At 40.9% G+C, this 140,200-nt stretch overlaps 10 protein-coding genes and 1 long non-coding RNA gene across 24 annotated transcripts in view; 7 read left to right on the top strand and 4 right to left on the bottom strand.

The window, feature by feature from the left end:
* mslnb (mesothelin b) overlaps positions 1–8,598 on the top strand; it is a 48,706-nt gene extending 40,108 nt beyond the window's left edge. Inside the window, exons 80-96 of the mRNA XM_085458732.1 lie at positions 385–603; positions 702–872; positions 997–1,146; positions 1,238–1,302; positions 1,446–1,575; positions 1,983–2,062; positions 2,144–2,273; positions 2,420–2,610; positions 2,748–2,838; positions 2,952–3,081; positions 4,467–4,648; positions 5,437–5,598; positions 5,684–5,820; positions 6,088–6,230; positions 6,340–6,434; positions 6,695–6,962; positions 8,064–8,598. Coding sequence (XP_085314858.1) covers positions 385–603; positions 702–872; positions 997–1,146; positions 1,238–1,302; positions 1,446–1,575; positions 1,983–2,062; positions 2,144–2,273; positions 2,420–2,610; positions 2,748–2,838; positions 2,952–3,081; positions 4,467–4,648; positions 5,437–5,598; positions 5,684–5,820; positions 6,088–6,230; positions 6,340–6,434; positions 6,695–6,962; positions 8,064–8,149 — 2,430 coding nt within the window. The 3' untranslated portion in view covers positions 8,150–8,598. The remainder of the gene's footprint in view (positions 1–384; positions 604–701; positions 873–996; positions 1,147–1,237; positions 1,303–1,445; positions 1,576–1,982; positions 2,063–2,143; positions 2,274–2,419; positions 2,611–2,747; positions 2,839–2,951; positions 3,082–4,466; positions 4,649–5,436; positions 5,599–5,683; positions 5,821–6,087; positions 6,231–6,339; positions 6,435–6,694; positions 6,963–8,063) is intronic.
* Positions 8,396–10,397, bottom strand: LOC146707387 (lipopolysaccharide-induced tumor necrosis factor-alpha factor homolog). Its single transcript, XM_085458731.1, has 3 exons — positions 10,355–10,397; positions 10,080–10,212; positions 8,396–8,933 (listed from the first exon to the last, which is right to left on the bottom strand). The coding sequence occupies exons 1-3, from the start codon at positions 10,377–10,379 to the stop codon at positions 8,825–8,827; spliced, it is 267 nt and encodes an 88-aa protein (XP_085314857.1). The 5' UTR covers positions 10,380–10,397; the 3' UTR covers positions 8,396–8,824.
* Positions 10,398–19,727: 9,330 nt separating this feature from the next.
* Positions 19,728–29,324, bottom strand: txndc11 (thioredoxin domain containing 11). Of its 2 annotated transcripts, XM_085458709.1 has the most exons (14): positions 29,053–29,324; positions 28,748–28,938; positions 27,571–27,667; positions 27,258–27,377; positions 26,739–26,836; positions 25,734–25,863; positions 25,556–25,649; positions 25,240–25,352; positions 24,918–25,121; positions 23,758–24,451; positions 22,096–22,283; positions 21,742–21,854; positions 21,345–21,425; positions 19,728–20,831 (listed from the first exon to the last, which is right to left on the bottom strand). In XM_085458709.1, the coding sequence occupies exons 2-14, from the start codon at positions 28,870–28,872 to the stop codon at positions 20,312–20,314; spliced, it is 2,577 nt and encodes an 858-aa protein (XP_085314835.1). In that variant the 5' UTR covers positions 28,873–28,938; positions 29,053–29,324; the 3' UTR covers positions 19,728–20,311. The 2 variants fall into 2 exon arrangements, with proteins under 2 accessions (XP_085314835.1, XP_085314834.1); XM_085458708.1 differs by having other exon boundaries at positions 28,748–29,324.
* A 3,004-nt stretch (positions 29,325–32,328) lies between these two features.
* On the bottom strand, positions 32,329–40,827 carry LOC146707385 (bifunctional apoptosis regulator-like). 4 transcript variants are annotated; one of them, XM_085458726.1, is made up of 9 exons: positions 40,809–40,827; positions 38,862–39,171; positions 37,847–37,945; positions 36,167–36,260; positions 34,997–35,169; positions 34,771–34,915; positions 34,453–34,632; positions 33,977–34,173; positions 32,329–33,051 (listed from the first exon to the last, which is right to left on the bottom strand). In XM_085458726.1, exons 2-9 carry the CDS (start codon positions 39,161–39,163, stop codon positions 32,859–32,861), a joined length of 1,383 nt encoding a protein of 460 aa, XP_085314852.1. In that variant the 5' UTR covers positions 39,164–39,171; positions 40,809–40,827; the 3' UTR covers positions 32,329–32,858. The 4 variants fall into 4 exon arrangements, with proteins under 4 accessions (XP_085314852.1, XP_085314849.1, XP_085314851.1 ...); XM_085458723.1 differs by lacking the exon at positions 40,809–40,827 and adding an exon at positions 40,312–40,799; XM_085458725.1 differs by lacking the exon at positions 40,809–40,827 and adding an exon at positions 40,572–40,799.
* Positions 40,828–43,881: 3,054 nt separating this feature from the next.
* Positions 43,882–56,587, top strand: LOC146707384 (uncharacterized). 2 transcript variants are annotated; one of them, XM_085458711.1, is made up of 12 exons: positions 43,882–44,066; positions 47,502–47,664; positions 47,762–48,189; positions 51,218–51,413; positions 51,702–51,754; positions 52,028–52,178; positions 52,266–52,349; positions 52,457–52,531; positions 52,644–52,730; positions 53,086–53,163; positions 54,776–55,018; positions 55,442–56,587. In XM_085458711.1, exons 1-12 carry the CDS (start codon positions 44,058–44,060, stop codon positions 56,224–56,226), a joined length of 2,352 nt encoding a protein of 783 aa, XP_085314837.1. In that variant the 5' UTR covers positions 43,882–44,057; the 3' UTR covers positions 56,227–56,587. The 2 variants fall into 2 exon arrangements, with proteins under 2 accessions (XP_085314837.1, XP_085314836.1); XM_085458710.1 differs by having other exon boundaries at positions 52,263–52,349.
* A 1,647-nt stretch (positions 56,588–58,234) lies between these two features.
* LOC146707383 (uncharacterized) lies at positions 58,235–65,241 on the top strand. Of its 2 annotated transcripts, none has more exons than XM_085458722.1 (8): positions 58,235–58,986; positions 60,513–60,587; positions 61,054–61,176; positions 61,255–61,382; positions 62,497–62,558; positions 63,654–63,717; positions 63,984–64,265; positions 64,442–65,241. In XM_085458722.1, exons 1-8 carry the CDS (start codon positions 58,751–58,753, stop codon positions 65,062–65,064), a joined length of 1,593 nt encoding a protein of 530 aa, XP_085314848.1. In that variant the 5' UTR covers positions 58,235–58,750; the 3' UTR covers positions 65,065–65,241. The 2 variants fall into 2 exon arrangements, with proteins under 2 accessions (XP_085314848.1, XP_085314847.1); XM_085458721.1 differs by having other exon boundaries at positions 58,236–58,986; positions 61,252–61,382.
* A 1,105-nt stretch (positions 65,242–66,346) lies between these two features.
* On the top strand, positions 66,347–72,560 carry LOC146707382 (uncharacterized). 3 transcript variants are annotated; one of them, XM_085458720.1, is made up of 7 exons: positions 66,347–66,630; positions 67,725–67,856; positions 67,929–68,059; positions 68,164–68,201; positions 68,302–68,518; positions 68,917–69,126; positions 71,124–72,560. In XM_085458720.1, exons 1-7 carry the CDS (start codon positions 66,392–66,394, stop codon positions 71,744–71,746), a joined length of 1,590 nt encoding a protein of 529 aa, XP_085314846.1. In that variant the 5' UTR covers positions 66,347–66,391; the 3' UTR covers positions 71,747–72,560. The 3 variants fall into 3 exon arrangements, with proteins under 3 accessions (XP_085314846.1, XP_085314844.1, XP_085314845.1); XM_085458718.1 differs by having other exon boundaries at positions 68,899–69,126; XM_085458719.1 differs by having other exon boundaries at positions 66,348–66,630; positions 67,929–68,041; positions 68,899–69,126.
* A 1,067-nt stretch (positions 72,561–73,627) lies between these two features.
* Positions 73,628–81,851, top strand: LOC146707381 (uncharacterized). Of its 3 annotated transcripts, none has more exons than XM_085458712.1 (6): positions 73,628–73,881; positions 75,602–75,735; positions 77,451–78,403; positions 78,485–78,662; positions 78,766–78,897; positions 79,685–81,851. In XM_085458712.1, exons 2-6 carry the CDS (start codon positions 75,618–75,620, stop codon positions 80,383–80,385), a joined length of 2,082 nt encoding a protein of 693 aa, XP_085314838.1. In that variant the 5' UTR covers positions 73,628–73,881; positions 75,602–75,617; the 3' UTR covers positions 80,386–81,851. The 3 variants fall into 3 exon arrangements, with proteins under 3 accessions (XP_085314838.1, XP_085314839.1, XP_085314840.1); XM_085458713.1 differs by lacking the exon at positions 73,628–73,881 and adding an exon at positions 73,900–74,267; XM_085458714.1 differs by lacking the exon at positions 73,628–73,881 and adding an exon at positions 74,303–74,737.
* An 899-nt stretch (positions 81,852–82,750) lies between these two features.
* gaa2 (alpha glucosidase 2) lies at positions 82,751–95,840 on the top strand. 3 transcript variants are annotated; one of them, XM_085458702.1, is made up of 21 exons: positions 82,751–82,936; positions 83,675–83,776; positions 83,965–84,537; positions 85,217–85,362; positions 85,596–85,761; positions 86,036–86,132; positions 86,641–86,760; positions 87,727–87,845; positions 87,988–88,119; positions 88,209–88,319; positions 89,503–89,616; positions 89,723–89,807; positions 89,887–90,004; positions 90,120–90,253; positions 90,451–90,602; positions 90,839–90,987; positions 91,066–91,207; positions 91,296–91,394; positions 92,895–93,059; positions 93,272–93,418; positions 94,386–95,840. In XM_085458702.1, the coding sequence occupies exons 2-21, from the start codon at positions 83,690–83,692 to the stop codon at positions 94,446–94,448; spliced, it is 2,919 nt and encodes a 972-aa protein (XP_085314828.1). In that variant the 5' UTR covers positions 82,751–82,936; positions 83,675–83,689; the 3' UTR covers positions 94,449–95,840. The 3 variants fall into 3 exon arrangements, with proteins under 3 accessions (XP_085314828.1, XP_085314829.1, XP_085314827.1); XM_085458703.1 differs by lacking the exon at positions 82,751–82,936 and adding an exon at positions 82,966–82,985; XM_085458701.1 differs by lacking the exon at positions 82,751–82,936 and adding an exon at positions 83,298–83,442.
* A 6,953-nt stretch (positions 95,841–102,793) lies between these two features.
* On the bottom strand, positions 102,794–110,234 carry LOC146707379 (uncharacterized). Its single transcript, XR_014920829.1, has 2 exons — positions 109,733–110,234; positions 102,794–103,585 (listed from the first exon to the last, which is right to left on the bottom strand). It is a non-coding gene; the product is annotated as an uncharacterized LOC146707379 (long non-coding RNA).
* On the top strand, positions 103,417–123,153 carry LOC146707378 (MICAL-like protein 2). Of its 2 annotated transcripts, none has more exons than XM_085458700.1 (16): positions 103,417–103,575; positions 104,670–104,718; positions 107,935–108,076; positions 108,158–108,345; positions 108,622–108,746; positions 109,615–110,310; positions 110,427–110,635; positions 111,262–111,325; positions 111,840–111,961; positions 112,105–112,163; positions 112,260–112,383; positions 112,504–112,606; positions 119,659–119,732; positions 119,830–119,944; positions 120,421–120,467; positions 121,986–123,153. In XM_085458700.1, exons 1-16 carry the CDS (start codon positions 103,433–103,435, stop codon positions 122,075–122,077), a joined length of 2,352 nt encoding a protein of 783 aa, XP_085314826.1. In that variant the 5' UTR covers positions 103,417–103,432; the 3' UTR covers positions 122,078–123,153. The 2 variants fall into 2 exon arrangements, with proteins under 2 accessions (XP_085314826.1, XP_085314824.1); XM_085458698.1 differs by having other exon boundaries at positions 111,259–111,325.
* Positions 123,154–140,200: the final 17,047 nt, after the last annotated feature.

The raw sequence follows: 140,200 nt of genomic DNA, 5'->3' as shown, positions 1-140,200 counted from the left end.
AAATGCACATACCTACATTCAATACAGGATAGGTAAGGTCAACTAGACATGAATGTTATAAGATTTCAATCTTTCAGAGATTCAGCATCTTGCCTGGTATTTTGGTAAAAAGTAGTTTATTATTTCCTTAAATTTGTCACCCACATAAAATTGGGTTTAGTTTCACTTGCAGGCTCCTGTTTTGAATCTGGTGTTTATTATTTAGAGTGGTGTAGAGCTCTTTGTTCTGGCGGTACGTGATTTTAAGAAGGGTGAAATGGAAAGATGAATAAAAGAGCACTAAGCTCTCCTTTTATTAACTTGATAAAGTTTTGTTCCCCAGAATATTTACACTGTAGACATAAGTTTGACTCTACTGACAAAGTTTTTCTCACACATGTGAAGGTCACAACTGCTTTGGCAGGTAACTTTGGTCAGAACATTGACTCCACAGTCATTTCTGCCCTCGGCAGCCAAAGCACTGGCATGTCGCTGAATCAGATCAGCTCAATCAAACCCCAGGACTTAATAAACTCCATCGGCACTCTCTCCACTGTGACGGGCTGGAGCGAAGGCCAGGCCATGACCATCATCCAGTCTCTGCTGTCTTCGGGCATCATACAGGTAGCAGATTTTAGACTGAATCCTGACTTTAGAAAAATCAAAGTCATCTTTGTGGTCATGTTCACTTATGCGTGTGCTGCTTCCATCCTTTCCACCAGATCAACAGCTCATCATCGCTGATAAGTCTGGGCACTCTCATCATTGGTGTACCTTCCAGAGTGTTCTTGAGCATTTCTGGTAATCAGCTGATAAGTGCCTCCCAAACTCCTTCACTGGTGGCAAACCTCCTTTCTGGTCCTCAGATCATCCAGCAGGTCTTTGTCAGTCAGGTATGACAGGTTTTCTGTTATAACTTGAGCATGATTTGAACTGCACACTTCCATCAGCTGCTTTGGATAAAGATAGAAAGCTTTCCACAGAGAGTTAACTCACAATGCTTCCATCTCCTCTCAGATCATATCAGTGAACACCAGCAGCGTGCAAGTGATCCAGAACGTTCCCAATGACCTGGCCACTGAGATCCCTCGATCCCTGCTGGTGGGCTTCTCCAGTAGCAACGACGTTATAACCATACTCAACAGAAAGGAATGGAAACCGCAGCAGGTAGAAGATGAAACCCTCAGCTTAGTTTTTATTGTCGTGTTGTGCTACATGCCTGTTATTACAGACTCTTTTTGTTTGTTTGTTTTGTTAGGCTGAATTGTTCTTTGAGTCGGTAGCTACAGAGAGCGCCTCTGCACAGCTGGGAGGTCCAAACAAGTGAGTTCAAATCAGTCTGGGAGATCAATCAAATCAATCAAAACAACCTGCAAATGGGTTTGAGTAGAGCTAACAGTGTGTGTGTGTGTGTGTGTGTGTGTGTGTGTGTGTGTGTGTGTGTGTGTGTGTGTGTGTGTGTGTAGTTTGTCATCCTCTGTGCTTCAAGGGTTCACATGCACTGGAGCGAGGAACATTGGCAATGAGCAAGTCAAGAACCTGATCAAAGCCTGTCGGAGGTCAGGCAGCAGGAAGGTTAAACTAGTGGAGTCTCAGGTACAGTGTTCAAGGCATTTATGGGATATTTAAAATCTCCTTCATATCTGCTCAAATATTAAAAAGTGAACATATTGGACATCAAAGGAGAAACTAACAATTGTTTAAAACACACTTAAAACAATATATACATACCCTGTGAATCGGGTTATATAGATTACACTGTATATAACTCTGGCACATAGAGTTAGGGTAATAAATGTTTGAACAAAGATGCAATTTTTGCATGTTGCAGCTGCACACCACCACAGTGGATTAAAGTGCAGACTTCCAGCTTTGGTGGAGAAGGCAAATTACAAAAATGCGTTACCATCCAACAAGTCATGGAGCTTTCTTACACATGTTCTCCGTCATAAACGGGGACGATACAAGGTGCTAATTATTTTGCCTTTTTTTTTAATCAACAGCTGACCTGCATGTACACTTACATTAAAGACGATGCTGCCAACTTCAACCTCTACCCTCCAGATGTGCTGCTGTATTATGAGTAAGAATCCTGTCTGTTTGTTCTGAATTAAAGCTGAATGGTGGATGCTACAGCTTGTCACACTTGTGTTTCCTCTTGCAGTTACTCACTGGTGCCGCAGGCCAGCTGCAGGGCCTATTTCACAGAGTTGGGAAATGCAGACTTCTCTGTCTTCTCTGCAGCGCTCAGCTACAAGCGCACTGCCCTGTTTGAAAACGCAAAGAGCTGCTTGGTGAGTCCTCGAACCACAAATCACTTCTTGAGCTCTAAAGATTAGATGTATTAATAATTGCATGAAATGGAAATAACTGTCATCACACCAAGGTTTTGTTTAATGTTTTGAGTTGAAATGAATTTCTGTTTCTTTTATTTTCAAAGGGCATAACAAACACAAGCTTAACTAAAGATGAAATATCAGTATTGGGAAACATGTGCTGCATCCTGGATGCGTCCTACATCCTAAACTCAGATTCATCCATCTTGGAAAATCTCAAAAGCTGCCCCAGCCTCACTTCTGCTCAAGCAGCTGCTGTTCAGGCTCGAATAACTAATGGCAACACAAGATATGGGTACGCAAAACGCTTCACCGCTGTGGCAGATTTTCATTCCTGTTTGTTTGTTTCCTTGTCAGCAGATTTACATTTTTACATTTGGCCCTTTCTGTCCTTCATAATAATAATCACCGTTCTGTTTTCGTGATAACCAGAGCTCCTTCAGTGTGGACTGAGCAAACTCTGAAAGACCTCGGGATGCTGCCGCTGTATATGTCTTCAACCTTCTATGATCACTTCAACACTGTGAGTAATACATGACCGCAAACATTTACATTTTTTGATTTTGGTTTCTGTTTTTTGCTGTTAACCTTGTTCTTTATGCGCATTTCCTTCTTTCCCTTTGTTCTTGTGAGCAGAAAACAAAGAACAACTACTTGAGGTACTTCCTGGGTGTTCTCAAGGAAAACAACGTGGACAGTCAGAAGATCGGGAAGCTGAAGAGCGCAATAAAGACGTCCCTTCCGGATGAGTCAAAGCGATCTCCAGGTTGGTTTCTTTCTGTCAACTGCTCGGTCCATGTATCAGAACAGGGATAGGCAACCTTTCTGATGATGAGTACCATCTAAAATTCCCTCAGAAGTCAGTGTGCCATATGATTGCATTAGCAATAAATTTAATAACACTCTATATTAACAGTTACACACTATATAGAACAACTTTATACAATTATATTTTGTCGCAGATGTTGGCAGCTATCAGCGAATAGTTATCAGGTATTTTGAAACAAAAAAAAGACTTTTTATCCATAACAGTAAATGAACTGTACAACAGAAAATGCAAATGCTATTTATAGTCTCCTCACAACAATGATAAGAAAAATAAACTGGGCCAATATGGCATGTTTGTTAATACAGGGATACACATGTTAATGTGATCTCTGGTCTCCCACTCAGAGACACAGGTCTCCGAGTGACCTGTGAGACCCCATTGAAGAGCCATAGGCTGTGGATCTCTTAGGATCTCGCTGTTGGGTTTGTAATAATAATAATGGATTGGATTTATATAGCGCTTTACAATGCCACTATTCATTCACTCTCGCATTCACACACTGGTGGAGGTAAGCTACGGTTGTAGCCACAGCTGCCCTGGGGCAGACTGACAGAAGCGAGGCTGCCATATCGCGCCATCGGCCAACACCAGTAGGCGGTAGGGTAAAGTGTCTTGCCCAAGGACACAACGACCAGGACAGAGAGCCCGGGAATCGAACCGGCGACCTTCCGGTTACAGATACGCTTCCCAACCCCCTGAGCCACGGTCGCCCACAAAGGTGGAACAGAATTGAAAATGGAATCGGAATCATGAAAATCTTATCAATACCCATCTCTACTTATGAATAAAATAAAGTTCACTATCAGTAACATCATAGCACCCACTCAGCTGTATAAAAACTCCGTCATGCTAGCTAGTACACAGTACGAGTTATTGCAACTGACGGTAAAAAGTCAGCACAACGAAAATAAACTGCACCTAAACTTGGTTTATATCTGACCCAGATAGACTGCAGGTCATAACTTCTTACCTGAAGTTCAGTTCACCTGACACTCGGACCGGCGGCCGCCTCGGGTCTCTCCTCCTCCTGACTCCCCTTTCCCTCATCCACCTGCTGGCCTCTGTGGAAGCTCCGTCATAGCCACCAAACAACTGAGTTATTTTTACACATCGACCAGCATCTGGCCAATCCACCACTTTCACTGTTTATAGCGTTGACAAAAAAAAAATCATCGGCCCATAAAAATGAAAAATCACCAGTCCAGCGATGGTGCCATCAGTTAACCCTTCTGGCACGCATGCTCAGGGTTGCTGACCCCTGTATTAGAATCCAGAGAGAATTTACTGTTTAACCAAAAATTGTTTCTCTTTCTGTGTTTCAGCCTGCACTTTGGGATTCATAACCCGTGTTACTATCGTTAATCTAACATTCCCCTTAAACTATGATATAAGTCAGTTCACCAGCTGCCTCAATTCCACCATTGTCAAAGACAACTTGGATGCCCTCGTTAACCAGGTGCAGGAGCAGAACTACACAAAGATTGTTCTCAGCAAGTTGCGAGAGGTAAGTGGCAAAAAACTCCTGGAGCCTATCCCAGCTGGCATAGATTTAGAGGCAGGTTAGGCCCCTCCTGGAGAGCAGGTTTAACACACAGAAGCATTCAGAAAAACATAACACACATTCTGACCTACGGTCAGTTTAAAATCAGTATTCGACCAAACCCCGTGCATGTTTTTGGACTTTGGAACGAAGCATGAGAACCAGCACAGACACAGGGAGGGCATGCAAAGTCCACAGCACTGACTACTTCCATTATTTAAGCCTTAAATTTTAACTCTGTGATACCATGTGTCATACATGGCTTTTGTGAGTCTTTAAGACCTCAACATCACCAGGTCAATTTTGTTTCTGCTGATAAACCTAAATAAATTGTAGAGGAATGTCAGATGTAGCAAAGATGATCCAAATGGAAGGTTCAATAAACACTCCACTTTAAAAAAATATACATAATTTCCTGGCAATTACCTCATGATTCGGGCTTTACAAGGTTAAGTGATATCATCAGCATCTGACTGGGGTTTCTTCTCTTTTGGTCTCTTACTTTTTGTGGCTATTTATTTTTAAAATTCCACAGAAACACGTGAGGAAGTTAAATGATTAGAGTTTACAGTTTTTGCTGACGATCTTTTAGACGGTTAAGCATGAGTCTATACTTTTTTCAAACCCTAAATCCTTGTTTTGTTTTTGAGGTGTTTTTGCATTGTTTTGTTTGTTCTCAGCAGTTTTTCTCTTTGAATAGTTTGCTATCTAAATTTGAGTCTAAATATCTTCTGACCTTCCTAAATTTATAGGCTTACAATGCCAGCGGCATCATCCCAGAAGATCAGGTTCAGATCTTAGGAGCAATGTCCCGTAGTGCAACAATGGAAGACATCAACATGTGGAGTATTATTCAGATCGACACACTCGCTTCTTTGATGGATGCTTCAAACGGGCCGTGGGACCCGGTTCTGGTGAGCAAACAGAAGAAAAAATCTGAACGTGAGCTTACTTTACATGCTTGTGTCTTCACACCGATGCTTGGTTCTCCTCATCAAGGCCAAAGCCATCATCTCCAAGTATCTGAGTGTAAAGGGGAACAGTCTCGGCAGTGTGGAGCTCAACGTCTTTAGAGGACCAAACCTGTGCGCCCTGGATGTTGTTGTTATCAGGAACATTTCGGTTGGAAGCATCAAGTAAGGCGTCAGAGCTGTGACTGTGCATGAGTGTGTGTGTGTTTGGGGGTTATTTTTACATCACATTAGCAGCAGGTAATATCTGAACAAGAACATGTTGGCTAAAGGTCTGTCAGGGATCCTGTACTTACAAAGGCAGGTGAACCCACATAAATCTCTAAATTATTATTTAGATAACTAGAAAAAAAAGTCTGATTTAATGATAAATAATGTTATATGAATTCCATAAACTCAACACACCATTCCTGTGTGTTTTATCTCCTGCAGGAACGCCGATGCTCTGGACATATCCAGCTGCACCACTGAGAAAAAGCAAGAACTGTTTTCCCTCGCATATGAAGCATTTATCCCAATCACCCGCTCAAGCACTATCTCCACTACCAGTTACCAGCTCATACAATCTTACCTACGTAAGCAAACAGACCCACATTCACAAAAAACATCATTTAAACAGCTGAAAGTTAACGTAACTTTCATTTAATTAATTAAATTTTTATTAATTTTTTTCCATTCTTGCAGCGGGTGCAGATTTTAGGTTTATCCAAGACTTAGTGTCTGCCAATATCAGTATGGACGTCCCGACCTTCACTGGGCTGCTTGAGAGTGTTATACAGGTCAGTGCTGCATGTCTGCACTTTGAATTCTGAATTTTAGACTAATTTTGAAAAAAAAAAAAAGTTTATTTATTTATGTATTTGTGGGGTGGGGGTGGAGGGGTCTTGCATTATAGTTCCTCAATTTATTTACTTCGCTCAAACCATTAGACGGGGCTGATAAGTTGTAAAACTAAATTGTCCTTTTTTTTCTGTCAAAGATTAAAGTAAGTGTGTTTATTTGCTCATAGGATAAAATGTGTCTGCTCTGTTCTCCATAGAACCTGACTGTTAGTGATGTTAAAGGTCTTCTTGGCACCAACCTCCCACTTTTGAAGTCATATGAAAATGTGACAGTGGTGCAAACCTGGATCAGTTCACAGTTTCAGTCTGAACTTAATGGCCTGGGAGTGGGGCTTACAGGAGGCAAGGTTAGCACCACCACCACTACACCGGGTACATCATCAACAACATCAGGGGCAACTTCATCGATAACATCGGGGACAACTTCAACAACAAAATCAACAACTGGATCCAACAGCACCACGGGTAAGTATTACAAAAGGTAGCATTGGGTTAAAACATTCAAAGAACAACACCTCAGATAAAGCAGCAGTACCACATTTCAACATTTAATATAGCACACTGTCTGCACATAGAGCATTCTTGTGCAGGAAGAGTGTGGGCAGGAAGGGATTTGTGTTACAAGAAGTAAAGGAAACCAAAATAAAGCATGAAAACATGAAATGTTAAGCTAGCGGTGGACCTTCTGCTGCAGATGAAATCTTTCAATTGCTCATTTTAAGCATTTTTGTCTCATATCCTGCTGTTTTGTTATGAGTATGTAAAGATCATCTTACATCAGAAGCACTGACAAGAAAAAAAACAAAACAAAAAACACATTGGTGGTGAAAGGGAACTTGGTTTTTACTTGCGAGATCTGCAGTGTGATTAATGATGGCAGCATGAAATACAGTAAATACTTAATATTTTCATATTATAAAAAAAATCCCAAGTCAGAAAAACTAGTACAAGCGCGCACTACAGCTCTGAATACAGCAAACTTGACATATTGATAGTGTAAAGATCACAACTTGATATGAAAAATGAAGATATTAAATATTTGGTTGACTACATACCACTGTTGTGAAATGAAAATGATACATTTTTAAATGGTGTTATAGGTGCACAAACACTAAGAACCATCGGTATGTGGCTGCTAGGCAACATGATGACAACAAAAGACATGATGTAGATAAGAACCTTAAAGGGTCTGAGTTGTGCCTGTGTGCCCATTTTAGCTACTCAACTCCTGATCATGTAGGAATTTGCAGACAGACAGAGATTTGGTGTATCATAGTAAAATTTTCTTTATATATTTTTAATGATGGACAGTTGTTTTGCATACTATGCAAAATATTGTTCTACCTTTAGACAGAATTGGACCATATAAATAAATAAATTATAAAAGATGCTTAAAAAGAACTGGCAGTGATTAATCGAGCAGTGTCAGAGTTTTCTAAAAAGCCCACTTGTTGAGGCTTTTGTGTGGTTGATATGCTAGTGTTCCACAAATAATTCAGATAAAGAAATTAAATCAAGGGCAAAACGTTTTATTGGTCTCTAATGTGACTGTACGTTTCTTTCCAGGCAATGCTCCTCCAGTCCGAGACGCTGGCTTCTCTTTCTTCGCTCTTCTTGTACTCCTCATCACTTCTCAGTATGTTGTAATGTAAAGACAACTTTTCTCATGGAAGATTATTGGAATATGAATTATAAAATGGTAGATAACTGGATAAAGGCTTGAAATAATTTTTTTGTTTTAATTTATCATTAATAGAAGGAAATAATGTTAAACAGAAGGGCATTTGCTTCGTTCCTTGTAACGCTCGCTATGAACAAAATAGTGCAGGTGCAATAAGACAAATTGTAAATGATGTATTTTTGATTACTAAATCTTCCTGAAACCTTTTCATGAACTATTTCTAAGGTCATATTTTTGCTTTATTTGTTTTCTATTTTTTTTATTGCTCCATTTAAATTAAGATATTTAAAAGGATGAGGACTCAACAGAAAAATGACAGGTTCGGGTGACGGGTAACAGTTTTCATGATAGCTCTTTCTTTATTCAGTCTTACTATGAAAATGTATTTGAGAGATCAATAATAAACACATTTTAAACAGCCTTAAAACAGTCATTGGAGCTCGTTATTTGGTGTCAGTGTTTTAATATTCAAAGGTTTTGAGAGAGAAATTGTTAAAAAGGTCGCCTAATTTCATTTGTACACCAACAGCAAATTAGTCACGAGATTATCAGTTATTCAATTATAAGGAAATGTTCATTAGTGTCACCTTTTGTAAGTGTGTTTTGTTTGCAAAAAGCCATGTATAAATTGATGCAGGTCTTTGAGTTATAAGCGTTTATACACCCCAAGTACAGTCTTGCAGATAGGACAGGTGTGCTTGGCATCCTTCAGGCGGTCCACACAGAATGGGATGAGGCAGCAGCCTAAAACAAAGCTGGAAATGACAGCAGCGATGGTCAGATTTATTTACTCATATCCTTTTTATTTTTTTATTTTTTTTAACCTTCAAAGATCCATTCATTCATTCATTCATTCATTCATGTAAGGTCATATTTTGTCACCATATCAGGACATGTGGCAGCAGATATCATATTTCAGTTTTTGGACATACTTTTCAAAAAATGAAATTGTCATTTTTACATTTATCAGGTCCGACAGATTCAAAACAGCTAGGATCAATTAAAAATGTATCCCAAACAAGAGCTTGGACCTCAGTTTAAAAGCAAGTATCTGCACATGTGCATCCAGCCTTTGTGTATTTTTCAGTCAGTTTCTCGTAATTACGCTTGGTTTATTTTTAGCAGCTAGTTTAAACATGCTGGCCCACTGGTATGATGCCACAACTGTGACAAATAAAAAACATAGGGACACCAGTAAACATGCAACCATCCACAGAAGAGGAATCACCTTTACTTCGCCAGGGTTTTCAACGTGTGGTGCTCACTTTAAAAAAAAATATTGGCACACCAACAGAAGTTTAATAACTAAAACCAAACATCTCCTTCTTCTTTCTATCACTGCACCACCAGCTGTGGCACTGTGGTGCTATAGCAATGTTTTTAAGTCTAGTGTTATTTCAGTATTGTGCACGTTGGCATAAATTTTAATATGCACATAGTGGGAGAGTAATTCTACATCACTCAGTAATTTAAGTAAAACAACATTGAAGGATTGATCCAACTTGCATATCTGCAGCTGGAGGCTGTTAGCTTAGCTTAAACAGCTAATGCTATTGTTTGCTCTCCCTATGCATTCATGTACTAAACAACTAGAGGAATTACAGGAAAGATTCCTTTAAGATGAAATGAATAGGATCAGACTAGCATCAGATTCCAGCACCAACACTGATCTAAAAAACACTGTATCTGTGAGAGCTCAACGGCTTGACAGATTAATACCATCCATTGCTAAAAACTCACTCACTCACTGCAGTGACATTAATCTTTAGTCCAGCTTTTGCATGTTTTCACTTCCAAACAGTTTCCATGAGGTTTTCCAGCCACAGTGTGAGGAGCTGTATGAAATCTGTAAAATTATTTTATTGGCATAGTGAAGCAAACAATGCTTGAACTATTCTTACCCACAGAAGAAGAGCCCTCCACAGAAAATGTAAGTGAGCAAACCAGCAGAGTAGTCCACCTTGGAGAGGACTATCTGATGGCAGTTAGGACAGGCGATCTGAACCGGGCTGTCTCCCAGTGGACCGACCGTAGCTGCAGAAAAACAAGGATAGAGAGCACCAAAAGAGCAAATGCAAAAACAAATCAGGTTTTTAAATAAAATCACCAGAAATTAGAGCTCAGCTTTAAGAGTAACACGGACTACATAAATACAGACTGTATGGCACAAACTCACCAACAGGAACTTGTGCATTTGCCATTTTTCCTGTGTACACACATTAAAAAATGTGCATTTCAAGATAAAAACTTAAGAAAATGATCAAAGCTGTCCTAAATGTAAAAAAAAAAAAGTCTGAATAACACAAAGATATTCAGTGTTAGACTTGATCTGTGAGTTAAAGCAGAGTACTTACAGTTTGGGGGGGGGCCGGATATGTGACCACAGCGAGAAGAGGTTTCAGTGCAGAGCTGAAAGGGCTACCTTCACCGTCAGCCTCCTTTACTTAATAAGTCATGAGATCCTTGGACTCTCAGTGTGAGCCTCACTGACCCACCCTTTTTCTGACTACCATCAGTGTAGTCTTATTCCTGTGTACATGCAGTTCTGCTGCTACACCAATAACTTGGTGTAGTGTTGTAGTGTATCTGTAGTGTATCATATCTGCTGCGAAGTGCAAAAGTATGCAACGAGAGCTAAACGATGCAAAAAGATATGAAAGAGACATTTCCGAGGAGACTGCTGCACAAAACCAGTAACTGAAGCCACATAATCCTGCATTCAGAGTGAAATTAGCAGCACATGTTCCCGCTGCTCCAAATTAAATGAGACGTTTAACCACTGGTGAGCACAGCAATGTTGAATTCATGCTCATACAGTGTCATATCTGTTCTGCATTTATAAAGCCACATTCTAAAACTTGTGCAACAGCATCATTTCATGCCAAATGTTCCCTTACACACGTGTGGTTGTCATTGGAAACTGAGAGAATTTAAATGCAGATTGAATGTGTAACAAGTAGGTAGATGGAGCGAAAAATAAAAAATGATCAGTTGTTGAACAGTTATTCAAGTAATGTGATCAAAACACATAAATGATCCCAGATCTGGGACAAATATGGATTTACAAACAAACACTGGATCCCAAATTTAGAATCTGTTATAGACAGTGTTGTTGTTAATGTATGTTTGGGGACGTTGAACCCCGGAACCTTCAGAGGTTTTTCAGGGTTCTCCCTGCCGGAATGTTATGTGTGGGACAGTTTCCTGTATGTGTGCGACTAGCTGTGGTTGTTTCTAAAAGTGGTCAGTAAACGTCCTAAAACTGGCACTTGAGTTTCCGAGCATTTTTATCCTGAGGTTATAACACCTTTTTGGCGACGAGGATAAAAGCCGAACGCGGACAGTTTTGAGTTTTTGCTACGGATTTTGCAGTCGGACTACCACTTCGCATCTATGGCTACGATCGGATCGCTCACGGAGTTTGCCGAGGGGGACGGCGACTGGATTGAATATGTCGAGAGGCTTGAACACTTTTTCTTGGCAAACGACATTTCGGACGAAGAAAAAAAAAGGTCAGTTCTTCTCAGTGCGTGTGGAGCGAGGACCTACAAGTTGATACGTAACCTGACGACGCCTCGGAAGCCCGGGGACTTCAGTTTCAAAGAACTGGTGACGTTGGTGCAAAATCATCACTGCCCGAAACCCTCCGTGATTGTTCAGCGGTTCAAATTCCACACTCATTCACGCAAGCCGGGAGTTTCGGTGGCTGCGTATGTGACGGAGCTGAGACAGCTATCAGAGCACTGTGAGTTTGGAGGCGTGCTGGATGACATGCTCCGCGACAGGTTGGTGTGTGGTATAAATGATGATGGCATGCAGCGTCGGTTGTTGGGGGAGCCCACACTGGACTTTAAGAAAGCTTTGGAAATTGCTCAGGCAATAGAAACGGCAGCTAATAACACTAAAGACATTCGGAAAGCTAACAACAATATGCACTCAACCGAGGTGCATCATGTATCTCGGAGTGTGAGGGGCAAACTGAGGGAGCTTTTGGAGTGTTACCGGTGTGGGGGGGCACACTTTGCCAAGGACTGTGTTTTCAAAGACAGTACCTGCCATAACTGCAAGAAAAAGGGGCACTTAGCCAAGAAATGCAGGGGCACTAAGGAGAAATCAAAGAAGGAATGGAAGACAAAACACAAACTAAACACTCATCACCTGCAGGGCATGGCGCCTGAGGAGGATGAGTGTGTTTTCAACATGTTTAATCTGGTTGGCTTTAATAAGTGCTGTGCGGAGCCCATCTATGCCACTATCCAGGTAAATGGGAAGGAGCTACAAATGGAGGTGGATACAGGGGCTTCAGCTTCGGTGATCAGCCAAGCCACCTACCACAGCTTGTGGCACTCGGGCGGGGCACCAGCCCTCCAAGCGACTGAGATAAGCCTTAGACAGTACACAGGTGAATGCATTCCCCTGCTTGGTGCTATAGAGGTGCATGCAGCATATCAGGGTCAAGAAGCTGCAGCAACACTGCTGGTGGTGAAAGGGGAGGGGCCTAGTCTGCTGGGTCGTGACCTTCTGCAGAAAATCCGCCTGAACTGGAGGGAAATCAGGTATGTAACGGTAATAGCAGAGTTACTGGGAAAGTATGCAGATGTGTTCAAGAATGAATTGGGCACTCTCCGGGGCACCACTGTGAAGCTGTGTGTGGACCCTTTTGCCCGGCCACGCTTTTTCAAACCACGCACTGTACCATACGCCATGAAGGCCAAGGTGGAAGCAGAGTTGGAGAGACTACAACAGATAGGGGTCATTGAGCCAATAGAGTTCTCGGACTGGGCAGCCCCGATCGTACCAGTGTTGAAAGAGGACGGAGGGGTGCGTATATGCGGTGATTACAAACTGACAGTGAACCAAGCCTCTCAGCTCGACGCCTACCCTCTGCCTCGAGTGGATGACCTTTTTGCCACACTGGCGGGTGGTCGGACATTCACAAAGTTGGATATGAGTCATGCTTACCAGCAGTTGCTGCTGGATGAGGAATCAAAAAAATATGTGACAATAAACACACACAAGGGGCTGTTCAAGTACAACCGCCTGGTGTTTGGCGTTGCATCCAGTCCGGCTATCTTTCAGCGCACTATGGACAATCTTCTGCAAAACATTCCTGGTGTTGCTGTTTACTTGGATGACATTTTAGTTACAGGTAAAACAGAAGAGGAGCATCTGCGTAACCTTGAGCAGGTGTTGAAGAAGCTCTCAGAAGCTGGGTTGCGTTTGAAGCGCAGTAAGTGTGTTTTCCAAGCCCCTAGCGTGACATACCTGGGTCATCGCATTTCTGCACAGGGCCTGTCCCCACTGGAAGAGAAAGTGAGGGCAGTAAAAGAAGCCCCGAGTCCAAAGAATGTAGCTGAACTAAGATCATTCTTGGGCTTAGTGAACTATTATGGGAAGTTTTTGCCTGACCTCTCCAGCATGCTTGCTCCCCTGTACGGGCTGCTGCACAAAGACAGTCAGTGGAGGTGGTCCCAAGCGCAGGAGAAGGCCTTCAGACAGGTAAAAGAACTGTTACAATCGGCACCACTCCTGGTGCATTTTGATCCGGAGAAGGAGGTGGTCCTGTCCTGTGATGCCTCCCCGTATGGCATAGGAGCTGTTCTTTCCCATCGTATGGAAGAGGGGGAAGAGAAACCGGTCGGATATGCGTCACGCACGCTCACAGCAGCAGAAAAGGGCTATTCACAGCTTGAGAAGGAAGGCTTAGCAATAGTTTTTGCTGTGAAACGTTTTCATCAGTACCTGTATGGCCGCCCATTTACTGTTGTTACAGACCATAAGCCCCTCCTGAGTCTCTTTAGTGAAACAAAAGGCATCCCACCCATGGCTTCAGCCCGGGTTCAGCGCTGGGCATTAACACTGTCGGCATACCAGTATCGCATTGTTTATAAGGCGGGACCTGAAAATGCGAATGCAGATGCTTTCAGCCGCCTCCCCCTCCCGGAGGTCCCCGACCAGTCGAACTTGCCCCCAGAAACTGTGTTTTTGCTGGACAAGCTGGCGAACTCTCCGGTCTGTGCTAAAAACATCAAAGCATGGACTGAACGGGATCCAGAGTTATCTCGGGTTAAACAGTGGCTGTTGCAGGGCTGGCCAGCAACAGTGGAGCAAGATCAGCTCAAACCGTATGCCAAACGTCAGCAGGAGCTCAGTGTTCAAGATGGCTGCATCCTGTGGGGTTCCCGAGTCATTATTCCGCCTCCAGGTCGGTCACAGATCATTGAAGTGTTGCATGAGGCTCATCCAGGGATTTCTCGGATGAAAAGTCTGGCAAGGTCATTCGTGTGGTGGCCGGGAATGGACAGTGCCTTGGAAGACAAGGTAAAAGCCTGTTCTCAATGTCAGTCAAACCAAAAAATGCCACCACCTGCCCCACTCCACCCTTGGGAGTGGCCTGGCCGTCCATGGTCCAGGCTTCATCTAGATTTTGCCGGCCCCTTTTTGGGCCACATGTTCCTGGTGTTGGTGGATGCGCATTCAAAATGGCTGGATGCCCACATAATGCCGACCATCACAGCCCCAGTCGTCGCAGACACACTCCGGAGAATCTTTGCAACACATGGATTACCAGAGGCAGTGGTCACGGACAATGGGCCCACGTTCACAAGTGGGGTTTTCCAAGAATTTATGGAGAGAAATGGGATCCGACATATCTGCACAGCACCCTACCACCCTGCCTCCAATGGCTTAGCGGAGCGCGCCGTGGAGACGCTGAAAGACGGTCTAAAAAAAATGCCAGGTCTTTCCATAGAAAAGAGGCTCTGCCGTTTCCTGTTTCAGTATCGCATCACGCCTCATACAACCACAAGCTTGTCCCCAGCGGAGTTGCTGATGGGGAGGAAGCCCAGATCTCATCTGGACCTTCTTCGCCCAGATGTGGGAGCCAGAGTCGCCCAGTCACAAGGTGGGCAGAAGGTGAGACATGATCTACATGCCAGAGGCTGTGTTTTCAGGCAGGGAGACTGTGTGTATATCAAAAACTTTACGGGTGGCTCACGGTGGCTGCCTGGCGTCATTCACCACAGTTCAGGGCCAGTATCTTTTGTGGTGGAGTTGTTGGATGGCAGACAAGTTCGCAGGCACAAGGATCATGTGAGAGCCCGCACGGATGGAGCTGAGAAGAGGGCTCAGAGTGGTTCGCACGCACATGGTGGAGACAGGGCTGTGGACATTGTGGGGCCTCAGAGTGGTTCACCCGAAGGGGAAGTCGTGTCAGCAGCCCCTGAGATCGGGATTGGTTCTTCAGTATCACCAGAAGGGCTGGTGGAGCAATCTAAGTCACCTGAGCCGAACCCGGTCACAGGAGCTCAGCAGGCTCCTAGCCTAGAGAACCCAGCAGCAGGACTGAGAAGGTCAAAGAGGCAGCACAAGCCCCCTGATAGACTGAATTGTTAAAATAATGTGGTGTTGAATTCTCCCTCTCTTTTTGTACTTATGCATAATTGCTATGTTGTGGGTTTTTGCTTAAGGGGGGGGAAGTGTTATAGACAGTGTTGTTGTTAATGTATGTTTGGGGACGTTGAACCCCGGAACCTTCAGAGGTTTTTCAGGGTTCTCCCTGCCGGAATGTTATGTGTGGGACAGTTTCCTGTATGTGTGCGACTAGCTGTGGTTGTTTCTAAAAGTGGTCAGTAAACGTCCTAAAACTGGCACTTGAGTTTCCGAGCATTTTTATCCTGAGGTTATAACAGAATCAGTCGTGTCCAGGTTACAGATTAACCCCAGGACACACTGACAACGGCTTTGATGAACTCAAGAGGGAGTTTAAATTAAAAAGTAAAGACTTTTAAAAACTTCAGATTTTATCAAATTAGATAACAACTAGAAATATCTCAAGAGGAAAATGCAGTAATAAATATCTTGATTGAAGCACACAAGCAGATCAACGTACCTCTAAATCATACCAGGGTCTTCACAAAGAGAAAGGTCGATCCAAATAGGGGGGAAAAAAAGTCATCAACTTTTGGGAAATTTCAGGGGAAAAAAATCCTAGGATATGAAATCCCTAAACATGTACTAAAGCTTTGGATAATAAAAGATGATGTTTGTGTAAATTTTTAGTCATTGCTGGTCAAACAAAACAATCCAGAAATAAATAATACACTAATAACAAGAACCAACACAAACTTGACTCTAAATGTTAAACAGTGGATGAAGGAGCCATAACCTGAAGTAATCACTTATTACTACAATGATCAGAAAATGAAGGGATAAAACACACGGTCCGAGGCCAGAGCCAGATATGCCACAAGTCAGTTACACTTTACATGTTGACCAGTTAACAGGGATCAGCAGTTGTCCTCCATGACCCACCACCCTGTAAGTAGAAGGCTGGTAATCACTCCAGGCTCAGAAACCCAACTCTGCCTTTAGGCTGCGGCATACAGTAAGCCCTGGCCTCCACAGAGAGACTAAATATCACCGCATCTTCATTTTACAACTCACGTAAATATATTTAAATATATTTCAATCAAGTCATCTTATATCTGGCTATATGACATACCTGCACAGAGACAAAATATCACAGCAGTGTTTGTAGTGTGAGCTATAAGTAGACCAGAGTATCAGTGCAATCAAATACACACACCTTCAATTAATCCAACCCCATCACAGCCATTGATGGAGCAAATGTGACACACAAAACCAGTCCCAAACCAGTGCCACTTCCACAACAAACATGGAGATGAATCAATATAGTCAACATTAGTCCACCGTGTTACAGGGTCATTGCAACACTTTCTTTCATTTTTCAGCTGTTCCTCTGTAGATTTGCTGCTGTGCTTGGGATGGTTGCATGGTCTAATATAGGCAAAGCTTTAGTTGTTTGCACACATGGCCTCATAATTGCCTCTAGAATACTTTGGTATACAGAGGAGTTCATGGTCTACTGTGACTGGAAGGTGCCCAGGTCCTGTGACTCTATAATGAGCCCAAATTATCACCCTCCACCGTCGTGTTTGACAGTTGGTATGAGGTATTTGTGCTCATTGGTTTTCTGTTTCAGTGCATAATGGTCAAACATCAGCTTTTTGGTTGTTCCAGAAGTCTTGTGCCTTGTTCAGATACAAATTCACAAACCTAAATTTCTTCCAAACAAGCCGTACTTGTTCAAGGTTTCCTAATTAAGCTGTGACAGACTTTTTAAAAACTAATTTAACAATCTAAGCAGTGTTGGTCAAGTTACTTGAAAAAAGTAATCAGTAACTAATTACTGATTACTTCCCCAAAAAAGTAATCCAGTTACTTTACTGATTACTTATTTTCAAAAGTAATTAATTACTTAGTTAGTTTTTAAAAACATGATTTACAACCTGAAGAGGTGATAAAGCAATAGATCTTTCAGCCCAATTCTACTTTTTCTACATAATCCATCATACAAAATGTAATCCAATGGAAAAGTCTCTTTTTTTAACTTGTTTTATCAGTTTTAATCTTTTAACTTTATGCATCAAGCAAAAATTTAATTATATGCAACATTCTCTGACTGGAAGAAATTTGTTTAATATTTAAACCTATTTTCTACACATTCCAGCACATAAAATATTTTTTGTGTTTACACTCACTCTTTCAAATAGATGCAAGTAAAACACAGCAGAAAATAAATAAAGTCAAAGACTTAGCGGTCCTGTTGCTCTATTTTCACCTGTAAAGCAGGACTGGGGGTAGGCGGAGGTTCACCCTGGTGCAGGTGTGCCGCGGTCAGTTGAAGAATCCGCGACTTTCTCTGCGAGTTTCCCATTACGTCGTTACGCACTCGGTGCTTGCTCGGACATTTAGGGGTTTTTTTCGCTGTAAAAAGAAGTTTTCTTCCCACGCACAACGGACGCTAACGTTTTTGTCACTTTTTATGGAATCAAACTCAAAGTAAGGTCAGTACTTCCACGCTTTAAACGCTGCACGCTCATACTCTCTCCCACAATCTATATGTGATCCATTGTTGATCTGCACACAGCTGTTGTCACTAACGGCGCACTCGCTTACGTCACTGTCGTGAGACATTCTCGCAAAAAAATCACGGTTTTAGTAACGCAGTAACGCAGCGTTCCTACGGGAAAGTAACGGTAATCTAATTACCGTTTTTGCAATAGTAATCCCTTACTTTACTCGTTACTTGAAAAAAGTAATCAGATTACAGTAACGCATTACTGCCCATCTCTGAATCTAAGCGACAGCTATAGTCTTAGATGAAGCTCCTGGGGTGTTTTTTTTTTTTAAAGCAGCTCCTTTTAATATTGCACTCTGACCATGGGCGAAGGTTGCTAGGATGTTCACTCTTGGGAAGACCAGTTGATTGTTTTCAATGCATAATGATGAACTACAGTTTGTTTGGAAAGTGCCTCACAACCCTCCCAGAATGCTGCAGACCGACAAACTGCCAGACGTTCAGCTTTCACAGAGGTGCTCACACCTGTTCATGATCAGTCAATCGAGCACCTTCTTATTTCCTATAGAAGCAGTAAGGATGAAGTTAGTTTCCCACACACTGCTTCTCAATCTTGGCCTAATTTGTGTTAAATAACCAATGACACAGCATCACATGTCACGTGTTGTTGTTCATCTAACATTTTAAGTCCTACAAAGGACCACATTATTTTATTTATTATCATGTCCTTACATGTAAAAGCTGGTATATCAACTGTATCTCAACACAACACTGTGCTCAAACACAAAGACGCACATCAATACAAGAAGAGTTTTAATCAGTAAAAACCAGTGCAATATTTCACATGTAAACAATTGCAGCATGTTAATAATACCTGAATAGTTACATAGAAATATTTAGTGATTCAAGGATTCTTGTAAAAATAGATCAGTTTCACAAAACAACTGTGTCCCCTCAAAAACACACAAAAAAAAAAAAATCAAAAAAAAAAATCTTACCGATTGTTTCGAGTCCACTTAATAGCTCCAAACAAAACGAGGGGAGCATGTATTCGGCATGAAATTACTTCTCAGTTTTATTAGTAGCCCTCTCCCTGCAGCCAAATTCTGCACCACCAGTACTGCAAATGCATTTTAAAGTAAACAATGGAGGAAAAACATAGCTGTGTTTTACAGATTTCCGGAGAATGTGATGAAAGCTACTCATAAATTCCTAAAAGTCAGCCAGCACTGAACTATAAATGCCAGATAGGAATTAAGATTCAGAGCTAGAGTTGTTATTCAGTGTAAAAGTATGTACTTTAAAGGAATTCCTACCAGTATGTTTTTATCATTTGGATGTTTCATAAAACACTAAGGAAGCCAATCTGTTCATCATGTACACACACACACACACACAACTTAAAAAGACAAGAACTACAAGTATGAAAATAAATCAAGCACATGAACGTGTCACATGAACTATAATGAATCAACGTGAGCCAATGCTGCTTGAATTTTAGGAATTAATGGGGAACGTTTCCAGGAGGTTAGTCATGTGACTCTCAGCTCACAGAACAGCAGGTGAGGTCATCCTGCGAGTTCTTGGAAAGTGCCCGGGGCCTTCTTTCAGAGCTTTATTTGTTAAATAGACAAATGTCACGAAGTCTGGGATTTTCACATTAAGAGTATCGTAGCCTCCCTTTCCAAGCGAGGTTTTCCATGCGAAACACTGCGTCATGGGTGAATCACTTAAACTCACACTGCAGAGTATATCACTGCTCTTCAAATGTACTAACCTTGACTTTTGGATACAGGTGAGTCCAGCCCATCCATGGTGTTTTTATTTTCTAATAAAGAAACTATCTTGCACTTGGTTTACAGTAACTAAAGGAAGCTTCATTTGGCTGCAGGGTGTGTCCAGATTCTCTTGTTATTCCTTCACAATTAACAGTCGATAAATCGTTGCAAGCGCAGCATCACAGCTGGGAAGTCTGAATTGGAAAGTTGGCACGGAACTTTAAAGAGTTGGACGAGCTCATATGATCACAGCACAAGAGCTGCGTGTTTTTTCTTTCACTGCCTTCCCACCTGTCCTACTCATCTCTCCTTATATTCCTGCCTGACTGAGTAGCAGTGTTTCTTGGAAGATGGTAACTGTCATCTTTTCTTTATTTTTGCTTGTGAGAAAATTTACTGGGCGTTGCCTTTTGCAGTTGAAGAGGATCTCCTCATGTCAGCCTTATTTTCTCACAGAAAATAAGGCTTGTGCTCAGGAGGCCAAATGGCTTCTTTTCTGCTCCGTCTCCTTCCTCTCCACCTCCGCCTGCTCTCTAGCCTCTGTCCTGTCCGTCAGCGCCCTCAGCAGGACCCTGAGCAGTGTGTTCTCATTCAGCAGATTTTCAGAGGCGTCTGCCAGCTCCTGCAGCCGCCTCACTGCCTCACTGAGCTGCCGGCTTTTCTCCCGGTGCTGCTCCTCTAAGCTCCGCCTCTCTCGCTGCAGCTCGGCGTTCTCGGTCTCTAAGGCGCGGGCCTCAAATTTCAGTCGTCGGTTGTCGCGCCATAGTTGCGCGAGCTGTTGGGAGAGACGCTCCCGGGCGTGATGCAGGGCTTGAACTTCACGCTGGAGTGTCAGAAACTCTGACCCAAGGAAAGGACTGTGTCCAGGACCTTCTGTCTCAACAGACGGTTTGTGCACGTGATGCAAAGAGCCAGAGTGCTGCAGGATGAAGCGGAGGAGGTTGGGTAATGTGATGGGAAGGTTGTCAGGAAACTTCACACTAAGGTGTTTTCTTAAAGGGAAGAGAAAAAGAACACAAGAGTGAAAAATATTCTGCTGAAATTCACTGATGAAAGTTTTTTTGTTGTTTTTTTAACTGAGGTGTCAAGAAGGACTAAGAATCAGACGGGTATTCGAATAGGTCTTAAACACATGAATGAAGCCACTTGAAAACTGTTTAAAAAATAAAGGCAACTTATTGCAATGTAATAATTACTAGCTACATTAACAGAGAGATATACAAAGTAAAGCAGCTAGCTTGTAGTAGGCCATAAACCTAATCACTCATATGTGGACTATGAGTAGGACTTCAATAAAATGTATTGTTTTACATTTAGAATGAACACTTTGGCATTTCAGTGTGTATCATTTAAGTTATATCATTATAGTTATATCATTTGCAGTTATAGTTCCACTGAGGCAGTGTGAAGATCAAAGCTATTTTTTGCAGAAATATGAGATCCAACCCCCCCCCCCCCTTTGGCCACACCCTTGTTTGTGCACACCTCTCTGCATTTATTCTTACCTGTATCTGGGAAAGAAAAGAATAGAGGGAACATGATCCACCATGAACTCCCAGGGGAGGTCATTACGTGCAACATTCACCCTATGCAAAGGAAAAACAAAGCTGGCATCACTTTTTTTCTTCAAAAATGAGGGTCACACTGCTAATATTCTCTCGTATGCTTTACACGCTTAATAAAATAAATATATGGGAAACTGTGTTTAGGTCACCCGGTTTCCGAAATGTTTTTAAAATATGCTTTTTGTTACATTTCAAAACACAGACACCTCAATCACACATTATACACTAACCTGACACTTTATTAGGTACACCTTGCCTTAATTCTTACTCAGGCTATCATCAAAGGTACACTTACAACCGGGACTGCAGAAAAACTGTAAACAGACAGTAACTGTACCTGGCCACTGTGATGGTGCCATTTCCCTGTAATAATCGGGCCAGCTGGATGATGATGTGGTTGAGAACAGAGCAAAATCCACACCACTGAGTGTAGTAGAACAGCAGCACGTCCTACAACACACAAATTGGCATCATCAGGAGTTTAGCAAACTACCTGCTTCCATAAGTAGAGCACGCAGCATACTAAGCCTCCATTAAAATCACGCTTGCAGCTGTAAAAAGCAGCTGTTTTTATATCTTAATGTTTTTATTTTTAGGTGCATGGAAGTTGCTTTACAGAAATTCTTAAAAGAAATTCAGAATTTCACAAACTGCCTTGATTTGCTGAGGGTGTTTCAGAACGCTTAGTCACCTTTTGAAGGTCCATGACGGAGGGCAGGAAGGAGGAAGTGGTCAACTCTGTGATGAGGAAGCGTGGAGGTGACTGCGTGTGTTCGTCTGAACGCGACGCCTCCTCTTCAACTCCCTTCCTGTCCTCCTCTCCAACCAAGTGTCTCTGCAAGAGGCTGTAGGGAGCGCTGAAGTTCCTGATGAAGGCCTCTGCAATGAAACGCACAACATGAACACAGAATTAGCCCAAGAATACGATTCAAATGGTAAATGGCCTGTATTTGTATAGCGCTTTACTAGTCCCTAAGGACCCCAAAGCGCTCTACACATTCAGTCATCCACCCATTCACACACACTGGTGATGGCAAGCTACATTGTAGCCACAGCCACCCTGGGGAGCACTGACAGAGGCGAGAATCTTCACTAGAAGAAGCTGGAACTCGACCCAGCGCCCTCATTATACTTTTGATTTATCAGCCACTAAATGTTTGACTTTTGGTCATTAACCTGACTCGTCATGTGAGATAATATGACTTGTGATTTCTTTCAGTATTTCTAAATATCGGACATTGTAGTGAGAGAGCCGCTTGAGTCTATTTTGAGTAGAGTAAGGAAGAGGATCTTTTAAAGAAAGTGGTTTTTTTGGACGATTAAAACGTTGTTACAGGCCAACTTCCTGCAAACCAGACGGCCTGAATTCAATGATTTTTATAACTTTTATGCCAACTTCACACTGTATCTGGCCAGATGTGTGCATGCACCATCACAATGTCATCAAGGACAGATGACTCATCTTTACAAAGGCCCTAAAGACATTTGTAGAAACCAGTGACTGACTGATATATTGGAGGTGGATATTTTCGGCTAATATTAACTATTTGCCAGTGTGAGTATCACCATTTATGACGGCCAATGAATGAAAATTAAAAACGCCAAGGAGACTTGAACAACAACCTTCAACCATGTTATGAGTGTTGCCACGGTATAGTTTGTCTAACAGAGGGCACTCCTCCAGCAGCTTCCCTGTTGGCAACACACACAACAACCAGGTGACCTGAAAACAATTCAATTTTATTTATATGGTGCTAAATAACAACAGTCACCTCAAGGCGCTTTTTATTGCAAGGTAAAGACCCTACAATAACACAGAGAAAACCCCAACAATCAGACAACTCACTTTCAGCAAGCAATTGGCGATAGTGGGAGACTAATAATAACTAAAGATTGAATGCAGAGTGTTGTATAAACACATAGTGGGTGGAAAAGGGTGAGTAAAGAAAAACCACTCAGTGCATCATGGGAAACCCCCAGCAGCCTAGACCTGTTTGAGAAAAACTAAGGGAGGATTCAGGGTCACCTGATCAAGCTCTAACTACGTGCTTTATCAACAATCAAAGTTTTAAACCTTTTTAATCTTAAAATTAGAGAAGGTGTCTGTGAGCTGGATCCAAAGTGTGAGCTGGTTCCACAAAGAAGGGTCCAAAAACTGAAGGCTTTGCCTCCCATTCTACTTTTAAATATGCTGGGAACCACAAGTAACCCACTAGTCTGAGACCGAAGAGACACAATATGGGATTTTGAAATCACCAGATGTCTTAAAAATTGCAAATCGTTTGAGCTCCCAGCTTTTGGGACAAAACAAAACCAGCCCGTGTTACATGAATGAAAGTTGTCCATGTCTTACCCAGAGACTCTGTTAGTGTGGCTGCTGGAGTGTGCTGAAGAACATAATGAACTTCATCCTTCAGGTTCACAATAGCAGCAAACGACCCGTCACCGCCCCTATCATCTTCTTGCTCAAGAGAAGCACTTCTGTTGCCTGATGCTCCGAGCCTGACTGCCAGAGGCCAGTTCAGGGCAACATCCAGCACATAAAACCTGAGTGTCCTGTTGGTTTGACAACGGAGCCCGGTGATGCCGTCTCCCTCCGGCTGAGGGACAGAGAATGGAGGGATCAAGGAAGGAGGAACGCTTTGCATCTCTGACTCCTCTTTGGCTTGTGATTCATTGAGCTGAGGTTCTACTTTTCTGCAGCAGGCACTGTATTGACTAAATGGGCTGTAGCTGTCCAGAAAATTGCTACAGCCCATTGCGGTTGCACTATTAATGGACACGGGGGAAGGGAGCTGGTGGAGGCAGCAGCGTCTGAGATAAGTCTGAAATATGTCTCCTCCCTGGATCGAGGGAGGGAACAAGCAGTGCAGAGGTGAGGTGGCGAAGCTTGGCCACGAAAGGCTGAGGCACACCTCACACACGCTTGTGCTCGACTGTGGGAGGACAACTGACTGGCAGCACAGTGAGTGGAAGGAGAAACTTTTGTCCCAGCTGGAGTGGTGGCTGTTGTCACAGGAGTGGTAACGCACAGCAATGTCTGCAACCTAGAAAAACAAAATGGGTTAAAAATGATTTAATCTGCAGAACTTAAGGAGAATAATACAGTGTTTAACAACACAATTACAGAATATACACATACAAAATAAGTTCTAATATAAAAAGCACCTGAGGAGGAGGAAGATGACGCTTAGACCCAGTAATATAGCCATCACCATGTCACCCTTTCAAACTCCCTCAAATCCTTATGCTTGCCCGTTTTCCTGCTTCTTACACTGTAAAAGTTCCCTTTACCAGCATACTTAATATTTATTTAAGTCTCAGTTACACGATCAGAGAAACTGACCTTTTTTATTTTTTATTTTTTTAATACAGGGCAGCTAAATGAAGATGGGTAAGCCAGATGACATTAGCTCAGTGTATAATAATAGTATAGCTGCAAATCAAATCTGTAAGAGAATAAAGCGTTTCTGTCATTTCGAAAATGATATTCGTCTGATTTTTTCTGCTCACCTGCTGTAGCGCAGGGCTGGGCTGTGATCCCAGAGGATCGTGCGGCACAAACAGCAGCAGTGCAGGGCCTTTAGTCAGCTCCTCTTCTAACAGGCGAGACTTCGTTCCCGGGGGCTGCAGCCACTGGAGGACCGTCTCACGGTTTTCAAACACCCATCTACAAATGGCCTCAGACGTAAAGTTAAGGTCGTTCCTGGGAAAAATCTTAAACAACAGATGAATAAACATACAGCATCATATACATCCACAGTTTTAAAGTCATTAGTGTTTAATTGCTTTTTCTAGAAGAACCACATCTACAACATGCGTTGACGCTGCTTACCAAAGAGGAGTTAAATCTTCTGTGGAGAAAAACCGTTTCATCCTCTGTTAGTGAGATGGCTCCTGCCACCTGCTTGTTGGTCACGACCCCAAAACGTACAACACCACGGAAATCTGCACCATAAAAAAGAGAAACTTGTGACTTCAACCATTTATGTTCCCTTTATCGTAAAATGCACATTTAGGTTCTCTCTGCTTCAACCACTGCTATCTTTTCGTCAACAGCAGCCTCTCCTCGAATTCTAATCCCATGCTTGACAAGCCAAAATGTTTATCATGTTAACAATCAGCCTTGAAGCTGCGTGATTACTTCTTACCCCTTTTTAGGACCTGCAGGGCAGAGGACAGAAATGTGATGTATCCTGGCGGCTGGGGGGAAGAGTTAAACTGGAAGAAACCCACCACTCGAGGCTAGAAACGCACAAGACGCAGATCATTACAGTTGGCTGCACTCTGTGGGTGATTCAGTGACAGAAGTGTAAAGCTCAAATATACCTCGTGATAGGAGAGGAACTCTTCAACATGACCTCTTGATGGGAGGTAAGTCAGTGGTGTGATGACTCTGAGTACAAAACTTTCTATGTATGGAGCCAAAAATGGGCCTCTATACTCTATTGGCCCAAACCTGTGGAAAACACAGATGCTAATAAATATCAACAAATCATAATTAAATTACAATTAAGAAACAAAACATTCAAAGGGTTTCCCACAGTTTTGCATTAAAATACATCTTTAGCCTCTCTAAATATGCGCGTCTATGACTGAAGTTGTGTATGAACAGCCAAATACAAAAGTAAATAAAAAATTATTTCATTCATAAAAGAACAAACAAAACATACTGATTGCTTAAACTCATACATTTCATCATTTCTGGATATGAGCTCATTTTGAATTTGATGGCAGCAACAGGTCTCATATCAGTAGGGTGGGGTCAACAAGAAGCTGGAAAAGTAAGTGGTACTAAAAAAAACCCCAACAACAACAAAAACATTTTGTAATCTGCTTAATTTACAATAGGTCAGCAACATGATTAGGTATAAAAGAAAGAGCATCTTCAAGAGGCAGAGTTACTATTCCTATGCTATTAAAACTTCTGAAATAATTTTTCTCTACATAATACTGTGAAGACTTTCACTAGCCCACCCTCTGCGGGACATGATACCCTCAAAAAATTCAAAGAATCTGGAGAAATCTCTGTGTGCAAGCGAAACAGCCAAAAATCAATATTGGATGCTCATGATCTTCAGGCCCTTGGGAGGCGCTGCATTAAAAACAGGCATGACTCTGTCAAAGAAATCACTTCATGGGCTCAGGAGCACTTCCAGAAATCACCGTCTGTGAACACAGTTCGGCTGTGCCATCTATCATGCAAAGAAGAAGCCACGTGCAAACATCGTCTTCTCTGAGCTAACGTTTATGGGGCTTCCCAATTCGTCTTTGTCTGCTAAAGCTATTGAAAGCAAATTCCCACCATAAGTGAAGAGAAGCCCACCGTCTCACCTTCTATAAAACAGATGGATGACGGGGTAGTGATAGAAGCGGTTTTGCCTCCTGCATTTCCCCTGACTCCACCAGCAGTTAACAGCCACAAACTGCACCTGTGTTTGTGTGTTTGAAGAGACACATTAAGAAACAAAGATAAGCAAAATTATGTGTAGACTACACACAAAATGGTGTAAAATCACACACTGTAATGACTCATGTACTTAACAAACACGCCCATAACAAGTCGACTATGAATTTGCATTTGAGAGAGAGACACAAGCTAAAAATGTGTGAGTGTGTATTTAAGCTGAAGGGAACAGATTTTATTAACTCAACTATGTCAGAGTCACTCTTTACTGCAGTCTGTCAAGCTGCTCCTATAAACTCTTCCCAACACTTTGCGTCACAAGCGATAACATAACACGTGTCCACGTAAGAACAATCTCCAGCTTCCTTAGTCTTTGCCCAGTAAAGCACATCTAAATATTTGATGTTTAAACAATCCTGAGTGGTGGAGGTTCCGTTCACTTGTACCTGTTTGGCCAGCTTCTTAGCGACCTGCTGCACTTCCTGTCGCGCAGCCATAGAGTGAGCACACCATGGTGCATAGAAGAAAATAAAGGACACCTCGGCCACACTCCTGAGACGCTCCACCTGTGAAGAAAAAAACCCTTTCAATCTCACAGAGCACCACAAGTTTGATGACAACAATGCCAAAACATTTAACTGGAGCTTTAGAAACCCTCTTAGCTCTTTCCATTTGTTCCCTTTTACAATTTGAGCAAATGAAGTATCAAACAAAGGAAAATACAGTGAATGCCATCAAGTCTGAATCCTTGAATTTCACCTGGTCAAGCTGACCCAAGTAGAGATCCACCACCGGGGCGTCAGGAGAAAAGAAACGCACCGGAGGCCGAGCTGCTGCCACCACATTCTTAGCACGACTACAGAAATAAATGAGAAGAGTAACGCTGAGGGGTGCAAAGAGATCACGGTCACATAATAAGATCTTGCCAGGTTATTAAATCCATAAGCTATAACTCTGTGTCACTTCCGCGAGATTCGCTGATCATGGCAGTGTGTCCATCATCGGTTGATGTTAATGCTACAGGTAACCTCCAGCCTTGCATACTACTCTGAGTTGCACATATTGGAATATGCATGTGTTAAATTTGGAAAATGAGAGTAGAAGCAATGGTATTTGGAAATGGAGGGTATGCTAAGCTGCATACGAGGGGAGGAAAGGCTATATGTTTGCGTCCACAGAAAGCAATGTGAAAAACTGTGCTGTGTTAAACATTCTGCCTCCCCCAGAGGCTATGCAAAAATGTCTCTACATCGTTACAGGGGGAACAAAATTACCTCAACATGACGAGAAGCAGAATTTGCCTGGTATAATTTGCGTGGAGTCGGTTTCAAGTTTCAGTCTTTGTGGCAATTATCGTCTCAGCTGGGTTTTCGAGAGGACGACTGAGTAACTGCTTAGCCAACAAGTCAATCGTTCAGCAACAGTTGCTACACTTTAGGATTTCAGCACTTTCATTCACCATAACTGAATGACAAGTGGTATAAGCTTTGAAGAACCGTAAAGTTGCAGAGGCCAAAGCTGCAAGATGATGACAGCACAGTGTGTCAGGGCTGTAACCAGATATTACTATTTAAACATTAATAATCTCATTATGATCTCCCTGCAATCTTTTCTGGGTTTTATCTGAAAAAACTGTAAAAAACGCCCAACCTTTCCTTGAAAGATTAAGGCGATGTCCTTAGTTAATCTCATTGTCTACAGTACACGTCAGTTTTAGATTAGCAGCACTAATAATGAAGCCCTTGTTTGTAACTACTGTAGACAACGAGTACCGGAGGTTCATTCACGACCTAACACTGTTACAACGCCGCTCTTCGCTCACCTAAATAACCATTACACTTAGCTTTTGTGTTTTAAGGGGTCTCGTGTTAGCCTGGTCACACACAAGCAAGCTCACGCTGTCAGAGGATAAACAGAAGCTCGTGCCCATGTTTACCTGCACGTGAACTTGACGGCCAAAACGAGCAGGACGCCGAGCACGATAGCCCCGCAGAGCAGATCCGGTCTCCGGGCCATCAGAAACAGCACCTGCCGGAGAGACTGCCGCACCCGGCGCAACATTACAGCTTGTCGTCACCTCTCCGTCCCATTTATACGCCCCGACTACCGCTCAAAGCATCCATTTGCCTAACAGGGGGGGAGGAGGGATGGGTGAGGAAGACTGGTTCGACGGAAACAGCTAACCTGGATTGGACATGAGCAGTGCTGGTGTGTAAGGTGTTCAAATACGGTCAAGCCAACCTTTCTTCCACACGTAGACTTTTCACTTCCGCAACAACGACACCAGGGGCAGGAAGTAAAGTCCTCTACGCGAATAAAACGCGTAGTGCGTTTAACGCTTTAATGGCTGTCTGAGTTTAAAAAATGTCACTGACAGTTAGCTTACCGGATGTTAAAGAGGAACGACACTAGTCGTAATAATTACAATATTTAAACTGGTCCTCGGTAAGCGATTTTATTCCTTTTTCCGTATGGCGCAAAACGCGCTCTTTTCAGACCGTCCCTACGTTGTTATGGCGACAGCCGCTGCTGCTACGACAGCCGTAAAACACTAGGGGGAGGTTGTTTTAAAAATGAATCGATAAAACTTTATTTAAAAGCCGCTTATTTACATCTAGAGTAGAATTATTTAAAGTGCCCGGGACTTGTGACTGATTGTGAGACTGGAGAAAACTCTTTTCTCGTGTTACTTTGCTTCGTATAAAAATCACTGCATCAAACTGATTCAGTTTATCCTAAAATAACTGAACACTGGGTGTGTAAGATTTTTTTATTATTATTAAAAAGGGTCTCTATAGGTAAAACATCACCTGATAAAATGGGTTGTCTTAGTGTTAGAGCTACTTTCTTATTAATCTTCTGTTATTCATCCAAATATAGTAATGTTGTAAATTGTTAGACCATTTTATTACCTTATCACTACTTACTCTTAATTATTGTGATATAATTTTAAGACATTGGCTGTCTTAAATGTCAAATGCTCATAATACAACTAAAACAATACATGTAGGACATGAGCATCACAGTTCTCAGGCTGTGAGCTTGACATTTCATATCTGGGATATCATGTCTGTAGAATATCCGGATCTAGAGTACTGTGCAAATATCTCAAGCTACTACTCTTTTCATTATATTTTGCTATGAAAATGGGAAATGGGGACAGTGATTTATTGAAACATCCAGTATATAAAACAAAAACAGAGTTTGTACATTTCTAATGTATTTGGAAAAAAAAATACTTGATTTTTTTAATGCAATGTCTCTTGTTCTGTTCTGGCTAAAGATGATCCCACACTCCTTCAATAATGTTGAGGTCTGGGCTCTGGGAAGACGAATAGAGGACTGATGGTGTTCCATTGTGTGTTTTTCCATCCATGTATGCTTTTACTGCACTGGAGCTGTGTGTGGGATCATTGTCACCATGAAAAATTAAGGCATTGCTAAGATCTGTTCCAGATGGAATTCATGGTGGATCAAAACGGTAGTTTTCTGTGTTCATAATTCACTCAATTTTGACAAGAACCCGAGTACCAAGGACTGAAATGCAGCTCCAAACCACGACAGAGGCCCCACCATGTGTTACTGATGGCTGTGCACACTTGCTTTATTTTATTAGGCCTGCCACTTCCTGTTTTTGTCTTCCACTTGTCCAGTTTTATCCAATAGCACACCATGCTAAGACATGCCAGGTATTTAACTAGTAGCTCTTTGATTCAGTTAGTTGGTGCACATGTACAACTCTCCTCCATATCTCTCAAAGTGGTGGGTTGTTTTTTTTTAAGCATTTTCACAGATTCAAGCAAAGAAAGGAAAATAAAGTACACTTTTTTTTTTTTTAGGCAGGAAGTAACAAAGTGCCAAAACATACATACACAATTTAAGTTGTCTCTTATTCGTAGATGAAACACCAATTCATCATGCATTTTAAATCCTTGAATGGTTCCATAAGTGGTTTAACAAAAAAAATCTATTCTCCTCTGAAAATGATCAGGTACATTGACTGGACTGCAAATAGGTTTTTGAAAGATCTTCAGAAAGCCTGGTGAATGACTGCTTAAGGTTCCTTTAAAAATTACAAGAAGGTGCCTTGAAAGCAAAATAAAGACATGAGTGAATCAAAACTTTTGCACAGTACTGTAAATTCAGTTATACCCCTAATGTTAATGGCAATTTATGGAATTATTTTTTAGCTTTTACTCACTGACTTTTGATAGTTGATTGTTGATACAGTCTGTGTCTGTATCAGAACTTTGATGACTAAAACAAAAGAAAATGAAAAAAAAAAACCAAAAAGCACTGAACTCAAAAACATCAAATATATATATATTTATTTTTGAAAAGTGAATTTCTTCACTTTGATATATTCTGTTCATGTGATGAGAAATATTTTAAAGATTTTTAGATATTTGATTAACTTATGTCTCATGAAAATCATAAACCTGTATCTCACATCGCCTTGAGGCGACTTTTGTTGTGATTTGGTGCTATATAAATAAAATTGAATTGAATTGAATTAAAATATTTCCTAAGGTAGCAAAGGATTTTAAATCCAGACCCTTTAAAAATGTTGTTTTTGCACTCAGCAGTTGGTTGAGGCTCCTTTCAGAATGAATCAGAATTTAGAAAGTAATTTATATGTGGCTATGAATACTCCTTCAGATTTAATATAAATCTTTATTTTGTAAAGTCTCATTCAAAAACAAAAGAGCACAAATAATAATAATAATAATGATCATCACAGTGTAAGATTTTTCAGTGCAAATGAACATGTTTAAAAAAACCAAAAAGACCAAAACCTAATTTCTGATTAGCTTGGTCCACCCATGAAATGGAAACGTATACTGTAATTTACTTGAACAATTTTTAAAAAGTGCAACAATATTTCTCAGCAGTGTGAGAAAATAAAAACAATTTTTTATTTATATTTATATATATATATATATATATATATATATATATATATATATATATATTATATATATATATATATATATATATATATATATATATATATATATATATATATATATATATATATATATATATATAAATAAAACTTCTATTTAAGTTTTATTTATATATATATATAAATAAAAGTATTTAAAAGTATTTAAAAAAAAGTAGAAGTTTTATGCATTACCTAAACAAATAAAAATAAAAAAACCCCACAATATTAAAAATTTCAAATCATCACAAATCTTGTGAAGGCAAATGCTGGAACCGCTGGAACAAACTTCATAGAACATTTGCTCCGCCAGACTGTCTCTGTTTGCACTTGGAAGGGTGCTAAAGCCTGAGAGGCCAAACAGACTGCTGAACTACAAACCTCATTTGACACTCAGTCATGTTACCAAACATCACAGAATGACTTCTCACACAGCTCTGTAGATCACCGAGATCACACTCACAGTGAAAATGTAAGAAATGCATCAGAATTTATGCAGAGTTATAAATACTGCTTCAGATTCTGGATGGATAATCCTGAAGCAGCCTGAGGTTATTTTTTCTAAAAGTAGATCACATGCCAGAATGATATTTGATAACAGATGCAAAAACATGTATCCTTACATGTCTTGTTCCAACTTCACTGACTCTGTATAAGCATAAAAACGCATGTTCTATTGGACTACAGCTATGCCAGGGCTACAAAGCTTTCAGCACCGCGTCGTGATTCCAATCTTTACTCCAGCGAGTGTTTAAACACATCTTATCATTCCGCTTACCACCCCGGACCGTTTAGGCATCGTGGTTTGTGAATGCACTGTTGATGCAAAAAGATCACTGCAGTGATCAACCCAAGTCAGACACTGTTACTCGTTTCTCACCTCATTGGTTTTGTTTCTCCTTCAGTAGTCCGGTGCCTCTATTGTTCAACACAGCAACCATCCGGCAGACAGAGAAACAAATCAAGAACCAAGATAAATTCCCCAACAGTAGATAAAGCCAGTCTTCAATGTGTTTACTGCTAAAAATAAACACTTCTCGTCAACTCATTTGCTGCAAATTGTCCCACATCAATTGGGCACCTCCTCATCCAGTGCAGTCTGTCACAATGCTACTGTTTCAGGGTGCATTAACTGCTGCACCACCAGGTCGATATTAATGATGGGACTGAAGTAGAGCACCCAGTAGAAGAGGCAGTTGCACACAAACTGCGGGACAAAAGGCCAAAGAAGGGCAAATGCAAATCCCTGAGTTAGCATTTTCCACAAGTGGCTCCACATCATTTGTGGAAGAGTCCTACAAAGAGAGGGAGAAAACAAGTGTCATAAAACCACTACTCAACAGCTATCAACCCAAATCTTGTAATCTTGTACAGGAGATACCAAATCCAGTTCCAGGTAATACACAACAGACAGTATAAAACATGGTCGTAGTCTCTAGGTCTGAAATGTAAAGCCAAGGCAGAAGTGCCAGAAATCTTTCTAACAGCCAGCAGGGGGCGACTCTGGATACAAAAAGACTTGCAGTTGCAGAGAAGTCTGTGCTCCATTTGTTTTCATTAGCCAATAGGTGATGTCACCATCACTACATCCACCTTTTATACAGTCTATGCATACAATGCAGAAAACATGACATTAATACAATGGTTTGCACAGAACTGCAAGGAATGTTTAAGCAGGTCCTGTTTTCCTTCAGCGGGACGTACTGCATGTCTTTCAGATAAGATAATATTTACACTTAACCAGCATTTTAGGATAAAAAAAATGACTTTTGGAGCTGTTGAGTTTCAGTGTTTATATTCCTGACTGGCAGGAATATTCACTTACTGTGTCTGGGTCTTATCAGTCACTGAAATTAAGTAAAAACATTTTTATCTAGGTTCACATACCCATTAATTTGGCACCAGAAAATGTTCCCAGTAACACTAATATGCCTTGTGATGACCAAAGTATGCCACGTGACCACAGTATACACATCTTTTATTTCGACTATCACTTCCTTCTCAAAGTTAGTATAACAAAAGTACAATCTGATCTTACTTTTTGCCATAACACACATACCCAATGACCGTAACTGTATTAATAACTAGATTTTTATTAGAGAGTATTTATCAAACTGTGCAGAACTAATCTGGATTGAGACAGTTTAAAATCTATTTCAGTGTTTGCATAATAAAAACAAGAGCAAAAAGAAAATCACCCAACCCTCACACTGCATTTACCTGATCCTGGCTCTCATCCACAGTCTCCATAGGGCGCAACCTTCAAGGACAGACAGCAGCATGGCATTAACAATGATGAAACGGGATGTCCAGTAGTGAACGGCCAACCAGTCCCAAGCAAACTCTGCGATCAGCTGGTATGGAAGCAGACAGTATTTCACAAGAAACTCTGCCCATTGTTGCCAGCTGGGATCCACCTAAATTAATAAGTTTTAAAAGAGAAAAAAAAAAAAAGGGGGGGGGGGGGGCAGGAACAAAACATGTAACCTGAATAGTCATATGCATTGCACATGGAGCAAAGTTTAAAGAAGTCTAAACATCTTCATGCTCACAGCGCCGTCTTCATCTAATTACCAGAAGCAATCACAGCATGTAATTTACAAAAGGTCCCCAGTGTTTTCATTTTCAGCTCGTTACAGTATATTACAATTTATTATTCATGTGTCATTTCAGTGGGAAGTTTGTCTGGTTTGTACCTGTGAGCTGACAAAACTGCTCTCCACTGGTTGATCGCTCTCTGTGACGGCTGGACAACAAGTGTGCAGGAAGGGCAGGAAGGTCTCAGAGTAGTCGAACAAATACAAGTAAAAGATTGTGAGACGAGGGGAGCGCTTCAGTGCGTACAGCAAGAACAGAGACTTCCCCGCATTAGCCGCCTGACAGAAACAGTAAAGAGACGGTTCTTTAACTGTGGAAATGCAGATGTGCTGCTTTACCAGCAAAACACAATGTGCAACTTGTAAAGATGTTAATAATACTGAGCATCAGCCACTCTGACGCAGAAGTGTGGTCACCTTGTATTCCCAGAGGTTCTGGGGAGGTTTGACCCCAAGAGCTTTAACTCTTTCCAGTTCAGCCAGAATAACCCGTCTGTGAGCCGGATTTTCAATGCTGTAAGGCGATTTCAACAACTCTTCTTCCCCCAGCATCAACAGGAGCCTGAACCAGAGAAATTATCATATTGATTTTAAAAACATTAATGAATACATTTCTTTAAAAAATAAATAAATAATAATTCACCTTCCATTGACGTTCTCCTGCTGGAAGGGTTCTTTGTACAGCTGGGCCCAGGGACCCAGGTTTTCGAGCCAGGATACAACCTCTTCAGGTGTCCAGTGAGACACGGGCTTAGTGATCAGCAGGTCATGCTGATCCACTGGACCACTGCTCCAGTGATACACCAACACCATCACCTACAAACATACACAGGAACACTGGTCTGAATAGTTTAACCCAGGGGTGGGCAATCTCAGTCCACGAGGGCCGGTGTCCCTGCAGGTTTTAGATGTGTCCTTGAACCAACACAGCTGATTTAAATGGCTAAATTAGCTCCTCAACATGTCCTGCAGTTCTCCAGAGGCCTGGTAACGAACTAATCATGTGATTCAGGTGTGTTGACCTAAGGTGAGATCTAAAACCTGCAGGGACACCGGCCCTCGTGGACTGAGATTGCCCACCCCTGGTATAACCATTACCTCACCTTGCAATAATAATCCAACTTCACTAGATGTCGCTACATTTGTTTAACTTGAACCTGCAGCTGAGTTGGCCCAGTCTATATTTCCACAACAGATTGCCCAAAGCATCCAAAATAAACTGAGGCTTTGCAGAAATGACAACACTTAGTTCACCTAAGACGACCCAATAATCATCACCATGAACTGAGGTCAAAAACAGAACTATGTTGTAATCTGTTTACTTATTCCCTGCACCGTACACACTCAGACATACATTTTCAGCCATGTGGCAAAACACAGGGGGACGTTGTTCCCAAGTGCCTCAATATTACATAATTTTGATGCTTTGGTTAAAAGACAACAAACTAAACAATTACAGGCTTTGCAACATGTAGGGTTAGGAATGTAGTAATGTTTTGATTCTAAAGAGGTCCACAATTTAGAGATGGAAAATCAGGTTATATTCAAAGTAACTTGGCACTAGCAACTGAGACTGAGGAGGACATGCCCTCTGCTAGTCACTTAGGGTACTAGGAGACACATGTTCAACGAAAGCATAAGTAAGACACAAGGCACTTTCAAAACGAAGAGCCGTGTCTACCTTACACATACCGTTTATGAAATCAGCACAAATCCTAATAAAATGGGCAACTCATCATTGCCGTTGCAAGAAAATCCAGAAGGTAATGTTTAAGAGCAAGGAGGCATTTCTAACCTGCTTGTGTGTACTTACAGCCACACATGTGAGTGCAGTTAGGACTCCAGAGAAGAAAAAGCCTGCTCCTTTGTGTTGGGTTGTCTTGGATCTACCCAGGTTGTCACCATATCTAAGATGAGGAAGACAAACATGAAGGATGGGCTTTGTAAAGCTGGCCCAGTTTTATTAAAAACCCAAAATAAATGAAGTACGTGCAAATAAATACAAGTGAAAAATGAAGGAGACGTCAGGCAAGTTGGCAAAGATGAGATCAGTATGGCAAAGGGTCAGCGTTGAGTTTAAAGCTACTTAAAGTCAGTGCCAAACAATGGTGTGTGTGCAATGCTGTGTTTCAAGTCATCATCATCATCATCATCATCATCATCGTTTATTTTTATAGCACTTTAAGAACACACCAGGCAGACCAAAGTGCTGAACAACACAGATCAAAACAACTACCAAATTAAAAATACCATAAAATCATTACATACAATAAAATAAATAAGAAGGTGTCAGTTTCCTACAGAGTTAAACGCCAGGGAATAAAAATAGGTTTTCAATCTGGACTTAAAGACCTGCACTGATGACGCTTGTCTAATTTGGAGGGGAAGATTATTCCAGAGCATCGGAGTACAGGGTAACCACAAGAAGGACAGACTATTGGAAGCTCTTTTTCCACATAAGCATTTTTCCCAGTTCACAGCCATTTTCTACGATTGGTTTGTGTGCTGAAGCAGCACTCACTCCTGTGACATTACGCAATCTGACCCACAGCCTGATCATGTGGATAAGTATGGCGTCACTGTGTGCAGTGCGATAACCACTAGGGCAAATTTGCTCTCTGTGGAAAATCTACAACACTGAAAATTCAATCCCAAAACATTCCAGTCATGAGTCTCATTCATTCCAGGGTTAATAGATCTCTTTGCAAAGCGTAACACATGAAAGTGCAGCATCTGGAACTTAGTTAAGAAACGAAGGTGTGAGGAGCAGACTGATGGATCATCCATGGCTAAACCTCCTGTTGTACGAGCTTCCTTTGAGTCAGTCAGCATCATACTGAAGGATGGAGGAATTAAATCACTGTATCTGGTAAAGACCCAGCAGACAACTCATGGCTGAGTTAGTGAGTCTGCTCCACAGCCAGTTGTGGCTAGTGTATATCTCAGGGTTAGCTCTTTGGGCTTCTGGAAAGCTGAATTTAAACCGGTCAGATTTCCCAGTGAGCATGATTAAGACCAGGTCACTGTCCACACCTCCAGATGTATCATCTTCCCTGTAGGATTTTCTTGGCAGTGTTTATTTGGATTTTTTGGCACCACCAGGCCATGTCAGCTTTGTAAATTAACAATTTATTCAGAATTGGTACTTCTTGGAGTTGCATTTACATTTACTCTCAGGGCTGCTTTAGCTTTGAGCCTCAGGAGAGCACCAGCTTGTATGTGCTGTCTTTGAAGCAGGCTGTGATGTCAGCAAAAAGGATTAGTGAATCAAATGCTTCACGTTTGTTTGCAGCTTTCCTCTGATTACAGGAAGGTGAGACTGAACCCAGTCTTTGGAAATCCCAGCTTTTCAACATGCATGCAATGTTAGACTGCCCATGGTGTGAAACGTTAGTTGCTAAATGGCTAGACTTGTTTTTAAATTGACAGTCTTCATGGACTTTACACCAATATATACATATATATACCAAAACATATTTGAGAATCAAAGTACCTCTGGAAAGCCAACAAGCTCCGGGAGATTTTGGGGTTTGCTTGGATTTCCGCTTTCCTCCGCTGTACGACCTCACCAAAAAGTTTGTCAGTTGCATCCCTAAAAAGAAGAGGATTACATATGATTATATCAGTTTGATATCTATATCAAACTAAGCAGGACTAACTTATCTCCGCGGAGCACATGAAGATAAACCATCTTGACACAGCAATGTCAAGGAAAATTTGTGGGCAAGCTGATAAATACTTCTTTTCTTTTCTTTTTTAAATTCAATGGAGAGACGAGTGTCTGAACGACATCTTCGATCTTGGCAGCTGTTTTCAGCTGCATCTGAGCGAGAACATTTCCACATCTTAGGTTGAAACATCAGTATGTCAATCAGTTGTCATCCATTTCTTATAAACCGCACGTCCTTACCACAGATCATTAGTTCCTGGTTACTCTCATGTCAAAATATTTGTGTCTAACATTTGCTCTCGTGTCTTTCAGTAGAACAAAAAAACGGTCATGTGACTGCGAGCTGCGTGTATGAGAGAGAGTGAAAGTGAAACAAATCACAGATATTATTGTAAAAGTTTTCACCTCTAATGTGGATTTCGCTGTGGTGAAAACATCACCAAGCTTTTTTTTCTCCATGAAACATAATCCTAAAGAGATTAGAGTCTTGTCCTAGAACTGAAATGGGGATCTTCTACCACTAAGAAAAAGCATCAAACTTTAGGCTTAATGTACTCAATTTATTTTTAGGATTTACTAAATGACATATCAGCTAGCTTCTTCCCAATCTTATATTGTGCTTTGCTCTTCAATAAGAGGTTATGGTGAAACAATAATGAATGTCTGCTTCTGGTGTAACTGCACACATCATTACTGGTCATCCAAACTTTCCATTTCTTAATAAAGCTAACTAAGCAAGCTTAGTAGAAGTCGCCAGTAAGTCTCTGTGAGATGTGAATAAAGCAGCCAGAATATCAAACATTAACCCACTGATATGGCACAGCTATGAGAAGCATACCTCAGCAGTATGTTGATTTTAGGAAAGCCTTCCCACTTCTCCCGGCACTCTGGGCACTCATTCTTCTGCGAGGACTCCCACCATAGAGCGAGACAGTGCCGACAGAAGTTATGACCGCAGGTCAGGGTAGTAGGGTTGACCAAGATGTCATAGCAACAGTGACAAGAAAATTCATTTTCTGAGATGCCACTCGCTGAAGACTTTAACTGAGGAGGGTCGGAAGACTCGGATAAGAGAGAAGACTCATCCATTAATTCCTCCACACTGTCATTTGCTGAATTCAACTTCATCTGCTGCAACATATCCAAGTCTGAAGGAGACACAAGGTTAATAAGCCTTAAATCAGAAACTATAACATTTTAGGTTTTAAGTAGGATATGGGTGCAAGCTGTAAATCAGCGGTCTCGAACTCAAGAAATATATTGTGCCCTTGAAGTTAAGTTTTTTTGTTAGGGAGGACTGAGTTGTATAAACATGTACAAACATGTTGGATTGGCTGTGTTAGTTCAGTGAGAGAATTATTTGTAAAGAAAACAATTTTCACTAGCAGTCAAACACTAATGTGTACACTTATGTCTGCATTAAACACTACTTTTTTGGAAATAGGTGTCGGTGTTTTCTTGTTCGTACTACTTGAGCACTAAAGTGGCCCTCCAATGAGATGACAGTGCCAGCAGTGATCCACGGCTCATTTAAGTTTCAGACCCATGCTCTAAATGCGTCACGTAGAAAAATGTTTACTTTAAAAAAAAAAAAAAGAAGAAAAAGAGATAGCAGTGCTTCCACCAAGCCTATCCTCGGCACTACAATCCAAATATATTTGCCAACAACAGTTCTTTTAACATTTCAAAACTGCATAACTGGATGGCCCTGTGCTTTGCTCGTGCTTGATTTAAGGGGTAAAGCGACCAGTCATGTTTTTGCTCAGTAAACAAATATTTTATAAACGAGAATCTGTTTTTCTGACATGACATCTCGAAACTCAAAACACTGTACAAACTGAAAACAGAAAGTAGTTGGCATTTTCACTGGATTTGACAGCTTTCGTTTCATTTCCATATCACGTTTTTAAATTCTTGCAAAAAAAGTGAACTTGAAAACTCAGTAAATGGCTAAAAATAAATATATCCCCACACATCTGAAATCTAAAGTAATACTGCAAGCATTTAAAAGCAAACATAACCATAATTAGTTGTGGCTGAGGAACTATGATTGAAATTAATTCAAAACTATGGTACTTGGGATAGGATGTCAGCAAGCAATTAAAGCGCGACTTCTGACTTAAAGGCAGCTAAATATGACAAGTACTTAAAAGTCACTTGATTTCCGTATACAAACAGGGGCTCGTGACAGCACTCTGTCAAACAGTGCAACTTATTTGATTTTCAAATAACAAAGGGTGAACCATTACCAAGTCTGAATACATAAACAAAACAGTTTGCTCACTTACTGTGACAGCACGCAGGTACAGTTTAACAGCCCTAGACGTTAGCTTCACTCTCTAATTAGCTAGCTAGTTGCTAGCTATGCGCTAGTTGCACATCGGTTACTGCTGATCTGCAAACATGGGTTAACTACAATTATTAGTACCAAACTGCGCTATCGTTAGCTTCAAGGCTTACATGCTAGTAAGCCAAACTTAGCTCAACAGTACGCGCTGATTGCTAAGTTACTAACTGCTAACTGGTGTGGTTCAGTTGGCTAACCTACAGTTGTTACTCGCCTCAGGACTGGTCTCTGACAGGTGACCGACTGCAGAGTGGCATGACTATCCGGCTAATAACTAGATTTCAGGCTCATTTCGCGAGTACAACTCAACGTATCCACACACAGTAGCAGTTCTCAAGCAGTTCTGCTCTTTCACAGCCTCCTCCTGCAGTGGAAACCCCCACATGCAAGCAACCACAACCACGCATGCGCCTGAATGCGTACCTGCCACCCGCCTACCTCACAATGTCGTCACCGGTCACCGGTGAGGAAGAGGTCCGGTGTCCTCCTCCTGGGTAGAGTGAGAGCTCAATCCAGCAGACGTGACTTTTTTTAACACCTGCGTCAGTTCAGCGCAGATCAGATCCTGAGGCTCATTTTTATTATTCCTCAGCACCACATTATAACATTAAAATACACACAAGCTTTTTACAGAGACCCTGTCGGGTTTACAGTGTGTTATGCTTCTTCATATTATCCTAAATCACCATCATGATGGCAGAGTGGCAGAAAGTACCTGGCACAGTGTAATCGGTTCATTTTATGCTGCTTTCACTCTTCTGCTTTACTACAGTAACCGGAAATAAATGTGCTTCTATTCCCTGGAAACACTGGTATTTTGCAGATTAATATGAATAATAGTGAATATAATCAGACGGCGAATAAGTTTTATAACTCGAACACAATCCGCGTCTAAAGTACTTCAAATTAGTCACAGCCTTTACTTGCTACTTTGAGTAGTAGTCAGTAACTACTTTCTTTTTGTGCTTTTACTTCAGACATCAATTGTGAGAGTTTTATTTCTACATTGTGATCATGTGTGGAAGCAAATGCATGTTTATTTTTTAGGCAATGTAATCTCTCGTGAATAATCTTTTTTCCTGTCCCATAGTTTTTTCTCATCAAAATTTGTCTTATTTCATTTTAGCTTCTGAACTGATTTGAATACTATTTGACTTTGTTTGAGATCTGAGACATTTTCAATAATGGATGCTTAAGTTTACTCCAGTTACTCCCAGAAAAAAGTTTAAATACAGTATTATCATAATGATAAAAAAAAATAATACCAGTTGATGGGAATACAAACTCTAGTCTAACTTTTATTTTAATTCTAATTATACTCAGCTTGAATCTGAGGAAAAAGGAGGAAAATAAAAAATACAGCTCTATTTTCAGTCTACATTGTAGAGGGTGGTTTCGCCTCTAAACAGGAAAATGTGTACAGTCAGGAGTTAAAGTGGGATTCAGCGGGTGGAGGGACCCTAAAATTGGATGTAATGACTCATGACTCAGTGTGTGTGTGTGTGTGTGGGGGGGGGGGATCACAAATCACAATCATTTCTATTGAGAGCTCAAGTAGATTTTCTTATTGTACAAGCTGTGACCAGCTGATCTGCTCCTCTTTGTAGATGTTCAACCAGATGTCAGCAGATGTTAGTGGATCTCAGCATCAGGGTTAGGGTTAGTTAATTCATATCAATGATACTCTGCTACACTTGATGTAACTTAACTCTGACCATGAAACCACGATCACTGTGCATCAATCAATCAATCAATCAATCAATCAATCAATCAATCAATCAATCAATCAATCAATCAATCAATCAATCAATCAATCTTTATTTATAAAGCACTTTTCATACAAAAAATGTAGCACAAAGTGCTTTACATAGTTAAAAGCAGCCCACCCCACCCTCCAACTCACTCCCCACACTCTCATTAACAGTCACAGACACTGTTCTTTACATTAAACCCATCACAGTACAAAAAACTAACCTGTTTATCCTGCACTAACCTGCAGAGGATTTTCATGTAGCCTTAAATATCACAGTTAGTCTACCTCAGTTTGTTTGGCAGCATATTGCCCCATGTACAGACACAGTAAATGGTTTAGACACATGAAGACTTTAAGTTTTTAATTTCCCTACCTTTAAATGTAACTTCTTATCTTCCTCTCCTGTCCTGTCTCTCTTATCTTTCTCCATCTCTGAGTGAAATACCCTGTGAAATACAGCTGGACCTTTAGCTAGCAACACACTGCACACAAACAGTTAGTATGTTTGCTGATGTTTATTGACCTGATAGAAACACTGCATTTAAAATCACCTGACACTTAAAAAAAAGTCACTCCTCGTCTTCTGTAGTCCTAGCTACAGTAGATGCTGAAGTATTGCAACCACAAGAAACAAAACAAAACGAAAAACACATCATTTGTTGCATTTTCTTTAGTGAAATCTACAAAAAACACAAAAGATGGTAGTTTGAGAGGCATAAACGTGTTTTTGCACCAACACGCCCAAAGTCTGCTATCAGATTACAAATGAAATGCTAATGTTTTCAATGTTCTCTGATGAAGAAGATATGGGTGTATAGGATTTCTCAAATCTTTGTGTTCTGTTTTTATTTACATTTGACCCAGCATCCCAGCTTTTTAGGAATTGGGGGTCATAAAATATTATTGTCAAGTAGGAAAGCTTTTGGAAACAATCAGAAATATGGTTCGTCAGTGAACCAGGGAAAGGGTTTTACCTCACATATTTCAACAGGCTACATTTCAGTCTGCAAGTGTGCAGCAGGAAATAATAGTAATAAATTATCAGGAAGGAAGTAAATATGCATATTTGCATATCTATTTCACTTTCAGTGTGACTGCTTATGGTGATGGACAGGTTGATGAGATCAGGCAGGAGTTTCCATAGACTGTGATGTTTGCAGACAACATTGTGATCTATAATGAGTAGGGAGCAGAAGTGAAAGAGTTAAAAGGAAGGTTTTTAAGATGGTAATGAGACCTGCTATAATATACGGTTTGGAGACATTGACAAAAAAGCAGTAGGTGAAGCTGGTGGTGGCAGAGTTGAAGGTGCCCGAATTGTTACTGGGAGTGATGAGGATAGGCAGGATTAGACATCAGAGGGACAGCTCAGGCTGAGCGGTTTGGGGAAAAAGTTAGAGACGCAAGGATGGCATGCGCACAGGAGGGGATAGTGGATGCTGAAGATGGAGCTGCAGTCAGGAGGAATAAAAAGAAGGATGTGGTGAAGGGTTGGGGTATGTCGGATGTGACAGAGGAGGATGCTGGGGATAGGGTGAGATGGAGGCAGATGATCCGCTGTGGCGACCCCTAAAGGAAGCAGCCGGAAGAAGAATGAGAATAGGAAAGATGTCTGAAAAAGTGGAGGGCAGAAAATGGATATTTAATTTTGTCATCTGTCTGTAGAGATGCACACCTTGTAATCACGGGGAGGCAGTAATTCAGCAGCAGCAATTTCAGCGTCGAAGAAGAAGAGGAGGAGGCGGAGTAGAAGAAGAACCGCTGTTTAAAAGAAAAAAAGGGAAAAAAGTGGTGGCGCAACACAGTTTAGCTAGCACAGAGTGCACGGTTAGTTCATGACAGCTGCTCCCATCCGGAATAACGCTTGTACTTAACCCCGTGTGTAGCCCTGTTTCTCCTATGACATCCTTCACAGTCGGCTCCGACCTCGCACTATGTTTGAGGTAACGTGACAGCGTAGCTGCTTTCAGGCTGTTACTGTGCAGCTGGCTGCAGTTTGCTGTAGCTGCTGTAGTTAACCAGTTAGGTAAATGCACGTCGTAAACAGGTTATCCTCGTAGGTCAGGGACACCGTATTACTTGAGAGTGCACCGGTGTGGACTTGATGCTAACCTTCTTACGTTCATGCACAGAACCAATTATGTCATTATAGCTTTAAAGCTAGCTGGTTAGCAAACGGTAATTGTTATTAAACAAGGCAGAGCTGCATTCATTACGATAGTACAATGACTTATACACTGCGACTGACTGATGGAGACGTGGAGGCATATATTCAGCGGCCAAGTGAAATAGTCAAGAATATTTTCCTGCAGGGGATAACGCAAGCAAACGAGACAAAACAAGTTTATTTTGAAAGGCTGTTCAGGTTGCTGACTCTTGGAACCCAAGAAAGGTCTAAACAGAACTTGCTGCTAAACTATTAAACTAAATCTAAATCTCTTGAAATGGATTGTTTTCATTTTACAATTGTATAAGAGAAATATTTTTACTTTTGTGAATTTAGAAACTTGAGAAAGCGTTTTTCTTTTCCCGGACACTAATATATAACTATCAGAATAAATCCAGGTTAATTTTTCAGACTGTGTTAGAAAATATTCTGCAGCACTTAAAACAGAAGTTTAACATTATCCTGCATGAATGCTTTATGGTAGGAAAGGTTATAATTTTACCAGGGTGGAATAATACAGACCACATTACATTTATGTGAGTTGGTCCGGGTCGTCGGGAATTATGTGTGTGCAGTCCACTTGGTAGCCTCATCAGCCTAAATTAATTGAGAAGGGGGGGGAGGCAATATTTGGAGCGTACAGTATTTAGGGGGGGGGGTTACGTTGAAACTAACAGCAGATTCTTGAAGTCGTTCATACGTCCAGTTAAACGGGTCAGTTAAACTTTTTAGGCTGGGATACAAATCAATTCAAGTTCATGCTCGAGTTTATTTGGTAATTTTAATGCATATTTAATACGTTTCTTGACATTTTGTTGGTTGGTATGGTTGTTAAAGACATATAAACGTTAAATTAGTAAGGTAACTAGTTAAATGGGATTCACTGGTGGTTGTTTCGTTGATGATGGTTGGTTGATTTTAGGCCAGTTTTAACATGTTTCATAATATATCTGCTAAATGTACTCTAACATTGTCATATCGAGGCTGTGTGCTCATCATCTGTGTTCAAAAAACAAAAAGTGAACTTTTAGAGTTTATGTTTGAGGTGATTTCCTTTTCGTGGTGTGTGCGGTTACAGCCTGTGGCTCAGGTGTATTGTTTCTTTATATTATATAATTAATGCACAATTATATAATGTTTACATTACACAGTATTAGTACCAGTATATCAGTATTGCACTTAACGAGAAGTATACAAGAAGAGACATATTTCAGTTATGTTGTTACTGTTGATGTTGCATAATTTGTCCTACAGGGGGCACTCTGAAACGTCTATGTTGGTAACGTGTTTGGAACGGCAGCCATCAAAGCAGATCGAGTTATCCACGACTTGTTATAACAATAAAACAAGATGGTTATGTTAGTAAGGACTCATAAATAACAAATCACAACATATAATCTCTGTGTTTCATCTGTCTGACAGAAAAAGCAGCTTTTATATCAGATTTTTAAAAGCACCAAATATCGGTTTCTGTATTGTTCTTAAAAATCTTATATCAGCCGGGCTCTAGAACATATTATATCAGATGTTTATTCAATTCAATACAAAATGTATTTGTATAGCACATTTAAAAACAACAGAGTTGACCAAAGTGTTTCATCGGTTAAAAACAAAAGAAAACAATAGAGAAACAAATACAGATAAATTAGAAACAAATACAGATAAATAAGAAGACAGTGAATTAACAATAAAAACATAAAACAGGCCTGATGGTACTCGTACTGAACTCGAATTAAAAGCCAAACTAAAAAAGTGAGTTTTAAGATGCATTTTAAATGACTGAATAGACTCTGAAGTACGAATCTCCTCTGGCAGATTATTCCAGAGTCTGGGTGCTGCTACTGCGAAGGCCCGATCTTCTCTATGCTTCAATCGAGACCTTGGTTGTGCTAAGAGCAACTGGATAGATGATCTCACTGCTCTTTTGGGGTCATACATGTTGAGGAGTTCGTTTAAATAACTAGGCGCCATATTATTTAAAACTTTAAAAGTAAGTAAAAGAATCTTAAAATCAATACGATATTTTACAGGGAGCCAGTGTAAATTTGCTAAAACTGGCGTATCAATTAGATGTTGTAAGAGTGGTAAGAGTTTTTTTTATTCTTGCCGTCATTAATCTAAGTAGTTTTACTTGTTTAACCTGAACTCTCGAGTCTAGGATGTAACGCCATATTATGTAATCACTTGACAAAATGCAATATCACTTACATTACAGTCATCTTCAAATGCTTCTGGGTATCCATTTGGGCAGATATTTTGAAGCATTACCTAAATTAAATTAACTTAACCTCATTTCAGTGGTCAGTTAGCCATAAAAGCAGATATAAGGTCAGTTATGAAATTTGATAAAAGCTGCTCAAAATGTTCGCTGACTTTTTAATCTAGGTTTGTTTGAGTGTCATCGCTCTCTCTTCTAATGTTTGCATTGAAGAGCCTGTTACAAAATGGGGCAGCACGGTGGTTAGCACTGTTGCCGCACAGCAAGAAGGTCCTGAGTTCAATTCCACCATCAGGCCGGGGTCCTTCTGTGTGGAGTTTGCATGTTCTCCCCGTGTTTGCGTGGGTTCTCTCCGGGTACTCCGGCTTCCTCCCACCGTCCAAAGACATGCAGCTTGTGGGGATAGGTTAATTGATTAATACAAATTGCCCATAGAATGTGAATGTGAGTGCGAATGGTTGTCTGTCTCTGTGTGTTAGCCCTGCGACAGACTGGCAACCTGTACAGGGTGTACCCCGCTTCTCGCCCTATGACAGCTGGGATAGGCTCCAGCACCCCCCGCGACCCTGAAAAGGAATGGATGGATATTACAAAATGTATAAGTTGCACTTTATTGATGAAAGTATAAAGTTGTTATCTGTTTTATAATTGACCAAAATGGATGTTTAACTGCTGTATTATGTCAAGTAAAAGTATTCAAAATGATTAAGTTATTGTAAATGGCCTGTATTTGTATAGCGCTTTACTAGTCCCTAAGGACCCCAAAGCGCTTTACACAACCAGTCATCCACCCATTCACACACACATTCACACACTGGTTTGTGGCAAGCTACATTGTAGCCACAGCCACCCTGGGGTGCACTGACAGAGGCGTAATATAAAAATAAACAGTAACTTCTGATGGCTTTATATAGCAGCTCTTTTTTCTTGTGTGAAACTTGAGCTGTTGTAGAGTAGATGACCTGTTTTTCCTTCTGTTTGATATCTTAATAGGATCCTGAACTTCAAGATCCTTTATCACTGAGTCTGAATGAAAACTGCAGTGACCAGTCTTCCCCCAAAAAAGCACCAGCAAGCCCCGACTACACCTGTGAGATTCCAGAGATCCGAGTAATCATCAAAGAGGAAGAGGATGGCTGGACTGTGAGTGAGAATAGTGAGTGGAGAATCTTGAATTATAGCTTCTCTTCACTACATGATACACACATTGTTGCTCTTTGTGATTTTTCACCTTTTTTATATATTAAACGCAGATGAGAGCCTCAGCTCAGAGAGAGAAAAAGAGGATGCTTCTGTAGACGGCTGCCTTCCCCACCAGAAAGCGAGTGGCGTGGAGAGCTCTGCTTCATATGGCGTAAAGAAACCCCAGAGAGGATGTGCAGCGGAGAAACGGTTTGAGAAGCCTTGCCCTGCCACAGAGAGCCTGCAGAGACACAAGCTCGCGAGCTCCGATGAGAAACCGCAGATTTCCTGCAAATGTGGGAAGGCATCAGGAAACGTGACTGTACATCAGTGCAATAACACAGGAGAGAATCCCCTCTCCTGTCCAGGACGGGACATGACCCCCGGTCACAAAAGGAACGTGAAATCCCATCAGGAGCGCTGGGACCGAGACCAGAGAGCATCTTTACACACAGAAGAAGAGCTACAGCAGACCGAAACGTCAGCACCTTGCCAAACTGTATGTTGTTTTAGATTTTGTAGATATTATGAAAAGATCAACACATGAAGTTTTCATTGTTTGTTTTTTTTAGTCATCTAGCTTACTAAATTTTATTTATGTGTTATTCGTGAATGCATTTATAATGTCCCAGTCGGCCTCGTGCAGGAAGGTGTACATGTTTGTTCTTAAAGATCGGGTCTTAAAACTCATGTGATCATTAAAACTCATCCCTCGTGTTCATGCTGCCCATTAAAAGATCACATTCTGTTGTTTTTGAATATGAGTACAGAATCAGTCCTTGTGCTGTGCGTCTCAAATCAGTTTAGATCTCACAGGTTTAGATCTGACAATCTGCTAGACACGATCACATGGTGACAGTCAGGAGTAAAAACTCCCTTTTAACTGGAAGAAATCTATATTTTGATATTTTACGTTTTTGACTGCAGTGGAGGGACGATGATAAGATGAGGACTTCGTAACATTGCTTACATTATAAACACTTTAGGAAGGGATGTTTTTGTGTGGCGCATACTAAAGGAATGACATGTTGTTTTAAGACTGACTCAAAGAATGTAGCTTTTAATTTTCCCCTACCAAGAGTGGTCCAGCTCTGCTGTGTTAAGTACAAGAAAATGTTGCTAGAAGAAATCCTCAGTGTTTTCTTCAGTTTTAATTCTCTCGTGCCCTTTTTTAAAACTCTGTAAGTCAGGGGTGTCAAACTCAAATACACAGTGGGCCAAAATTCAAAACTGGAACAAAGTCGCGGGCTAACGTTAATATTTATTGAAATATATTTATTCCTCCAGATATAAGAATGAATCTTTTCTTATGGACTCAAACACATTTTGCTAAAAAACTGAATATGGAACAAGCAAAGCTTAATTCTAAACAATATATATATTAGCTATATAATACCAGTAGGCCAGCTCTAATAGTAATTTGGTGTGGCTTCGCGGGCCAAATGTAATTAGGCTACGGGCCAAATTTGGCCCGCGGGCCAGAGTTTGACACCTATGCTGTAAGTGATTGCTTCTTAATGTCACGGTGTAGTGCTGCTCTGTTGGAAGCTGTATAAAAACAAAGTGAATTTTGAATTTCCCACTATTTTTCAGACCTTGTTTTTTTTTACCTTTTTTCCCCTTAAAATTTAGAAATAAAATGCTTATTTGTCCTAAGTTTTGACTGCATGACTTGGAAGTTCCCCAGTGTGAGACTGCTTTTTATAGTTTTTAACTTTTGAAACTAAAATTGGATCTTTTGGGTTAGATGGGAGAAAACAGCAGTGATAAGTGTGGTTAGTTGTATAAATAAGACATGCATTTTGTTATATTTAAATTAGTGGTAATGCTGGAAAATCTGTGCACTTATATTCTTCTTGCTATGTTTTGTACGTTGGGATATTAACTCCCACCTCTTACATGCAGTATTGTCACTGCACTGTGTGTAAATACAGAGAACACTTTCCTTTTATTCCAAAACCCAGCTCACGCTGACGTAACACGCTCATAAATCTGGCCCTTTGGGTTCAAAATACTAATGATGACTTTCCACGAATATGCAGCTACTCTCTAAGAGGCTTCATTAATCTTGGCGTTTTTGCAGTTGAATGTTTGATGGCTCCAATTTGAAATGTCACATGCGTTAGGGCAGAGGATGAGAATAGGAAGTTGTTTTTGTGTGAGGCCCTTTGTTTCAGTCGGTCCAGTGAGGTCCGGTGTTTTTGGACAGTGACACATTCTTTGCAGTTTTGCCTTTGGATTTGAAATCAAGCATTCAATATGTGATTGAAGTGCAGAGTTTTAGCTTTAATTCAAGAAGTTTAACAAAATTATGTCTTTAACTTTAAGAAATGCAGGATTAAAATCATTTGACAAACTAACATAATCCTAAATTTAATGGTTGTTTTTAATACTTGGATAACAATTCTTTGCAGTCATGACTGCCTGAAGTCTGGCAGCCACGGACATCACCAAATGCTGTGTTTCCTCCTTGAGAGGCTCTGCTTGGCCTTTACTGCAGACACCTACGGGTGTTGGTTGTTTGTAGGTCTCTTTGTTTCAATCTGGTCATTGAGGAATGTTTCATTTATTTGCATTGAGAAACATTTGGGTTGCTTTTGCACTTTGCTTTGAGTATTAATGATTTACACCGTAAAGCACTGTTCAGTCAGTTTTGCAGCATGTGGGTGAATCTGAGCAGACAGTGTAGCCCTGCACACATCACAATTCATCCTGCCCCTTCTATCAGCGGTCACATTATCAGTAATCACCTGCTTACATTGGTTAATGCCATAATATTGTCTCCACCATCATCATTGTTTGATAGATGATGTGGTATGCTTCAGATCATGAGCTGTTTCTCTCTTCCATACTTTTCTCTTCCTATCATTCTGGTACCAGTTGAGCTAAGTTTCACTCAAAGCTTTTTTTTTCGGAACTGTGGAGACTCATTTTGATGTTTTCTGGCTGATTTCGTCTTCCTGTTCGTGAGTGTAAGCAGTAGTTTGCACCTTTCTGTAAACCCTCTGCACTGCATTCATGTAGGCAGAAGCTGTTTGCCTTAACCAAGGAAAGGATTCGTTTCATAAGTGTATCTACCAGGAGGCTGAGGCGTAGCGCTGGCCATTGCCAGCATTTTTTTCCCCTTTTGGACTCAAATAAAAGGATAGCAAATACAAATTCAACAATGATAAACAACTCCAGAAACTTTATCTGCCTAATTTGTCATGGAATAACAACATAATGGACCTTTTGCTCTTAGATTCTGACAATGGGAAACAATGTATAAAATTGGATGGCTATAATTTCTACATGGTTAATGCAATGCTTTGGTTTAAACCCCCTGAATTAAAGCTGCAGGTCTGTACTTCAGTCTTGATTGTTTCAGTTGAAATCCACCAGTAGTGGTGTAACGAGTAAACATGACAAAAACTGTTTCATTGTCCAGAACCTGCAGATAACTTTGTCATTCAGTAGCTTCTTTGCTTCCTTGTGACAGATGTGCTCTGACGTCGTGAATTCCTTTTAGCTCTGTTTTCTGTTTTTAGAATTCTCCTAAACGTGAGCACCCAAAGTCACGCGGGCTCAAGATGGCATCTGAAAACTTAAACGACCAAACGCTACATTTGACTGTAAGACTGCATGCAGGGGAGGAGGAGGTGGGCGAGGAAGAAGAAGAGGAACAAGATGAAGAGATTGGAGGATTAATCAACTCTGATGGAGAAGTGGTTGAATGGGATTCTGGTGAGTTATCAGCACCGCGGGTTTAATAAAAACCCACGACTTCTGCAAACAATACTCATTTATTTACACAAGGGTCCTTCCTTGATTCTGTTTCTCATGTGAATTTGTAAGCTTATTGGCTAAAGAATATCTTAAATAACAGAAGAAATGCATTAATAATCTTTCCCAGATACTCACAGCACTCATAGTTTGCATTTAGTTTATCACTACATTGACATTCCTTCTTTGTCTGGATTGCAGACTGTCAGTTTTTTCTTTAACCTAAGGTAACTGTTTTGATTTTTACAGCAGGCAGCTCTGACCGAGGCTCTGATTGCTCAGCAGGTCCTCCGCCTAGCAAGGTAATTCATTTTAACACAGTTTATCAGTTTAATGTCTAAGATTGGGTAATTACTGCATCTCAGTCACCACGGGAGTGCTTAGTCTTGTAGTGTCGACTGTTGGTGTCATAAATCAAATCAAAATTGCTCATTTGCATCTGCAGCACCACTCTTTGCCTCCTGCCCTACACACACCTACTGCCACTGAATAGTTGGGATGTTGTACATACAGTAGTTTAAAAACTGACTTTACAGGTGGGCTTCTGATGTTTTTTAATGATTGTGATCATGCAGGAGTCTCAGCTGCGAGGCCAAAGCCAGAGAGACAGCAGCAGCCCGACGCTCATCATGGAGGTTGTTTCTGTGGGGGAAGATGAAGAAAGGGAGGACGCAGAGGAAAAAACAATAGGGGCAAAGATGAATGCTGCCTCCCCCTCATACTGTGGTAAACACAAGTGAAGGAAAACCAAAAAACTGTTAAATAATCATCACATTTGGTCCTGAGGTTATTTTGTTTTGCACTTGTTAGCAGAAAAAAGACCAAGAAGAACTAAAAAGGTTCCAGTAGTGTATGTGGAGAACTCAGACACAGAGCTAGATGTTCCTGCAAATGCTGGTGAGTGACATGAAGTAAAAAGGTAGCACTCGTGGCACATTCAGAAGAGATGGAAGGAGACCATCAGTGTAATAGATTTCTTTTCCGCTTTTTTCTTCATCCGAAAGCAAAACGAAGAGGCAGAAGAAAGATTTCTCGAAGTCCACTGTTGCCAGCTGAAGACTCAGAGGCAGATGCAGGAGGTCAGTGAGTGATTCTTGTGTTTTCTACTGCAGCTTAACGTATGTTAACTACTCTGAAGTTACGTTATTATGACTTCATAAGTCATAATTAGTCTTTTTCTTTATCTTAAAGTATCACAGCGTACCCGAAGAAAGAGAAATTTGCATGCAGCAGCAGAACCGGAAGAATTAAACTCAAAAAATACCCGCCGTGCTGCTGGTAAGAAAAGAAAAAAATAAGCCTGACTCTTGAATATTACGTCCAAACTTCAGATATTTGCTTATATCCTATAATTCCTATAATTTATAATCCTTATCTTTATAATCTCTTCTGCTATTTGCACATTCTTTACTGTAAATTCCTAAGTTAATTTGTAAATTTTTGTAGTAAACTGTAAATTGTAAATATTGTAAAACTTTTCTTCTGTCATTTAATGGTCGGGCATTGTACAGCTACAAGCATTTCACCCCCATGTCATACTGTGTATGGTTGTGTGTGTGACAAATAAAATTTGAATTTGAATTTGAATTATATGCTGTGATTCTTAAAATCTATGACTTAATTTTTTCAACAGCAAAGCGACCGTATAGACAAAGGAAAGATACCAAAACATCTGGTGAAGCAGAAGGAGAGAACATGGCTGTTTCACCAGGTAAGAAATAATAAAATTACCTAATCAGTGAATAACCAGCTCAGTGTTCAGCTGAGGTACTAAAATGGTGTTTTCTGAAAACCCAGAAAAGCTTTTCTGGTTCAATGCTCATTTAAAAAAAGAAAAATTTTTGTGGTCAGGCAAATTGAAATATGAAGTTCTTTTGGAAAATATAGATGCCACGTCCTTTGGACTAAGGGAAAGGGACCAGGCAGCTTGTTATCAGCTCTCAGTTTTAAAGCCTGCTGTGATGCTATGTGGCTGCATTAGTACCTGTTGAATTGTCAGTTTGTGCATCTGGAAGGGCACCATCAGTGCTGAAAGGTATAAACAGGCTTTAGAGCAAATTACGCTCCCATCCAGAAATCGTTTTGAGGGAAGGCCTTGCATATTTCACCTCAGGTCACACATGCTCCCAGACTCTGTTAAAAGAAGAGAGAATGATACACAGTGGGAAAAACAGCCCTGTTTCCCACTGTATCATTTCAAGAAATATGTTTCTTGACATGATACGTTTCCTTAGTTCGAGACATTTGATATGTTTTCTAGGGCTGTTCGATATAACGATATATATCGGCTGACAATATAAAAACATCTAACGTTTCATTTTACGCTATTGTTTGTTTCGTGGTGTCAAAATAAACCGTTTACAGCAATATTTTTTCATCTTTTTGATGGTCACTGTAGTGGCTATATTAATTAAGTTCTCTCTTTCTCTTATACTTAATATAACCACACTACGGACGGACAAGCGCCTGTTTTTATGCGTTGTGGTTAGCAACAACAATGGTAAAACCATCGTATGTCCGCTTGTTTATTTTCCACATAAACCTTTCACAATAAAGCTCAAGATCCTGTTGAGACTTTTCAAAATAAACTGAATCACGTGAAAAAGCAGATTTTTTACGGATGAGAAGTAAAAAAGAGCCGCCAGGTGTTAAAAAATAAACCTTAGATTCAAACGTTAGAACAGGCTTTCCCCCGCAGCACGCCGTGTAATAAATACACGTCGTGTAATAAATCCCAGTCGATCAGGAGCTTGTGAAATACTCAGTCTGGCACCAGCAACCATGCCACATTCAAAATCACTTAAATGACCTTTCTTCCCCATTCTGATGCTTGGTTTAAGCTTCAGCAAGGCTTCTTGATGATGTCTACATGCTTAAATGCATTGAGTTGTTGCCATGTGATTGGCTGATTAAATATTTGCATTAAGGAGCAGTTGAACAGATGTATCAAACAAAGATTCTGGCAAGTGTATAGAGTATAAGCTTTCTAATGATAATTTCAGTGTAAACAGTTTGGAAGCATTTAAAGACAGAATATTATCTGAACATGTCTTCAACATGCAACAGAAACAGGCCTTTAGAGTCTCTACTCTTTCTTTATATGCATAATGAGTGTAGGGGTAATGAGATCTGTATATAAATATCTTCGGGCCAAAATGTTGCTGCTTCTGTTTTTCATTCCTGTAGGTGTCAGATATGTAGGATTGGTTTGACTTTGAACAGATCGTTTTGAAGAAGACTTCAGTTTGTGAGCTACACGTCATGTTTGAGCTTTAAAATAGAAGCCTCACCTTGTAATTTCCTCTTGTTTTCCATCTCCATAGACAAGAAGCGCCCTGGCAGAAAGATGATCTGTGTACCAATTGAAATACCTCCTGAGCTCCTGAAGAAACCCAAAGAAAAAATGGAGTACCACTGCTCAGTGTGTGGCAAAGAATTCCCACATGCCTACAAACTAGAGCGGCATGAGCTGATCCACACAGGAGAGAAACCGTACTGCTGCTCCATCTGTGGCCGTGGTTTTAACCAGAAGGGAAATCTCAAAACGCACTACAAAGTCCACTTAGGTGAGAGCTGCTAACAACGCAAATATAATACTTGACAAGCCAGAAGCATTGCATTGCACTGTTGCAATACAATGGTGGCATCTTTCACTACTTTTAACATTGGCACTGTGTTTTATTTGCTCCAAATGCATTTTTATCTTGGAACTGAAGATGCATGATTTATAGTTTTTCAGAGCAGCATTTGCCATTTATACTGCTGATAGATTTGTCTTGGTCATTAACTAGGAAAATTGTAATGATTAGTATATAATAATTAACCAATTTAAGTTTTGATCTCCTACCTGTTAATCCTATGACCTGAGTTATTTGCACTTTTACCCCAATGTAAAAGTGAGGTAAGCCTAAACTTCTATGAACTGCAGAGGTTGTTATACCTCAAAGCAAAAGAGTAAAACATGGTTTGAATCTTCCACTTCTCTGTAGGTCGTAAGGGTGCTGTGGATTTTGATGATGAGGTGAATCCCATAGCGTCAGAACTCTCTGAATATTTAAAATCCCTGCCTGGCGAGTCCAGGATTCGATCATCCCTCCGTTGCCTGGAATGTGGAAAAGACTGTGACAGTCATTCAGCTTTGCAAGCACACCACATCACTTCACACACTCAGACAGCCTCTGAATCAGGCCCCATCAAGCCCGGCGCACCACCTCTTCTCTTCTGCCGCCGCTGTGGCATTCAGTTTAGTGAAAAAGAAAAGCTGGAAGAACACATGAAGACCCACATCAAGGAGAAGCCCTACTCCTGTCCCGACTGTGGCAAGAGGTTCATTAACGAGAGTTACATTCAAATCCATCAGCGCATCCATACTGGGGAGAAACCGTTCCTCTGCTCTCAGTGCGGCAAAGGATTCCATACTGCCTCCTCCCTCAAGCTGCATGAAATGCAGCACTCCGGGGAGAGACCGTTTGCATGTTCCATTTGTGGGAAGACATTTCGGATTAACTCTTACCTAACAGCGCATTACCAGACCCACATTAAAGACAGGCCATTCATTTGTAGCATTTGTGGAAAAGGCTACTCCAGAGCAGAGGAATTGAAGGTGCACCACAGACTTCATACTGGAGAGAGACCCTACGAGTGCGGGGATTGTGGGAAGAGTTTCATTTATCGTCAGGGCCTTCGGCAGCATCAACGCACACATGCTGGAAGACGCATCGGGCCAACCAGACAGCTTGGTAGACCAAAACAGCAGGCCAGGCTTGACATCTAACACTTAATCTATCGATGAATTTTTGTTGTTAATCGTGTTTGAAAGTATTGCAGTAAATTGTGTTTTTCTTCCTTCCATTCCTCACAGCTGCAGAAAAGATGATTACTGTGTCTAAAAAATGTACACCACAGACTTCCTGTGGGTTGCCAAGAGTTTGACAGTTTGTTGTGTGGTTTTTCTTCTATCCATGTTTTCTAATTATGTTTTTATTTACCACCACTTGTAGCTCATCTGTATAAATTTGAGTGCCTTTGTAACCTGCATGCCAAATACTAATTAATGTTTAAAAAAAGATCATGCACTATATCCTTGATATTTTAAAATCCATGTTGATGGAATACAGACATTTTTAAGAAACAGAGATTGTTTGTTTTCTGTATTTGATATGGCATCTTCATATCAGGCTACAGGCCGAATTAGACAGATGGTTTCTCTCAAAAGCTCCACCAGCCAGGGTGCCGGTTTGGCTCAGTGGGTGAGCCAGGGATGAGTTAACAGTAGGGATGGGTACCGGTGTCCGGTGCCATGATGGCACCGGTTCTGACATAAACGGTAGTAACCAGACCGAAAAGCAGCGCACATTTCGGTGTGCTTTTTCGGTGCTTTTTTTCCCTGAGCTGTGATACACTTCTAGCCAATCATTTTACGTTTCCAAGGATAGTAGGCGGGTCCAGGTACTTTCGTTCTTTTAGAGCAGAGCTACAGATTAAAAATGCCCATGACGAAGCGGTCAAAGGTCTGGCTGTACTTCACAGCAAAATATGCAAACTCAGCAGCAACAAGTGCTTTAAGCTGATACTGTGATACTGTCAAAGGAGGTAACACCTCGAATCCGATGAAACACATGGCGACGCATAGCGTTTTTTTAAAAGCCGAGAAATGCGCCGTATTTGATAGCTTGCTGCGAGACCTCACACCGAGTGCATCTACTGCGGGTGTGGTGCCTGTTATCGGACCCAGATTTAGCAGCATCCCCCAAAAACACGAAGAGGAGAGTCCTGGCCCCTAGCCCTGCCAGTGTAGCAGATGTGATGAGGATGATGATGCAGCAGCAGCCGTGCTTCTCTGCGTGAGTAGCTTAATGTTGTTTGTGTGTAATTTACGTTGAGTAGGCTCACCACGTTATTACATTAATGCAGGTAGTGAACTAGCAAATCTCATCATAGCTACATGCGGCTGTCTTCTTGTTTGATGGCAGATACTCCCTTCACCCTGGCCAAAAAGGCTAAAATGACCAAAGAAAAAGAGGGAAACGGCTAAACATGAGAGGTTTTTGGACAAAGTTTGTGTTTTTTCCATTGTTTAAGCACTGCTTCCAGCCAAGAGTGATACCATATATGCCCCATAGCTGCAGAAAAGGCTAACATTGTTATCTTTTTACAAAAAACCAGCTGAACATGAGAGGTTTTTGGACCAATTTTGTGTTCTCCATTCTTTAAGCACCGGTTTGAGCACCGTTTGAGCACCGGCACCGTTTCAAAAGTACCGATTTGGCACCGGTATCGGATAAAACCTAAACGATACCCATCCCTAGTTAACAGAAGCTATGACTCATTAAACTTGGCAATATTTTCCCAGTCTTCTATTGTCCAACTTTGGGAAGCCTCTTTGGACTGTAGTCTCAGTTCCTGCTCTTAGCTGGCAGGACTGGCACTCATTGTGGTCTTCTGCTTCTGTAGCCCTTGTGCGTCAAGGTTCGGGGATGCTCTTCTGCATACCTTGGTTGTAATTTGTGGTTATTTTAATTACTGTTGCCTTCCCACCAGCTTGAATCAGTATGACCATTCTCCTCTGAGCTTTGACATCAACACAATAGTTTCAGTCAGAGAACTGCTGGTCACTGAATATTTTCTCTTTAGTTGACCATTCTTTGTAAACCCTAGAGATGGCTGTTTGGGAAATCACAGTAGATGAGTAGTTTTTACTGAGACCAGTATGTCTGGCCCCAACAATCTTACCAGGTTCGAAGTCACTTAAATCGCCTTTCTTCCTCATGATGTGTACATGCTTAAATGCAAGCTGTGGCGACATGATTGGCTAATTGCGTTTTATGATTATTACTTTTACAGTGCAATCACCACACAGTTATACTTTTGGGGTCTTATTGTCAGTAACAGGAATGCAATAAATATTCTGAGAACGCACACACACTTATCTACATAAATAAAACACAGACTCATTCCATATCAGCTGACCAAATTTTAAAAAAAATTCCCAGCCTCACCATCTCTGATTTGGCTTAAAACATTCCAGGATAATGATACACTTCTTATTAATAGAAAAACTGCCCAATTTTAGCTCTCTAACGTTATTAATTTGTTCACTAAATGCAAAAACAAAACTACATAACTGCATAAATTTAACATCAAATCCATGTAATTACAAAGATATTAGAACTTTAAAAAAGAAAAAAAAACATTCATATCGCACTCGAAGAAGACGCTGATCGTGAACGCGCTCCGCTGCCCCTGTTCTCCGCGCATGCTCTCTTTAATCGCACCGTCAGGAAAAGTTTGCAAACACAATGGCTGAGGAGCAAGCTCAGACATCAAACGAAGAGCCCGTTCCTCTGTTCCTCATAACATCAAACACGGCACAGCAGAATAAGAGAAAAAAGCTCGCAGACAAAGAGCGCGTTGAGGAGGGAGTGTCAGATGAAGCCAGGATAAACATCGGAGCCGCTTTTCAGAGGTGGAGGGAGATACGGGAACTGAAAGGGTTCAAAACTGATGCAGAGTTCGCGACATTTCTGCTGGACAGGTAATAATACCCCTAAATATAATGGTAATAATAATAGCTCAGCTTCATTTCGTTTTGCTTCAGATAAAACACAACATACTGACTGAAATGACGCATATCTTGTGAGTGATGTTGCGGTGGGCTAATGCTAGCTTGTTCCCAGTACTGAGGTTTGTGATGAGCGCGTGAGTGTGAGGGGTTGTGTCAGGAAGGACATCCGGTGTGAAAAACAAAACAAAACTGCCAAATCATACATGTGGAGCTACAAGATGTGAATAAAGAGCAGCATGAGCTTTAGAAATAGGTTCACTGAGCTAAAGCTGAGTGAACCTAACCATTAATCATATGTTGATTAATGGTTTTCTTTCGTTTTTGATGTACTGCAGAATATTTTTATAAAATCCCAAGCCAGGAAAATCACCTTCATGTTTTTCTGTGTTTTATCTTCAGCTAATTTGACACAAAGGCATCTGCTGTGATGATTACACCTTTGATAAAGTCTTGCAAGTGTCAGCTTCCTTTTTATAGATACAGAAATATGTAAATGTACTGATCTGAATTATGTTTCTGACTATCTGAGGCAAAATTTCCCAGATGCAAATTGAATTGAATCGAATCGAGGATCGAATCGATTTGGGACCTTGTGAATCGGAATCGAATCGATTCTAGAAATTAGTGACGATACCCAGCCCTAATAGTCTCCTTTGCATTAAAAAAGACGACCTTCTTTCGGCTGCACCCTTTAGGGGTCGCCACAGTGGATCATCTCCCTCCATCTCACCTAAGCATCCTCTGTATGGAAATCTCATTCTTTATTATCTATATGTTTCTGATGTAACCCTCCTTTATCTGGGCTTGGGACCGGTGTACACTGGCTTATGCACTCACGTTGTGTTTCAATAAATGGAAAAAGGAAAAAGAACATGAACATGAATCAAGTTGGAAAAACATCATGAAGTCTAAGAAAGTTTTTGAGTTGTTGACATCATACTCAAATTAATGGCACATAAATATTTCATTAACCGCAATACATTTGATTAATTGTGCAAATGTTTGTTATTCAAATAAATATTTTTCCCACACTTAATCTGTAATATGGTAATTGTTTGTAACCATAGACTGTATATCAAAGATGGATGTAAGCACATCACCCAGTGCTCTGGAACATTGCATTTTGAAGCCTCAACGTTAACGCTTTGGCCATCATTATGTAAAGCAGAATTCAAAGTACATCAACTGACCCCATTTGTGGGCATTTATCTATGCAAAGTGAAGGATTGTGGGTATCCCTCCTACACAGTTGTCCTTCCTCAGCGTGTAGTGTGACAGTGATCACCCTATGAAGAAGTAAAATGCTGAGTGATTGAAAATTTAGAACAGAGAAGAGAGAGTTTACCAGGCCTAAACGTGAGGTTATAATGTTTTTGTTTTCCATGTTATGAGTTAGCTCTTGCATACTATGCTTTTGTGCAATTATTTAAATAATTAGTAACCAGATGTAATTTTTCTGGATTTTAGTTTGACCTCCATGAATTGATTTTCTGCAGAGATGCTGACTTTGAAAAGGAAGAGCTGAGTTTCAGTGAAGCAGAAAAACCTTCTGCTCAGGTTTCAATGTCAAGGTATATGTTTTTTTTATTAATAGTATTTATTAGTTGTTTTTTTTAATTAATTATACTGTTGTCACAGATTATAATTTCTAGGTCAGACATATATGCATACCTTGTACAGTTAGATCCTGTATTGACAGACAAAGTTCAATAAAACAGTCATAATCTGAATGAATTGCAGACTTTTACGGTTTTTTAAAAAGTAGTACATTAGCAGAATTGCAGAAGTTTTTCTATACAGTCTTGTATTTTTCAAGGTCTCATATGTAATTGGACAACTTCACACTACCGTAAATGGAATGCTTATTTTTAATGAGTGAAAAGTCAACTTGTCCAAAACAAGTATGCATAAAACTGCAAAGCTATTTGTCATCCCTCAAACTTGATGATGACTTCAATTTCATCGTAATTCCCATACACACAATATTTACATCAACTTATAAGTCATTGAAATAATGTTCGTTTTCCTTCGCTGTAGTGTTGACCGTGCAGAGAACTGGGTGTGTTCTCCGGGCGAGGACAAAGATGTTTCAACATCAGAGGATGAGGATGGCGTCAGTGACAATAAGGATGAGGACTACATCCCTCCAGTATACATTCAGTAAGCCCTTCATTTAAAAGTTCAGGTTCATGAAAAGTTGTTTCATTTTTCTCACTGTCTTCCCTGTTCCTCCAGCAGTGGCAGTGCCAGTAAAACTAACATGCACTCGGATGCTCCAGAGTCTATCAGCAAAGGGGACGCTTCACATGAAACTGCAGAGCCAATGGAGCAGCTGCCAGGGGGCATGGAAAAAACGAAAGTCCAGAGTGAGGACAAAACTGGTTATCCCGCATCCATTATTTACTGCTGACTGATTTAAACACCAGCAGCAGTTGTGTGAGATTAGAAGGATTTTATATAAATGTCTCTGGGTCGGGTGCATCAACAGATCGTTATGAAGCCTGGTCTTCACTGATAACTTAGTTTTTGTTTGGACCAATTTGTAGGATAGATATTGTGTACAGCATCCACCAAACAAACCTAGTCTTACTTATACCTGCTGTTAGCATGTGAGTGCCCAGGTCATTTTGGCTGTTGCCTAGCAACCACAATGTAAATTTGTCGTTTCAAAGTTGGCAGCAACTCTGAAATAAGACAGTGAACAAAGTCAACGGAAGATCACACTGATTATGTAAATCTCTGACAACTCTGTCTTTTAACTTTAGCATAAGTGTTACTTTGACAATATGAAAAAAAGTCTGAGTTACAAGCCTTTCAAGCACGTGCAGTGGGTCAGAATTTAGCTTTTTAAGTCGCCATATCGAGATCGCCCCGTGAAGTTTTCTCAAGATCAAAAGAATATTTAACAGATCTTTAAAGGAAGGAAGTTACAGTTTCAGAGAGTCACTGGGCTGAGTGGGTGCACTGGGTCCTAGTATGCAATAAATGGGGATTATTTTCAGCTTTCTGTCATGTAATGCTGCTTCTGAATTAAAAACACTGGGGCCATTTTGGTTCAGCCTCTTTATTCACGACAGAGTTCAAGCCAGTATTTTAAAAATGTTATTGAACACTTTTACACAGGAAAGGCAAGTAGGCCTTGAGTTAATGTAACCTGACAAAGTTTTTTACATATCTTTAATTTTTCTTTTTAAAATATGTTTGCTTGAAGTATTGAGTAAAACAATATTACTATAGCAAATCGGTTTATTTAAATATGCTGTAGTTTAAAGAAGTTGTAGTTGTTAACAGCGCTGATAGTGGATTTCTCCAAAAAAAAAAAAGTTGACATGTGCTATCCTCCTGAGGTTTTCTTTGTTACGATGGCAACACATCCCCACAAGTCACTGGAGAAAAGTTAAACACCAAAGTCGTCATTATTTTCTCTGTAACTTGGTGCCTATAATGTTATGCTGATTTTTGTGTCATTTGTTCCTACAGGAAACAGGCCTCATCATCAGCTTGGAAACCAGGAAAGGAATGCTGCCAACAAACACCTCCAAGTGAGCAAATTTACACCTTATAGATTAAGACTTCTTAAACTGTTGATAGCTGTGCACCTATTTAAGGAGGCGGGGTGTGATTCAGGGCTACACAGAAAAACTACATCCATTAAAAACCTTTGCACAGCATTTTTAATGTGTCTGTTCAGAGGATGGACCTTTTTAAAGGGACCTACACTATTATCAGTGATTACAAGCTCCAAAGTTTTATTATTGGACTCTCATAGAACAGTTTGGAATGATTCATGGTTCAAAATAATCCCTGTCATTTTATACTTTAAACCGGGTACCCGGGACAGGCTTACTGAAGTCTTACCTGGATCCAGACTCAGGGTATAGGCTTGGGGACAAGCATTTGGTTGCTCAACCTGAAAAAGGATGATGTGGGTCCATCCTCTTATGGGCCCACAACTCACAGAGCAGGCCATAGGTGTTCGGTGATCTGTGGCAGTCAGAGGCGGAGGCCCTGGCTCTCTGATCCTTGGCTTACAAATCTGATACGTGGCACGTCACCTCTCTGGTGGGGAAGGAGCCGGCGCTTTTGTGAGATACCAACTAGATGTAGCCAAGCTCACCTCAGTCCATAGCTCAGGCTCTGGAACCAGTTCACAGATAGATTGGGGAGAGCTGAAAGTAAAAGCATAGGTGTCGATTTAAACTCATTTCACAATGAGTTTCCTTTGAAGACTGGCTGGGCTCTTCCTTAGAGGTAGGGCAAGGAGCTCGGTCATTCAATACTGCTACTCCTCCACATAGAAAGGAGCCAGTTAAAGTGGTTTGGGTATCTCCTAACAGGAGGAGACCCTGGAGTATTGTGCAAATATGAGAGCATGTCGGTTCAAAACCCAGATGTATCACCCAGAATGAATTGTGCCTTTCGGAAACACCCACATGTTGAAGTACCGCAACTTCAACATGCAGCGCACCACAGCGAGTAGTTCTACATGTTGAAGTTTTTGTACCAGATGCACAACCTCAAAAGGATCTGTGAGTCCTCCTGACATTGTTTGTTTTTTGGGCAAATGTGATAACCACTCCACTGTGGAGCCTTTGCTCAGGCAAATGCTGACAGTTTAAAACTTCATGTGTTCACAGTGGAAAACAAATGAAGGCCACGGAGCTGAAACACGGGAGCAAGATCATGAAGCAGCACCTACAGGTAAGTTAGACTATTTTATTTTGATGTCATATTTTTTCTTTATAAGATCCGATCCACAAGACACATAAAAATATCCTCTGCTGGCCATAAAAGATTTTTAAGGTCGCAGAAAAATCTCTTGATGTTTTGATTTTTGCATATAAGCGTGATTGAATCAGAAGAATGTTTTTATCTCTTTAATGCAGCAGTAATCTAAACAGAGTTTTGCTGCTAGTGCTCGATGCCTTCCATACTCACACTAATGTTCTGAATATTATTATTTTCAGGTATTTATTTTTGTTCAGGAGAATTTTTAGGTGCGAGTTCAGAATCCACCAGTGAGCACACCGGCCTCGCTTACAAGACCGAAGAGATAAAACCGCCGCAGGCGCTTCGCAGACCGAAGAAGATCTACAAGTGTCAGACCTGTAGTAGAGTGTTCCCTCGGTACAATGCACTGCAGCGCCACCTTGTGATTCACTCGGGAAAAAGACCTTTCAAATGCTTTATATGTGGGAGAGGATTCACCCAGAGTGGAAACCTCAAAACACACATGAAAGTTCACAGAGGTGAGAGGAACCTCCTGCTGTGCTCAGGACACTTTAACCACAAGCAGTCATGTGATTAATTCAGTTGTGCTCATGAAAGCATCCGTTGAGTTTCTCCTCTTGTGTATCACGATGTTTCTTCTTTATTTAATTGCCCATCTGTATCTATCAGTCACTGTATTTGTTCCTCCTCACAGGTGAGCTTCCAAAGTGGACCTTAGTTCAAAAGAAGAGCGAGCCTAAAGAATCGCCTGCTACAGTTCACGTGTGTGGGGAGTGTGGAATGGACTTCCCTGAGAAACATCAGCTAGAGGAACACCGTGAGACTCACAAGAAACCCTACGCATGTCCCGACTGCGGCAAGAGATTCAAACAGGAAAATGGCGTTAAAATCCACATGCGGCTCCACTCAGGAGATTCCCTTTTCTTCTGTTCCGCCTGTGGGAAACACTGCACTACGGCTAAAATGCTTAAAATACATATGCTCACTCACACCGGAGAAAAGAATTACCATTGCGATCAGTGTGGGAGGGCGTTTTCACGCTCTTCCTATCTAAAGTTGCACCTCAGAACTCACACTGGAGAGCGACCTCACCTGTGCTCGATCTGTGGTAAACGTTACTCCAGAGCAGATACTCTTAAAGCCCACCTGAGAGTTCACACTGGAGAGAACCCGTACACGTGTAAGATGTGCGGGAAGTGTTTCTATTATTATCAGGGTTATCAAGCACATGTGAAGACTCATAACAAGAAGCCCAAAAAAGCTACAAGACCTCTGGGGAGACCAAAACAACAGCTGATAGTGGTAAATAATCAATAATGGGATTTTAGAAAAATAAGAAAATATTAAATTATTTTTGTTATATAATATACCTTTAACTCTCTACAGAGAAATTTCTGAAGTGGTTGGAGAAGCAGTGTAAATGTAATGTGTTTTTTAAGCACAGTTGCTGTTATGTGACTAGAACTGTGAAGACAATAAATCCTAATAATTGTTCCTGTGTGTTTTGTAATTGTAGTCTTAACAAACTCTTAAACTTAATGTTGATTATTCCAGATATTGGAGACTTAGTGGATCTGATACAAGGATTTGCCATTAAGCCAAAAGCTTAATCCAGTGAAGCTAGAAATATCACTGTTATTTGTTTTTTGTCCTTGGAAACAATCAGCCAATCACACCTGAACGTGAGGTTAGCTTATCAATCACATTACAGCAACTTAGTGCATTTACACTTGTCGAGATGGCCTGCAGAAGATCAGATCAGGAAAGAAATGTGATTTAAGTGACTTTGAATGTTGTGTCCTTGTTGGTGCCAGACAGACTGGTCCGAATTTGTTCAGAAACTGGTCTACTGGGCTTTTCCCACACATCTAACCCTAGGGTTTACAGAGAACTGTCTGGAAATGACTAAAAAGACTAATAGTTTTACTTTGAAATTCAGATTGTAGATTGAATTTGATGGAAAGAACAAGAAACCATGGGTCCATCCTGCCTTGCATGGAAGGATGGATGCTGGTGTGAGCATCATTTAAACACCACAATCTACCTACCTGAGGGGGTTCTGACCAGGTCTTGTTGACTTGTAAAAGCTTATGGGACATTTTGTATTTCACCATTTATTAACTGCACAGAGAAGGCATTGTTTACATAGTTAGTTTTCTTTAAGCAAAAAGTATTATTAAAGTTCTTTATGTCCTCTTTTTTGGAAATCAAAATATGGTCACCCTATCCAAATAGATCTTTTGAAACCTAGTCTTGAGGTTTCAAAATATGCAGTACATCTTGATGTCTTGAAAGGGGTCACAGTGACTGCATCCACTTTTAATATAGAGTCTATGTTAGAGCATAGGGAAGCACTTTCATCCATAGCCATGATTACTTCCATGTTGATGGCCAGTATGCTCTCAATATAGTTATAATTTGTACTCTTTTTTTTAAATTTAAAATACCCTGTCGTTATCCGGTACCCAGAAAGTATATTTATTTCCTTGAAAGCTCCCATTTGTTCTGCCGTCGATTTCTCTAACCAGGGGTTTCTCTGAACACCAGCAGTGCGAGAAGAACGCCGGTTCGTGAACGCGCCGCGCACCGCCTCTACCTTGCGCATGCGCTCTAGCTCCAAATCTTCGGGAAAAGTTTACAAACAATGGCTGAGGAGCAACCTCCAGCATGCGACGAAACGCCCGTCCCCCTTCTCCTAATGCCAGCGAACACAACAGAGCCAGTTAAAGAGAAGGTTCCCGACAACCAGCGAGCTGAAACGAAAGCGTTAGCCCGAGACAAAAACAGACTAAACATTGGAGCTGTTTTTCACAGGTGGAAGCACGTACGGGAACAGAGAGGATTCAAAACAGATGCAGAGTTCGCCACATTTCTGCTGGACAGGTAGTTACCTGTGCTTGAATCGTGTTTAAGGTAGCTAAGATGTCAAATGTAACACGCCGTGCTCTATCACTGTCGTGTTGTAGTCAAGCTAACGTTAGCGTCATCATAAAGCTAAAGTCACTGAGTAGCATAGGGGTTTGGTTTTGTTTTAACTATGAGTATCTGGTAGTAGTCCAGCTGCAGCCACTGACCGAGTGCTGTGAGATGGGCGTTTCCTGATTAGGCTCAGGGGGTGTGTCCTGCAGGATTTGCGACGCAACAGCTAGACGGTATAGCGAAGAGGGAAGTGATTGGTCCCTGGCTTGCAAAGCACATAGGCACACAAAGGTAGTTTCTGATTTAACAGTTACCGGAAAAGAAAGTAAAACAAATAAAGTACAGCAGTGAGGGTTTTTATTTTTTTTTGTATTGCTTTGTTTTTTTTTCTTTAAAACACTGTTGGACTTTTTAATTAAAGCTCCGAATGATGTTTGAAACATTTGTTCAGTTTGTTAGTGTGTCTTTAAGCAGCCTTTCTTTACAAATCAGAAACTGTTTAAACAAATAAACTAGTCCAGATTTGGTCAGTGTAGTAGTTTTTGATCTGGTCTCGCTCTGATGTGGGCTGTGAGAAAAGAACATAATAAATGCCTCCATAACTTAGAGCGATGGTTTCAGCTGTGTTAATAGTTAACCCTCAAATGTATGTTGCACTTCTACAAGATTTACAGTACTATGTAAAAGTATTTGCCGCCTCCCTGATTTCTGAGAATTTTACATATTTGTCAAATGTTGAAGAGTTGCATCATCAATACATTTTAATATTAGACAAAGATAACCTCAGTTAATAAAAACACAGTTTTAAAATGATGATTTAATTTATTGACAGTATTTCTGAATGGAAAGGTTTCAGAAGCTGTGACCACATGGAAATGGCACACAACGTGACACCTTTAATTTAACTTATGCTGGGTGCAGCTTGTTGAAAAGCAGCGTGTGCAAGCCTGCACTGACATGTGAAACAGGGTATAAAGCAGCGTATATTGTGTTCATCAGTGTTTTATTGGGTCGTAACTGTCTAATAATATATTTTGCATTTTACAAAATATGAACAGGACAGAGGAAATTACTTGTTTTCCATGTGAGTACAAAGGACATGGTTCGACATCAGAAGAGGAAACGGCAAAAGGGGATGGTTGCTATGATGACAGCGATGATCAGGATTACGTTCCCCCTGTACATGTTCGGTAAGCTCTGAACCAGAAGTTTGTATCAATAAAAATGACTTTTTTTTTCATGACCTTTTCTTATTCCTACAGTGCTGGCTGCCTGAGTGCTCCCAAGTCGGTCACCAAACAGGTCCCCGTGCATGATGCTGTAGATGCAGAACAAACAGAACAGCCACCAGGAGCAGAAACAATCCACGTTCAGAGTGAGGACGGCAACACTGGTCATACTGGATTCATTATTTAGTCATGATTTTCTGGAAAACGGTCAGGTTTTCTGTGTAACCTTGTTAGTGGTTGTAATATAATAATGGGTTTGTTTATATAGGAAACAAGCCTTACCATCTGCTTGGAAATCAACACAAGGTTTGGAGAAAATGCATCCTGTAGATGTTTAAAATCCCACCATTTCACAGCAAACACTGCTTTCAAGCAAGAGAATTTAAAGCTCTTTGTGTGTTCACAGGATCAGGAGCAAAAACCTGAAAACACCTGTTCAGCAGATCAGTCTTCCCGGACACCAGGGGCTTCCTCCAGACCTCCGTCGTATGAGCTGGAGCTCACGCCATCTGTCTCACATCACAACGTGCCAAAGAAAATAAACCGGAATGAGACGAACACTGATGAAAATCCCAGTGAAGACCACAGACCTGAAACACAGGATCACAGCACGGCACCCACAGGTGATGGAGTGTTATTAAAAAGACTGACAGACAGTACATGTGTTGCATAAGATGAAGCTAAAAATCATGTTCATGTCTTGGGCTTCACCAACATTCATTATGAAAGATGGTCCTTCTTTTTGTGGTACACATATGAATATTATTTTGAGCTTCATTTAATTTGTGGTTTAACTTCTTGCCTTCTGTTAGAAAGATATCAAAAGTAACAGACAGTCGATTTTCTGTCTTCTCCTTTTTTTATGCTTTATATGTCTGAAAACTATTGAAATAAGAGAAAGATCTACACACACTTTAATATCATAATTTGATTATAAATGGAAACCATACACACACAGTGCATGCAGTGCAACAACTTCACACTGATATTTCTGTATTTTGAGGAGAAACTCTCACTCTAGAACCTACCAGTGTACAGAGCAGCTCCCAGGAGCTTTGTAAACCAAAGAAGACGTACTACTGCCCGACCTGCGAAAGAGTGTTCCCCCGGCACAACGCCCTGAAACGACACCTCGTGATTCACTCGGGAAAAAGACCTTTCAAATGCTTCATATGTGGGAGAGGATTCACCCAGGGTGGAAACCTCAAGACACACATGAAAGTTCACAGAGGTGAGAGGAACCTCCCGCTGTGCTCAGGACACTTTAACCTGTTTCAGTTAGATGTTTGTGGCAGTTGAAAATCCTCTTTACTCATCTTTTACCGAGCTGCACAAAGAACAGTTAAAAAATGTATGGACTGCTGAGTAGACTCGACTGGTATCACGGTTTTGTTGAATACCTGGGTGTTTAGGCATTTTGATGTTTTGATGGTTTTCAGTACCTTCAAAAATACAGCTGCTCCTCTTTCAAATACTGATGTTAAGGTGATGCATTTTGCACGGCTTGTGCCAGCAGAGGGCAGTCTCTACTGGTCGAACAAGCATGAGCTGTGTAAAGATTACAGTCAGTTTAATTTTAAAAAAATAGTGTTCACTCATAAATAGAATAACATCTTCCAAAAAATTGATGCACTCTCCTAAACTTAAAAAAATCCATTAAAAATGCATGAGAGCGGACGCCGATTTGTAGATGCCGCCATGTTGCCCCACCAACTTGACTATAGTGGGCGAGATAGACATCGCTGCTCCACCTAATCTCATTGTGGCTGTATGTTGTTAGAGACCAACCACATTTGTATTAGGCCAACAGTCGGGGAGAAAAAAACTCATAGGTGTCCTTTTAATTGGTGTCTGCAACCGTTAGATTCAAGATAAAAAGCATCATAACTTGCCGACGAGAACAACAACAATTTTCCAAGAGATATGATGATGAGAACGAACTGTCTCTCTTGCCCAATCCCTCGAGGCCACCTGCGTAGGCTGCGGACTGTTGATCTTCGCCTAATGGGCGAAAGGACACTTTCTCAGGCTGAACTGGTATGCCAACAGCTGTGCACATTGGCATACCCCCCCATGTTGCTTGTCTTGTGTTTTTATGGTGTTACGATGTGATATTTGTGCTTTTTATGTGCTGGAGTTTTTGTCTTTTCCTCATGCTGACTCCTTTTAAGGATCAGTATGAGCAGAAATTCTTTTTTTTCTCCTGATCTGACCTTTTGTTTTATACATTTCATTGTTTTTCCTTTTGCTACCTAGCCTGACCTGTCTCCCTAGCGTGAAGTTGTGTATTGTAAGTACGGTCGGCAAGGTTTGTTATCTCAGTTGCAGGCAACTGCAACTGAGAAACAAATGCATTATCCAATCCAATAACTGTTTTATCATCTGAGAAAGGGTGCCAAAGAAACAAAAACATAAAGGAAAGAGAAAACATGATCAGCATCTGGACAAAATGTCATCTTCTTCCTCCTCAACTCTGACCTCTAAGCCGTCAGCAGAAGTCAGGCCTTTTAACACATGAAAATATCCGTGAACATGCTTATTTATTCTCAATATTGTCACAATTAATTATTGTCAGCAGATTAAATATGTGATCCTCCCGTCTCCAGACAGTGAACAACACTGATAAACAGTTTGATCACAATCACTGAGCATCAGAGTCCAACAAAGTCAAAGAAAGTTTCACTAATCCTGGCTAACAGCAGCTAACAGAGGTTAACAGCCGCTAACAACAGCAGCAGCTTACCAACAGAAAAGTTCAGGATATCCAACAACTCGCCTAAGTATTGCTATCATCGTATAGAGGTGAGTTTCAATGAGTCATTGACTCATATCGGACTACTTTTAAAAAGTATTTTTTAATTCAGTTGACTGCAGTCAGCAATCTACTAGTGAGATTTTACACGCTGTACCCTTACTTTATTCAACTGGGAAAAAAACAAAAAAAATCATCCAATTAAAAACAATTACATCATCTTCGTTCAGCCAACTGCTGGTTGGTAGTTTCCACATAGCAGGATGAGTCATCAGTTTCTTCAGCAAATGTAATGAGAACTTAGTGTGAACTCAACAAAACAATCAATGCCTCGACCCAAGTTTTTCAAGCAGAGGCTCTCACTGTGTAACATCATGAGCAATTTTATTCAGTTCACCTGGCTGTGAACTTGAGGTTTTGTTTTTTTTGTTTGTTTACTTTATTTTTAATTGTGTACATGCTTGTATTTTTCACAGGAGAGTTACCAAAGTGGACATTAATTGAAGAGAAGAGCGAGCCTAAAGCATCTCCTGCTACAGTTCACATGTGTGGGGAGTGTGGAATGGACTTCCCTGAGAAACATAAGCTAGAGGAACACCGTGAGATTCACTGGAAGCCTTTCGCATGTCCTGACTGTGGGAAGAGATTCAAACATAATAAGAGTGTTAAAATGCATATGCGCCTCCACTCAGGAGATTTACCTTATCTCTGTTCAGAGTGTGGGAAGACTTGTGTCACGATGGAAATGCTTAAAAAACACAAGTTAACTCATACCGGAGAAAAGAACTACCACTGTGATCAGTGTGGGAGGGCATTTTTGCAATCTTACAACCTCAATTTGCACCTGAAGACTCACACCGGAGAGCGATCTTTTCTGTGCTCGATCTGTGGGAAACGTTACTCCAGAGCAGATACCCTAAAAGTTCACCTGAGAGTTCACACCGGAGAGAACCCGTATGCGTGTAAGATATGTGGGAAGTGTTTCTATTACAATCAGGGCTATCAAGCGCATGTGAAGATTCATGACAAGAAGCCAAAAACATCCATGAGAACTTTGGGGAGACCGAAACAGCAGCTGATAGTGGTAAACAAACAGTAATGTGATCAAGAACATTTACAGCAGTCTGAGAAGCCTTTGATTATTAAACCTAAACAAAGACATATACTCCTTTCTGTTAATCTGACTTCTGAGCTTCAAGAGATATATGCATACTTATGAATGTGGCACAATGGCATTAATCTGATGTTTAATAATTACCCTAAAATGGAGACAGGATTGGTCAAGATTGTCTGATCCATTGATTAAAGTCCCATAATCGCACATACAGTGTGGCCTCTGTTTTAAAGAGCTGATGACAAGCCTCTAACCTCGTGCATTATGTATGCCAATTGATTTATCTTTATATCTCGCAAGTAGTATGCAATACTGTGCAAGTACAGTGTCTCGTCCCATCAGTGTTGTAATGAACGTAGCAGTCTGTTGTCACTTTAACAGATTCATCAAGCCAGCAATGTTACATATCCAGTGTCTGAAAAGAGTTCATTTGAAATAAAATCTCTCGGATGACTCAAGTAGAAAAAGTATTCCTGTAGTATATTTTGTATGGTCACTTCCATTGTCCGTAGTTTGGTCAATGGTTCTTAAAAAAAAAACAAGTTCTTTGTATTTTTGGTTCATCCAAACTTGATCGTTGGATTAGAGTTAATGAAACATGACAATGAGCACATTTGAAATGTGGTGGATTGGGAGAGTTGCATCACGGATGTGCAGCCAACATATCTGCAGCAACTGTGTGATGCTATCATGTCAACATGGACCAAAATCTCTGAGGAATGTTACAAACACCTTGTTGACCTTCCTAATGTTGTAAATCTGCTCAACATTTGGCAATAAAAACCCTTTCTGATTCTGATTCTGATTCTTGAATCTGTGCCACAAAGAATGAAGGCAGTTCTGAAGGTAAAAAGGCCTTCCAACGTGGTACTGAAAAGGTGTGTTTGGCTTCCAGAAAGATTTTAGGTTATCTTATGCATAGACTTTCTAACCCAGGTACATTAATGTTATTAAAGCGATAGGCATGGTCATAGTGCATAGGTAGGCTTTGAACAATGCTCAGTTGGTACGGAGAGACCTGAAGTGTGCCAAAAATATATTCCCATGTCATTACATCATGCCAGGATGGATGCTTTCATGCGGTTTACAACAAGTTCTGACACTACTGTCCAAATGAAGACTTGTCAGATCAGGCAACATTTCTTCAATCTTGTAATATCTAATTTTGGTGAGCCTTGATGTCAGGAGTGACACCTGGTGTGTTCTTGAAAGCTGTAACACAACCGCTTCAAAATGATAAGTGTGCATTCAGAGATGCTCTTCTGCATACCTTGGTTGTAATGAGTGGCTGAGTTACTATTGCCTTTCTAGCAGTTTGCAGCAGCCTGGTTATTCTCTTCTGACATCAACAAAGCATTTTCACCCAGAGAACTGCCGCTCACAGGATATTTTCTCTTTTTTCTAACTGTGTCCAATTCAAAAACACTTAAATTGGCTTTCTTCCTCATTGAGTTTGAAGTGATTTGATGCTCTTCTTCAACATGTCTACATGCCTGAATGCACTGAGTTGTTTCCATGCGACTGGGTGAATTTATATTTATAAGTTGTTGACAAGGTTTACCTAATGAAATGGCCAGCACATTATTCACATGCATTTGACATTTGCAGCACTTGAAAAGTAAAAAAAAAGTTGTATGTAAATAGAGACATAATTGAATGCGTCATAGCAGAAGCTCGTGAATGTATTAATCTTTGTATGTTGCATGTATTAGTGCAGTGCAGCAGAGAATTCCAATAGTTACACCTGTGCTTGACGATCCTCTTCTATTTGAATATTTAAGGAATGACTGACTGCAGTGCGGTTTTAACACATTTCAAAACGGTTTTGCATGTTTGCGAATTGACAAAAAAGCTCCACGAAATGTTATTACCGAGGCTTTTATTTTGATTTAAAAGGCCAACCGGAAGTTCCGACGATACTTGAAGCTAGAAGCTAAAGCTAGAAAGGTTGTCATCAAATCCAGACGCTTATTTGCCGTAACTCATTAGTTGACATTAATTTGACACTGTGTGAACACATGAACATGAACCCAAGGGAGACGTAGAAATATTTCCAGGTCGTCTCCATAAACTTCTGTCGAGCGACTACTTTTTTACCTGGGGGAAAAATCTATACAGAGGTTGGTCAAAATGTCTATTGTCTGTTGTTAAGTGTTAGCTAGCTGAGTTAGCGTCGTTTGCAGAGCTTAGGGGGAGTCTGCGCAAATCTATCACTTTTAACGTCGGAGCATGAGACGGTGGGACCTGTTATTAGTTGCTGAATATCGGTTGTAGCTTAAGGGGGCTGATAGCTACCTGCTAAGATGAGCATAGCTGGTAAACGTTAGTGGCTAGCTGTTTAATAACAGTAGATGGAGGCAGAGATGGTGGCTGACCAAAGCGCTGGTCACCGCCGCGTCACGACTCACAGGCATCATTCAGCCTGAGGTCAAACTGTCTGTACTACTGTGTGCGTCTGCTCCGGCTGAGATGGCTATTCATTGCCACGACTTATATACACCAACAGGTCAGTCAGTCAGGCTGCTGCTTAACTTAAGTCAACATTAATGTGACACTTCATGGATGAGACAGATTAGCCCCTCCGAGCTAATGCTACTGAGCTAGCCGAGACACTCAGTTGACACAGATCTATGAGTACAGCTTCCCCTACTGCAGACCACTTCAGAGCTTGCTGAATTATTTTATTTATTTATTTTTACACAGAATTCACAGTAATATAGGTCACTGAAGAGGCAGCTCAGATTTAAAGGCCCAGCCTGGTTCACCTCCTCTACAGAGCAGCATCTAAGCTGCCCAAGTGTCCTTGAGCAGGACGATGGAGGCAGTTTGCTCACTGTGACAAGAATGCCTTTATTACTCAGATCCATCTGTCGATGGATCTAAGCTTAAGCAGACTGCAACCAAATGAAGAGAACATCAGTCACTATGTGAGCCCCAGTGGGTTATTTGTGGCATTAAATGAATCAACCTAATGAGGTAATCACAGCTGGGTTAAATAAAAATCTGTGGCTCATTATGAAATGTAATAACATCAGAAACAACACTGTAATCATTTGAGATGCCCCACTTGTGAATTTATGTACCCATACTAGTTTTTAATACCAGTGTTTTTTTTCTTTAGCTGTTATTCCGTCTTTTGTGCCAGAGAAATTAATAAATCTTCATTTTAAAAAAACAAACAAACATCTTTCTGCTCTTCATCACACTGTCTTTGAACATTTAGCCACCACAAAATTGATGACACAACAGATAAACATCGGCTACTGCCAACAGTAAATCTCATCATCTGCCAATCGCAGTCAGCAAGAACACTGGCCAAGGCCGATGTCTGCCTGATATATTAATGCATTTGTAATACACATCTATTTTATTGCTGCCAGTATGTCATGCTTAATTCTGATAAACATTTAATCCTAATAAGAAGTACCTTGAATATGGTTTCTTCAAAGAAATATGTTTTCTGTGTGGTCTGTGCTTGTAACATTTGTAATCGTTATCACCCAAGTAAACAACTTATATACACACAATAATTTTTTTCCTTTTCTTCACAATGTGTTGATCCAAATCAGGAAATGAGAGAAAATTATATTTATGATAAATAAAACTACTCAGGAAGCCAAATCAGGGAATTATGTTTATATGTCCCTTTGTAGTGTAATGCTAAAATACTTGTTATGTTTTTGCTCTCATTATTTCAAATACATGTTTTAGACCTATAATATAGGGGCTAAAAGGAAAGAGTCTAAAACAAGTCTGATGCTTTTAGCCAACTGCAGACAGTAGTTTGGTGTGAACTATTACTTTGGTGTTTGTTTACTGACAGTTATTCACCTTTATCAGGCTGTATATTTGAGAGATGGGCTCTGAAAACCCAGAAGACTTTGGTTCAGTTGTGATCCTTACTGAAGATGATCAGCAAGAGATTGGAGGGCTGATCAACTCTGATGGTGAAGAAGTGGATTTCTCAGATCTGAGTGAGTAAAAAAACAGCAAAAATTAACCACCGACAAGAAAAATAGAAACTAGTGATGTTTTAAATACTGTGTGAGTCGTAGGAGTTTTGATTCTTGTGGTTTGTGGTGATTTCCTGTGTGAGGCATGTACCTTCCTTTATTATTCAATGTAATTCAACACAGTAGCAGTATAACTGTGTGCTGAAAATTGGAAGTTCTCACGTTAGGCGCATTTGTTAATCTAATTAACTGGACAGAGAGTGTCATCTGTGCATGTCCTCTCCTCATTAATGGCCTATCAGAAAAGGCATTTTTGGCTTTCTTTCTCTCAGATTTAGTTAGTTTCAAAGAAAGTACAGTTTTACACCTGCAGTGTTTATTCTGTTTAAAATCAGACTGTGGTTTGTTGCAGTTTGTTTGTGCAGATGTGAACATGGTGATCGCACGCTGGTGTGGATGAAAACAGCTGGACTGAGACCCTTGGTCTCAGTTCAATTCCAAACAAACTGTAAAGCGTTTCATTTATAGCATGAATGCAATCTGACCCAGCTACCAGATATATGTTGCAAGTTAGAGCTAAACACTTCCCTTTAGCCATGTATGCATTGCATTCTGGGATGCGGGCGGGTACCATAGTACATCAGTACGGCCTATTAAGTAGCTGTGATATGAGCATAAATTCTCCATGTTCTCCACTCATCCAGAACACAGCACCTTCTTCCTGTATTTACTTTCAGGAAATAAGTGGACTGGATATTGTCACATGGTCTGTAGTGATACATTTGGTTCCTCTGTGTGAAAAGAAACCAAATCACAGGAAAAAGCTACAAGTTTACAAACTCATAAACTGATTTACACCAGAGTAAACAAACTATAGATGGATAAATGCTCTAATATACTTCTCAAGAAGAATTATTTCCAAAGGTCCTGCAGCTGCTCCGATCTGCCACTAGTTTGTCTTTTTGTTTTTTTGAAGAAGCATAGCCTGCTTCTGAAATTGTTAAATAAATTGGTAAGAGAAAAACTAAAATAAATGAATATAGCCACTTTTGGATTTTGGCAAAAACAGTAGTGATAATGTTTGATCTAAGATGGGGAAGAATCCATCACTTTTGACCATCTTCACAAAGTGTGTCTGAGTTTATTAGATAATTACTTTTTTTTTGGCAATCAGCTCAGTTGGTTCAGAATTTTAATGTTGGTCATGAATCATGTGACTGTGTATTTGGTGACGATCAGAGAGAACTATGCGATCCATGATTAGTTTGACTAGTGAGCAATCCTCTTGCTCTCATTTTGATTGCTCAGTGGCTGCTAATCAGCCGGCCCCGGCGCTTCCTGTCTCGTGTGTCCATGTCTGCAGGCTGGTTACGTTGCTGTTGATATCCTAAAGCTGTCTCTCCAGAGAGTCTCTTCCTCCACGGTAAGACAGATGCCAGCTTCACTGACAGAACTTATTGTACGGTCCAAATGAGGACCATCTTCAGCAGCTACATTCGAAGGACGTGGAGCTGGAATCTGTGTGCAGGATGAAAGCTCATTGGAGAGGCTACTGACTCTATTGTTTAATTTTTTAGTTATTTGGTAACTGTTTCAAAATTAAATATTGGCAGTTCCCTCGCCCAGTCAGCTTTATAGACAACATCTGGTAACCTGATTTCTGAAGTGCTTCTAAGCATGGTGTTAGTTGTTCACACAGATTCTTGGTTGCTGATCTGTTCTTTGCGTTTCCACAGGAGTGAGTGCCATCCCCGGTGCCATACCTGCAGATGCTCCCTCAAAGACATTTGGTCCAAGTGAGAATGAAAAACCGCCTTCTCTTCACACCTGCTCAGTATGTGGGAAAGACTTTCCTTATGCCTCTAAGCTTCAGCGTCACCTACGTACTCATTCGGGAGAGAGGCCTTTCCCGTGCTCCATGTGTGAGAAGAGATTTCCAGAAAAGGGGCTTCTCATGATCCATGAAAGGGTTCACACTGGGGAAAAGCCATTCCCTTGCACTTTCTGTGAGAAAAGATTTGCCAGTCAGGGGGAGCTCCGGCTACACCGGCGGACACACACTGGTGAGAGGCCTTACCACTGCTCCATCTGTCTAAAGAGCTTTTCTCGTCACTGGCACTTGAAAACGCACTTGGAGGCAATGCACTCTGAGGTTGTTGCAGGCTTTACGAGGAAGAAATTTCCCTGTTCAGACTGTGAGAAAAGCTGTAACTCAGCTGCTGAATTGAGGGATCATCAGAGGACTCACACTGGAGAAAGACCCTTCCAGTGCTCTTTCTGTGACAAACGCTTCGCCTTGTCAGGTACGCTTGTAAGACACGAGCGCCTCCATACTGGCATCACGCCTTACCACTGCTCTGACTGCGGAAAGACATTTGCACAGCAGTGGACCCTGACCACACACATGCGGACTCACACGGGAGAGAAACCTTACAGCTGCATGCAGTGCGATAAGTCTTTTGTTGCTCCTGGAGAGCTTCGGAGGCACACCAGGATTCACACTGGGGAAAAGCCATACACCTGCGCAGACTGTGGGAGGCACTTCTCATTGGCAGGAACTCTCAGAAACCATAAACGGTCATGCACACAGAGCAAGAAGGAGTCAGATACAGAGGTTGTGTCAGACTTAGTTCGGGCTGCAGCTGAAGAATCTTCCCAGCGAGATCAGGCCAGCAGCATCAGCTCTGAGGTAGTGGCAGTACACAGATATTCAAAAGTAGTATCTGTGTTTTATTTACTTCCATTTCTTCTTCTGAAATTGTGTTTTTAGGTGTCTGTCAGTCAGACTGTGCCTTGTGCAACTGAGCCCACTTCCTCAGAGGGTTTTAAAAAAGCAGCTCAGTGTGAAAATACCCCAGAAGGACCCATCGGCCAGCCGGACGACACTGCTCCCACCCCACATATGAATGTAATCGTGAAAGAGGAGGAAGAAGAGGAACCATTGTGCGGTAAGTAAACATGACATTCCAGAGTGTCTTTTTACGCATTAAGAGGAGTGTAAACATGTTTGATCAGCAGTGCTGTTTTTGTGTTGTTGTTGTTTTTTCCCAGTGGAAGAAACTCCAGAGCAGGTGTCTGTTGGTGAGGACTGTACCATACCAGAAGAAACTGAAAAGCAGCGTCAGGAAAGCACCACAGAAATTAGTATTACAGTAAAGGAGGAAGAACAGCAACCTCTCAATAGTAAGAATACACAACAGCAAATCCTACTGCTGATGAGTAGTCACTAACTGGGATGTGGGTAACTAGGTTATCTAATATCCCTCTTCCACTAGTATCTACTTGACTGGGCTCGACTCGGTTTTTAAGGTTTCCCATTAGGAGGTAGTACCTGGTAATCAAATCCGTCATTTTTGAAACCTGGCAACAAGGGAAATGGCCACACAAAAAACAATACAGTGGTACCTGAATCTGAGAAAAAGCCACACGCTGAGCAGCATCATTTTGTCATATTCCTTTGGTGTGGCCTTTGGCGGACCTTTGCTGGACCTTCGCTGGTGTTGCTATAATGACTCAGAGTATACTAGGTGGTTCTCGATTGTAGTGGAAAACAACCAAAACCGAATCAAGTCGAAGTTGAGCCACGTAGACACAAGTGGAAAAGGTCTATGTGTTTTATAAAGTGGCTGGGCAAGAATGTGTTCTTTATGTGGGGGTAATTATAGGTTATTGTTGCACATAATTCTTCTGGGCTTTGACTTTCAATGGTGAAAGCTGTTGGGTGACAGCCTTCACTTTTAAAGCAACAACAACATCTTAAACCAGTAATTTTACTTTACAATGTAACAGGAAACTTGTTAGGTGTAATTTAGCTAAATATGATGCTTTTCCATTTTAGAAATAACGAATGGCAGACACTGCATCAAACTTATATTCCAACATACAATATCTAGTAGCTTTAACTTTTTGTTTGTTCTTTTTGGTGGTTTCAAATGGCTTGTTTTAGCTCTTCATATTTACATTTCCACAGTGTCTGGAAAAGATCCCGAGCGTGTTGCAAACAGTGAAAAAGAATGCCCTCCATCACCGCCAGTGCGGGGAGAGTCAAATAACAACATACCAAAGAGCTCTTACTGCTGTGGCCTCTGCGGAAGAGACTGCCACAAGATGTCTGCGCTTCAGATCCACATGCGAATTCACTCTGGAGAGAAACCGTACCGCTGCACCTTGTGTGGGAAACAGTTCACCCAGAAAGGGCAACTCAAAGGTCACTATAAAGTTCACACAGGAGAGAAACCGTTTTCCTGTCCGGACTGTGGGAAGAGCTTCGCCCACTCGGGGGCCATGAACAGACATCGGCTCACGCACACAGGAGAGAGGCCCTACCACTGCTCCGTGTGCGACAGGAGCTTCAACCAGTCCGGCCGCTTGAGGGAACACGAGAAAATCCACTTAGGTGAGAAGTTTGACTGTCCTGAGTGTGAGAAGAGTTTCACACGAGCTTCAAGCCTAAAGAATCACTTCAGGCTCCACACAGGAGAGAGGCCGTACGGCTGTGACATCTGTGGGAGAGGCTTCAGCCGCTCACAAAGCCTGAGGCTCCACAGACGAAAACACGAGCAGATTCAGACCGAGGAGGAGTCTGCGTTCAATATGAGGAATGATGACTTATCACACAGCGATGATAACTCTCCAATTAATATGTGCATAACAGACAAGAAAGATGGATGATGTATTTAAAAGACATGTACCTCTAGTATTATTAAGACTTCAGACAGTAAAACAGGAACAAGGTGATGTGGAAATAAGGGACTACCTCTGTGATTAGAACTTTATTCATACTTTTGTGTGGTTTTTCACACTAGGGATGTGCAGCACTAGTCGGGCAGGCGACTACATGTTGCTTTCCTCACTAGTCATCGCAAGAAATGTTAGCGCTATAAGCAAAATATTCATATTTCTTAATGTATAATGCCAGTAAACTGTTCTAAGGTGTAGGTGTTATGTAGGAGTGTAGCCCCAGCAGCACGCCTCTCTTTCTTTCTGTGACAAGAACCTGAAAGCAAGCAATGTGAAAAACAAGCAGACGACAGACGCACTAACCAGTGCGGTATGGAAATATTTTGATCTTTTAAAAAAGTGAACAGCTGCGTGTAGGCCATGGCAGAAACTGCTACTGGAGCGGTGCATGAACACAGTCTGCACAGACGTGTGGACGTTTACCTGCACGGACAGAAACATTAGCCACACTTGGTAAACTAACCTTGTACACTAACGTTGTGTGGGCAGTGCTAGACACAGCTCAGCACACATTTCAGCTGCATTATAATATGGATGAACATTTAAAGAATGTGATTAGCTGTTTTAAATGGGTCTCAAGTACACAAGCAGTATATGTGCGTCTACTAGACTGAAATTTTACTGTCACAAGTTTTTTTTCTCAGATTGGTTGACTGGTCCGATTTTCTTTTCATTAGTTTTTTTCCCGAATTTACATGAAAATAATACTAACTTTAAAAAATGTAACTCCCTGAAGAGTGTAGACAGGCTTCTAAATAGATACACACCAAGTAATGTTCAGTAACACCAACCAAACATATTTCTACTAATTTATGTAACATCTTGGAAAGTGTTTAAAATTCTATATATTGGAGGTCACTTTTACCTAACTCTGTCACTGATTACCTGTCCGGAGCCACTGGAATAGTCCACTCACACTTATTATTATGAGTGACTGATTTAAAAGTCTGTGATTACACTTGTTTTTCATGCAGTATTTGTTATCAGGCTAATAGTGTATGTGGAAATTTGGTTGAAATTTTTTGTACTAAGCGTTATAGTGGCCCATTAAGCAGTTTAAGAATCAGGTGAATCTGAACCTTCTTTCAGACATTTAGCCAGAAATGAAACTAAATGTCATGAAATAATCAACAATGAAGCCAGTCTTCTGTAAGTGGCGAATGCTTATTAAGTCTTGTTTTCGATTGTTACTTATTAGCCAGATAACAATTCGGGTTCACCTGATTTTGTCGTCTTTTAAAGGCCGAGTAACCGACATGATTAAAGGTACCATCCTCTAATTCTGTGATGCTAAAGGCAATAATTTGAAGCCATGTAGGTGGTTAATTATGCCATGTGCTGCCTCTGTCTAAATGTATGGGACATGTCATGTTGAACAATAAAAGTTCTAAACACTACTTTGTTTGGGATTTCAGGGCCTGAATATGCTAGGGCAGGTTTAATATTGTAGTTTTTGCAAAGACCAGAACGATGCAGTTTATGGCAAACTTAAAAGAACCTTGCAGTGACAACATGTGGAATAAAGTAACATAATTACCAGCTACAGTGAACAAATAATATAATGCATATGATTCGGAAAAGCAACGTTCTACAGTGAGTGAGTATGTTTATTCTGGAATATATTTTGATCATTTAATTTGAGCCCCATTAAGCTACTTAAGCAGGACTGTATTTTTTACTTTATTTATTATTTTTATACTTTGCAAAGCAATTATCCAACACAAAATTCTGTTTACACTATTGTGCATCACAAGTTTCACAAATGAAAATCTGTAAATCATATTTCTCCACCTGAGACTAAAAATGTTTCAAATTGGGACAACCATTTTTCTACTTTTTTTTTCTTCTTCTTAACTGATTTTCCTTTTTTTTCTTTAAATTTTTTTGTTTGTTTGTCTGTCTGATTCCTTGAAATTGGGAACATAATTTGAAATTTTGGGATACCAAGCTGAAATTTTGCAGTAATAACTTGAAATTTTTACTTATGTTTTTTTCAGTCATGATAGATGTTGGTCATCTAATCGCCTTCACATATTGCCACCACTTTCACAGAAGTCCCAGCTGCTCCTAAAGGCAGCACCGCTGAGAGCAAGCGTTCTTCTGACCAGTGTTGGGAAACAAAAAATTACTAACATATGGTCGGTAATTTTTATTTTACCGACCATATATATATATATATATATATATATATATATATATATATCTCAACACGAGATATTTGTTTGTGGAGCATAAAGGCTGTATGCTCAAAGTTTGTTGGAGGGGACTGCGTCAAACGGAAGTTGTTGGAATTACGAGGTATTTTGAAAGCGCCGTAGAGATAAATAAACGCACACCGCGCCGAGCAGGCTGTGGTGGCAGAGGTTATTAACACTACGAAAAATTTAGCTTCGTAACGCGTAATTTAAAGCTAACTTTGGGCTGTATATTGCACCTCTGCGCCTGCAGAGAATAAAGCATATCCGGTTGGACGTCGCTAAAGGTAACACTCCTGTCTGTAAACGTTTGCTAAACTTAAGACTGCTGCTAAAGTAAGCTAACGCTAACGTACGTAACCTTAATGAAAAACAATAGCGTACCACTGTAGCAGGCTAGGGTGAACAGCTGTTTTATCTATTGCTTAACACCTGTAAATAAATCTCGAATGAACTTAGAGGCCGTACGTCTCCTAGGTGAACTTTGACATTCACGTGTATATCTACGCAGTAGCTAGCTAAAGTTAGCCACAAGTTGTTCAGGACCTCTCATTCGTGTGACTGGGAATAACACCGCAGCTTGGATTACGATATTAAAATATAAATTTCATTAAATTCATTTCTTTGTTTATATAAGCTAATATAACTGCAGTTAACGCGTATTTTCCGCATGTGTGACCTTTACTTGAAGGCTAAACTTGCTGCAGTTCAAAATGCAGCATGCCCAGTATATTAGTCACGGAACAGCTGGTGTATGGTGGTATTAGGCACATTAATTGTGACATTTATTACAGTTGAGTAAATGCCTAAATCTTAACCCTAATGCTTAATAAACATTAGACATCGCAGACACTGTAGTTTGTTTGTATATTTTTTTCCATTGTACTCATTGCATTGAAATGGGAGAAACTAAGTTTCACTTCACTGTTTGTCATGCACTTCTTCCAGCAGCTTCACACAAAGGAAATGAATCGTGGCTGCATGTCTCGACTGACTTTGCTCTCCTCTGTCTCTCACTGTCATAGACTCTTATTGCCACAATGGTTTCCTACAAGAAGTTGAATCCTGAAGATGTCCAGTTTTCCAGCGCAGTTTTGTCAGAAGAGCCTGTTCAAGGCGAGGCTTCAGTGAGTTAGCTTGTGTTTATGAATCTGTTTGTCATTTTATAATCCGTAGAGGCTTACAATTTTACGTTTTAGTATATTATCTCTTTCATTAGGATGACTCACAAGAATTAGGATCTTTATGAGGAAAGTCTGTATTTTACTGTATCCAGTGCTGAAACTGGATTTTTACTTCATTCCTGTGTTTCAAGGCGCTGGAGCCAGAGGACGCCTCATTGCTTCAACGTGGACCTTCATGCTCCGTCACCACGGGCCTCCTGGTGATCGGCTGCCTCCTGCTGGTGCTCTGTGGAGCATGGCTACTGGGTGCTGTGTTATGGCTGCACACTCCCAACCAACAGGAGCATAAACCGCCACTGCCGGGCCCAGGACAAACACCGGGCCCCAAAGTGCAAACATCAGCGAACGATACTGCTGCCTCTTTCCGCAGTGAGACATGCAGTCTGATACCAGAGGCGTGGAGGTTTGATTGCTACCCTGAAAGAGGGGTGGTTGTGACCCGAGAGCTGTGCGAGGCAAGGAACTGCTGCTTTATCCCTGCGTCCACCGCTTTCTCCTCTGCCAGTCGCCCGTCAGGGAAAAATGGAATCCCTTGGTGTTTCTATCCTTCAGAGTTCCCTTCGTACTCGCTCGTGTCACTAAATGACACGCTGCTGGGACAGAAAGCTACGCTCGTGAAGGAGGTGAAGACGTATTACCCTGGAGACATCCTCACCATAGAAGTGGAGATGCGTTATGAGACGGACAAGCGGCTGCGTGTCAGGGTGAGTAGAGGTTTCACATTTAGTCATGGAAAACATAGAAGGGCAAAATTTTGGAAACTTACAAGTTGATGAATACATTTTGCTCATGTTCATGTATTAAAGAGCCTTTAAAACTTATAATTCATGCTGCGTTTTTGCACTGATCTTCTGTTTCTGTGTTCATTTTCTTAATTGGAGGAAGCGACAGACCAATAAAAGAATTAGTATTTGGTTTAAATAAAAGGGTATTATATAAAGGCTGTAATTTGGAAATTGGCACGGGCTAAACTGCCTTATAGTCTTAAATAAACATGATTGTTGGACAGCGATAGTTAAGAAACTTTATATGAAATGACTGAGTCACACTGTAAGAAACCTAAATGTGGAAAAAAGATGGGCAGATGGACTTCCAGTGCACACATCTGTTGATTCTTGCTTTGCATATAAAACAAACATGTTGACCTTTGCACTGTGATAATTTTATTGATTAATATTCATGACAATAAAGATAAGAGAAACTACACCTGTCTATTACAGATGTAAGAAAAATTTGCTCTCCTTTGCATTGCATTTTTCATTTCATCAGGTTCAAATCTAATCCTGTAAATTTGCTTGATTAATTAAGTTGTTTTTTTTTTTAATTCTGATAAAATGTTTGTAACAATTACTGTCAGTTAACCACAAATTTTTCTCCATCAAGATCACCGACCCTTCAAGCTCACGCTTTGAAGTTCCCATCTCCGTCCCCACTGTCACCAACAAGACAGAAAGCCCAGATTATATCATCGAGCTCTCAAAGCAACCATTTGGTCTTGTGGTGAAGAGGCGCTCAACAGGAGCAGTACTGTAAGTCTGAGCTGAATGGGACATTCTGAAATGTGAGGAATAAAATATCTGATTCAGAGGGATTTTTTTCCACTTGCGGCTCTGTGTTGTAGGTCTCATTTGGCTTACGTTGAAGAAAAGGGCAGTAGTTAGATTTCCTCATTCATATACATATTGGATACTCTTAACTGTATATATGTATTCAGTTATGAAATAACAGTCTCATTAATGCTTGTCCAAATGTTTCCTGTTAGTCTGAACACCACTGTGGCGCCTCTCTTCTACGCGGATCAGTTCCTCCAGTTCTCCACTTCCCTACCTACGCAGTTCATTTATGGCCTGGGCGAGCATCGCTCCACCTTCCTGCACGATGTCCACTGGAACACGCTCACCATGTGGGCTAGAGATGTGCCTCCAACGGTAACCATCAGTCACAGACACAGCTGCTGTGTGATCCCTCAGATGTTCACGTTAATATAGTTTTTGTCAGTAAAATGATCAGTTAGTTATTCTGTCTGATCATCTTTGATACTTTGCTGCCATGCTCTCACGTTTGCAGTCAGTTCACAAAGCTGTTGCAGGCTGTCTTTGGAGGATGACAGGAGGCTGAATTAATTTTGTTAACTGGCTGGATAAAACTGCAGATTACATGAAATGTATTGTAATATCTTTGCATTCTTCTTCCGTACTGTAGGAGCAGACAAACCTGTATGGGGCTCATCCATTTTACCTGGCAATGGAAGATGGAGGGAACGCACACGGCTTCTTCCTGCTGAACAGCAATGCAATGGGTAAGTCTGTTAGTCACCCTAATACCTTCTGGTTTCACAATGTGCAATAGGTCACATACACAAACACTCAGGAACAGCAGAATAAAATGCTTAAGCTTACAAGTCAAGTTCACATGACAGCAGCTGACTAAGTTAAGCAATTTCATAAAAGCAGAAGTTACAAATGGACTTTCCAGTGTGTGACAATAAACTTCATATCATACTCAGATGTCATATTGATTATTCAGAGCTTTGCCAACACAAACTGTAAAACGATTTGCAATGTACTGAAGTTTTAATAAGATTTCTTTCATTTTGCCATTGAACTAAGTTATGTTGAAAATCACCTTTAGATTATTATACAGACCTCTGTTCTTTTCTGCGTTTGTTTTCTGTGTTGTTCTTTCACAAACTGAAGATGTAGTTTGGAAATGAGAATGATCAGCCTAATATCTTACTCTATTTTCTTCTAAAGTGCACGTTTCTTTTGATGAAAAATGTCTCATCAGTTTCTTATCTGTTTTGTCAGACGTGGCCCTCCAGCCTACCCCGGCCCTTACCTGGCGTACTATTGGTGGGATCCTTGACTTTTACATTTTCCTTGGTCCTGATCCTGGTTCAGTGGTTCAGCAATATGTGGATGTTGTAGGTCAGTAGTAGCACTGTGATGAGATGCACATATATGTAGGCATGTGTACTGCACCCTGATCCATGTTTTCATGGGAGAAAACCTCAAAAATCAGACAACCACCCTTTGAGCAAACACTTGGCAAAAGTGGGAAGGAAAAACTCCCTTTTAAGTGCTCTACTGGGGTGATGCAGTACTATAGTACTATGTCAAGATAAGATGGAGCCTGATTATTCAAGACCTTGTATAGACTTATCACCTCGTGTGATAAGTAGGATTTTAAATTTGAGTTAGGATTTAAAAGGGAGCCAATGAAGAGGAGCCAGTACAGGAGAAATATTCTCTCTTTCTGGTCCCTGTCAGGACTCTTGCTGCAGCATTTTTTGGAACAACTGAAGGCTTTTCAGGGAGCTTTTAGAACAGTCATATGAATGACAGTAGTCCAGCCTAGAAGTAATAAATGCATGAACTAATTTCAGCATCACCCTGAGACAGGATAATTTTAGAGATGTTGCACAAATGGAAGAAAGCAGTCCAACATATTTGTTTAATATGTGCATTGAAGGACATGTCTTGGTCAAAAATGACTCCAAGGTTCCTCACAGTGTTACTGGAGGCCAAAGTAATGCCATCTAGACTAAGAATCTGGTAAGACAGATGATTACTCTGGAAATATCTCACATTATAAGCAGGAAATCGGAGGTCATCCAGGTTTTTATGTCTTCATGACATTACTGTAGTTTAATCAATTGCCGTGTGTTATCTAACTTCATGGATAGATGAAGCTGGTTATGATCTGTATAGCAATGAAAATGTATTCTAGGCCTGAGAGAAGCATGTGAAATGTAAACAAACTGGTCCCAGCATAGAACCCTGTGGAACTCCATTATATAAATAACTCCAGCCTTTTGCCTCTGTCACCTTGAGTTTGTCCTGTTTTTGTTTTGAGAATCGCCGCTTTCTTTTCATCCATCTTTGTTGACACAGGATACCCAGCGATGCCAGTCTACTGGGCCTTAGGGTACCATCTCTGCCGATGGGGCTACGACACGAGTAATTCTACGTGGGAGGTTGTCAAGAGCATGAGGAATTATGGGATACCTCAGGTAATTTCTTTTGTAGTACGTGTCAGTGTTTTTAGTTTTTGTTCTTTTGTAATTAACCCTAAACATATGCATTTCTCTTAAGTAGCTTTAGGATGAGTGAATTCATTTTATTATTAATAATAATGAGTCTGTTTAATCGCAGGATGTCCAATGGAATGACATTGACTACATGGACAAATTTATGGACTTTACATATGAATCAAAAAAGTTTGACACACTACCTGAACTGGTCAGGGACCTACATGCTCATAACCAACGCTACGTCATGATCCTGGTATGCAAACACACGTGTACTTGGTCTCATGTGTTTTGTGTCTGCTTTGGCATGTGAGTGTTTAAGTGAGTCGTTTATTAATCCTTCAGGACCCGGGTATCAGCAGCACACAACCCGAGGGCTCATACTGGCCCTTCGATGAAGGTGTAAAGAGAGGAGTTTTTATTAAAGATGCTGAAGGGAAAACACTTATTGGGAAGGTGAGACATGAAGCCACACAACCACATTAACTGAGCCATGTTCTGTGACGCAGGATTAATGAGTTAGGGAAACATGTTGAGCCTAGAGCCTGTATATGATGGTGCTGGGCTTTCTTGTTCCAGAGTAGATTTAAGTATTTGTGAGCCCCACTTTTTCATTGATTCTTTTGCTGATGAAATAATCAAAGTGCACAGTAGATACTTAGCAGAGATGTTCGTTGTTGTGCATCTTGTTTCACAGGAATTTTAAGCATAAATATGCCTGGGCCTAATCTGCTGCTAAGTCAGTATTGCTGCTATTAAGATGTTTTTATTGGTATTTATCACAGAGAATATTCATTCCTTCATTATGGAGGCCATGTCAGACCTGAATACACTTATCTAATGTTAATATTGAGAGTGCACCCAGGGGTAAAATAAATACTTTCACTGATGAATTTACAGGATTAACAGTTTTCTGCAACATTCCCCTCTTCTCTACTTTGATGTACCTGTGTTGTGTTTTGCTGTAATAAGTCTTTACATCCTTTATCTCTCCTGCTGTTTCTCTTGACTGATTGGGCAGAACTTAATTGGTTCATTTTGTGCAGAAGATGCAAATAATGCATCAGAAGCCTGCTTTTATTTTAGCATGCGCAGAGACCCCGGGCTTTCTTTGAAAGCTGCTAACTATCATTGTGATACCTGCTGTCTCAAATCAAATCCCCAATCAAAGAAAGCAGAGTTACACTGAACCAGCTTCTTACTCCACCAGTTCTTCGATCACTTAAACCCATGTAGACGTCACTGATTCAGAGGTTTTAATAGAAGTGTTCAGTGTCCTGACACAGAATGTGAGAATCCATAAACGTTCTGTCTTGAGCATGGAAAGCGACCTACTCCTGACCAGGTTATGTTAAACATAAGTTACCATGGCGATTTAGCAAGACAAAAAGAGAGCCCCGTTCATGTACCAGAAAACTCTGACTTTAGGCTCATCACAGCTCACTCACTCATTAATCTGGGCGGTACTACAGTAGCTACAGTATAGCTGAAAGCTTTTGAAAGTTCTCCAGCTTCATTAGCTCTACGTAATTCAGCTGGACCGGTTCTTAAGTGCAGCCAGGCGAGCCCAATAATAAATGAACATGGTTTTGAATGTTAAGCATGAATTTAAACTAAAATTCTTTCTTCCCGTTTCCAGGTGTGGCCTGGTCTCACGGCATATCCAGATTTCTCTGATGAAGTGACACATGAATGGTGGTATGACAACCTACAGATGTTCCACGATAAGGTGGCGTTTGATGGATTATGGATTGTAAGTATGAGAACAGTGCAGGCTGTTAAATAAGTAATCACTGACTCCTGCCTAGATGTCTCCTTATGATTATTTAAAGATCTGACAACACTTCACTTGGTTTTAGGACATGAATGAGCCATCAAACTTCCTGGATGGATCGACCAGTGGCTGCCCAACAAACAATCTTGAAAACCCTCCTTACACTCCAGGTAGGAGATTGGATCTACAACAGAGATCACACTACAAACATACAATACATTTGGGTTTCATGGGGTCTTCTGCTTTCAGGTGTACTGGGAGGTTTGCTGAGAGCCAAAACCTTGTGTGCCACCGCGCAGCAGAAGCAGTCCATACATTACAACATGCACAGTCTGTATGGACTGATGGAAGCTAAAGCCTCTGCAAGGTTTGATGCTCTCAATACTCGGATGTACACACGCAACGGAAATAAAACACTACAATACTTCTTCATTACACACTTTGTCTTGTTGTTTTCACTTCCTCTCTGTCCCCGTGTTCAGCGCTCTGAAGCGAATTGTGGCAAAGAGACCTTTCGTGATCTCTCGCTCCACCTTCCCCAGTCAGGGCATGTACTCTGGTCACTGGCTTGGAGACAACAGGAGTCAGTGGAAAGACCTTTACACTTCTATAGCAGGTCAGAAGTTCAGCAGATACAGATCATACACACTGATGCATAAACGACGACACTGTGGCTGATCTGTTGTCGTAAAACTGCTTATTTGAATTCTTGGATAATCTCTTCTATTATTTATCATTTTGGATTTGAGGATGTTTCGTGTGAAATTGTCCGTCTCATCGTTGGATATTTAACTCCCATTTCCTTCTGTGCAGGTATGCTGACCTTTAACCTTTTGGGCATCCCGCTGGTAGGAGCAGATGTCTGCGGCTTCAGCGAGGAGACGCAGGAGGAATTGTGCGTCCGCTGGACTCAGCTGGGAGCTTTCTATCCGTTCACACGAAACCACAACGCCATCAGCATGAAGGTAAGAGTGTCCTCTTCAGTTTATCACTTACAGGTTTAGCTGTGCTTCTGAAAATTATACTTATTTGTTTATTTATAGTTTCGTGATGACACCTGAAACTTTTACATCAGTGTTTGTTTTGTAGCTTGAGACGTCATTTGGAGAATCTAAACATGTAACTGCATGTCTACTAATGGATTCATTTTTCTATTTTGCATCTCCTACTGTGTGTGGGGCTTATTTTTGTGGTTTTACAGCCTCAAGACCCGACAGCTTTCAGCCCGCTTGCTCGCACAGCCATGAAGGAGGCTCTGCTGCTGCGCTACTCTCTCTTCCCTGTTCTCTACACTCTCTTCCATCACGCGCATGTGCACGGACACACAGTGGCTCGACCAATAATGTTCGAGTGAGTAGGAATCCTAAAAGCACAGATTTTCATGTATTCCGTGTGTTTCCGGGGTGCATAACTTTACGTACTCAAAAGGTTTCCCAAAGACGTGAAAGCCTACGGCATCGACAAGCAGTTCATGTGGGGGAAGAGTTTGTTGGTGACACCAGTGTTGGATCCTGGAGTGGACTACGTGGATGGTTACTTCCCTGAGGGACTGTGGTACGACTATTACACGGTGAGACTCTGTGAGCGATAGTGCGAGGACAGAGCGTATGGTGACTTGATCAGAGTGCTTATATCATGTGTGTTCCTTTACTTCCCAGGGCGACTGTGTGACCAGTAAGGGCGAAGAGCTTGGACTCCATGCGCCTCTAGATAAGATCAACCTGCATTTGCGTGAGGGCTCCATTATACCAACACAGGTAAAAGGTTTTTCAGCTAAAACGGTCCTGTTACAATGCTGGATGCTCAAATTAACCATGGGCAGACTTTTAAATAGTACAGTCAGAATATGTGGCTGTAATCCCTGTAAACCTAAGGGCATCTTACACTGCAGTTTGTTTACTCGAACCAAAATCTGTCATAAAAAAAAAAAAAACGTGAGAATGTTCAGTCTGCTGATTGGCCAAGTGCATCTGAGGCGGGAGCAACAACAGTAAACAAAGGAAGTGTTCTGTGTTCTGGATGAGTAGAGAACATGGAGAATTTATGCTCATTTTACAGCTACTTGATTGGCCGTACTGACCTTCACATATGTATGGTACTCTCCCAGATCCCAGAATGCAAAGCATGACAGAGTGGGTACAGGAGCTGCTGTAGCCTAAACTTGCAGCGTGCACCTGCTAGTTTGTTCGGATAGAAGTTGGATCCTGTTCACACCATAAACAATCCACTCTGCAGTAGCACTCAGCAGTAAAAGTGGCAAAGTGTAAGAGAACAAGGTGAAAGCTTTGCCTTTAACTCCAATATTATTATTTTTGCAATGAAATTTAGAACAAGTTTACCAAAGTTTGAAGGAAATTTAGGCTAAAATGGGACTTTTCACGCTGAAGCACTCAACTTTGCTTCACATTACCTTGGCCGAGGTGAGAATGCAAATGTCTGACTCAGACTGAACATCAAACGGTCTTTAACCTGCCAGCCGGTCAGTAAACCTTGTGTAGCAAGCAGCACAGACCATACTGCACTGTGTAAGGGGGAGGCAGCCCTACCTCGTCAGCTTTCTCGTCGAAACCCCACAGAGCGTTTCCAGAAGTGTCAGCGTGTCTGAAACAGACAATCTCCCGTTGTGTGCTAGATATGAAGGGAAAGCACATGCATATCTACACTTGTCGCCGATATCTATCAGTGCATATCTGGCAGGGGTGTCCAACTCCAGGCCTCGAGGGCCGGTGTCCTGCAGGTTTTAGATGTGTCCTTGATCCAACACAGCTGATTTAAATGGCTAAATTAGCTCCTCAACATGTCCTGAAGTTCTCCAGAGGCCTGGTAACGAACTAATCATTTGATTCAGGTGTGTTGACTCAGGGTGAGATCTAAAACCTGCAGGAAACCGGCTCTCGAGGCCTGGAGTTGGACAGCCCTGATACATGGTTTATTGGATTTTATTATTTGAACCTTTTGAAACCTCTGCATCTCAAACATAAAAATATAACATTTAATCCAAACACATTCAGATGTAATTCACACAAATTACGCCAAAAAATTTTGTTAAATTTTTTTTGTGCTATAAACGATGATATCTGTGGCTCCATATGCTACCTCCTTGTGTTGGACTTTTGCCTTTTAAAATAACAAACAAACTCTAAGTCTGTGCTGAAAACTGAAGAATGCTGAAAACCGTGTGTCTGTGTGTGTGTGTGTGTGTGTGTGTCTTCCACTTGATTCACATTCATGTTTTCTCTCTGTGCATGTTTGAACAGGCGCCCAACCTGACCCTGTGGGTAAGCACCGGTCAGCCTCTCCACCTCGTCTCAGCTCTCTCTCAAGATGGTTCAGCCAGTGGAGATCTGTTCTGGGATGATGGAGAGACCATCGACACCTACGAGACCAACCAGTACGCCTACATCATCTTCAGCATTGCTCAGGTGCTCACCTTCATCTATTTTGTAGAGTACAGTAATCTACCCTGCGTGTTTGCTCCTGTTTGCTCCAGCCTACTTTATCTGACTTCACACATCATGCCGCTGCTCGTGTAGATGAACTGTGTCTGGACCTGTCTAATTTAGCTGTTTTCAGAGAATCTCACCCGTGTTGTTGAAAAATGGTTTGAGCTTTTTTTTATTACCTTATTTTGTAGAACACAATGACATCCCAGGTGCTCTCTAACCACATCGAGGCGTCATACATCACTGTGGAGTCGGCCTCCTTCTATGGTGTGACGGAGAAGCCGAGCAGAGTGTTGGTGAACTCCCAAGATGCACCGTTTACCTACAGAAACAACCAGGTGAGGTTCTGAGTTATGTGGGGTCTTTTTTGTTTTTAGGTTTGGAAAAAGAAAACGGTGACACATCATAAAAAAAACTTAAAAAGACTGACAGGGCAAACAGAGAAGTGCACATGGTGAATCAAGCCTGCAGAGCATCACAATTATGTCAACAGAGAGAAGAAGCGAGTCTGAAATCAGTTTCTCATGACAGCGACCTTTCTCAGTTTAACAGACTCCACAGCTGGAGACAACCACATCAGCAGCACAACAGAGAACTCAAGTATCTACTGGGTTTTCCCACCTTTGCAAAAGAGACACCCCCCCCCAAAAAAAAAACAAAAAAAAACAAAACAAAAACCTGGTACCTTTGGTTTTTACCGAAAGATGCTTCCTTGTTAAAGCTGCTAGGTTTCATAAATCAGCCTTGTTTCAGTTTCTAACACAGGATGAAACTGTACCCAGTATTTCCATCTTTTTCCTCTTCCTTTATTTTCAATTAAAAATATTTTTAAATTAATTTGATTGTTACTTTACACGTTTGTCACACAGTGTGTACTGTGAAAGCTGTCATTTTTTTTGCATTTGGGCATTAAATAATTAATTTGATCAGTTATTTCGAGAAATGCAAAACTTTATGATATTAGTCCAGCACAGAAAAACTGGCAGCAACATGTATTTAAGGTATGAAATGTAAATGTGGTTATCTTAGTTTTATATTATAGAATTTTCTGATGGCATTGTTATAGATGGACAAAAAGCAGTGATTTAAAAAAAAAAAAGATCAATAATATTATTGAATAAGTCTTGAATAAAATATCAAATTAGTAGATTTTAGATTTAAAACCCTGTATTACTTGTGCTCATGAAGCCATGTGTTATTGCCATGGTGTTCTGTAGCTTTAATGCAGACAGCAGGTAGTGTTGGCTTTGGTTTCACATGAAGATATTCTCCAAACAGTAATGATGCTTTCCTTCCTCTCTGCAGGTGTTAACAGTCGCTGATCTGGGTCTCAGCCTGAGTCAGAACTTCACCATCAGCTGGATGTAAGCAGCTGTGAAGCCACAAGCTTGCACAGCGCACCATCTCCAAGAATAAGAACAGCCATTTCTTTCAAATTATTTTGGCTCTTGACTCAAAGACACTCTATGCGAAATAGGGATGTCGGGTAATTTACTTCATTGATGGTCGTCGCCCTTTAAAGAGCAGTATTTCACTTAACTCTTCAAACCTTTCCCTGGGATATGCCTGTATAGCTCTGCAGCAAGCGTAGAAATGAAATCACTGGGGCTCAACATTTTCACCATTCAGATGTCCTTGTCAGTGTTTCCACATCTGCATTGGGTGTCTTGCTCGTAGGCTTCGTAAGGGAGGGATTCACTTAAAAAAGATCACAGCTGCTGACGTCAATGCAAACGCGCTTGAATACAAAGGTTGCGTGAATGTTAAGAGTTTATACCCGATGATTAGGAATAAAGAGCCAAAGCAAAGTGTCCGTCAGTTAGGAGTGAAATTTAAGGTACTCAGGAGCGAGGGGGTCATATTGTAGTGTTAATATCATCCTAATGCAGGCTTTGCACAATTAGTCAAAATCGCCTTCCTGTGCTCGGCATGCTTTGAAAAGCTTGTCATCACTGACCAATAGCAGTTTAGACGCAGCTTTAATGTCTTTGGAAGACCACTCTCTTTGTGTGTATCTGATTTATATTATAGTTTGGTCTGGGTAGTCTATACTAAGTTAATGTAATCAACACTGCATTTTTAATTTTACTTTTGTTCCCTTTTTTAAGTCCTCGTGAGCAGAAAAATGACGTGCAATAAATGAGTGAGATAAAATTAGCTTCCTTAAAATGTGACAGCATAGTTCATCATGTAGTTTGTTCCATGTGCTTGAAAGTTGTTTACAGTCTGTTTTGCACTAATTAGTACTGCAATATAGGACAGGTGGGTGTGCCTTATGATTCCTTTTCTTCTTTTTCTTTGTTTTTAAGCATCTCTGCTTTATAACGTCAGCCCCTTTTCAACGCTGAAGACCATATTACTGTTAAACACAAGAAGGACTTTGCTGATTACAAGTGTTGTACAATCATTTTACTGTGACTCGTCACTCTGACAGAGCAGAATACAAATGAAAGCTAAAACTTGTTTTCCTTGTTTTTAGATCAGCACTGTTCATTTCTGCCTAAATTTGAAATTGATTTAGTACATTTGCCGTGAATTAGTATTTCTCACGGATTCTTGTAGACAACACTGGAAAAGAATATGCTGACAACGACATGAATGCGTGTTCGTGTGATGTACTCATACTTCAAGTGTCACCGACAGTTTGCAGTATTTTATTTTGAAGGTATTATAAATTTTATGTGCTCAAATTGAATTTCAGTTTGACTTTTATTTGAGTGTAACATCAGACAATAAAACATTTCAAAATAAAGAGACTTCCTGTTTTATTTGTTTGTGTTTTAACTTGATGTACAGTTTTGAGGCCTTCTCTTATAAAGTAGTGAACAGATGTTTTTTGTATTGCTTCTTGAAGTGCTGAAGTAAACTCGCCAGCAGAGGGCACGGTCTCCCAATGACCAGGACAGGACTAAGCAAAGTACATCCTATGTTCAGTAGGTTGTAGAATCACATTCAACAGCAAGAACTTGAAGTAATCAGTTTCTCTGTAACTTTATCAGTCTCGCGTCATGTTGGAGGAATGCTGTCCCACTCGTTGCAGTGTTACTTCATTTCTTTGAGATATGTGGACATTGGTTTATGCACAACTCTCACAGCATTGGAGTCAGCTGAGGTATTTGGCTGAATCATTGAAACACCTTCATCCTTCTGTTTCTCACCTGTCCTGTTGCAGATTTGCTGCTGTCATCAGGATCATTATCCTGTTGCATGACCTAATTTTGGCCAAGCTTCGATTGTCAGATAGACGACCTCACATTTGACTCTAAAGTCCTTTGGTATACAGAGGAATTCAAGGTCAACTCAATGACTGTTAGCTGCCCAGGTCCTGTGTCTGCAGAAGAAGCCCAAATCATCACCCCTCCACCACCATGCATCACACTTGTTCTAAAGTTTTGTTTTTCAGCAACTCTGTTGCTGTACACTAAAGCCAAAAATCTCTACTTTGGTCTTGCATGTCCAAAGAAATTTGCTCCAGAGGTTTTTCTGTTTGTTCAGACACAATTTGGCAAACCTAAGCTGTGCTGCCATCTTCTGACTTCTAAATAAGTCACACTTGTTCAAACCTTTTCCTGATTTAACTATCATGAAGTTTAACATTTAGCATGCTAACTGAGGCCTGTAGATTCTGATATAACAGAGTAGCTCTTGGGTGTTTTGCAGCTTCACTGAAGGTTGCACAATTGTGCATCTGCCAGAGAATCTGCTTTTATAAAGGTACTCACACTTGCTGATGATCACCTTATCAAGTGCATTTGATCAGCACCACCTGGCTGCTACTTACCACCTTAATTATTATGGAAGCAGTAAAGGTGTGCTTATAAGGGACTACAGAGTCCTGTGGAGTCCTTTTCTTCCACATGACTGTAACTGTGTAATTGCCACTCTGGCAACAGAGGATGTTTCTGACACACTTTGTAACATGAGAAGAAAATAATACATTCTCACCCCTCAAAACCTCACCGGGAGTAGCACTTTATCACTAGCAAATGTTCAGTAAGAGTCATTGCACATTGAAATATTTCTTATCAGGAAATGACAATTGTTCTTAACTGAAACTGTGAGCTGTACGGTTAATGTTTACCTTATACTTATTCATAGTTTGAGTGTAGCTATAAACAAGGTTGAGATCTGTGTATGTGTGTTTGTTCAAATTATAAGGCCACTCTCCTGTTCCTCCTCTTATTTTCTCATCCTGCTGCTCTGCTTTTTCCATCTCTTTCTCTGTAATGCTGTTTCCCTTTAAAACCCTCATTGCATCTACAGACTAGACTAGACTCTCCACTCTATGAAAGTCAGAAGTTATTTAGATAACAGTCTCAGGATGTCCGTCATTAAGATACCGGGGTCATCTGAGGACTCTTATAAATCATTTTGACTCTTAAGAGTTGCATGTTCTAGTACGTGTTTCTCACCATAACAAACTAACTGGAAAACATCATGGAAAAGGAGCCCTGACGCTACGCCAGACCTTTGACCGGATCTCTGAGTCATGACAGTAAACTATTGCTTCGTTGTACCAACAAAAGCTCCAGAAAGTGAAAGTAACAATTGCATGCTGAAATTGTCCTCCATTGCTGATAAACTAGGCTTGCAATAGATGTGTTTTTATTGGCTGTGTGGAAATGTTCACAGGCTAACTGTTTCCAGATGGGACTTTGAGGAGAGCACATATATCATTCAGCAAAAGGGGGAGGAGAGAGAGCTCAGAGAAAGAGCAGCAGGGGTCTGTCAAAAGCATTCAGCTCTACTGACGAGGGCATTTCCTGTCTGGATTTGGGAGGATTAGGCATCCATGCGTAGGGGGGTGTTTGTATGCTTTGCATGTGGAGAGTGGGACCAACACACAAGACTTTTTGTGGGATTCTTGTCCGTGTTTGATGTGTGCAACTTTGCTTGTAGGGCAAACAGTGATTTAGTGTCAGTTGTCTGAGGAAGAAACTTGGAGCTGCTAGATTGTGTTCCAGTCGGGCTTTTCTGAATTTCTGCTTTGTCACATTAAAGTTTTGCTGTATGCTACATAAAGCAGAAACTGAATTTAAAATAAACTAGCAGTGTTACTGAGAAGGCCTTGTTGCGTATAAAAAAAAAAGGAAGAAAAATCTGGAAAGTCATAAAAAGAAGTTAAATGCAGCTTCATTGTTCACTTCGAACGTTCCTTTGCAGCTTGCGGGAGATATTTTTAACAGTAAGAGTTGCTGACATGGGACAGAGACAACACCAAGCTCTTTTTTTTTACTGCACTTGCATTTGTTTCCAAGACACTTGACCCGTTGCCTACTGGTGGTGGTCAGAGGGTGGCTGTGGCTGCAATGTAGCTTGCCATCACCAGTGTGTGAATGGGTGGATGACTGAATGTGTAAAGCGCTTTGGGGTCCTTAGGGACTAGTAAAGCGCTATACAAATACAGGCCATTTACCATTTTTACCATATTTCTGTTCACTCTACAATGCTGGCTATTATGTGAAGTCTTGATTTTTGACCTGACTCTAAAGATTGTACAGGTTTCTGTGCAGTTTGTTTTCAGCAATGAAAAATCAGAAAAAAGAGGAAAGAAAGTCACACATGGACGAGCCTCTGTGCTGTTTAGTATGTCAAAAATGTTGCATGTTAATGCTTCACTCACCTGACTTTCCTGAAAAGGAAAGTAGATTAAATTAGTAGATTTTGACTGATGGTAGACGTGTATTGAGCTAAATCTGACCTGGTGGTGCTATGAAGGCACCGTGTTTCACACACAGACACATTAAAGTTGGATGTGTAGTATGGTAGGTCTGAAAAGTGAAGCCTTAAACTTGCATTCTTTTGGTTTGCCAGCATATGGTTGCAAAAATTCTTTGGGTTGTACTGAGGTTTTGCAAAAACATGGCATTTTGTGGTGGTATGGATCAAGCCAGTACAGCCTCAGACACACCGGCCTAGAGACTGGTCTGCAACCACTGCTTGTGAGGGAAAATGAGTATTCCCTGACTGTTTGCTGGAGGTTGATGGCAGTCACTAGAGAAATGACTGATAAACTTCCAGTTACACAGGTCTACAGACCAGTAATGGATCACCCCCTGACAACTACCTGTTGATAAGAAAAATGTGTTTGCTAAATAGTCAGCATAAATTTCCCTATTTTTGCTGTCGGTTGAAGTGTGTATAGAAGTGACGAACACTACAACTACTCCATGAGTTGTAGTGTAAAATACTACGCACAACAGAAATGGGCACCTTTTGGCTTTACAGTAAAATTTGAACTTTTTGAAAGATCCCTGCTGTAGCCCTGAGGTGCAGCGTTTACTTTGAAGGCTACCATTCTACATTTCTGTCTTGCTCCGAAACTTTTCAAGATTTACTTCTGCTCAGCTAGTAGTTAACAAGCCTTTGTAGACAAACATGGAAACTGCATTCAGCCGTGTCAGTCAGCTTGCAGCCAAAGCTATCGCAGTGAGGTTTTTGGTGCAGCACCTCCTTCACAACTGGTTTCACACAGCCAGAGCCAGCAACTTGCCAACCTTTCCAGTCTTGGAAAATACGCTTTTCCCAAGGAACCAGTGGTTTGGTATCATGTCCAACATGGCTAACAACTCTTGTAGTCTTCAGGAGAAGTTTAAGGAAAAAGGGAATTGGCTTTCTTGCTCTTTGTCCATGGTAAACACTTTCCATGGGCTCAGTCACTAGTTTGCTTGTGGATGCATTCATGGTATCGCGTGAGAGTCCCTCTGATGCACTGCAAGATATTTCAATCAAAACCAGGAATGTGAATCTTGTGCTGGCAGCAGATAAAAGTTTATTCTCCAAAATATCACCAGAAACGTATGTGAAAGTTAGGGCTGCTCCAAGTATTCTGCAGGTTGTTGTTGTTACTCAGGGGCTGTCAGTTTCAGGAGAAAAAAAAACCTATTTGACCTCAAACAGAGAGAGGAAAAAGATGATTCAACACACATGGAGTACATACAGCTGACTTCCCAGAAAATCCTCTTCATGGGAAATAGTAAGCCAAACTAGGGGTGGCTGTAGCTCAGGAGGTAGAGCAGGTCATGTGCTGATCGGAAGGTTGGTGGTTTGATCCCCGGCTCCCCCAGTCTGCATACCAAATATCCTCAGGCAAGATGCTGACTTCCCAAGTTGCTCTCTGATGCATCCAGCACTGAAAACCATAGAAAACAGTGCTTACGTGAATGTGGCATGTTGTATAAAGTGCTTTGAGTGCTCCAGGAGAGTGGAAAGACGCTATATAAGAATCAGTCCATTTACCAATTAACCAAAGCAGTAGTCAAGAAAATGAAAGTTTGGTTCAACACAAATTGTAAGTGTAAGAATATAACCCTTTTTTAAATGTTAAGTTATGCCAATGAATGTCTGAGACATGTTCAGAGGTGCATTATGCTTTACAACTAAAAACCACAGTTTCACTATCCTTTTCTGGTTGGAGGGTGAAAGCTAAACATGTCATCTCCAAGAGATGTGCTTCTACATCACTGCTAGAGGGTGGAAAAAACCCCACATTCACAGCTTAGAGTCATCAAAGTAAGGCGTTAATCATTACCTTTTTTTTTTACCTCTATTTTTGGTTTCCACCAGTTGTTCAAGACAAAAACCAGCTCGTAAAAGCTCCTCTGCCACTGAAAATAATGCTCATATAAAAACCGTGACCTGAATCATGAATGAAACACAATGAACCAAATCAGAGAGAGCTCGGAGGAACTACCGCATTCAGCAATAACTATGTTTGAGAGTTAAGGTTCAGATGTGAATGTATACAGCAACGCCTATGAGAATCTGAACACCAGCGACTGGAAAATGAGACAGAGGTGAGATTTTTTTTAATCTTGTGCACACAAGTTAGGAGCTCTGCATCTGTAGATTGAACAAACTCAGATTTTAAGGGTTTGTTAAAATGCTCCAAATACAGACAAAACCAAGGTTATTTTACTCTGCTTGAAAATCTCAGTGACAGTTTAATATGTGGTGTCTAACCAGCTGCTTACTCTGGATGTCATTACTTTGTGCCCCTGTAACATTGCAGGGAACCTGGCAGTGATTTGGAGTAAACATGCTCATTAAAGAAGTGTGTAGGTGTGCCTTCTTTCATCTTCAACATTGCTAAAATTAGAAACATCCTGTGTCAGAGTGATGCTGAAAATCTAGTTCATGCATTTGTTACTTCTAGGCCGGACTGTTGTAACGATTTATTATCCGGATGTTCCAAAAACTCCTTGGATTCATGAGACAGACACCCTGTCTATTATTAAAATTAGTCTTGAAAGTTCTATTTTGGCATGTAGAGCTGGATCAGCTGATCCTGAGCCATCCCTTAGTTATGCTGCTGGTGCGCTTCCCTTGATGGACTCAGCATTTCTTGGCCACACCCACATTTTCCACACATCACGTGGCTACATGCCATTACTGCATGCCATACACTTTATTTTAGACTCTGCTTTTGTTTCTTTGTTCTCTTCTCTGCCCCCTCCCGGAGCCTGGTTCTGCTGGAGGTTTCTTCCTGTTAAAAGGGAGTTTTTCCTTCCCACTCTCAACTATTGTGAACTGATGCAATGAAAAAAAGAATTGAAATGCAGATCAAATTTGGGTAAAACAGAACAGAGACAGTGGGAAACTGTTCTTTTAAAACTCTCTCTCTCACACACAATATAGGAAATCATGTCAGCAGAAAAAAGATAATCATATTTGCCTTGGATGCATAAGCCAGAGAAGACACAAAGGAGCTCCTGACCTCAGGAAGTCACAGACTTACTCTGAGTGCTGGGCCCAAGCCAAGATACACGAGAGGATTGTAGCAGGAAGGGCATTCAGTGTAAAATCTATGCCAAATCCAAACATGTGGATCCATCCATCCACAGTGGTGACCCTTTAGACAGCAGTGGAAAGTACCTTTAATACCAGCAGATACAGGTTATACTGCTTTTGTTTTTAACAGAAACTTGTATCTTATGATCAGGTATTGCTGCCTCTATCATTTTTTCTCTGCATCTAATTTAACTGAATTCTTTTAAGAAGCCTGGCAGAAAGGTGGGTGAAAATGGATCCTTGCACGTTTGAATGAGTAAACCCAGCCCTCTGTTCTTTTGTCTTACCCTGCTGGATTTTGCAGGTGTCAGGTAACTCAGTGAAGAGACTACACCCCTCTCCTTCAACACACCCAGCAGACAGAACAAGACCGGGCAAGCTGACTTACACAAGAATAAGCCACACCTAGCTTTCACTCTTTATCCCCTTATAACTAAAATAGCTCATTACAGACATTAGGTACATACTGGGGCATGTGTTCCTGTTGTTAGGTGGGATGTGGGTACTTATAGATTTTTGTTTGTTAAGCTCAGGGTGGAAATCCTTCAAATAGCTGCAAGTCCCCAGTAATGTTTCTGGGTATCTGTGGGAGTCTAATGACCTGAGGTCACATTTATATTACATACTTAACACACGCAAAATTACACATGATGGTTTTCTCTTTGTGGTTTCTACGTCTTCTCTGGAACAGCACTTAGGGAAGTAAGTAGAGGGCTACTTTTCTCTTTGTATAAATTTGGATTTATGACTTGGCTTTATAGCAGACAGGCAAACACAGACAGATGCAATAGATGTGGGTGAATTAAACTAAATGTTGATATCGGATCGATACTTTACGGTCAGTATGTAGCCTACTGAATTGTAATAAAATATTGTTTTTAAACTCACAAAATATACCTCAAATATGCACTATGAAAAATGTCTGAATATAATAACCTTTTATTGTTGACTGTCACATCTGTTTTATTCATAGCCTACAACACATTTAAAATACAGAACCCGACCAAGTGCTTTAAAATTTACATTCCAGCTCTCCAAAAAAACAAATTTCAAAATATATGAAAAGCTGAAAGGTGTGTTTTGTTGTGTTAACTAATTATTGTGGAAAATAAAAATGCCAGTGGTCATTAAAATCTGTTCAAAATTTGCAAATTGATGATTCATCTCATGTTTGTAGGTTACAATTATCGGTATTGGTATCGGTACACTGGCCCTGTATTTGCTTGGTATCGGATCCCAGAATCTGCGGTGTCACTTGGCAGATGAACACAAAGAGTTAAAGGACAAACTCCACCCACACCATCGCGTCATCGTCGACCTCTCGCAGGTGTCACGTCCAGGTTCTTTCCACTTAACTCAGAGTCAGTGAGGTGATTCACACAAACGCAAAAAGACTTGCCTTCCCAGCTTCCCGGAAAAGGCGTCAGTCTGGGCTTCTGTGGAAAGTTTCTAAAGTTTTACTTGTTGGACGCTGAGGAGCGAAGAAAGGAGGGAGCTCTGTGAGCGCTTCCAGAGGCACTGCTGCGCTCTTCACACGGATCAGTCCGGCTCCGAGCTCCGGGATGGCGGCCGTGAAGGCTCTGCAGCAGTGGTGCCGGATCCAGTGTGAGGGCTACCGGGATGTCTCCATCACCAACATGACCACGTCCTTCAGGGACGGACTGGCTTTCTGCGCCCTCATCCACAAACACAGACCCGATCTCATGTGAGTACACCTGGAACAGGACCGGAGAACGAAAGCAGGAAATAAGTGAAACTTATTGGCTGCACTCCTGACTTGTCTGTTGACAACACAAAACTATTTTCATGGAAGATTGAAGTCAGTGATTTTGCTTCCGAGTTTAATGGCAGAGTTTCGCTTTTTCTCCTTCTCTTTGTGTTATTTTGTCAGACACAAATCTGAACATTTGCTGATCTGTAGGAAGCAGGAGACGAAGCTGAGCTGTGACCCAAAGAGCGTTGCAGAGACGGTCACTTATGGTTTTCTGGGGGGTGATTTCAAGATAGCACTATTACATATCTGCACTCGATTTCAATGCTCAGCATGTCTGCGTAATGGAATTGGGCATTTTACAAATCCCTGTGACTGCTGCTGGCCACATGTGTCGTGTCCAACTTTGTGATGATCTGTCCTCAGAAACGGTCCCATTTTAAACTATGTGCCCTTGATAAGTTCAATTCGAGTCGCAACAGAAACTAAGTTTTGTAATGTCATCATCACAATTGGACAATGAGCTACATTATTATGTCTACGTTTAGAGTTAGTTGTACTTTTCCAGTACCTACTATAAAAATCTGAGGACTTGCACTCTTCACTGCATAAGATTTGCAAGATTGATGCCCAAGCCTCTAAGCAGTATTTTCTCATCATCTTTAACTGACTCCTGGCCAGTCACTCTCGCAGAGATGCCTGCTTTTGTTTCAGCAAGGCCATTTGACAGAAAAGACACAGCTGCTGTAATCGCCTCATTCCAGTATTTATGGCGAGCCAAAGCAGAGCGAAGGCGCTTGCCATGTTTACATGAGCCGCAGCAGTAAACAGTGGCTGAAGGCTCAGTTTCAGCGTGCTCAGTCGTGGCCGTGTGATTAATGCAGGCTGAACCTCATGTTAGTTTCAGATCTTCAGCGTGGGATCAGTGAGGCAGGTGTCACGCTGCTGTTGTGATGTATGCAGAAGTGAGTCAGCAATGCATGACTGCATAACACATGTTAGTCTGCGCTGCTTCAAAACTGAAGACTGCAGGAGGGAAGTTGATTTATGTGTTTTGTAACTTCTGGGTTTTTCCTGCTCTGTTGCAGCAAATTTGATTCGCTGAAGAAGGACGATGTCTATGAGAACAACAAGCTGGTAAGACACGTTTCCATTCTGGATGCTCACACTTAACTTTTTTTTTTTTTTTTACAAACTGATTTCCTGAATCCAACAAAGGCTCCCTTAACCCTCCCCCTTTTTTTTTTATTTTGTTCTTGAATATGACAATGCCAGCTTAAGACTGAAGCATGTCAGCAGCTATTTGATGGATTGAAATGAACTTTTAATATGAACATTCCTGTTTTGGAAATAATGAATCCCTCAGCCATGGCTACTTTGTAACTGACCACACAAGCTTGCATTGTCCTCAGTTTCTCAATCAGACCCAGCCCTCATTCGTCACATCTAGTTTTATAAAAACCCAAGATGGTGAAGGTCAGAATATCCCCACCAACTGGTGACTGCATGCACTGTTTATACAGAGTCTATGGTTCTGCATTGCCATCCTGTAGACTCTTAGTATTGTTAGCAAAAATTATAGAGTTTATTGATTTATTTAAATAATTAAAGTAAAGCTGATGGACAAAAATCACCACCCTAGTTATCATTTATGATGCGAGTTAATAAATCAGTCTGTTTTTTGAAAACCAGTTTGCTCTGAATGTAACCTGTTCCAGTCCCAGCCCAGAAAACTATAAATACGTCCTCAGTTACAGGAGCAGGACGCAGAAGGGCTATTTTCCAACCACTGTCAAGTCACTAAATAAATCATGACTTGTTCCTTTATTTACTTTTGTTTTTATTCCATTGCCAGACAGATGCTCTTATTTTTGCCTTTGCACATATCTAAAATATGGTGATGCCATGTGACAATAAATCTGAATCTAAGTCTCAATCATAGACTGTATATAAAAGATGACATCATCCAAGGCAGCCATGTCATCATTTAAAAAAATAAATCCTTAGCTGTATCCACAAACTGTAAATAAAAGATGGACACAGCCACTTTGGCTAATGAGTTTAAGCTAGTTTTTGTTGAAGCTGTTTTCGTGGTGTGTGGTGCTGTTTGCTCACCTGATGTTAACTTGTACATCCCATTTATGAGTGAATTCAGTCAACGTAACTATTGATTTCTTTTTTACCTGCGTGTTAGTTTTCCAAATACTTTCAGCGACATCTGCTGATCCTTATCAGTGGATGGGGTTTTTGGCAAAATAAAAGTAACTCTGCCATCTGTGTCATTAGAAAGCACAGGTATATTTGTTATTTAGAAAGGATAGCATGACACTCTCTTTTGTGAGAATGTCCTGGCCAAGACAGACAGCAGAAAACCAAAACAAAACCAGTCTCTGTGGGATGAAGAGTAAAATATAAAAACAGACACAATTTATAACCTCAAACATCAGTGGAAATTGTCTCGGGCCAAAACACAGGGCCCAGCGCCATCAGACTTAGTTGATTTTCATCCTTCCTCCCTCCAGGAGGAGGAAGCTGCAAATATGAGCGTTCTTTGTCCAAATTCAGTGTGAACATTCAGGAAAGACTGAATGAATAACACTTGGAAATGTAGACAATAACATCCCACGCTCCTTTCTTTTTTGATGAATGTAGGTCAGTAAGAATGAGTGAAGCAAAGCGAGAATAGCTTTTATAATGACACTGATAAGCTAGACCATCTGACCTGAGTATACAACCTCGAATCGTGGGGGAAAGCTTTAAGGTTTGTAATCGGTCTCAGTGTTTTATGACCCAGCATACATGCAGTATACAGCATACGTGATGCGTGCATATAAATAACATCCAGCACTGGTGTAAAAGTTGAAGCAGCCAGTGTCTGTCTGGGCTCAAAAGACAGATCAGGCTGGACTCTGAAGTAAAAATACAGTTTCATTTTCAGTTCTTTCACCAGTTGTTGAACTGTGATGACTCTCCTCTATAAAAGGAGTCATGAGTTAACTCCACTTCATAGCCCTGGACTTTAACTCTTTTGCCCTGTGACACCTGCTAGGGAAAACCCTTGTCTCTCTTTTTTGTCATATTTCAGGCCATGTCCAGAACAAAGGTTTGGATCAGAAGTTAGTGAGGATGATCGGCTTACTAGGACTACCCTTGTAAAACCCTGGTACCTATGCAATGGTCTTCAAACCACAGCTTTATTGACGGTGTCAAAGCTCGACATTAAGGGTGCGGGGGGGATAGTTAATGATACATGAAAAGTTCAGTGTTGCTTATCTGACATTGAAGAACATCATCATATTTATATAACCAGCGAGGAAGCAGGTAATCTTCGTGGGGTAAATGAACCATGACCACAGGAGCCACACCTGTGCCCCTGATAGTGTTTGAGATTTACAGCTGAGTGTGCAGCTCCTCTACACAGATGAAGCTCAATACTCCAAGAAAACAGACTTTAAGTTAGTCAGCTTGAGTTTAAGACACAACTTCGGTTTACATCAGCACCGTGGGATCTTGGGTAATTGTGGAAATAACGTTCAGCATGGGCGAGCAGAGAAGTGGTGGCAAAAAGCAGACTGCTTCAATGCGGGCACTTTGCATTCTTCACTTACTTTTTCTTCACAGATTCTTCATTGTTAGACTGAACTCGGGGAGTGCCAAGAGCTCGACATGTCAAAACGCCTGCTCTTTGGGCCAGCAGAGAATAAAGCTAAAGTGCGGGAACTGTTTGACGCTGCTCTGGGTTTCAGCTCAAAGCTGAAACAACATGTTGGGCAATCGAATAAGAAAACGCTGTAAGAGATTAACAGGGCACAGCAAAGTAAACAGCATCTGAGTGGCTCTCTTCATTATCTGATTACCGATTAAACAACGACGCTGGTGCTCGTTGGCCTGCCACTGCTTGTTTCTTCCGTGGAATTGCTGGATGTTAGTGTAGTGTGCAAATTCTTGATTTATTTCTCACTAGTGACTCACATAAAGGGTAGAGGGAATAGAATTCAACAAAATCCGGGTTGGTGATTTGTATTTGACGTAGATAGGAACAGTAGAACAATGAAAATGGTTTGTTCACACTATGCAAACATCTCTTCCTCTTTCAAATTAAACTTGTGTTGTCTGCAAACCTCAGAGAATGCATGCATTTTTGAAACAAATGCCCACCTTTATCATCTTTTGCTTTTCTTTGGGACATCTAAAGAACACAATCATGTTTGGTGTCCTTAAAGATCTAGAAAGTCTTTCATAGACATCACACAACGTAAGCTTTTATGATTTATAAGTGCATTGCATTCGTCTAGATTTAAAACCCAAAGTCTTGTTTCTTTTCTCACTGGATAAAACTGGTTTTATCTGCAGGCGTTCAGTGTTGCAGAAGAACAACTGGGAATTCCAGCGCTGCTGGATGCAGAAGACATGGTGGCACTTAAGATTCCTGACCGCCTCAGCATCCTGACTTATGTCTCCCAATACTACAACTACTTCCACGGACGCTCCCCGAGTGAGTATTAAATAAAGTCTTACTGTATCCCTCTCTGTCCATCTGCACACATCTCATCTGTTCATCTGTCTTTGCATACAGTCGGTGGAATGGCGGGTATAAAGCGTCCAGCCGACGGCCCCAGCGATGAGCCGTCAGGGAAGAAGAACCAGGCTGTGACGTCTAAGGTGTTTCCCTCTTCTAAGCCTGCCAGAGAGAACAGCCCTCCCCCATCCTCCAACATCACAAAGCCACTTCCTTCCCCAAATCAAAACAAAACTTCAACACAGGTAAAATTGAATAGTTACTATTACATTTCTAAATTGGGGCGGAAGTCTAAAAGTAATTCATTTACGAAATACTGACCAAGGTTGTGTACGTTCATCCACGTCAACGATGACCAAATAACTACAGACAGGTCACTTGGTCTGTGTCAGCAGATGATTACCATGACGTCAATGTAGTTACTTAAAAAAAAAAAAAGGCCCACATTGCGTGACATCAGTTAGTTGTAACGGCTGAAGTCCCCTCTTGTCCACACTCTTTTCTCTCTTTCTTTCTTCTAGGAGGTTGTGGTTGGAAAGTCTCAGGCAGGCACCCTGAGTAGCACATGTGCATCCTGTCATAAGCACGTTCACCTGGTGCAGCGACATCTAGTGGATGGGAAGCTTTATCACAGGAACTGTGCAAAGTAAGATGATAGGAATGCTAATGTTGGCGCCATTTAGGTCCATTATGTTTATTCCAAGTCTGCCATTAGAACAGGGAAAGACTGATTTGTGTAAGAATGCTAGAGAATTATTATACTTATTTTAGTTTTTCTTATTAATTATTGTATTTGTAATGCCTCTATATAACTCAGTTTTTATTTTTTAATCGCTTGTATTAAGAAAAACGGTTAAAACAACTAAAAAATATTCTAGTTTTCCTTTCTCATACAGTTTAACTAGTTTAATAATTGAAAAACACATTTAAATATTTCAGAAGTCTCTTAATCAGATAAATCCATGGATTTTGTTAGCTATTGACTGCTAGCTCTGCCGCTACCTAGTTAAACTTAGCTAGTTTCTTCTTAGCAAAGACTATTTTACTTTTCTCATTAAATAAAAAGCTTAAATTGTTTTATTGTTTGTTCATTTTTTGATATATTGTTTTTTTGGTTTTTTTTTTTTTACATAGGACCTTAATTTGTCCTGCTTTTTCTATCACGAGGAAAAGAAAAATGAGTAGCTTTAGCAAACTAGCCAGAACACTGTTATTGCTAAATGTAGATTTTTTTTTTTTTTTTTTTTTTTTTTTTTTTGTAAATTGCAAATGTTACACATTTCTATGAATTCAGAATGTTCATTTATTAACATAAAATGTTGAATAGAGTCAAATTGAGCTTAATTTACGTTTTGAACCAATACAGTCTTCCTGTAGCTTGGGTTTGCAGGTTAGCATCATTATAAACGAGGTGTATTGAGGCTAAAATGGCACCAACTGCAGGTTTATGTTCCTAGTTTGTGACTATGTTCCCTGTTGTAACCTGTGTGTGTGTTGTACTTTCTCTCTCACAGGTTGCTGTCATCTGCAAACACAAGCACGCCTCTTCAAGATTTGACCCCAAACTCCTATGTTTCCAAATTCACTCCTCTTAAAGACTCGAGTAAACACAGTACACCTGCTCCTACTTACACATCCTCCAGTCTGAGTCCTTCACGGGTGTCGGAGAAACCCACCACTCCCAAGTCCACTTCTGCGTCCCCAGCCCCCTGGGCTACATCATCTAACTCTTCGGCCAGACCCACAGCTTCACGTGACACTACTACCACTGTGACCCCATCTATCAACACCAGGCCGGCTGAAACTCCTCGACCCTCGGCAACCGCTGCCAAGACACTCCAGTCCAAGCTCAAGTTCTTCCAGGAAGATAACACGGCAAAGGTGGAGGAGAAAAAGACTTCAACCTTCAATGTGGACATAAACAAAGGCCAGAGTATTGGTGGTAAGGCACAACAGGCCACGGCAGGGAAAGCTGTTACTGTGGTCATAAATGTGGGTGGTACTGGAAAAAAAGAGGTAAATGAAAGTTTGGACAAAGGTGGGAATACAGCTAAAACAACTGGCACTGGCTGGAAGGTGAAACAGGAAGACGAGAGTAATAAGTCAAAAGCATCAGCAGCAGCCTTCATCTCCAAAAAACTGTCTGAGGAAAACAACAATAACAACAAAAAGCAATCGTGGGCGACTACAGTACTAAATAAAACTGAGAAGTAAGTAATCTAACTTGAGACTCACAGAAACATGTGATTACACTTTGTATCCTGCTCTACCCTGACCTCTACTGGTGAAGAGAGGCATTTAAGTTGCATTCTTCACCTCTATTTAGATCTCAACCTAAAGTTGAGACACCAAAGAAGGAGAAAGAGGGAGTTGGAGGGAAGGTGAAGCTGAAAGTGAACCCATCGATCCTGTCTGACCTGCAGTTTGAAGACACCACAAACTCTTCTGAGAGCCCGGGCAGTCAGAGCGGGCTCAAGGCCAAGACTGCAGACAGGGCACCCTCGAAGACGGGCAGTACATTACCCAACACATCAGGTTAAACTTACACACTTTACAAGCAGAGAGTTGATACACAAGGTCTCACACACACTTTTGACACACATTTGACCTCTGACCTTTACATTTCACATCTGCCTTTCTTCCAAGTTGACCCTGAAATGTGTTCTGTCTTTAAAGAAAGTATTGTTGAGAGAAAGAGAACAAGCTGCCTAGTTAGAAATCTACTATAGTATAATTTTATATACAATAATCTCAAGTTATTTACAAATCAATACATATTATCCATCACCTACTCCTACATTATGTTTGTGTATAAAATATGATTTCCTTATATATAAATGCTGCCCAGAGAGTGAGCTGCCTTGGTTTGTACTCCCACAGTGCTTCTTATTAATAATTTTATTAATACTGTGTCTCTAATCTGCTGCTTATATGCTTATTTGGGAGCTACTTTGGGTGTAATATCATCCTTGGCTTTTGTGCATTTGCTGTCATTGTTGTAAAAATGCCATTTAACAAATAGCATTTACAACCAAACAGAACTAGGAACTGACATTGACTAGTGGATGTCTAATGAGGGAACTGAACTGGTTTCAATTGTTGTTTTTTTTTTTTTTTTTTTTTTTTTTTTTGGTTGTTGTTGTTTTTTTTCCCCGCAGCAGTGAAGGAGACTGAGACTCCTGCAGACTGGAGGTCGAAGCTCAAGCCCGTCTCCAAAGAAACCAAGTAAGACTTGTTTGATTGATTTAATTGATTCTTACTTCTTATGCTTCTCGTTGAGTCCTTTTCCTTATTGACTCGTGCTCCTGATAACAGCAGGGAGTGTATGTACGTGGGTGGCCTCTCAGCATATCGACATCGTGAGGCATTAACTGTATGAGCCCCCCCCCTCCTCCTGATGTCCTGTCCATCCATCCATCGTGTGATCCAGTCTTTCATCCGTCTCACCAAACATTCCTCCCACAGGAAGCCTGTACCTGCTGCTCCTCCAAATGTCTCGGCCATCATTTGTAGTCAGAGCTTTCAGTCTCTCCTCTTCCGCCACATGCATGCGAGCCCCAAATGGTGTTGGGACTGAGTCGAGTCCTCCGTGGTGCAACATATGCTCAGTGCTTGGAGTTCCTTTTCCACGAATGACCTTTCCTCTCGCTCTCATGAATCAAAACTGTAGCAAGACGGGGAAAGAGTCTAGTCGTAGGTTAATCGAATCCTCTCCATTTGTCCCTCTTCCCGCCCACAGGCCTGCTGGCCCTTCCACTAAACCAGGGTCTAATGAGGCTCCGAAGACCTCAGAGATTTCTGCGAGGCCTTCCTCTCAGTTTCCCAGCCTGAGTATTTCTGTCACTCCACCGAGATCAAAGGGTAAGAGCGTGGTCATAACCAAACATTTACAGGAAGAAGCCTTCCTAACAGTTTACTGTGAGTCGTGCCTTTCTAATTTTTATCCGTTCTTAGCTTTGTTGGTTGATTTATTCTCTGCTTTTTATCTCCACCTTTTTTTTTAGGATTACAGGAGGGTCTGAAAGGGCAAACAAAGAATGGCACCAAGTCAGAGACAAAGAAGGTAGTGGGTCTCTGAAAATAAGTTTGCCGTAGCTTTTTTTTTTTTAAATGAGCATGTCATTCATGCACTTTTCTCTGCATCTGTTTGCGTCTGTAGATGAAGCCAGACTACATTCCCAAAGAGGACATCACGAAGGAGCTTGAGGAGATTGAACAGAATTTAAACGAGCTGGAAAAGAGGGGAGTCGATCTGGAGGTGAAGCTGCGCAAATGCGAAGAAGGTGGGATGCACGCGCCAGCTGTGTGTTTTGTGAAGGCTTTTCAGTCAGGACGTGCTGTGAATGTAAGAGAAATCTTAATGTATGTGTCTGGGATTAACTGTGCTCTGTGTTCCTCGTCAGAGGGTGACGATGACACTCTCACGGACGAGCTCATGGTTGAGTGGTTTGGTCTGATCAGGAACAAACAGTTGGCCATGCGTCGGGAGTCTGAACTGGTCTACATGTGAGTGTACACACACACACACACACACTCAGGAAGGGGGCATGCCACTATTTAGCGATTAGTGAAACAGACTTGTGGCCAGAAGGTTGACAGTGTGAATTCCCAGTGTCCTCCCTCCTCCGAGTCACTGCAGGGTGTCCAGCTAACCTGCCTCACCCCTTCCACCCCCACCAACCCCCGACTGTCTGCAGTGTCCACACAAGTGTGAAGCACGACGCTGCTGAACACAACAGCGACAATTCCACTGAAAATACTAATTTGATAAATAAATGGTAAAGACGGATATAACACTGACTTGTAGCTATAAAGCATTTCCAGACATTTTATTAGGTACACCTTGTCCGTAATGGGTTGGACCACTTAATCCACTGTACTGGATTAAGATCCTGTGACTGCGGAGGCCGTTTGAGTATAGTGAACTCGTCATGTTCAAGAAACAAGTTTTAGGTGGTTTGAATTCTGTGACATGGTGTGTTATCCTGCTGACACTGGTTATAAAGGGATTGACATGGTCAGTAACAATCAGTAAGATGGGCTGTGGAGTCTACACAGTGCTCAATTGGTACTACTTCCACCATCAGCCTGAACTGTTGAGACAAGGAAGGATGGATATGAGGTGCTGTAAGGGACATTATTACTGAAACGCTCTCACACACACAACTGAAACGCTCTCACGCACACCACTGAAACGCTCTCACGCACACCACTGAAACGCTCTCACGCACACAACTGAAACGCTCTCACACACACTACTGAAACGCTCTCACACACACCACTGAAATTTTAGCTCTCACGCACACTACTGAAACGCTCTCACGCACACCACTGAAACGCTCTCACACACACTACTGAAACGCTCTCACACACACCACTGAAACGCTCTCACACACACCACTGAAATTTTAGCTCTCACGCACACTACTGAAACGCTCTCACGCACACCACTGAAACGCTCTCACACACACTACTGAAACGCTCTCACACACACCACTGAAACGCTCTCACACACACCACTGAAACGCTCTCACACACACCACTGAAACGCTCTCACACACACCACTGAAACGCTCTCACACACACCACTGAAATTTTAGCTCTCACACACACCACTGAAACGCTCTCACACACACCACTGAAACGCTCTCACACACACCACTGAAACGCTCTCACACACACCACTGAAACGCTCTCACACACACTACTGAAATTTTAGCTCTCACGCACACTACTGAAACGCTCTCACACACACCACTGAAACGCTCTCACACACACTACTGAAATTTTAGCTCTCACGCACACTACTGAAACGCTCTCACACACACCACTGAAACGCTCTCACACACACCACTGAAACGCTCTCACACACACCACTGAAACGCTCTCACACACACCACTGAAACGCTCTCACACACACCACTGAAACGCTCTCACACACACCACTGAAACGCTCTCACACACACAACTGAAATTTTAGCTCTCACACACACTACTGAAACGCTCTCACGCACACCACTGAAATTTTAGCTCTCACACACACTACTGAAACGCTCTCACACACACCACTGAAATTTTAGCTCTCACGCACACTACTGAAACGCTCTCACACACACAACTGAAATTTTAGCTCTCACACACACTACTGAAACGCTCTCACACACACCACTGAAATTTTAGCTCTCACACACACAACTGAAACGCTCTCACACACACTACTGAAATTTTAGCTCTCACGCACACTACTGAAACGCTCTCACACACACCACTGAAACGCTCTCACACACACCACTGAAATTTTAGCTCTCACGCACACCACTGAAACGCTCTCACACACACCACTGAAACGCTCTCACACACACTACTGAAATTTTAGCTCTCACACACACCACTGAAACGCTCTCACACACACAACTGAAATTTTAGCTCTCACACACACTACTGAAACGCTCTCACACACACCACTGAAATTTTAGCTCTCACGCACACCACTGAAACGCTCTCACACACACCACTGAAACGCTCTCACACACACTACTGAAATTTTAGCTCTCACACACACTACTGAAATTTTAGCTCTCACACACACCACTGAAACGCTCTCACACACACAACTGAAATTTTAGCTCTCACACACACAACTGAAACGCTCTCACACACACCACTGAAACGCTCTCACACACACCACTGAAACGCTCTCACACACACTACTGAAACGCTCTCACACACACTACTGAAATTTTAGCTCTCACACACACTACTGAAACGCTCTCACACACACCACTGAAATTTTAGCTCTCACGCACACTACTGAAACGCTCTCACACACACCACTGAAACGCTCTCACACACACCACTGAAACGCTCTCACACACACCACTGAAACGCTCTCACACACACCACTGAAACGCTCTCACACACACTACTGAAACGCTCTCACACACACTACTGAAACGCTCTCACACACACCACTGAAACGCTCTCACACACACTACTGAAATTTTAGCTCTCACACACACCACTGAAACGCTCTCACACACACAACTGAAATTTTAGCTCTCACACACACAACTGAAACGCTCTCACACACACCACTGAAATTTTAGCTCTCACGCACACTACTGAAACGCTCTCACACACACCACTGAAACGCTCTCACACACACCACTGAAACGCTCTCACACACACTACTGAAATTTTAGCTCTCACACACACTACTGAAACGCTCTCACACACACCACTGAAACCAGAGGCATTTCTGCTGAACAGGAAGTTGTTTCCTGACAAGGAAACTGATGGAAAAAGTGGTATATTTCAAAACACTACAAGGATTTCTACTCAGCAACCTGCTAGTACAGCAGTCCCCAACCTTTTTTGTGCCACGTAAACAATATAAAAAATAAAAAAACGATAAATACCATGAAAACCATAAATAGAAATGTGTTCGAATTTTTGTGGAGGAATAAAACCCATTACATAGAAAGATCTCAGCTTGTGAAGGGATACAATAAAGGTGGTATCAAAACTCCAGAATTGGAATTTATGGTTGGCACCCTTAGAATTAAATGGTTAAAATCTTGTCTGTCACAGCCAGACTCTACTTAGCTCCACATCCCATGATTCTTGTTTAATAAAATAGTATACAGGATTAGACTTTATTTTGAAATGTGATTTTTGCGGCAAATAAAATCCCCATAAAGATATCAAACTTTCCAAAACAGACGTTACATTTTTGGGAAAATGAGATTTACCCACAACTTCTCCCCATAATTCAACCTTATGGAATAATAGGGTAATAACACTTAATCAAAAATCAATTTTCAAGAGTGACTGGTTTGAACAAAAATATTATATTCATAACAGATTTGTTGGATGATAACGGTGTCATTCTACGTTACACAGACTTTTCAGAAAAATATTGTCTAAACTGTTCTCAAAGAGAATATAACAAATTTTGTGAACTGGTCCCACTGCCTCTGCTTCATTTGATTAAAATTTTTATGATATACAATAATTTCTCATCAGTGCTCCCAAATTTATTGCTAGGGCAATGTCAGCTGTTTGATAAAAATGCAATAAGAAATTTGTTAGTAGTTTCTTCAAAGACAAAATATTTCATAGTTACAACAGAATGGTTACATGGCATGGTTCTAATTTAGTTATTTCATATACACTGGATAAAGCATACTAAAAATTTATGAAATAGCCTATTCTACCTAAAGTTAAAGAAACACACTTTAAACAAAACTAATACTGTGGCAGAATTTCTAAAAAAAGAGATTTGGCTTTGAGGTGGATCAGTGTTCTTTTTGTACTGATGAAAATGAAACCCTAGAACATCTTTTTTTTTTTTCCTATGCCCTATCACACAATGTATTTGGTGCAACTTAAAAAATTGGATTTCCCTAAATATTAATGATGTGCCACTGTTTGAATTACATCATAATTTTTTTTATATGGATCATCTAGCATTGGATGTCTCAGACATTATTAACATCATCATACTTGTTGAGTATTGCAGCATCGACAGCGATCAACTCGAAGGAAAATGACGACGGAGGCAAAAATGTCCTTAATATTTTTGGGAACTTTATTCCTCATCAACATGCGGCAAAACTTTTCTCATGGGTGCCATTTTCGTTGTGGTACTTTTTTTTTTTTTCTTTCTTAGGGGCGTGATGACGCAGCATCCGTGCTCTTACAATGAAACAGTGCCTCCTTGTGGTGGCAACTAAAATACTGTCTCTGTTAAACCACAGTAACCATAATGCAGTTAAACACTGTACAACATGAGTACACACAATGAATATCTTAACAATACTTTTGAGTAAATATCATATCCATTGTGCTAAATGGAGGAACGCTAAGCCTTCTCTCCCTGGTTTTATTGATGATTTTAAGATATTTTTCTTTGCTAAAAAAAAAGACAAAAAGCACATATGCCAAAAAAATAACCAGGATAATGCACGTCTCCCGCTATTCTAAATTTTGACTTATGCTGAGGCTAATATATTGTTAAGTAATGCAGCTGTCTCACTAAGGTCCAGAATCGATTTGTTCCACGATTCGATTCAATTCGATTTGATTATGGGGAATTTTGACAGTCAGAAATATTATAATTCAGATCAGTACATTTACATATTTTTGTATTTAAAAAAAGGAAGCGGACACACGCAAGACTTTATCAAAGGTGTGAGCATCACAGCAGATGCCTTTGTGTCAAAGTAGCTGAAGATAAAGCACATAAAAACATGAAGGTGGTTTTCCTGGCCTGGGATTTTATAAAAAATATTCTGCAGTACATCAAAAACGAAAGAAAACCATTAACATATGAACGTTACCTCTGACGTTACAGCGGTTTTATTAGAGACACGGCTAACGTTTTGCATTTTGCATAATTTTAAAAAGTTTAAATTTATTCAGTATTGAACGGCAGAAATTAGGTTTTCTTTTCGGAAGTATGTAAAATGAAAAAAAAAAAAAAAAAAAACAGCGGCCGACTGCGCTGTAAACAACAGTAGACTTGTGCATAACAAGCAAGCGAATAATACAGAAAACAGATTTTTAGACGGGAAACTGTTCTTGAAGTACAGAGAAAGAGAGAGAGAGGGCTGTGCATGACGTGCGATTTTATCGTGGTGGAAGCAAAACAGTGAGGGAATTCATGACGATGTTTATGTGAAGCGCAGTTTGGATCTCCTTTTGCTGCTGGTTCAGTCAATATTGTTTGGAGAGAGATAAAACTAACAGCTTTAGAATCGGCGCAAAAACGGCGTGAAAACAAAGCGCGGACCTGCCGACAGATCAGAGTCAGCGAGCTGTCGGCTTTCAGCCCCGACCGTGTCCGTGCTGTCGGGTGAGAAAGGCGACATCTCACTGATTCTGATCCGCGGGTCCGCGCTGTGTGTTTACGTCTTTGTGCAGAAGCCGTACCTGCTCTCATTTACTGTCTTAGCTGTTTGGTGGTTGTTGAAATTTTGTGAGGTTTCACCAGAGATTCTGGCATTTCGGGTAAAATAAATTTATATTAAAAAATCGATTCAGGATTTTAATGAATCGATTTCACGTTATCCAAGCCAGAATCTGTTTAACTGAAATGCCTTCCTGTTCAACTGAAATGCCTTGGTTTTTCAGTAGTGTGTGTGAGAGCGTTTCAGTTGTGTGTGTGTGTGTGTGTGTGTGTGTGTGTGTGTGTGTGAGAGCGTTTCAGTTGTGTGTGTGTGTGTGTGTGTGTGTGTGTGTGTGTGTGTGTGTGTGAGAGCGTTTCAGTTGTGTGTGTGTGTGTGTGTGTGTGTGTGTGTGTGTGTGTGTGAGAGCGTTTCAGTTGTGTGTGTGTGTGTGTGTGTGAGAGAGAGCGTTTCAGTTGTGTGTGTGTGAGTGTGTGAGAGCGTTTCAGTTGTGTGTGTGTGTGTGTGAGAGAGAGTTTCAGTAGTGTGTGTGTGAGAGCTAAAATTTCAGTAGTGTGTGTGTGAGAGAGAGTTTCAGTAGTGTGTGTGTGTGTGTGAGAGCTAAAATTTCAGTAGTGTGTGTGTGTGAGAGCTAAAATTTCAGTAGTGTGTGTGTGTGAGAGCGTTTCAGTAATAATGTCCCTTACGGCACCTCATAGATGGATCCATGCTTTCATGTCGTGTACCCCAAATTCTGACCCTACTGTCTGTCTCAGCAGAAAGTGAGACTCAAGCCAGGCGACAACTTCTATTGTCCAGTTTTGGTGAGCCTGAGTGAACCGTAGCCTCAGTTTTCTGATCTTAGGTCACATGATCGGCACCCAGTATGGTCTTCTGTAGCCCATCAGTGTCAAGGTTCTCTGTGTTGTGCATTCAACGATCATCATACCTCGGTATGTAACAAGTGGTTATTTGTTGCCTTCCTAATGGCACGAAGCAGTCTGGCCCTTCTCCTCTGACCTCTTCTCCCAGAGAACTGCCGCTCACTGGATATGTTCTCCTTCTCTCTCATTCTCGTGAACTTGAACTTCAGCAGGTAGTTTTTTCCATACCTAACTCCATTCAGTTGCTATCACGTGATTGACTATTTGCATTAGCGACCAGATGAACAGGTGTACCTAATGAATATGTACATAGTACAGTATACCCTTGTCAGCCACTTCATTGGGTACACCTATATTTTTAACAGAGTGGAAACTTATTCTTAAAGCTTTTGTGTCAATATGTCAACAGCTAAGGAAACAAGAACTGAGAATCTCAGGGGGAGGTGGAGGCCAAAACAGAGCTGTTGGGAGTCTGAATGTCAGATTTACATTTGTCAGGTGGCGCGAGAAGACTTACACACCTGCTGGATGCGTAAACATGCATCTGTTGCCAAATGATGTTTGAAAAATTCTGACTAAGATACAGAATTATCCCAAGAACTACCAAATATGGAGAGGATGACGCAGTGTTTTTCTAAAAACGTTGAAAGTTTCAGATGTGTCGACAATAACACGCGAGGTCTCTGTGAATGTGTTTAAGGTGGACCATCTTAACCTGCTCTCTAAAGGATATACTCTTTAATAAAGCCGTGAATTAGGTGTCATCTCTATTTTCAAACATGTGCAGTGGAAGAACCCAGGAGCTGGAGGAAGAGCAGCCCACTGTTGAGCAAGAGCTCAGGAGGCTGATGGAAAAACCAGGTGAGGTTTAGGGATGAAACTGAGCAGAGTGCACAACAGGGGGAAAAGGAAAACCGACCGCTGATGTGTGTGTGTGTGTGTGTGTGTGTGTGTGCAGAACATCTGAAAACATCCTGGGACAGGAAGAAAGAACAGGAGCTGATGAAGAAACTGGTGGCGATTGTCAACGATAGAAACGCTATCGTGGATGGTCTGGATGAGGACAGACTCAGGTGTGTGCAGAGTGTGTGTGTGTAAAAAGTTTGGATTTGATAATGTTTAACTCCAAACAGAGTTAACTGCTTAAAACTCAAAGATATTAAAAGCATCGCACGAGATGACTGACTATACTTCTTATCCTGTGTCACTTCTGTGACTGTAATCTATCAGCAAATCAACCATGTAGCAAATGCATTACAAATATAACAGTTTTAGTTGTGTATTGAGGAAAATGTCTTGTATTTATTATTTACTTTGTCTTAAATGTAGCAAATCGGCTTAAGCTTGTTCATCAGTACTTTTGAAACAGCTTAACTAGAGAAAAAAATCAACTTGAACGTCGGCCCTCTGGGACACTTTTTGGCTTATTTTGACATTTTGTGGACTAAGTACGACGTAATGAAACTGATTATTTAAATTGCTCTAAGTGTAGCGTTCAGTTGCTGACTAACCTGTCTGTCTTCTGTGTGTTTCTGCTTCATCTTCTCAGGGAGGAAGAGGAGGACGAGCAGCTAAACAAGATGATGCTGGATTTCAGTGAGTGCCCGCACCACCTCCACAGCCCCCCCCCCCCCCCCCCCCCCCCCACCCTGTTCATTAGTTATCATAACCTCAGTGTCACTGCAACTTAGTTGGCTTATAAATTATCCAATTGAGGATTTCCATCATGGACACCTCTAATTGAAGTAGATAGAATTCTGTGTGTGTGGGGACTCGTGGTGCATTTTTCATTCTTTTTTTTTTTTTTTTTTTTTTTTTTTTTAAGGGTGCGCCTGGGCAATGTTTTCATCTCGTTTGATCTACTGACTGCTAATGGAAAAAGCATCAAACAAAATGCTCCCCCCTCTCTTTTTGTCAGCAGCGTCCCTATTAGACAAATGGATAATGCAGCTGCTTAATTTGACCCTCTGATAGAGCAGCGTTGGATCCGGCTTCATTTGCAATTCATGACCGGCAAAGCAAGGCTGAAAATTGAGGAGATTTATTGAACTTCAGTGAAAGGTCATTACATTGCAGCGAGCGAACGCCGACCGTGGGCTAAAGACTAGCCATTTCAGTTTTAATGTATTCATAAAGTTAATGCCAAAGTTTCACAATTCGTTCTCACTCAGAGTGCAGTTGTGTGTCCGTTTACACACACGTGCCGTGTCCCATGCGGTGGAGATGTGGAAAATCACCTGCTTTCCACTGGATGGCAGGCGTCAGGACATCCGTAGTGGTGACTAAGTCAGACTTTTGTGTCTGCAAGATGGCTGCAAATGTGGGGCTTTCTGAATCACGGTGCAATATTAAAGACCCTTAAATGGGCTCATGAAAGGAGCTGTTTAATTATGTATACAAAATAAAGCCCACTTAATAATACAGTGACATTTTAACATTTTTATCTGTCCCCCAATACTTAGTCACTCACAAACAGCTCCTACATGCTGTTTCATCCTTTAAAATCATTTTAGCCAAACTACATTGGACTTTCTAAATAAATGCTCAGAAGGATTAAAGTTGCTTTTCGGGGATATTAAACGATTTCCTTTTTTCAAAAACACATTTACAATTCGCCATCTTGTGGGTGGCTCAGTCGCCTGAATCATGACTACTACTGTGTGAACAGGATGTCTGTCGATGCTGATGATGCTCAGACTCTAAATCTCTTCAAGAATCAGGTCATAGTGCAGCTCTGTGCCTTTAGCCTATCGGGATATTTTACTTATATTAATTATTGGCAACAACCCTCTTAGTTTACCCCCCATTTTGAACAAGTTGTTTTAACTCTTCTTCCTATTGAGGCAACTTTCTGCTGATTGACTGTCCCTTGCAAACAGAAGGTCTGGACAGAAAGTGGGTGGGGCTCCTGCACCTACATTGAGAGCAAATAAAGCCAGTGACACTGAAACATGAACACAGTTTGTCTCACAGGATTGTTTGAAAACATGAAAATTCACCATCATGACAGTGTGTTCTTAATGCAATGTAATAACTGTTTTGTTTTGTTTTTTTTTCTTTATAAAGTAAGAATTTGAATGATGTCTCTCTCTCGCTCTCGCTTTGATCACACAGACATTAAGAAGGAAAAGGAAAAACCAAAGAAGGAAAAGTCAAAGTCTCCGATGTCCAAACTGTTCGGCTGGGGAAACAAGAAGGAAGCGTGATACTCTGCAAAGCCCTGCTGTTGTTGCTGTTTTCTTTCAGTCTTCCTTTGATGTTTGCGCTGCTTAACGTCAGTGTGCTCAGCCTGTGATTTGCGGGATAACACGGATGCTGCGTGCGTTTGAGTGTACAGCATGTGCGAGCATGTGCAATCTGTCGTTCTCGGCACTTGTTGAAAGATGCCCTTCCCTCTGTCAGCTGTGTCACTCAAGATCTGACGCTTCTCCTGCCTTACTCCACTGTGTACACACACACACACACACACACACACACACACACACACACACACACACACACACTCTTACAGCATCGAGGGGTTAATGACTCACTAGTCGTGATGTGATTGGGTTCAATGTTCCAGTTGTTAGTTTTAATCCCCTTCTAGTCTTAATCTGTCTCCTTAATGCTGAGACACACACACACACACACACACACACTTGCTGTCTGCTTACATCTCGCTGTTTGTGCATCTCATTGAAATGTTGCTTGTATACAATAACACTGATACAAGTGGGAGTCAAAGTCCTTCAAACCCATCGTGAAACAAGCCACATCAGCAACGTCGGGGTCGCTGTCTGAGTCTGTTTACTGCATTTGGACAGTGACCACTGTGCTTCTTTAGCTATGTCTTAATGATATCTAATGGCGTTTTCTAGATGAGTGGTTCCCAAAGGGAGGTCATGGGAGTAGGATGTCTGAGTCAGAAAAGACACAGTCACTACAGATGAATATGAAAGCTGTAACGAGGGCTGCTTTTATGGCTCAGTAGAGGGAAAGGATGCGTGTGGTTTGCGTCATGTGACCTGAACGTCTCATAAATACTCAGTCGTTTGCCCGTTTTTATTTGTTTTTGTTTTTATTGAGCGCATGAAATGCATGAAGTGGTCCACATTGGACCTTGATTTGTACATGTTTTAATAGTTCTGAGCCAAACTGACTGTGTACTGTCTGAGTGCCATAAATTGATGTAATTCTGAAGCAACTTTTTAATTGTTTTGTGTGTTATGACCAGATGTTGTGTGTATGTTTATGCTCTCATCCCCTTGGTGGCTGTCTGACTATTAAAAGGAGAAACTTGCCTTGGTTTTAAATTAATTGCTGTTTTAAATATTCTTACTTTAATAAAAAGATGGTAAAAATTAACGGGCCGTGTTGATGTAGTTGGTGAATGCGGTGCACAGTGAAACTCAAGTATTAGTAATAAGCATGCCTGGGTCACCACTATGGCTCACCTGGTTTAGCTGGAAACCCATCCTATACTGAAGGCTGGACCCCTCGCTGTAGGGGCCTGGGTTTGAGTCCACCTCAGACCATTTCCTGCGTGTTGTTCTGCCTCACTTTCATGTCTCCTCTCTGCAGGATCCTATTGAATTGGGGGGGGGGTAATTTATTTAACCAAATAATTTGACTTTATTTTTATTTTTTATAATGTACTGAATCATTTTCATTACCAAAACTAAACAAAGCAAAGTGAAGTGTAGTGTCTCTGTAAAACCACCAGGAGGCAGCATGGGCCTTGTCATGTCACCCTCGCTCTCAGTATGACATCCGTTTCATATCAGTACAGGCACCGATTAAACAGGTTTAAAAGCACATCACAAACACGAGGTTGCAGGTTTATCATTTGTAATAATAATAACAAAAGGCTGTCAGTTTTCTTTAGTTATCTTCATTTTTCTATTTATTTTTAAGAATTCTTAGAAAATTGCAAAGCCAAACAAGTTAATGGAACCAGTTTCATGTCAACGGGTCAGATATTTCTCGCCTCTTTCTAAATTAACTTTTACTGCTTGAACACAACAGAAGCTGCTTAATTTCTGTTGTTCAAATCATACACTTAAAAAGAAAGAAATGCAGATTTCCTGACCATGCATTCTAAGCTGCTGCGGGGTTTATTTTACTCTTTTATATCGCAACAAATAAGACACATATTTCTTGCAGAGGACAAACAAAATGTCCTTTTCATTACCAAGCGGAAGCTAGCGTGACTGCAACTCTTTGTGTAGCTGTAGCTATCTAAGGGTTTTGGGGCCTCAGTTTAACCTCCTAGGACCCGAACTCTTCCACAGCATGCATTTTTAATTTCTCTTTGATATTTGGGCATATTGGGGCCCGATGAATGTAAAAACAAAGAATTACCAGATTGTTTTCTTTTACCTTATTTTTGTTTTTAAGAAAAATAAGAGCCACATATGAGGATATTCGTTTAAATTTTTGATAGAACAGTAGCAGTATAATGTCCTCGTAAGTGGATATCAGGCTCTTGTAGAGCAAAATTGAATATTTTGGTCTAAATAACCCAAAATGTGATGTCCACATATGTGGACGCCAGGTCCTAGGAGGTTAAATAATAAAAGAAATAGCCATAACTGCCTCCACATCAGCTACAGTATTCAGAATGTGCAGAATCCTCACAAACTTACAGCTTTCCAAAGAGGCCATTGTAGATCCAAAGTACACTGGTGAACACAATGCACAGCATTTGATTTATTTTCCATTTTTCAGATTTTAAGACACACACACACAAATCTTCTGGTCTCAAACTCGTTTTGTATACAAAACAAAGCTCTGAAACACAAGAACAATTTCTCTGCCACAGTTAAAATATCCATTTAAAGGAGTGAAGAGGAGAAGAAAAAAAATACAATAACAGCAGAAAAGAGCAGGGAAATTGACTTCGAGCTTTCTTGTTGTTTTTTTTTTGGCTTTTTTAAAAGTCTGTTAGTGTGAAAATACAAAACTGTGTAATCTTCCTCTCTCTAAAAGCAGCATCTGTTCCTGTTGTTATGTGTGAAAATGTTTGTTGATTCCTCCCTCAAACCGTGATAAAATGTTCCATCACTACGCCGCTGTGTGTCTGAATCAATCATGTCTCTGCTTAACTTTGGAACATGTTTATCTTTCGTGATGTGTGGAGGGGAGGGGGGAAAATTTGCCTTTAAGTCGACTCGGCGAGGTTACAGCTGTAACACGGGAGACTTTGAGGTGGCTCATTTACATAACACAGTGGGCCCTCGCGTACTTATTCACGCAGACTTTTTACACAGTTTAGTGAATTTCGGCGAGGCTCGACTCTGCTCTGACATAATGTGACTGAACCATTCACGGCCCCTATCTCTTTAATCCATGTTAAAGTCACATAAAGTCGACGTTAGCGTACATTCAGCCTGTTGGTACTGTTGTGTCACACTCTTTTGTACATTTTTCCTCACTTTTTTGTTAAGATTAAAGAGAAGCTGTGTTTATAATTTGACACACTGTGGACATGCTACTATTTCTCTTAAGTGCTCTGTGACTTAACTCGCTATTGCTCGTGGTGAAGATGTGATTCTGCTTTCAGCTCGACTCAACTTGTCAACATTTTCTTCTACCATGTGTGCATTGTCTTATTTAAAACCCAAGAAGCCTCAGTTTTGGGAGTTGAACTCTCTTAAGTATTATTTGACGCAGCCCTAAAGGACAACTTTCAGCACTGAAAATCCAAACAAATTTAGAAGGAGCTAAAGCTACAAAAGGGAGCCAGTCTCCATTGACTCCAGTGTGAAATTGCTCACCTTGATAGCGTTAAAAAGCATATCTACAACTTGGTACAAAATCGTCTTGGCCTGTGTTAACATATTGCTGACACCTAATCGCTAAACATGCAACGTGAAATTTTCCACCATTTTGAATATGTGAAGGCCCAATTACAAAAACCTGGAGACTTGTCTGCGACCATCGACCAACAACCGGATGCTAGAGGAAAATGTGTATTCCTTGACCATTAAGTGAAAATTTTGTTACGATTACTTTGGTTGCAAGCAGGTTGCTGTGGTCACAGCAATTAGCCCTGAGCATGCCATCTACTCCTTGAGTGGCATTGTGTGAGAAGTGGAACGAAAACTGGAAAAAAGATTTTTTTGCCTTCAAAGTAAATGTTGCACCTTTTGCTGTGGCAGTGAGGCACAACTTTTACTTTAAAGTTGAATGTTCTCCATTTCTAGTATGTTGCAGTGTTTTTTTAAAGTTTTAATACCACTTTGTGGTTAATTAACAAATGTTTGCAGATACTTGCTAATTAAGTATCAATGTCTTCCATGCAAACTACATGTGACCACATCAATCTGATACTGCAATCATGAGGAATTTTTTTGGTTCAAGAAGACTCATTGCAACTGATTTTACGTAAAGACAGCTAGCTTGCTAACAAGCTAGTTAGCATTAGCTAACAAATTGACACTTAACATTCTTCTGCATAAATTAACTTCTGGCTCCTAAAATGCAACATGGTGGGGGCCAAAACATTACCACTGAAGCTTTGATGTATGGAGTTTAAAACCAGTGGATAACGTCCTGGTTACTATGTCTCTTTTATTGATTACTGTCTATCATAGCACAGCTAAGATGTATCTTCATGATAACCTAACCAATTGTGAGTTAAAACACAATACGCCATTATTTTTTTTTCTTTGATAAACTCTAACACATGATCTATGTATATACAATATATATAAAAATATATGATTTCTTTTGCTCTCCAAAAACCAATATGGCGTAGGCCCCCACAGCTGTATTGTTCAGATCTTACTCTGCTAACGAATCTGCCTTTCTTTCAGTGGGTGTGAATCGATCTGCCCTACAATTGCTTTTGTGAGATCTTAAGATGTGTAATTTCCTCTGTGTATTTATTTTGGTGAACTTCACAAGATTTTTTTTTTTAAAAAGCGGGAGGTCATAAAGCAGACCACACGAGGAACTTAGGGGTGCTCGACCTCACCCTGCTTGCAGTGAAAAAAAAATGCTGTAGATATTTAGATGCTTGGATACGTTTCTTTGTTTTCACACACAGCAGCGCAATATGTTCCGCTCTGGCAAAACGGTGAGAATAAGGTGTAAAAGTGACGACAGATTTAAGAGCGAGACAGATTCTAGCATGTAGGAAGAAGCTGATGTGAATGGAATCTGTAGCAAAATGATTTTTTAGAACTGGTGTGAGGCGTATAAATATAAAGCAGAGCCAAGCGGTTGTGAGTGAACCGTTGCTTCTGATTTGTTTTTGTCATTTCCTTTGTTTTTGTCTGATTCGCCGTCTTCATGTTTCGACAAAGAGCTTATTCTTAGTATAATTGTGTCTTTGTGACAACACTGCTGGAAAAGTGATCATAACCTAGGGACCCCCCCCCCCCCAAGAACCTCTGGATGTCGCCCGTGGAAACCCTTTGCATGTGGTCTCCAACACAAACAGGCGCACATGTACAGTAAAAACTTGCACACAAACTTGGTGGTGATGGTGACAGGAGGGAAAATCATTTCGGGGTTTGGGTTTAGGTCTCCCTCTTTGTGTTTCTCCAAGTGTCTGTGAAAAACCAGCAGGGTAATGATCAGTGTGTGAGTGTTGTGTGTACACATCAGCTCTTCCACGGATGGATACTTATGTTTCTGTGAATGAGTAATGCGAAAGACAGAGAGGATATGTGCTCAATGAATCACAAACACCATCTATCAGGGTAAATATTTCCACTCACATTTTCAAGCTCTTTGAAAGCTCAAATATTGGTCTGATAACTTGTGTCTCTTAAATTAGAAAGGAGACGTTTTCTTTTCCTTAATTAATTTTTGGCTTTTGACTTAATGTGGCAGCCACAAATTGTCAAACCATTTTATTAATGGAGCACACAGTCTTGCATGAACACAATCCGACTCTATATAGATACACCACATTACATTCGTTTAGTTATCGCTTAATTACGCAATTCCAAAAGCTTCGGACCCACATAGCTTTTTAACATGGGACACATGAGATCATAGAGAATCATGAAGACATGTTTTAACATGCTGCACCTCTCATCAGCATCTGGTTAAAGGTTAGGCCTGAGAATGGCACATGGCAATGTGGGATTCACACATCTTTCAGTGGTCAAATAACTGCGGCAGCATGTCCTGTCAACCTCTATCAAACCTTGGTAAAAAACAAACAAAAAATAAACTTGTGGTGAGATACCAGTAAAGATCTTTAGATGATTATGCTGTTGATGACAACCGTTTGTCCTGCAACAACACTGGCTGGAAGTCCTTTGATTTTCTTAGCGATTGTTACTTGAATTGATTTCAGTTAGCAAAGAACAAGGTAATACACGCAAGTTTTACACGAGACAAGAGGCTCTTGAAACACCTAACTGACGAAAATAAATAAAACCAACAAGTTTTAAAAGGCCCAACTTTGACTTTGAAGGCAAATGGTCTCAGTTTCCTATTAACATTGTACCTTTTACAGTTTTGCAACTAATTGGTGAGTAGTTGCTGACTGATTGCAGACAAGTTGGCAACTATGAGCAACAGCGCCAAAATGCTAGTGAACAAAACAAATGGAAAGAGGTTTTAAGTGCAGAACCATATACCTATTCACAACCTGTTTCACCTAGCAACAGCAACCTCCCACAACTACTTGCCAAGTGGTTGCAGAACACATATTTTTCCCTAGCAACCAGTAGTTACCATGGTGAAACCACTGCTGGCTATGACCTATCCCTAGGCGTGTGCTACAGGGGTTTAAGTCCTATAAATTATACCACATTCATGTCATGTATATTGTGAGGTTTACTGAAGAAGAGCAGTACTTGAAAAACTCACCAACCATCACATACGACTGTTACAGTATTGAAATTAGACTTTTTGGGGTAATTTTCACACCTATAGTTAATTTACCCTGGTCCAAATCAGTTGAGGAGTCTTTAAACTTGCAGCTTTTTCCTATGGTTTGGTTTGTTTGTCTCACAGCAAAAAATTGAATTCTAAGCGAACCAAAATGTGTCACTACAAACCACATGAGAATGTTCAGTCTCCTATTTGGCCAGATGTGTCTGGGGCGAGAGCAACAAAAGTAAATACAGGAAAGAGGTGCTGCGTTCTGCACGAGTGGAAAACATGGAGATTTTTCATTCATTTCATGGCTAGGCTAATAAACTTTGCACATCTGTGGTACCTTCAACATCCTAGAATACAAAGTATACCTGGCTACAGGAAGTTTGTTTTAGCTCACAGTTGCAAGATACATCTGGCAGTTGGTGCAGATCAAGGTCGGATCACGTACACCATAAAATTTATTTAGAACCACACCTAGACCGCCTCCGTCAAAGCAGTCCAGATTGTGGTTGCTTTGGTCCATTCCAGGCTGTGATTACTGTGTTCACACCTGCACAAACAAACCACAACGAGGGAAAACTAACCAGAGTTCAATTTAAATGAACTAAATGGTGCAGGTATAAAAATACCCTTAGTGCAATGAAAAGTGATTGCATACTAGGACATATTCCTTAAAGAAACGTGTATCATCCCAAAAGGGAGAAGCAACAAGACAAGAAGATTGTAGCTGCCACTGAGGATGAGAGATCATGATTTTCTTAGCTGTCACATAATGAATGTGACATTAAAAGAACAGTGTCATGATTGTGTGAAGGATCATGACTAGCTGAGGCACGTATGTGTAACAGCAGTTGAGTGAGTTTAATTGATCTGGACCAAGTGAAAGAAAGATACCATGCTGGTGGTCTGCAGCTAGCAGAACAGAGGATAGTCCAGATGAAACAGCATGACTTCAGCTCTCTCAGGGTGCGTTTTCTACTAGAAAAGCTGCAGTTCTGGAACAGGATTTGTTTGGGAACCCTTGCGTGAGGGTGCTGCCTCACCAACCTCACCACATTTCCACCAACTTGGAGTTTTCTTCTTTCTTTTTTCCACAGGGAATATGGGTCAGGAAAAAACACAAGAGCTTCAATTTTTTTTTAAAGAGAGCACACATTAGATTCAGACTAAAGAACCACCATAAAATACACAAATAAAATAAAAAATGACACCAAGGGAAATTTAGACATGTGAGCAGGAGGTTTTATGCAATAAAGAAGTGATTTCCAAGGGAGTGTTAGGAGATTTTTGGGAGACTGAAATTAGATTTCACTTGTGAAATATCCGAAAATCGCATTTGAGTATATTGTGTCAATATGTCGCTTATGACATGTCCAAAAATCCATGTGTATTTATGAATTTCCCCCCTTTTACTGTAGTGCTCATGTATGATAGATATATGAAATGCGCTGTTTGAAAAACATGGCATGATTAAAATAATTACAGAGGTCCAAAAAACAAACCAAAGGACCCAGCGTGGCCCAAAAGACCACTTAATATGATTCTTTACCTTCTAAATATAGGCAGTTCGGTTAAGTAAACTGGCAATGTATGCCAAGTGTGGTGTATGTGTGAGTGCAGAGTTATTGTTAATTGAGCTGAACTGAGATCAGCAGCAGCGAAGGCTTAATGCTGAAAATGAGAGAAGCACTCGAGTGGCTATCGGTATCATAAAGGAACAAAAGTGAAGGAGGAGAGGGAGGGAGGAAGGATGAAAGGAGATGATTTGCGGCGTTAATCCAAATTGAATTACGCTGATAACATCTCTTTCTTCTGCCTTTATTTTGTGTATTATTTCCCCCATTTCATTTCAAACACCCACTTTACACCTTTTTGTTGCACTTAAGAGTTCCTCGAGACAATATGAGACACAGTTTGTCTTTAGTTAGAATGACAACATCTGCCCGGCCGCTCGCAACAAATTTCCTTAAAATCACACAGCTAGTAATGAACAAACAGCAATCAGTAGGTATTTATTAGTCCCTCTTTCCACTCATTTTCTCTCACCCACTCTCTGTTAATAGTGTAAATTAGCATATAAATGAGAGATAGCACGTGATAGAAACCGCCCTCCTTCAATCGGTCCATTGGGACTTATGATTATCTCTTTCTCCTCGTTTTTTTCATCTCTCTTTATTACTCTTTTCTTCCCCTCTGTCTGCCTTTTTTGTCCCCCACGACTACATTCACTGAGATTCATTTTAGTCTTTTCTTCTGTTCCTATTCAAAGGACGCCTTTTGCTTTTATTAACCCGTGCAGTTTAAAGTGAGTCACTCGTTCTGTTTGCGATTATTTGTTTACCTGGATGTGTGTTCTGCCTGACACTGTGTGCGGTTAGTTTAAGTGCACCTAATTGCTCCTGACTAATTAGTAGATGAGTTGAGGCATTTGGGAGATAGAGAGCACACAAACACGCACGCAAATGTGTATGCACGCATACACAAACACATGCATTTATAGCACCTCTTCGTTCGTGTCCTAAGTGTTCATCTGTTGTTCCTTTCCTCCCTTGGCTTTGTGTCCCCAGACAGTTGAAGGCTGGCGATACGCAGCAGGAGGTGTTAATGATGTGAGGGCTCTGTGTTCTCTGCTGGGAGCGATCTGTTGTGTGTTAGCTGCTGTCTGTCACCACACGAATGGAAAAACATCTTCATAGTTCATATGTGTGTGTATGTGTGAGCGAGTGTCTGCTTTTCCACTTTTCAGTTGCTCTGCATATTAAAAATCATGAATCTCCCGCCTGCCCTCGCTGCCAAACAACACTTGAACAACTTCGTCTGCGCACGAGCAAGCGCACGCGCACGTGGTCGTTAATTTTTAGTTGTGGGGTCTTTGCCATGAGCCACAGTTCCCCTTTTTTTTGTAATTCAGATTTGTTGGTTGCATTTCCAGTTTTGCTGGATGCGTTTGCGCTGTGTTTGTTTTTGCTTTGCTGTGTGGCTGTATGAGGTCACGTTAGCCTCTGTGACAGAGGGAGTATGGCTAACACTGCTGTGGCTAATGTGTCTGTACCTAGATGCAGCAATTTTAGACACTGAGAGATAACAGTGCTTTAAAAAAAGAAAAAAAGATAAAGTCAGCATTCGCAGGCTGGATGAGCTGAGTAAGTCACACACTCGTCAGACTGGAGACAGCAGTTTGCGATGTTATGATTGTTTTTTTTTTACTCTCTTTTATATTGTTTTAAATTTAATTTTCACTTGCTGTCTATTGCAATAGTAACACTATAGAAAATAGTGGTTGGAGACCGCGGTACAACCAAAGCAATTATGACTGTGTGCAATGGTCATTGAGCTGACAGGGACCGGGCCTGTGAGCACTTGCAGTCAGTTGCTGTTTCAAAAGCAGCTTTGTTGCATCAAGAGTGAAATCAAATGGCAAGAAGATGGAGACAGTTTGGGGTTGAATAGGGTCAAGTTGGCAAATGCATGCAATCTGTTTGTGATAAAACAGTGCAGTAAACTGACAAAGATCCCAAATCTGTTGCAAATTTGTTGCTGTCTACATTCAATTCAATTTTACAAATGCAGAACCAAATCACAACAACATTTGCCTCAATACAGAAGATATACAGAGAAAACCCCAACAATCAGAAGAGACCCTATCGGCAAACAGTTGGTGACAGTAGGAAGGAAAAACTCCCTTTTAAGAGGAAGAAACCTCCGAAGAGGGGTCAGAGTTCAGCCTGAACCTCAAGGAATCAAAATTCCTTCACAAATAGTGCCTCAGTTGCTTAGCTCAGGCAACTACTTTGTAGACCACTGAAAATACTATTTTAAATTAGTTTATATTACCAATAAAGAATGAAAACAAAATTAGAGGTTATCATTGGTCCACGATAACGCTGCCAAAAATATTTAGGTTACAATGTTTTGGTCTCGCCAACCTTGATTGAATATATGAGCCAAGCAAACCAAAATTAACTCAAATTATATCAAATGTTCAGCAGCTGGAGAAGTGAATTGTGTTTCCTATTCTTAGCTGACAGGAGCGGGACCTGGTGTGGCCATCTGCTGCTGTAGCCCATTTCCTTCAAGGTGTAATGTTGTGTGCATTCAGAGATGCTTTTCTGTATACCTTGGGTGCAGCAAGGTAATCTTGACCATGTCTAAGGGCACTGAATTGCTGCCATGTGATTGGCAGGTTAGAGGTGTACAGTGTTTAATGAAGAACACTTGAAGTATAACTCTGTCAGGTAATGTGTATAATAGTCCAGAGCTGTAGTGCATGTGTGCTTAAGAGCTGCTCCATGACTTAATACTTGCGATCTTGGAGACGCCGAGCGTCTACAGAGATACAAATGGGCTAATGTGTCCATCATCGGGACGATGAGTTTCTACTAATACTTTATGCTGTCTTGCCATTTTCCCTAGATAAATATTCAAAGTTGGAGATGGGTTATGAACACACACACATGCACACACAGGCAAGCAGAATAAATGGAGAGTAAACATTTGAATAGTCTTAATTATTGCCTCGTGAAAGCATTTTTCCAGTGACTGAACAATGAAGCCGCGCCAAGTGAAACACACTTTGGCACTGTAGCTTTAAGAGAGAAAACCAAGCAAAATGATTTATCATGCTGAGGAACACTGGCGCTTCTGTTTAACCAAACGGAGACATTTTTCTTTTCTTTCTTTTTTTCCTCCGGTCTGCTGCTCACTGCTTTTCCTTTTTTATAAGTATTTTTTGTTTTAGCAACCTGGTGACGTTCAGTCCACACACACACACACACACACACACACACACACACACACACACACACACACACACACACACACACACACACACATGCACAGCAGTGATGAGGATGTATGATGCTGGACTGAGTGAATTAAAGTGAATCAGAGTGTTAGACCATTGTCTGTTGGCTTCTCCTCTCCAGGAAGAGAATTACAAGACACACACTCAAATATGTGCACACACACACACACACACACACACACACACACACACACACACACACACACACACACACACCAAACCCTTAAGATCCGACACCCTTTCAGATATCCGCATTAGACCCTATAATCTAATTCTTGGCTATCGTCTTACAAATCTAATCATGACACACCACTCATATTCAATATCACCAAACCTCCAGCCTTTTAGTTTGGCCTCTCAAACCACCGTGTAAAAGCTTCATCATGGGCCACGGTGATGAAATTAGCCCCTATTATCCCCCCTCTCTCTTTCTCTTCTTCTCTCCAACTCTTACTCGCTCCATTCTGTCTTACTTGAAGGAGTGTGCAGATTTAATTTACAGCAGGACTCATGAGCCACTTAGCGCAATCTCTCTCTGTGTGCAAGGATTGATTGATTAGGCCTTATCTTGTTATCTGGGTCTGTGGTCGTTTGATAGGCCTGTTTGTTCTCTCACTAGTCTCTCAGCCTTTCTATCTATATCCCTTTCCTTCATGTAATTTCATGCCTCTGTCTTCTATTTAGCGCGTGTGTGAGTGTGTGTGAGAGAGAAATGGCCTCCAGCTTCTCCGTCTACTTTTCCTCCAATGTGGGAATCAGACACTGATAAGGACGGATTGTCTTGCAAGATCAGAATTAGGAAATTACACGTTTCTCTGTCACAGACTCACAGCCACCCCTCCCTCCCTGCTGGCGGACTGCGAGCTGATATTGTTTCTCAGAATTTGCTCAAATTTCTCAGCTGTAATGACTGGATAAGTAAATACTCCACTGATGCTGCTTCAGGCCAGAGACATCAGCATGTTCACTGTGAGGACACTGTTTGTTCACTGTAGGTTTTACCTTTTTTTTTCTAAATGTCATTCATTAATTTAATTTAGTAACAAATCTTTCACCATCAAGGGTTGGATTTGGATGGAAGCTCTGAGATATATTGTGTCGGGAGCAGGTGAAATGTAAGATAGAAAAATATAATTCTTCTTAGTACTTTACAAAGATTTGCCACATAGCAAGAAGAATGATCCAGCCATCTTCTGTGACGCCCAACCAATCATAGGAGATGAAGGTCCTGCAATTGAATCCACCATCTAGCCAGGGCCTTCGGTGTGGTGTTTGAATTCTCTCTGGGGTACTCTGGCTTCCTCCCACAGTCCAAAGACATGCAGTTAGTGGGGTTAGGTTAATTGGTGATTCTAAATTAACCATAAGAGTAAATGTGAGTGCCACTTGTAGTCTGTCCTTGTGTTAGCCCTGAGATTGGCGACCTGTCCAGGGTGTACCCTGACTCTTGCCCTATGGTAGCTGGGATAGGCCCCAGCCCCCTGCCACCCTGATAAGGATATGCCAAAGAGAATTGAATTACATGTTTGACTGTTTGTTATTAAACATAGATTGTTTCAACTAAATTTTTCCACTGAGTGCCATGTGAGGGCTAATGGTTAGACCGTTACTGTCACAGGCTAAACTAAAACCACTGGCAAATAGTTGTGCAGTGGTGCTTTGGTGAAAACTAAACCCTAATGTGAGTGCTGAACTGGGACCAGAGCAGAAAAAAATCCTCAGATAAACAGCTTAGATTGACTTGTTGCTTTTTTTTTTGCATTAAAAAGCATTTTATTAGCTGCCAGTCACCATCAATATAATTCCCAGACACGCTCTCCTTGAACATGGTCACCATCTTGCAACCACATCACAAGGAAAATATGTATATTCTCCGACTGGTTGGTGAGTGATTTCTGGAGGTTGATGGGAGCTGCTGCAATATCAGTTGGTAAAGATGCTAAAGTCGCACAGGCCTACAGACTGATCAGTTATCCAACAGGTGATCACAGGTCACTAGGGATTCCCTAAACAGTTGGAGAATATGGTGGTTAATCTAAGATTTACATCACTACCTCAATCCCACGCTGTCAAGCTCATTGCAACATCGCTGGTCTAGTCCAATCATCTTACTGGCTGTACCATAAATCTCACAGCTCATTGGTCATTCTCCCTTGCAGACGCCTTTTTGCAACCCACCTTCTCCCCATCCCTGCCTCTCCCATGTTACTCAGGCTCCATCCAAGCCTTAATCCTCACCTCCACCACCAGCGTTTAGATTTCCGGGGTTCTGCCGTAATTCCTATCACCACAGGGATTCCATTCTGCTGGGATGGGCGATCGTAATCTAATCGCCAAATAGTTTCATTGAATTATGTAACATGTAAATCATGTTCATGTTCTTTCTAATGATCTCTCCTACTACCAATCAGCTAGTAGTTAAAGAGTGTTTGAAAAAAAGATGTTGAAAATAGTTTGGAGGTGCACAAGAAGGTGACCTTGAATGGGAGATCGGCCCTTTGTTCACATTTGTAATGTCTGCCTCCACCTTACTCAGTATTATCAGTGCAGCCCCTCTTCTTGGTAGTCAAGTTAGCAGATGAATGGCCATTCATGCACATAGGGAGAAACTACAATAATTAATTCCCCTCTCAAATCTATAAAAGTATACACACTACTACAATAAAAATTATGGTTAAAGGATATTATCAAAACTTTAGTACTAAAGAGAGGAATGCAACGCCTCACGGGCACAGACACATACGTAAAAATGAAAAACAGCTTGCCAAGTATAGAAGTTGAGATTTAATTTCACACTGTAAGCACAGAGCACAGCATGCAGTAAAAGACGGCTTATTCTGTGAAGCCAAGAATGCCTCAAAAACAGACAGTTTATTTAAATGTGACAGTAACAAACTAGTTATAAACGGTTATGGGCAGTAATAAACCTGCCCTCCATGTTTAAAACATGTAGAAACTGTGCTTAATGGTAAATAAGTACCAACAATGTGACTAAGAGCTGTACATCCAGCATCTTTTCATTTCCAGAGCACCAAATACTGCTTTCAAAAGCGCTGGTGCACTAGTATTTGACCCACTCAGTTAACAGGTTTGTGTGTTTGTAGGACGGGTTACTGTTACAGTATAACGAGTCACCAAAATGGTGAAAATCTGATACAGAAAGGTGTTAAAATAAATCGAGTAACTGAAGTTTTTTATGTGAGATTATAAAAAAATAACTAGTGAAAGTAGCTTGAATGACTATGCTTGTTAAAATGGATTAATTTTAAACCACGTGGTGCATTGCAGCCCTGACTTTGGCAAAGACTAACAAACTTTTCAGGACTTTGATTGTTTTGACCTGACAGGCTTGAACCCATCATCGCCTCTCCTGGCTTGAAATCTAAACTCAGCTTCCGTTATGGCACCTAAACTATACCCTTCCTCACCCTGCCACTCCCTCTTCATCAGTCCTGGCCACCTGCACTGTTCATCTTCATCCACTCCCTTCATGAGAACACCCCACCTCTTCCAGTCTCCTGCACTTTTCCCACCGTCTGCGCCAATCTGACTCATAAACACACTCATCGACACAAACACACACACAGAACGGAGCGGCAGGTTCTCTCTAATGACGTCCTCGGAGTATAATTAGTCTGGCCAATTAACAGCAGTAACGATGCTTGCATTCATTATGTCAAATTACAATGTGCTGACAGAGTGTCAACTCAGCTACGTTCACCTGCTGAGGGAATCTGCATGCATGTGTATGTGAATGTGTGTTTTGCTAGTTTATTAAATCCTACTTCATCATCCCAGAGATGAAAAATGTCCAGCTCATTTTTTCATTGCATTCACGTGCACACACACACACACACACACACACACACACACACACACACACACACACACACACACACACACGCTTTCAATTAATACACTTGAAGCAGATCTATTATTCTGTTGCCTGTTGTCGTGGTAATGCTCCAGTGACCAGGAATAAGGCCTGTGAAACCAGTTGGATCGGTACATTGCTTTATTAAATCACGGATATTGATTTTATGTGTATGTGTGCATGTGCACAGTGTTATTAAATGCTATATATTACGATGAGTGAGATGGGACAGTGGCCCAAGATTTTACACATGCTCATTAACATAACACTGCTGCATATGAGAGAGCGGTGTGGACAACAAAGACCGGAGGTGGATTCATCTTAATTAGCATCTCGGGCCTCTGGAGGTAAAACCGCTCTGGTGGGAACCACAGCAACACACAAACACATACATGGAAAACATTCATATTTGTTAGTGAGAAATAAAAGTGTGAAATTAAAATTGTGCTTAGGATGAGTCTATGGGTATTATTAAAATAATTTACTTAATTAATGCAATTATGGCCTGGAGACTGGGCTTTCACATGGTGATACTTCACTGTACATTACTGCGTTCTTATTACAGAAACATGAATGCAGTTACAGTGGAAATCCCTGGACCTACTTAGTAAACTGCTGGGCAGAAAATTAGCTTATATTTCTATTACAAAGTATAGAATAAACTATTTTATATACATCCATCCATTCTCTTTTGCTTATCCTTGTCAGGGTCGCGGGGGTGCTGGAGCCTATCCAAGCTACCAAAGGGCGAGAGGCGGAGTACATCCTGGTCAGGCCCACAGGCTGATGCGGGGCTGGTATATGATGAAAAAAAGCGCACCAGATAGGAAATAAAAACTTACCAACTCTTAAAACTTAAACCCTCTCGTGACCATTAAAATCTAGACTCCGTTTAGACTCCTATCACCATATAGATGTTATGAATCTTAGAACAGTTTATAGGATAAATGGCATGAAGATTAAACTATTTGTCTAAGGAGTTTGGGAGCACACATGCAGACATGGATCTGCTATGATCATTAGAGAATGATGATACTACTTCAAAAACCTAAATGGACACATACATTGAATTTTTAGTTCACTTTAAAATGTTTAGATTATTGAAAACTTGTTAACAAAATAGGAAGAATGAATAGCTTTGATATTATATCAAAGATTTTATGTATTGTGTTGCAGGGATGGCTACAGAAGTTAGCATGCTAACCAACTAGCCTGGTCTGTACCATAATAATAATAATAATAATAATAATAATAATAATATTAATAATAATAATAATAATAATAATAATAATAATAATAATAATAATACATACATACATACATACATACATACATACATACTAGGGGTGCAACGATACACAAAATTCACGGTTCGATACTTTGGTGTCACGGTTCGATATTTTTTCGATACAAAAAAAATGTTCATTGTAAAATTACAATCATCAACTCAAATACTTGGTTCTAATTGAACAGAAATTTCTATGAACTTGTAAGAAAGAACTGTGTAGGACATGAATCAGTCTGTGTCAGATCCTGAATTTGAAATTTCCACTGAAGTCACGGGTAAGAGACAAGTGGAACCAAGAACTAGGCCATTTGCTTTTTGAAGTTTGCAAAGACTGCTAAATTTTGCCAGTGGTAGTTCACTCTTTGCAACATAGTAGCTGTTCTAAAGAGATTTTTCAGGTTTATTTTTAGTATGTTATTTGCAATTGGTGTTTGTTCTGGGAAAGATATTGCAGATGAGCAATAATGCATTTCTTGCATTTCTCATGGGTTCTAATGGTGGCCTTTCTTAAAATTACTGGTCCCAGTAACAAAGGCGCTTGTCGACTCAGAAATCGAGAGAAAACCAACAACACACCTGGCAGAACATTATGTTATTTACACGGGTGCACATAAGTGGTCCGCATGTGCGCATTCGCTGTCAAAATAAAAGACGCGCACCAGATAAGAAGTTGCAACGCGCCTTTGCGTCCATATAAAAAGCACTGTTTTTGTCCGCTAGAGTGGGATTTTCATGGCACATTCCGCACCACATCTCTGTGCGTTCATCATTTGTTTGAAGCCAGCTCACCTCCCGCAACCACTTTTCCGAAAATACGTGCTTCTTTTGTGGTTCGGACTCCTTCTGACATTTGTTTGGAGGTGGAGGCACACCAAATTGCTTAAAGGAGCTTCTTCGACATCTTTAAGAGTTCTAAACAAATGTCTGTCCTCCTCCAGAAAATCTTATGTACGCAAACACGCGTTGGAACTTCATATCTTGTGTGCGTTTTTAAAAATTTTTTTTTTATTTTGACAGCGAATGCGCACCTGCGGACCACTTCTGTGCAGCCCCGGTTATATAGCTCGTCATATTGCAGCCACAGAAATTCGTTTGTCCATGAAACCATAAAGCTGCACTTTCTTTTTGCCTTATAGTCTGATTTGTCATAACTTCTCTGTTTTGTGGTAAGCTTTTCTTTGGCTGTCACTTCTTCACCCTGACCTGTCTTATTTGGCTCAGCAGAACTAAAATATATATCCTGCTGCTTTTACACACGCACTCACATAAGCTCAGCGATTCCCTGCGCGATCAACCTCTCACATGTTTAAGCTTGCTGCGGGAGATTTCACTTGTCATGTTTGCATAGTAAGCTAACGATTGATAAGACGATGTCAGAGGAATTGGTGCGCAAATTATCATCACTCACCAATCAGTGCTGTCGCTCTCTATACACTGGTCGCGCGATTGCAAAGTGAAAGCAAAAAACAAGCGCAAATTCAAACGCGATTTCAATATGTCACATATTGACAGTGGCTCACCGATGCCAATGACATAAT

This window comes from Copadichromis virginalis, linkage group LG6, assembly GCF_057382275.1.
Source record: "Copadichromis virginalis isolate Kocher_CV1m ecotype Utaka linkage group LG6, C_Virginalis_male_GT1.1, whole genome shotgun sequence".
In the NCBI taxonomy this organism is placed as follows: domain Eukaryota; kingdom Metazoa; phylum Chordata; class Actinopteri; order Cichliformes; family Cichlidae; genus Copadichromis; species Copadichromis virginalis.
Note: the sequence above shows the minus strand (reverse complement) of the source record. Positions and strands in the feature narration are given on the sequence as shown.

What these genes read in the sequence shown, in the direction of transcription:
- LOC146707385 (XM_085458726.1), bottom strand. Translation starts at nt 39,163, where the DNA reads ATGTTGCAGCAGATGAAGTTGAATTCAGCAAATGACAGTGTGGAGGAA. An exon ending in AGCTTGTTGGCTTTCCAGAG is followed by an intron (nt 36,261 to 37,846) that starts GTACTTTGATTC and finishes TCCTCATCTTAG; the next exon opens with ATATGGTGACAACCTGGGTA. An exon ending in TGGATGAGAGCCAGGATCAG is followed by an intron (nt 33,052 to 33,976) that starts GTAAATGCAGTG and finishes CTCTCTTTGTAG; the next exon opens with GACTCTTCCACAAATGATGT.
- LOC146707387 (XM_085458731.1), bottom strand. Translation starts at nt 10,379, where the DNA reads ATGGCAAATGCACAAGTTCCTGTTG. An exon ending in AAATGCACAAGTTCCTGTTG is followed by an intron (nt 10,213 to 10,354) that starts GTGAGTTTGTGC and finishes GTTTTTCTGCAG; the next exon opens with CTACGGTCGGTCCACTGGGA. An exon ending in GGAGGGCTCTTCTTCTGTGG is followed by an intron (nt 8,934 to 10,079) that starts GTAAGAATAGTT and finishes TGTCATTTCCAG; the next exon opens with CTTTGTTTTAGGCTGCTGCC.
- LOC146707384 (XM_085458710.1), top strand. An exon ending in AGATGTTCCTGCAAATGCTG is followed by an intron (nt 52,350 to 52,456) that starts GTGAGTGACATG and finishes TTCATCCGAAAG; the next exon opens with CAAAACGAAGAGGCAGAAGA. An exon ending in GAACATGGCTGTTTCACCAG is followed by an intron (nt 53,164 to 54,775) that starts GTAAGAAATAAT and finishes CCATCTCCATAG; the next exon opens with ACAAGAAGCGCCCTGGCAGA.
- gaa2 (XM_085458701.1), top strand. Translation starts at nt 83,404, where the DNA reads ATGGTGGTATTAGGCACATTAATTGTGACATTTATTACA. An exon ending in AACGCTACGTCATGATCCTG is followed by an intron (nt 88,120 to 88,208) that starts GTATGCAAACAC and finishes TTAATCCTTCAG; the next exon opens with GACCCGGGTATCAGCAGCAC. An exon ending in TCATCTTCAGCATTGCTCAG is followed by an intron (nt 93,060 to 93,271) that starts GTGCTCACCTTC and finishes CTTATTTTGTAG; the next exon opens with AACACAATGACATCCCAGGT.
- LOC146707378 (XM_085458698.1), top strand. Translation starts at nt 103,433, where the DNA reads ATGGCGGCCGTGAAGGCTCTGCAGCAGTGGTGCCGGATCCAGTGTGAG. An exon ending in GAGTCTGAACTGGTCTACAT is followed by an intron (nt 112,607 to 119,658) that starts GTGAGTGTACAC and finishes AAACATGTGCAG; the next exon opens with TGGAAGAACCCAGGAGCTGG. An exon ending in CTGGATGAGGACAGACTCAG is followed by an intron (nt 119,945 to 120,420) that starts GTGTGTGCAGAG and finishes TCATCTTCTCAG; the next exon opens with GGAGGAAGAGGAGGACGAGC.
- txndc11 (XM_085458708.1), bottom strand. Translation starts at nt 28,872, where the DNA reads ATGTTGCGCCGGGTGCGGCAGTCTCTCCGGCAGGTGCTGTTTCTGATG. An exon ending in ATCCATCTGTTTTATAGAAG is followed by an intron (nt 25,864 to 26,738) that starts GTGAGACGGTGG and finishes TGTTTTCCACAG; the next exon opens with GTTTGGGCCAATAGAGTATA. An exon ending in GAAGATTTAACTCCTCTTTG is followed by an intron (nt 25,122 to 25,239) that starts GTAAGCAGCGTC and finishes CTGTTGTTTAAG; the next exon opens with ATTTTTCCCAGGAACGACCT.
- LOC146707381 (XM_085458712.1), top strand. Translation starts at nt 75,618, where the DNA reads ATGGGCTCTGAAAACCCAGAAGACTTTGGTTCAGTTGTGATCCTTACT. An exon ending in AGTGGATTTCTCAGATCTGA is followed by an intron (nt 75,736 to 77,450) that starts GTGAGTAAAAAA and finishes GCGTTTCCACAG; the next exon opens with GAGTGAGTGCCATCCCCGGT. An exon ending in CCAGCAGCATCAGCTCTGAG is followed by an intron (nt 78,404 to 78,484) that starts GTAGTGGCAGTA and finishes TTGTGTTTTTAG; the next exon opens with GTGTCTGTCAGTCAGACTGT.
- LOC146707382 (XM_085458718.1), top strand. Translation starts at nt 66,392, where the DNA reads ATGGCTGAGGAGCAACCTCCAGCATGCGACGAAACGCCCGTCCCCCTT. An exon ending in GTTCCCCCTGTACATGTTCG is followed by an intron (nt 67,857 to 67,928) that starts GTAAGCTCTGAA and finishes TTATTCCTACAG; the next exon opens with TGCTGGCTGCCTGAGTGCTC. An exon ending in ACACATGAAAGTTCACAGAG is followed by an intron (nt 69,127 to 71,123) that starts GTGAGAGGAACC and finishes TATTTTTCACAG; the next exon opens with GAGAGTTACCAAAGTGGACA.
- LOC146707383 (XM_085458721.1), top strand. Translation starts at nt 58,751, where the DNA reads ATGGCTGAGGAGCAAGCTCAGACATCAAACGAAGAGCCCGTTCCTCTG. An exon ending in GCTCAGGTTTCAATGTCAAG is followed by an intron (nt 60,588 to 61,053) that starts GTATATGTTTTT and finishes CCTTCGCTGTAG; the next exon opens with TGTTGACCGTGCAGAGAACT. An exon ending in CTGCCAACAAACACCTCCAA is followed by an intron (nt 62,559 to 63,653) that starts GTGAGCAAATTT and finishes ATGTGTTCACAG; the next exon opens with TGGAAAACAAATGAAGGCCA.